This window comes from Dromaius novaehollandiae, chromosome W (assembly GCF_036370855.1).
Source record: "Dromaius novaehollandiae isolate bDroNov1 chromosome W, bDroNov1.hap1, whole genome shotgun sequence".
Lineage (NCBI taxonomy): Eukaryota > Metazoa > Chordata > Aves > Casuariiformes > Dromaiidae > Dromaius > Dromaius novaehollandiae.
The window spans coordinates 14,257,097-14,401,275 of record NC_088130.1 but is presented as its reverse complement, the minus strand read 5'-3'; the positions used below and the strand labels follow the sequence as shown (position 1 = coordinate 14,401,275).

The 144,179-nt window shown below is 43.6% G+C and overlaps 1 protein-coding gene and 1 pseudogene across 5 annotated transcripts; both read right to left on the bottom strand.

Moving 5' to 3' along the window:
• Positions 1-21,978: 21,978 nt before the first annotated feature.
• LOC135324511 (5S ribosomal RNA) lies at positions 21,979-22,097 on the bottom strand (annotated as a pseudogene).
• A 17,540-nt stretch (positions 22,098-39,637) lies between these two features.
• LOC135324150 (polycomb group RING finger protein 3) lies at positions 39,638-121,981 on the bottom strand. Of its 5 annotated transcripts, XR_010385494.1 has the most exons (12): positions 121,684-121,981; positions 82,349-82,399; positions 79,515-79,557; positions 71,928-72,045; positions 67,736-67,832; positions 64,968-65,023; positions 63,856-63,966; positions 62,795-62,883; positions 60,765-60,902; positions 56,899-56,979; positions 45,922-49,563; positions 39,638-45,073 (listed from the first exon to the last, which is right to left on the bottom strand). XR_010385494.1 is itself a non-coding variant. In XM_064499742.1 (11 exons), exons 4-11 carry the CDS (start codon positions 72,034-72,036, stop codon positions 45,026-45,028), a joined length of 729 nt encoding a protein of 242 aa, XP_064355812.1. In that variant the 5' UTR covers positions 72,037-72,045; positions 79,515-79,557; positions 82,349-82,399; positions 121,684-121,981; the 3' UTR covers positions 39,638-45,025. The 5 variants fall into 5 exon arrangements, 4 of the variants coding, with proteins under 4 accessions (XP_064355812.1, XP_064355811.1, XP_064355809.1 ...); XM_064499742.1 differs by lacking the exon at positions 45,922-49,563; XM_064499739.1 differs by lacking the exons at positions 39,638-45,073; positions 45,922-49,563 and adding an exon at positions 54,890-55,232.
• Positions 121,982-144,179: the final 22,198 nt, after the last annotated feature.

The following is a 144,179-nucleotide window of genomic DNA, read 5'->3' as shown; positions in this document are numbered from 1 at the left end:
AGGAAAAAGACGCAGTGGTACCTGCAGGCCATGGAGAGGAGATGCTGCAGTTGCTTCCTCTGGAAAGCGAGATCCATGGCGTTGTGCTTTGAAAAGGACATGATGCTTTCAGGAAGAGAGCGCTGCTTGGCAGGTAGCTGTACGAGTTAAAAAACTCTGCGCAGTTCTGATCTGCCAGGAAAATTGCTAGCCAGTGCTCTCCAGGCTGGTTATGTGGATGCATATTCACCACCATGCTCGCTCATCTGGGAGAAACACAGGCCCTAGGGAGCCAGTTGCTCGGGTACATGCTGAGAAATGTTTCTCTGGTGTAGGGGTCTGCTGAAAAAAGCCAGGAGAACTGTTTGGTGTCCATCCTCACATTTAGTCAAAGAGCATGTGTCTCCTCCAATTTATTTCTATCTCGTTGTCAAGAGAGAGGTCGAGGGAAACAGGGTATAGCCACAGGCCAACTCTTCCCTGGCAACAAGCAAGGAATGATCTTTCATATGGCTGCTGATTGTCTGAATGAGCTGCATGTATTCTCTCACATAGCAGCTGTTCTCAAAATCAGGCTGCAGTGGTTTCACTGGTGTTTGGGCCTCACCAGCTACAATGTATGGTGAAGTTCGAGTTGGTGTTTTGTGGAAAGATTCTGGCACTGGCATTGCTGGGTACCGTGATGTAGAAATCCCCATCCGCCATTCTTCTTTTTCCCCCCACTCCACTGCCAAGCGTTAGATGTCCTGGACGTGGGAGGCTTCTATCCAACTGTTGAACTTCTGGGGCCAGCCAGCTGTTTCTTCCTTTTCCTTTTGCAGCGATGATCTTCTCAATTTTGTAGCTTCTGTCCTTGTTGGGATTCACTTTTTGAAGTTATTCAGGGTAAATGTCCTTGCGAAATGTCCCAGAAACAAATTTTCCGGGTTGCTGACACAACTGCCAGCTGGTATACTGAACATTTTCACGCTCACCTGATGCACCGGGTATTTAGCATTAGTCATAAGTAAAGCCTCAGCGTGTCCCAAACACACCCCAGGTGGCACCCGCACTTTCTTCACAAACAGCGAGTCATAGGTAAGAACCAATTTACGGGCCCCTGCTGCTGGGGAGCTCATCAAACAAAAGCTGTCCTTGTTTTTTGTCAGGTTAATTTTTACATCCATGCCATTCAACAAAAGCTTGTCTTGAAAGAACAGATTGCTGTGGAGGGGTTTGATCCTCCTACTCTGGGCCCTCAGAACTGAGCGCTGCCTAAACCCCTGATTACTGACGCCATCTAGCGTGACCGCTTCCTGCTGCCCGGCCGTGTCTTTGTAGGACAGCCCCGTGGAGAAGCGCGTGGACAGTGTGTCAAGGCTGAAGAAGCAACTCAATGAAGGCACGGTAGAGGGTAGCAATTGTTGCTCTGGCTTATCAGTCAGTCCCCCAGTGTGACGTCCAGCTGGCTGAAAATACAGGCCAGTGGGTAATTCACGAGGCCCGTGGCCTCCCCGGCACCAAGTTTGGACCCATCAGCTTTTGCAGTCTTGCGACAAAGGTGCAGCAGATTGTTAGAGGCAGGGTGAATCCGGTAGCCCGATAGAGGCAATGCTGCCACAGCTCCATGCCCCCAGGTCCAACCAGTAGCGAGGCTGAACTATTCCCAGTAGGCATACACACGAACACGTGTACTATGCATATATACACGGCTGCCCACAGAGAACAACATGGATGGAAACACACAGTACTCGCACAAACACTAACAGCACCAATGGCCTCATCCTGTACCCCTTTCTGTCCGATCAGGATGAAGGTCCATTAGTGGGAAATATATATATATATATATATATATATATATATATATATATGTACAATGTGGATCCCTCCAGTAGCTGGGTGTAGACACTCAGTCTACCCAGTAGCTGGCCCCTGGTCTCCCTAGTTGCTGGCACCTGGACATAGGAACCCTAGAGGCCTGCAGCCCCACTCCAGTTGCTGGTACAGACCTCCTCACTCACCCTCCCCCCCCCAACTATGTAGTTGGCCTTGGACACACAGTCCATCCAGTAGCTGGTCCTGTATCCTTGCTCTTCCCAGGTGCCTCACCCCTAGAGACACGCACACACAAGTGGGTCTTGGTCAACCCCCAGACCCTACGGTATCTGGCAGTTGGCTACAACTCCCCTGGTCCCGCCGGTTGCCAACTCCTCCTGTGGTCTCACCCCTAGAGACACACAGATGTACCTGGCTCCCAAGCCACTTAACCTAATTGACAGCTAGTCCAGCTTGATGTTTGCTAGCAATCACACACTGACTTACATATCCTCACTCTCTCCAGTTGCTGGCACCACAGACACACGGGACCCTATGACCCATGGTCTGACTCCAATTGCTGGCACTTAGACCTCCATACAAGCACATGCACACAGAATAGAGAGTCTCTCACCCAGGAAAATAGTTTAGAAAAGGAATTTAATAAGATAGGACAGACTGCGCTGATCAGGAGCAGGGCATGGCCAGACAAGCGTACTGACCAGCCACCTGTTTACATGTGACCAGCCCTTTTTATCCCCCTATTTTCCCACATTTGTTCCTCCTCAAACCATCTTGATCCCTCCCTTTCCCACCTTTGATTCATCCCTGAAACATCACATAATAAGTCTTCTGCAATCCTGAAATGCTCTTCCATTGCATCCCATAATGTGTCCCATAACCAAGACAGTAACCCCTCTCAGTCTGTAAGGTGCTCTGGAGAGCTGCTCCCGTTGACTCAGCTGGTGGGTTTCACACCTAGACCATGGGGCTGATGGCTCTCCTGGGACAGCCCTGGGAGGAGTCGGGGCAGGGGCTCATTTCTCTGACTGGATTATTGGGGTTCCCCCCACCGGCCATTTTGCCGCTGTGCTTCTTGCTGCGGGTGGAGATGAGCCTTTTATGTTCCTCTCCTGTGATGGTCCCAGGAGCAGCTGGGGCAGGGTATTATTCGGGTTCCCCCACCTGACGTTATTCCTCTGTGCTCCTGTGTGTGTGTGTGTGTGTGTGTGCGCGCGCACGCAGATGAGCTTTTTATCAAATAACCTAATGCAGAGTGTTGTTCAGATCTATGTCATCTTCCCCGTTTCCAGCTATGAAAAAAGAGGTGCAGACTCTGCAATAGCAGAAAGTGGAGGCACCTCAATAAACAGGCTTTTCCCAATGCTGCTCTGCATCGGGGACACTTCAAGCAAATCTACCTCAGATTTGGTACATTCTTCTGAGCAGCCATGAAGGAAAGCCATCCCTTTTAAAATGTATCATCTCCTTTTATAGCAGTAGAACAGGCCCTCTTTTTCTGGGTTTTCTGTTTCTTTTGCATTGTCTGGCCTGGCTTGTTCTTTATCTTCTTCTTGTCCTGGCCAAATTGCTGTCTGCGCCCACCATCCTTTTTCTTTTAAAGGGCTGGGGCAGGCCTTCCCTCCGGGGGCATGATGTGGCTCTCTTTCTTTTAAGGCTTTTCCTTTGAATATAAACAAGCCCCAAACCCTGCTGATTTGTCTGTGTTTCCAACTTGTTCAGGATGGCCTTGGAGACAAGTCCAAACACATTTTTTGCAATATCTTGAGCCGCGCTTTTAACATGTGGCTTAACAATTTCCAAAGCCCTTTTCAAAAATGGGACGATCTTTCCAAACAGGCTATGGCATATACCGCCAACGCCCGCCCCATACATCACAGGAACGCCTTGAAAACCAGGGAGACCATTGCCAGCCTGGGCTCTCTAAGAATTCATGTACAAGGATGGGTCCCCATAATTTCTGAGGTGTGTGCCCCCTGCTAAAAATGGTTTTAAAAGCCCCGGCTGTTTCAGAACCCGTTTTGCCTTTTAGACCAATGGCCCAGGCACGCTTGGATAAGATGTCTATCACCGTTAAGACGTACTTAACACCACTGTTGTGTTTGGAAAACTGTTGCACATCCACCAAGTCTGCCTGCCATTGAGCATCCACCCCTGCCACAATCACCTTGTTTCTTTTAAAGTGCTTTCTTGCCGCCTTGTGTAAGCTGTGAGCATCCTGGTTTGCAGGCCAGGCTGCCACTTGGCTTCTGTTCAGATCGGCAGTTTGCCTTTTAGCCCCTTCAAAAAGGGGATTTGTACCCCCAAAGCTTCCCCAAGAGCATAGTAAATGTCTTTTAACAGAAGCAGTGGCATAGACATGTCTACCGACATGTCACTACTACACACATGTATGAAATGAAACACTGGACAATCAATTTAACTCATGTACAGAGAAACTTTATTAACAGGGTATGAGGGGGGTCGGTCTCCGGTCGGGCTTCTCCAGCCTTTTTCCTTTTTTCCTCAAACATTGCTGTCCCCTCTATGCCCATTCGCCTTTCTTTGACTGCTGCAGGCCTAGATAGGAGCGCAAGCACATCATGGCACACTTCTGTCTTCTCCATCCTCAGTCAATCAGCCGGATCTTTTTGAAACTTTCTATAAGGTCATCGACCTAAGGATAAGGAAACACATATAGCACTAGCCTGCACCTATAATGGCCTCACAAGTAGCTGTAAGCTCCCCCGCGGCTGTGGGCAAAGGGAGCTCCCCCATCACCCACACTCTCTTTGTGACACTTACCTCAAAATATAGTTTGTGATTCACAGGCCCATTGGCCACTTTTTCTGGTTCACGTGGTCTTTTTCAGGAATTGCTTTGGGACTTTTCCTTATTGTTCCCGCACACATGTTCTTCTGAAGGTGGCAATTTTTGGGGGCTTTCCGTTTTCGCAGACAGTGCTGCCTGTGCCTTGCAGCACTGTGCGAAGCCCAAAGGCCGCCCCAGTAACATTGCATGGTCATCCTGGTGGTTTGGGGCCAGATGCAGGGGCCTCTTGGTCCAGCTCACAGCATTGGTCTCTTCTTTGCACATGACAGGGTTTAGGCAGGGGGCCCCTTGGTGGTGTCCTTGGGCACGTTCCAACTTCTTCATGCCCCCCCACAACCTTTCGGTGCCCCCCGCCCTCTTGAACTTCCTCCCCAACCCAGACATGCTAGGGCTTGTTCAGCAGCCTTGTAAAGTGGGGGGCCCTGAACCTGCCTTTTACTTGTGTTTAATTACTTTCTATTCACATTTAAACTGTAATTATTAAATCCATTAGCTCTTGTTAAAGAATGTTTTATCCCTTTTATATCTATACATTTATGGATTTTTATATATATATATATATGTTAAAGAATAGCAAACTGAAACTGTCTAGAGGTAGCCGCTTAGCACAACTTCTATAAAACTTGCTTAGCATGAGTAGCTAAATTTGCTGAAGCCTTAGGCCGCACTTAGATAAAATAATGAACTTTTACTTAGTCCAGTAAGGAAAGGGCCTCAGAGCTGGTTCCAGCTGGGAAGATAAGGAAGTTACAAGCAGTCTGCATTCCTGCGTCTCACACTCCGAAAGGGAGGGTGTCAAGGCTTTGAAATAAGACCAGTGCAGGGCATTAGGACCTTGAGGGACAAAGCCTCAGCTCACTGCTGGGGCAGTGTTAATTGTTATGATTTAGAATCACCTCCTCCTTCTCAGGACCTTGAGAGAAAACAGTAAGACCCAACAAGAAACGAAGGTACAACCGTCAGCAGAAACCGCAACAGTAAAGATAAGGGAGAAAAACAGCCTGCCTAGGAACAACGATGAGGCCCAATAAGGAGCAGGAGACCCCAGACCTAAAAATTACTATTGGTCTGAACTACCGCGTGAGGGGTGGGAAACTTAATTTGAAAAAGCTATAATTGCCCAGGGATTTCTTTGTTCGGGGTCCCTCTTCGGAGGCACCCAGCTCGAGCTGTAATTACTGCACGCGCGTCATTAAAATTTAATTATTTAATTTGCTTTGATTTGGCTCTGAACTTTTCTGCGGGAACCTAGGGTCGGGCCCTGTTATGGTGGCCGACAAGCCTAATTTCCATAACAGTTTGGCGACCCAGGTGGGACCCTAGGCGACCACTGTCGGGGCCTCTCGTCTCCAAACGATCATCTGGCGCCATCGGGTGAGTTCACCTGGGATCTTTGGCAACGAGAGGCACCGAGAAGGTGAGTCTTAAATTCCCGCCGAAATTCTAAATTCTGGTCTGGTAACAGTGCACTGTAAGGGGTACGCGGGCTGGCCACCATAAGGCGTACCAGGGGATGGGTGTGAGTCCCATCCCCAGGGTCTGAGTGGGCTTTAAGTCCCAGCCCTGCCCGGCCGGAAAGGGGAGTGCGCAGCCTGATCAGCATAAGGCGCACTGCAAGACTGTAAGACAGAAGTCTAGAGTCACTGTGACTGGTGTGAGTGTGAGCAGTAGTGTGTGTGTGTGTGTGTGTGTGTGTGTGTGTGTGTGTGTGTGTAGCCTGGGAACCGACCGGGGCGCCCGTCGGCTGAGGAAGCCGCCCGCTGCGAAGGGACAGCAGTCCTAGCAGTTAAAGACTCGGGGGGTGTGAGTGCGGTTCCCAGAGAGTGAGAGTGAGAGAGTGTGTGATCACACCAGCCACAGGGGCTGGAGTTACTGGTAAGGAAGTGCGCTGCACTTCCTTACTTTCGGCATAGAAAAGGGGATGCCCTTAGCCGAAATTTTGGGAAATTGGAGTAAGATTGAGGGTACCAAAAATCTAAGGAAAAAAGGTTGATCCAACTATGTCAGGAGGATTGCCCATTCCTGACAAAGGAGGGAAACCCAGCGGAACGGTGGCCACCACAAGGGACTTTTGATCAGCAGGAACTAACTGTCTTGTGAAATTGTCTAGAAGACAGGTTTCCAAGTCGAATGGATTACTGGTATGTTTGGGATAACTGGGCATGGGCGCAGGAGCATTTGAGCCAGGAGGGAGGGAGGAAAGAAACCCGCCGAAGGTAACACTTGTGCTAGCAGATACTAGTACCCCGGACTGTGCTCCAAAAGTTTCTGCTCCACCTTATATGCCTGATGATCTATCTGTCATTACTCCTCCTTCTCCTCCTCCTTCTCCCTCTACTCTACCGGCTGCTGGACTCTATCCTATGATCTCCAACGTGCTGACTAACCCTGCCGCTTTACAGCCAGGGGGAAAGGGAGGGGCCAGTCCCCCCCTCCTGTGCTGCGGGTATTTACTAATCAGCCCTGGGACCCTGGCGATCTCGCCTTATGGAGGGGTAAAATGCCGAGATTAAGAAAAGATGCAGAGCGATGTGTGCAGTTATTTTCTAATATATGCACTGGGCACAACCCAAACTGGAGTGATACTCAAATTCTTTTGAGGGAATTATTTCAACCAAATGAAGGGGATAAGATAATTAAAGATGCGGAAGAAGCGCAGCAAGCTGGGGGAAATAGAAACCTCTGGCTAGCAAATGATCCAAATTGGGATTGTAATAATGCAGGAGATAGAGCTGTGTGTCAAACAGGACTTTGAAATTTAGTAGAAGCAATCAGAGCATGCAGAGAGTTAGGAGTAAATTGGACTAAAGTGCAAGAATGCAGACAGTGATTAGATGAACACCCCAGTGACTTTTGGGGACTTTTGCGGTAAGACCTGCTAAAATATGGAGGAATGACCCCACAAAAACTTCAGTGATGCTCTTGCAATTAGTGTTTTTATAGATCAAGCAGCCCCTGACACACGAAAGTATTTTAAAGAGCATATGCCAGGCTGGCAAGGGGAGGGGGCGCGGCAGAACCAGAGGAGATAGATGGAATCAAAGTGAAGGTGGTGTACAATTAAGAGCTAATGATGTTTGTCATTATTGCATGGAACAAGGGCACTGGAAGCAGGAATGCCCAGTGAGGCCCCGTGTACTGGGGAATAGAGGGGCCAGCATGAGAAAATCAAACACTAGGAATGAGACCAGGCAATTCCCAGCCAGTCCACAATGACAGGAGATAGGAGACTCAGAAAATACTGTGGAAATTGGGGTAAATTTATGGGATATAAATTTGGATTTGAGGGGCAGGTAATGGCAAATATAGAAGGTTTAGAAGTTCCCTTTCTAGATACCAGAGCCACCCTTTCCCTTTTAAATTTTGAGCCTAAAGGATGCAAGTCGTCAGATAAAATAATGATGCGAGGAGAAATGTGAAAAAGCGAACGAATGTTATCTAAGCCCTTATTGCTCACTATTGGAGGTAAAAGAGCATGGGGACATTTTATAATTTCCACAGACTCACCCTCTTGCCTCTTAGGGAGAGATCTCCTGCAAGCCTTGGATACTCCGATCTGTTTACAGCCAGAAGGGATAAAATTAATAATTATGGGCTCATGTGTTCTGGCTAAGACGCCAGAACCAGAGTGGACTAATCTGCAAATTCCAACAAGTTTAGAATCAGTTCCTAAAAAGTTATGGAGCTCTTCAGGAATGGATGTTGGACTACTGAAATCAGCTAGTCCAGTCTCGATAAAAACAAAGGGGGGATTGCCTCCTGCAGTTAAACAATACCCTATCCCAAAGAAAGCAGAGAAGAGCATCCAAAAACAAATCAATCATTATTTGAAACTGGGTATCCTTAGAGTCTGTGAATCCCCATACAACACTCTGATTCTGCCGGTTAAAAAGAGAACAGGCAAGATTCTGATGGCGATCCAGAGTATCGGTTTGTACAAGACTTAAGGGCTATAAACCAACATGTAATTGCTCCACACCCAGTAGTTCCCGACCCATCAACCGTATTATTACAGATACCTCATTGGGCAACTTATTTTACCGTGATTGATCTAACGTCAGCCTTTTTTAGTATACCGATAGCTGAGGACAGCCAAGATCTCTTTGCTTTCACTTGGAAGGGACAATTAACTTGGACGAGGCTGCCACAAGCATTTACTGTGTCTCCGACTATTTTTTCGCATATACTCAAAAATGATCTCTCAGATATCGAACTTCCAGGACATTCAGTGTTAATACAATATGTGGATGATTTGTTATTAGCAAGTAAAGATTATGAGGCATGTTTAAAAGACACTATTTCTCTATGTAATGCTCTTGCAGAAAAAGGGCATCGGGCATCTCTGTCTAAACTTCAGCTGTGTCAGCGAGAGGTAAATTATTTGGGTTTTATTTTAAAGGAAGGACACAGGTTAATTGATCCAGAACGAGTAAAGACAATTCTTAATATGCCCCGTCCTGTAACAAAAAAGCAACTTAGGGGATTTTTAGGAGCTGTAGGATTTTGCTGACCGTGGATTCCTGGGTTAGGAGAACTTACTAAGCCTTTAGTGCAGGCAACAAAAAAAGAGGAGATAGAGCCTTTGGCCTGGGGCCCAGAAAGGGAGAAAGCTTTTACATCTGTAAAAAAGGCGTTGGTTTCAGCCCCTGCTCTAGGGTTACCAGATTATAGCAAACCATTTGAATTATTTGTCCATGAACGACAGGGAGTAGCAAGTGGGGTACCAAAAAACTAGGTCCTCACTGTAGACCAGTGGCCTATTTACTCCACACAGCTAGACGTGGTAGCTAAAGGCACTCCAGGATGCATCAGAGCAATAGCAGCTACGGCAGCTCTTATTGAAAAAACACGACCTGTAGTTTTGGGTCACTCATTGACTGTGTATGTGCCTCATGAAGTAGAACTGTTAATGAAACAATACGCAACTCAAGCACTATCCCCACAGAGAGCTCACCGCTCTGAACTGATAATATTGCATGCAGATAATGTGACCTTAAAGAGATGCAATATCTTAAATCCAGCAACGCTACTGCCTCTACCTGAGGATGGAGAGCCGCATCATTCCTGTGAACAGGTGGTCGTCAGCTCGAGCAAGCCCCGGGAGGATCTTAAAGACGAACCTTTGGGAAACCCGGACTTAGTTCTGTTTACAGATGGATCATCCTATTATTTGGGCGGAAGGTGCCACTCAGGTTATGCTGTCACTAACCTCTTTGAGGTACTTGAGACTAATCCTTTGTCTCCGTCTGTAAGTGCTCAAGGAGCAGAATTAATAGCATTGACCCAAGCAGCAAAAATCAGTAAGAACCTGCGGGTAAATATCTACACCGATTCTAAATATGCATTTGGAGTATTTGATGTAACAGGGATGTTATGGAAAGAACGAGGATTTTTTTACGTCATCAGGAAAGAAATTAGCTAATGGAGAAGAAATACGTAATTTGCTGGAAGCAGTCCAACTGCCCGAAAGAAATTGCTGTAATACACTGCCCAGCCCATACTAAAGATACTACAGAAATTAGTAGAGGAAATACGTTAGCTGACGCCGCTGCGAAGGCTGCAGCCCGACAACCTCTGAGAGAATGTATGGGGGCAGTTCCAAGGATGAACCAAAGTGAATGGCCAAATTGAATAGACCCCAAAACCATGTATGAAAAGGACTGCTCAGTGGAAAGAAAAAAAAAACAGGAATACTGGGAAGCAAAACAAAATGATGATGGAATATGGACAATTGGAGGAAAACCAATTCTACCAAAAAAAAAAAATTTAATTACTATAGCTAGGTGGTTTCACGATAAAGCTCATGCGGGAGCCGAGGCGGTAGCTAACCAGGTACAGAAAGTGTGGGCCGCTCCAGGAATTTATATGGCTGCAAAAAGAATAACAAATAGCTGCCTGACCTGCCAGAAGTTTTCAAGCAGCAAACCAAGCTCAGAGTTAGGGGGACGACCATGGGCCCACTTCCCTTTCCAAAAGCTACAAATAGATTATGCAGATATGCCATCTGCCAATGGGTACAAACACTTGTTAGTGATAGTAGATCAGTTATCAGGCTGGGTAGAAGCTTTCCCAACAAGAAAGGCCGACGCAGGAGGGGTAGTAAAAGCCTTACTGAAAGAAATCATACCCAGGTGTGGGGTCCCAGAAGCCATTGATTCAGACAGGGGTGCCCATTTTACGGCAAACATAATCACTCAATTATATAAATCATTAGGAATAAAAAGAAACCTACATGCCCCTTATCACCCACAGTCTTCAGGACAGGTAGAAAGAATGAATAGAACATTAAAAGAAAAAAATAGCAAGAATATGCACACGTGCTAGCCTAAAATGGCCAGAAGCATTAAACTTAGCTCTATGGGATGTTTGAAATGCCCCACGGCAACCCATAGGACTAACGCCAGCAGAAATTCTCTTCGGGAGACATTTAGCTATACTAGGGACTTATTCCAGCTAAGACCAGCCTGTTAGACGGAGATGAACGACTAGCCCAGTATGTTCTAAGTATGCAAAAAAGGTTTGAAAATCTTTAAAATAAATAAATAAATAAATAAATGCTCAACGATATCAATCCACACCACCTGAAATACAAGTGCCTGGTATACAGCCTGGGGATGAAGTTTTAGTTAAAGTATTTTCACAAAAATCCAAGTTAAAACCTAAATGGAACAGGCCATATACTGTCATACTATGTTCTTATTTTGCTGTTAGAGTTGAACTGTACTTGTATATGTTAAAAAAGGATGTGTATGTGTAAGAACACTTTGTAATCTTATATTCATAGATAACATTGTTGTAGATACAAGTAATTAATTACTCAAATATTTGTATTTGTAACTTTACCCAAAATTATGGGATGCGACTTTAATTATTCAGCTCCTATTACATCTTATCAATTGTTCCAATCTAATTATACATTGAGCCAAAATTTACTACCTACTTCCATTGGAATGAATCTTACACTAGTAAAGAAACTACTACAATGTGATGATTTGCGTTGACTGCTAGAATGCACCTGAAACAATGGACGAAAAACTCTAATCACCATTAGTCATGATGCGGAAGAGATACACCACATCTTGGGAAGGGTAAAGAAGGACGGAGAACATCATGGATGGGAAATTCTTCTAGGATGGTCACCAACTGCAACAGGGATTTATAATCACCTGTTGCACCCAGTAGTAGTTGTGTTAACTGTGTTATGCCTATTACTTACGATCATATTATACATAAGATTATGGAAAGTGATAGTACGCCTCAAAAGACTTCGAGAACTCTCTTTAAAGTATTAGCAGGGATGCGTAATAAAAACAAAGGGGGGACTGTTAAAGAATAGCGAACTGAAACTGTCTAGAGGTAGCCACTTAGCACAACTTATATAAAAATGGAGGAGATAACAAACAGCCAATGTTTTCCATGTCTGAGAGAACTCTATCATCTTCCCTATGTCTTCTTTTTTTTTCTGGGTGAAGAGTCCCAGACTGTTCAATTGTTCCTTGCTGTGAAGCCATTCCAGACCTTTGATCATCCTTGTGGCCTTTCCCTAAACCTTCTCCAGCTCTGCTCCCTCCCGTTTGAGATGAGGGCGGGTTCTCACTGTGGAGGATGTCCCTCCCACTGCCAATACAGGCAGAGAAATCAAGTTTTAATTTCTCCTGAGCAAGTCTGTGAGGTATTAGGAAATGGCGGTGGAAGCAGAGACTCAGCAACCCATTTCAGTTGAAGACTCAGAATGAGCACTGGCCCTTGGCTACAGGACTTTATTTATGCGTGAAGGGGTGGCTCAGCCAGAATCTGACAGAGGTTATCCCTACTATGGGTTGGGTTGTGCCCTGTCTTGTGGCCTCCCTGATTTCAGCTCTTTCTTCACCACCTCTCCTTTGAACTCAGCTGATAAGGATAGTGACTGCCCTACCAGGAGAGATTATCTCCGCTCCTGTGTCCAGATTACATGCTATGTCTGTCGGTTCCCCAGCATTAAATCTCCTGTAGCTCCTTAATCCATTTCTGTTCCCGACATCAATGAACATCCCCATGTCTATTCATGACAGAGTGTTCAACCAGCACTATTATTTAGTTATACATCTATTCACAGAATCACAGAATCACAGAATCACAGAATGGTTGAGGTTGGAAGGGACCTCTGGAGATCATCTAGTCCAAGCCCCCTGCTCAAGCAGGGTCACCTAGAGCACATTGCACAAGATTGCATCCAGTCTGCACCTCTGGACTTTTCCAAAGCAGGGATTAGGAAAGAGGACATACATAGATCTGAAAAATGCTCTGCTGTACCTTTGCTACAAGTTTCTAAAAGCTGAAGTGTCTGACCTCAGTGCAGGCAATGCCATCAACCTGGTGAATTACCCATTGGCCTCTGTTTTCAGCAAGCTGGACGTCATGCTGGGGGACCGACTTATAAGCCAGAGCAACAACTGTTACCCTTATCGCTCATTCATTTGGTTGCTTCTCAATTACAGCCATGAAATACTGTCCACACATTTTTCCACAGCCCTACTCTACAAAGACACAGCCGGGCAGCAGGAAGCGGTCACGCTGGATGGCGTCAGCAGTCAGGGGTTTAGGCAATGTTCAGCTCTGATGGCCCAAAATAGGAGGAGCAAACTGTTGGGACCCCTCCGCAGTGATCTGCTCTTTCAAGACAAGCTTTTGTTGAACGGCGTGGATGTAAGAATGAAGCTGACGTGCAGCAAAGAAAGCTTTTGTTTGATGAGCTCATTGGCAACAAGGGCCTGTTAGCTGGTTATCTCCTACGCCTCCTCAGGTTGGTTTAGAGCCAGGTGAAGGGGCCTCTTGTTCAGACTCACAGGACTGGTCTCTTCTAGAGAGTTTTTTTCTAGACACCCTCATATGGTCAAGGCCAGGCTGCCCCTCTCCCTGCCCATGGGTACTGCCATTTTATTGCAGCTGCCCCAGGATACATGTCTCAAATTATATTTTTGCCCAAGAGGTAGCACCAGAAGCACCATGGGATAAAGAAGAAGGTGTGGAAAAGAAAACTGAAGGAGAAGGGGAGTTTAAAGGGGACACATGCCTCGTGGAATTTATTCAGCTATTTATGGACACAAAGTTTTGGGGCTATACCTTCAAAGTGCATGGTGCCAAAGGCTAAGATGGCTTCTTTGTAGTTATCCAGCTTCTGAAGGAAAGAAGAAAAAAAAAGGATGTGCAATTAATCACCCAAGGTAATAAACTCATGTGCATAGCAGTTCCCAGCTTGAATATACATTTCATAAACTTTTTTTACCCATGAAACTAAGCAGCCTTCCCCAAGTATTGGGATTTGTGGGTTGCAAAGGTTACTTCTCCCATTCTTTTAACACTACTGAGAATCAAAATTATGTAGGACCTCATCCGCAACCAAAATATTATGGGGTGGACAGCATGATGCGTGGGGGAAAAAAAACAATTATTGTTATGGCAGACAGCTAATCAGATTTTTGACCTGCAAAAATAACTGCTATTATTGCCAGCAAGATGTGAAAATTTTGAGGGAGGCCTGCAGATCATACAAGAATGAGATTATGGTGATGACTCCTCGCACATTCTATGAGAAAGAGGGTGATGAAAAGGTGAAGGTTTATCACTGTATAGGACCCTTTCAGAATATTACGCTGATCTCTGTTTGCATGCTTATTTTCCAGTTTATGTTCCTCAAGCCTGAATACCTTGAAGGGGAACATTCCCTTAATCAGATGCGCGTGCTGAAAAAAGGGAGCAAATTCATTAAAAGGTGCCCCTGCCCCTCACTTACAATCACATGTCCTACTTGGCCCAGAAATCACTCCCCTTTTCTGGTCACATGACCAGTTTACCCCCCCCCATAGGTATGTTTACATGTGTATATATATATTTTTATATATCTATGCACACATATATTTATTGACATGCTCAGTGGATGAGGGGAGAGCAGTGGAAGTCATCTACCTTGATTTTAGCAAGGCATTTGACACGGTCTCCCACAACGTTTCTGTTGACAAGCTGGTAAGATATGGACTGGACGGATGGACCAGAAGATGGGTGGAAAACTGGCTAAAATGCCAAGCTCAAAGGATGGTGGTTAATGGCTCAAAGTCATACTGGCAGTGGAGTGCCTCATTGGTCAATATTGGGTCTGATACTATTCCATCTCTTTATAAAAGATCTGGATGACAGGACTGTCACTCTCACCAAGTTTGCGGATGACACCAGACTGGGAGAAGAGGTAGATACATCAGAAAAAGTGTCAGGATTAGGATTAGGATTAGGAAAGGGACATAGGTAAGAAATTGATCTCTCTCTTCCAGGAAAGATTGCTAAAAATACAATGGTAAGAGCCATTCGTAACCTTTTGGGATTAGATTAGCTTTGACGGAAAGGAAATAGGAACATGGCTTTCTCCCTGTTAAAATCAAGCCTTCAAAAGTACAGATGTGAACACCATCAGAAACCCAATTCTCAGCTGATTTCAGTGAAAATAAAGCCGCTTTGTACCAGTTCAGGAGTTAGAGGTCCTGGGTATAGTCCTCAGCTAGTAAGCAAGCCCATCTTCTGACAGGGTATTTCAACACACCAAGGTCCTTATTAGGAGTTCCAAAACTGAGAGGCTTAATGGTTAAACAGCCTTTTCCCCTTTATTACCAAATCATATACAGAGCTGTGATTGAGTTATTGCTTGATGACACTACAGTTTTATGTGGGTCCCCATTTAGGCTGATTACTTGTTTTGCTTAATTATAAGGTACGTTGCAGCTTCAACTGAAGTAGTTAAAGGACAACTTTCATACAAGATAAGAAGTGACAGGTGATTCCCCCCCCTTCCAGTGGAAGCCTCACCCCTCACATGCAATCACGTGCCCCACTTTGCCCAGAATTCACTTGCCTTTTCCAGTCACATGACGGGTTTACCCCACCTCCCTTTGTCCCTGGGGGATGCCATTTTTGACCCCCTTATACCCCACGTGATCGCAGAATGCCCTATGATTGGATGATAGCTGAAGACATGCCTTCTTGTTTACCCCAGAATTCTGTCAAGGCCAGGCAGTCTCTCCCACTGCCCATAGGGACCACTGTTTTGTTGCAGCTGCCATTTTGTCACAGTCATACTCCATGTGATGTCAGAACACCCTGTGGAAGGTTAGGCTCGCTGGCCACCATAACAGGGTCCGACCCTAGGTTACCGCTGAGAAGTTTGGAGCCAAATCAAAGCGAATTAAATAAATAAATTTTAATGACGCGCGTGCAGTAATTACAGCTCGAGCTGGGTGCCTCTGAAGAGGGACCCCGAACAAAGAAATCCCTGGGCAATTATAGCTTTTTCAAATTAAGTTTCCCACCCCTCACGCGGTAGTTCAGACCAATAGTAATTTTTAGGTCTGGGGTCTCCTGCTCCTTATTGGGCCTCATCGTTGTCCCTAGGCAGGCTGTGTGTCTCCTTATCTTTACTGTTGCGGCTTCTGCTGACGGATGTGTCTTCGTTCCTTGTTGGGTCCCGCCGTTGTCTCTCAAGGTCCTGACGAGGAGGAGGTAGTTCCAGACCACAACAATTAACACTGCCCCAGCAGTGAGAGGAGGCTTTGTCCCTTGAGGTCCTGACGCCCTGCACAGGCCTTATTTCAAAGTCTTGACATCCTCCCTTTTGGAGTGTGAGGCACGGGAACACAGACTGCTTGTAACTTCCTTATCTTTCTGGCCTGAACCAGCTCTGGGCCCCTTTCTTACTGAACTAGGTGAAAGTTCCTCGTGTTAGCTGAGTGCGGCCTAAGGCTTCAGCAAATTTAGCTACTCATGCTAAGCAAGTTTTATAGAAGTTGTGCTAAGCGGCTACCTCTAGACAGTTTCAGTTCGCTATTCTTTAACGGTCCCCCCCTTTGTTTTTATTACGCATCCCTGCTAATACTTTAAACAGAGTTCTCGAAGTCTTTTGAGGCGTACTATCACTTTCCATAATCTTATGTATAATATGATCGTAAGTAATAGGCATAGCACAGTTAAACTTAACACAACTACTACCGGGTGCAACAGGTGATTATAAATCCCTGTTGCAGTTGGTGACCATTCCAGAAGAGTTTCCCACCCATGATGTTCTCCGTCCTTCTTCACCCTTTCCAAGACGTGGTGTATCTCTTCTGCATCATGATGAACAGCGATTAGAGTTTTCTGTCCATTGTTTCGGATGCGTTCTAGCAGTCAACGCAGGTCATCATGTTGTAGTAGTTTGTTCACCAGTGTAAGATTCATTCCAATGGGGGTAGGTAGTAAATTTTGGCTCAATGTATAATTAGATTGTAACAATTGATAAGACGTAATAGGAGCTGAATAATTAAAGTCGCATCCCATAATTTTGGTAAAGTTACAAACACAAATATTTGAGTGATTACTTGTATTTACAGCAATGTTATCTATGAATATAAGACTACAAAAGGTCCTCATACATACACATCCTTTTCCAATATATACAAGTACAGTTTCAGAGGTTTCATCAGGATGTATTTCAAAATGACAAACATTTTGTTCAGTGTCAAGACAAATGTCCTGGGCTTTGATAGTATTACTTTCACAAATAAATCCTTGCTGTTCCCGTACAACGCATGCGCTAACGTCAACAGTTTGCCACTTATTTCCGTTTCGTTGGGCCCATACTCTATGTTCCAACGGATAGATCATAGCTCCATTGTGATTTAATCCCAATGCAATGATTGGGTATATTGTATATGCTGAAGCACTGCGTATTGTTAAAACAAAGGCTGTGATCTTAGTGTTGATGGGATCATAAGTAACATTGACCAAATACCACCAGGATTGGAATTCTTTTTCAAATTTGGTTGCATTATCCCAAATTACCTTTCAAATTTCAGTGGGTAAAGTGCCCTCTTCTCCTTCCCTTATAATTGCCGCTACCATAGAATGCATCCACAATTGAGCTTGGATGCAACTAAGAGCTAGGGAAACATTAATTTGGGCTGCCCCAAGTGCATCCACAATCAATTGGTGGTCTTTTTCATTCATTGTTTCCCATTGAGGCAATATCTCGGATGAAAGCGATTGGTTAGCTCCCAATGCTAATAGAGAAGACCTCAATGGATGTTCTGATTTGTACAAATCACTTGTTGTTGTGCTTAGCTTATTTATGAGCTCTTCAGCATCTATACTATTTAGGACTCCCAATCCTGTTCCTATGATACCGGTCACATCTCTCCTCGTTCGTTCTGGAGAGGTGAGGGTTCACCTATGCAACCATGCTGATCATCCTGCATAGGATGTACTTAAGAATGGTGAACAGGTCGGTTTGATTGTGGAAATATTAATTTGCATTAACAGTTCTACTTCTTTGAGACACCATGATGGATTAAATAACACTTGTTGTTGGCCTGTATTTTTGATCACATATGGTCCAATTTCAAAAATTTGTGGGGATAGAGTTTTCTTATCCTTCATAACAATAGAGGTATTTATGTTGGGGGAAACAATTATAGTCGGGGTGGATGTTGTTGTACTAAGCTTAGTAATGCCTATTTTAAATTTAAATGATAGCCCCATGCTGTGGTGAGCCCGGAGGCAAACTACAAAAACAGGTTGTTCTAAGGTAAAATTGTACCAACAGTCCAATCTTTCAGTGGCACAAATTTTCCTTTCTTTTTCTTTTGATTTGACTTTGGTGAGAGAGATTTGAGTTGCCTTCTCATGGGTGGACCCATTGACCACCTGGCATCCTATCTTTATTTCTTGTCCTGTCTTTCCCAGGAGTTGGGGAAGTCAGTTAGTACTATCCCAGCTCCATTCATTTTCTAAGTATACTTCAGTTCCGTGCATGACCAGGGTTAAGAGGTTCAAGTTTTTATTAGAATTCAGTCCCATACTTCTGGTATACTTAACACGGGCATGGGACCATGGCCACTCTAGGGTTCTTTGACCACAGGTTAGGAGAAGTAGTATTGTCAGGGTTTGGAATAGCAACATGAACATGGCACTTCCATCTGCCATCCTGCAGGGTGTGGTAAGAGAAAATAGAGACTTGTTTTGGTGGGGTGAGTCTGAACAGGTTACCCCATTAAAAAGAAGGAAAAATCTGCTCAGTTTTTACAAAGAAAGCTCAGCTTACAGGGCTTCCAGTGGGCCCGTATCGATTATTTAATTGATGAAGTACTTTGGGAAGTCGTGTATCCCATCGAACCTTGTGTGGTTGTCTTCATTGTTCCGTTGTGACATCTGCCGTGCTTGCTTCTTGGACCGCCACTCGTTTTACGTGTGAGTGGTGAATCCAATTCTCTTTTCCTAGAACTTCAACAGCGTAATAAGAACTTAACAATACAATATAGGGTCCTTCCCATTTTGATTCCAATTTTGCTTTTCATGAGAATATCTTTACCAATACTTTATCTCCAGGCTGTATATCATGTACCTGAACGTCTGATGGTACTGGCTGAAACCATTGAGCCTGATTTTGTGAAGCCTTAAACTGTTCCTGTAAAGCCAGTACATATTGTGTCACTCGTTCATCTCCGTCTAATAGACTGGTCTTAGCAGGGATATAAGTCCCTGGTATTGCTAAATGTCTCCCAAAAAGAATTTCTGCTGGTGTTAGTCCTATGGGTTGTTGTGGGGCATTTCAAACATCCCATAGAGCTAAGTTCAATGCTTCTGGCCATTTTAGGCTAGCACGTGTGCATATTCTTGCTATTTTTTTTTCTTTTAATGTTCTATTCATTCTTTCTACCTGTCCTGAAGACTGTGGGTGATAAGGGGCATGTAGGTTTCTTTTTATTCCTAGTGATTTATATAATTGAGTGATTATGTTTGCCGTAAAATGGGCACCCCTGTCTGAATCAATGGCTTCTGGGACCCCACACCTGGGTATGATTTCTTTCAGTAAGGCTTTTACTACCCCTCCTGCGTCGGCCTTTCTTGTTGGGAAAGCTTCTACCCAGCCTGATAACTGATCTACTATCACTAACAAGTGTTTGTACCCATTGGCGGATGGCATATCCGCATAATCTATTTGTAGCCTTTGAAAAGGGAAGTGGGCCCATGGTCGTCCCCCTAACTCTGAGCTTGGTTTGCTGCTTGAAAACTTTTGGCAGGTCGGGCCTCTGAAGTTTTTTGCTTTCGGTTTGGTTTTGATAATGTCTTAGGTTGAAGATGAGCTTGTTTCAAAGAATCATGTGGTGGTTGAGGTTGGAAGGGACCTCTGGAAGTCATCTTGTCCAACCCCCCTGCACAAAGCAGGGTGAACTATAGCAGGTTGCTCAGGGCCATGTCCAGTCGGGTTTTGAATATCTCCAAGGATGGAGAGTCCACAACCTCTCTGGGCAACCTGTTCCACTGCTCAGTCACCCTCACAGTAAAGAAGTTTTTTCTTATGTTTAAGTGCAATCATCTCCTGTATTTCAATTTACGCCCATTGCCTCACATCCTGTCACTGGGCAGCACTGAGAAGAGTCTGTCTCTGTCTTCTTTACTCCCTCCCTTCAGATATTTATACACACTGATAAGATCCCCCCTGAGCCTTCTCTTCTCCAGGTTAAACAATCCCAGCTCTCTCAGCCTCTCCTCATATGTCAGAAGCTCCAATCCCTTCATCATCTTCTTGGCCCTTTGCTGAACTTGCTCCAATATGTCCATGTCTTTCTTGCACTGGAGAGCCCAGGACTGGACCCAGCGCTCCAGATGTGGCCTCACCAGTGCTGAGTAGAGGGGAAAGATCACCTCCCTCGACCTGCTGGTGACGCTCTTCCTAATGCAGCCCAGGATTCTGTTGGCCCCATTTGCTGGCTCATGTTCAACTTGTTGTCCACCAGGACCCCCGGGTCCTTTTCTGAAAAGCTGTTTTCAAGCCAGTTGGCCCCCAGCCTGTACTGGTGCATGGGGTTATTCTACCCCAGGTGCAGGACTTGGCATTTCCCTTTGTTGAACTTCATGAGATCCCTGTCTGCCCATTTCTCCAGCCCGTCGAGGTCCCTCTGAATGGATGCACACTCATCTGGTCTATCATCCACTCCTCCCAATTTTGTATAGTCTGCAAACTTGCTGAGGGTGCACTCTGCCCCATCATCCAGCTCATTAATAAAATATTAAACAAAACTGGCCCCAGTATCAACCACTGGGGGACACCACTAGTGACTGGCCTCCAGCTGGACTTTGTGCCGCTGGTCACAACCCTTGGAGCCCAGCAGTTCAGCCAGTTTTCAGCGCACCTCACTGACCACTTATCTACCCCGTACTTCATCAGTTTGTCTATGAGGATGTTGTGGGAGACAGCGTCGGAAGCCTTGCCAAAGTCAAGATAAACAACATCCACTGCTCTCCCCTTGTCCACTGAGCCAGTCATCTCATTGTAGAAGGCTATCAGGTGGGTCAAGCATGATTTCCCTTTTATAAATCCATGCTGACTACTCCCAATCACCTTCTTGTCCTTAATATGTTTGGAAATGGCTTCCAGGAGGATTTGCTCCATCACCTTCCCAGGGATCGAGGTGAGGCTGACCGGTTTGTAGTTCCCTGGATCCTCCTTCTTTCCCTTCTTGAAAGTAGGACTGACATTTGCTTTCTTCCAGTCCTCAGGAACCTCCCCCGATTGCCATGACCTTTCAGAGGAAATCGAGAGTGGCCTTGCAATGACATCGGCCAGCTCCCTCAGCACTCGTAGGTGCATCCCATCAGGTCCCATGGACTTGTGTGTGACCGGTTTGTTTAAATGTTCCCTAACTTGATCCTCCTCTACCAAGGGTAAGTCTTCCTTGCTCCAGACTTTCCCACTGGTCTCAGGGGCCTGGGATTCCTGAGGGCAAATCTTACCAGTAAAAACCAAGGATAAGAAGGCATTGATTACCTCGGCCTTTTCCATGTCCCCTGTCACCAAGTCCCCTGCCCCATTCAGCAGCAGGCCCACATTTTCCCTAGTCTTCTTTTTGCTGCTGGTATACCTATAGAAGCCTTTCTTGTTGCCCTTCACGTCCCTCGCCAGATTCAGCTCCAGATGGGCTTTGGCTTTCCTAACCCCATCCCTGCACACTCAAACAGTGTCTCTATATTCCTCCTGGATCACCTGACCCTGCTTCCACCTCTTGTATGCTTCCTTCTTATGTTTGAGTTGTGTCAAGAGCTCCTTGTTCATCCATGCAGGCCTCCTGCTGCCTTTGCTTGACTTCCTGCATGTGGGGATGGACCATTCTTGAGCTTGGAGGAGGTGATCCTTGAAAATCAACCAGCCCTCCTGGACCTGGATAGGGTCCTGGGCAACGTGCTGTAGGTGACCCTGCTTGAGCAGGGGGGGTTGGACTAGATGATCTCCAGAGGTCCCTTCCAGCCTCAACCATTCTGTGATTCTGCGATTGTGTGTGTGATCCCTCCTCTCTCCAGGACCATCTCCCAAGGGAAAGCCTACAGAACCTGGTATTCTCAAGAGGTCTCCCCTCCAAATAGTAAGTGGTCCCTACCCTGCTTAGCTTCTAAGATCAGATGAGATTGGGCATGTTCAGGGTGGTGTGGCCATAGGCAAAAAATGATAGTTTCCAAAAAAATCTAGTTTTCATGAACAAAATTACTTCTACTGCATTTTGAAAAACAAAAGAGGATTTTTCTTTGTTTGATGTTTTCATTGAACCCTTTAAAAACGTGCATGCAGAAACTTAAATAGAAACTTCTTAAAAGGGAGATTCCAATTAGACACTAGGAAGAAAATTTTCACTGTGAGGGTGGGTCAAACATTGGAACAGGTTGCCCAGAGAGGTTCTGGAGTCTCCATCCTTGGAGATATTCAAAACTCGACTGGAGAAGGCCCTGAGCAACCTGCTCTAGTTGGCCTTGCTTTGTATGGGGGGGGGGGGGGGGGATTACATGACCTCCAGAGGTCCCTTCCAACCTAAATTATTCTGTGATTCTATGGAAAAAAGAAAGCCCAACCAAACTAAAGCAAAAAATACCTTCAACAGAAACTCTCATGAAAAATAAACCCCAGCACTTTTGCTAGTTTTATTACTATCCTTTTTTGCTAGAATTGGGAGTTGACACTTATCTCAGAGGTTCCGTTTCTTTTGTTTGCAATTCAGCTCTGATCAGTGTTCTGCCAATAAATGCCGCTCCTTTGATTTAAGATTCCCCTTCCCCACCCACTCTATCAATTTAGGCTGAAACCTCCACAAAGCTAGAAGAGATTTTATCTCAGACATATCTCAAAAAGTGCCCTTTAGCCAAGTAAATACATCAGCATGACTTGGATTTTCATCTGAGATTTGTGCATTGAATGGGTGGGTTTCTCCATCCCACCTGGATTTGTTGACAGGGAGAAAGCTTGGTCTTTACCTGGGAGTGATGACTTCCCCTTTTATTCCAGCCTGGTGATATTTTAGACCCTGAATTGCAATGAGGTTTCCCATTTGCTAATTGCAAAGTTCAACCTCGTGCATGGAGCAAGGAGGGAACCAGACGCCCATTACCCATGCCTTTTAGGTTGTTTTCTTCAAATGAGCTCAAACTAAATTGAAATGCATCGTTTCAAAGGAAATCGAGAGTGGCTTCGCAATGACGTCAGTCAGCTCCCTCAGCACTCATGGGTGCATCCCATCAAGGCCCATGGACTTGTGTATGTCCAGTTTGTTTAAGTGTAACCTCACTTGATCCTCTTCCACCGAGGGAAAGTCTTCCTTGCTCCGGACTTCCCCTCTGGTCTCAGGGGCTGGGGATTCCTGAAGGCCGGTCTTACCAGTAAAGACCGAAGCAAAGAAGGCATTCGGTACCTCTGCCTTTTCCGAATCCTTTGTCACCAGGGCCCTGGCCCCCTTTAGCGGCAGGCCCACATTTTCCCTAGTCTTCCTTTGGCTGCTCATGTGCCTGTAGAAGCCTTTCTTGTTGCCCTTCATGTCCCTCAACAGATTCAACTCCAGATAGGCTTTGGCTTTCCTAACCCCATCCCTGCATGCTCAGACAGTATCTATGTATTCCTCCCAGGTCACCTGACTCTGCTTCCAGCTCTTGTATGCTTCCTTTTTATGTCTGAGATCAGTCAGGAGCTCCTTGTTCATCCATGCAGGCCTCCTGCCGCCTTTGCTCGATTTCCCACTTGTGGGGATGGACCGTTCTTGAGCTTGGAGGAGGTGATCCTTGAATATCAGCCAGCTCTCTTGGAGCCCTCTTCCCTCCAGGGCCATATCCCATGGGATTCTTCCAAGCAGGTCCCTGAACAGGCTGAAGCCTGCTCTCCTGAAGTCCCGGCTTGTGATCCTGCTTTTTGCTTTTTTCCCCTCCTCGCAGGATCCTGAACCCCACCATCTCATACTCACTGCAGCCAAGGCTGCCCCCGACTTTCCCATCTCTGACCAGTCCTTCCTTGTTTTTAAGTATGAGGTCCAGCAGAGCGCCCCTCCTCATTGGCTCCTCGATCACCTGTGTCAGGAAGTTGTCATCGATGCACTCCAGAAACCTCCTGGATTGCTTGTGCCCTGCTGTGTTGTCCCTCCAGCAGATATCGGGGTGGTTCAAATGTCCCATGGAGACCAGGGCCTGCCAACGTGAGGCTTCTTCCAGTTGTCTGAAGAAGGCCTCATTATTTCTTCTTCCTGATCAGGCAGTCTATAGCAGACACCCACGACAATGTCACCCATGTTGGGCTGCCTACTAATCCTGTCCCATAAGCTCTCAGCTGGCCCCTCACCCGTCCCCAGGCAGAGCTCCATGCATTCCAGTTGCTCTCTCACATAAAGGGCAACTTCCCCTCGTCACCTTCCCGGCCTGTCCTTCCTGAAGAGCCTGTATCCATCCAGCCAGCCATCACAGCGCTCCAGGCATGTGAGCTATCCCACCATGTCTCTGTGATCCCAATGAGATTGTAGCCCTCTAACTGCACACAGATTTCTAATTCCTCCTGTTTGTTCCCCATTCTGCATGCATTAGTGCACAGGCACTTCAGAGAGGCACCCCAGCATGCTGACTTCCTAGAAAGGGCATGAGAGCTTTCCCCATAATGTGGCCCCATAGACACTTCTTTATTTACTTGCATATGCTTGGGGTGATTCCACTTCAGCCCCATTTTGTTGATTAAGAGGTCCCTTCTATTTACATCACCCCACACCCTTTGGTTATCAACCCCATCTGCCACTTCCTTACCTGACCATAGGTCAAAGGTCTGTACCAGCAACTGTAGTGGGACTGCAGGTTTTGGGGACTCTGATCTCCAGGTGCCAGCAACTGGAAAGGCCTGGTATCCAGGGGCCAGCTACTGGATAGACTGAGTGTCTAAGCCCAGCTACTGGAGGGATCCACATTGCATATATATACACATATTTCCCACCAACAGACCTTCATCCTGATCAGCTAGAGGGGAACAGGATGAGGCCATTGGTGCTGTTTGTGTGAATGTTGCTTGTTTCTCTCTGCATTGGTCTGTGTGGCTGGCTGTGCATGTGTGTATTGCATACACGTGTTTGGCTACTGGGAATCCGTGCTCGGCCTCACTACTGGTTGGATCTGGGGACATGGAACTGCAGCAGCCTCCCCTCTATTGGGCTACTGGATTTGACAACTCCCTAACAGTAGGCCTGCAGATCAGTGGGGCAGGAGACTTAGTGACTGAGGACATAGAAGAGGCTGAGGCACTCAATTTCTTTTTTTCCCCCTCAGTTTTCACAGGTAAGGTCTGCCCTCAGGCCTCCCAGGTCCCCAAGTCTAGTGGAAGAATCTGGGGGAGTGAAGCATTACCCACAGTAGGGGAAGAAAGAGTTAGGGAGCTGACAGGTGCCACACAGGCAAGCGTGGGACTCCGGATGGTGCAGCCCATAGAAGAGGGGAGAAATAATTTCAGTGGATGTTAAATATGATTCCTACCATCTAGAAAGTTTTGACTATAGAATTCTCTCTACACAAGAACTTTAAGAAATCACAAGCACTAATATGAGATCAGGATTAGGAAAGATAAGATTTAAAGGTTAGATTAAGCAGAGCAAAATATCTGAATTTTGGGGGCAGAAAGAAAAAGATGTTTCTTTTGTAATATATGAGTGAGAATCCTTATCAATTGAGTTCTCTAAATCCTAACTTCCTTCCATGTACTTATTGTTAAGCAGGATTCAGACTAGGAAAAACACCCTACACAAAGCTAGGGTAAGAAAGAATTTGAGAAAGTAGCTGCGTAAGTGACAGGCGCCACACAGGCAAGCGTGGGACTGCAGATGGTGCAGCCCATAGAAGAGGGGCTGGCTCTGGGGTGCTCCTCAAGAGTTAACGGACCCCGGGTGCACCACGGCCGGAGCCACCACACTGCAGGGTTGCTGCAGCCTGGGGGCACAACCTCCAACGACCCCATGATTGACAAGTCCAGACAAAGGAGAAGTGACACCGCAGACCCCCACCATAGACATCTCGGCCCTGTGGAGCCATTCCCCGCAGAATGACCCGTTAATGGGCGCGTTGCTACCCAGGGAGCAGGGCTGTGGGCTGAGCACTGGGTCATCTGCTGATATGCACACCATTATTGACTGAGGCCATGCTGCTTTGGTATAACTGCGGGCTGGCATTGTTCTGACTGGCTATAAAAGAGAGTAAGCCACGCAGGTTGGTGTGGACTCAGACCCACCATCAGCTGGCCTGTGGACCCCAGCACCCACCCATCAGCAGGGATGCCCCTGATGTCAACGGCGTGGTGAGGAGAAGCCGGAGGAAAAATTACCGGAGGGGTGGCCCATAAGGGGCGAGAGTGGTCGCTGTACTGTGCGCCCATTGTTTGACTGTAGAGCTCTGATATGTATATATATTTTCATTTCTGCTATATTTCTAGCTTTACTATACTTTTAGCTTTGTTATAACCTCTTATCTCTCATAAATTCTCACACTTGACACATGATGCTCTCTCGAGTTCAGTGCAACTAACCCCGGAATCCAAAAGAATCCCGGACACCCCTCTAGTGGCGCATCACATATTTGGTGTCAGAAGTAGGATTCTGGTACATTAGCCATGCTGTCCTCCCAAGATTGTAATGCTCAAGAAACCTGGGAGTGGCTTGCTGAGTACTTCCAGAGGGGTGGGAAAACCCAAAGTGGGACTCAATGGGTGGAGAACCATTGCAGACATCCAGATGCAGTTTGGAATGAGTACGATGAGTGGAGGAATATGAATAAGTTAAAGAAAGGAAAAGGCAAAGCCTGGGATCCCGGACCGTGGGACCATCAGTTATGAAAAAGCAAAGGGGCCCCCTGGGCCACCTCAACGCAGGATGTCTGTGTGAGATTGCACCCAGGGAGAATTGTGGACCGTTGCTGAAGCTTACTGGCAAAAACTAGGGCAATGGCTAAGGTAAGAGAGTGAGTGAGGGGAGGCGGGGGCAAAAGCCCTAATCCTATTAAGTAGTCTCTCCAGCAGGAGAGTGAATGTGTGTGTTAGGAGCCTGTATCCATCCATCGCAGCATTCCAGTCATGTGAGCTATCCCGCCATGTCTCTGTCTTTCCACTATTACTGAACCCGCACCCCTGGAAATTTTTGTAGCAGGGAATGGTGAAGATGACATAGATCTGAACAACGCTCTGCTGTACCTTTGCTGCAAGATTGTAAAAGCTATCAGGTCCAACCGTGGTGCTGGTGAGGCCATGGGCCTCGTGAAATACCAGCTGGCCTCTATTTTCAGCCAGCTGGAGGTTACACTGGGGGACTGACTGATAAGCCAGAGCAACAACTGCTACCCCTACCGTGCCTTCATTGAGTTGCTTCTCAATTGCAGCCGTGACACGCTGTCTATGCACTTCTCCACAGAGCTGTTCTACAAAGACACAGCCAGGCAGCAGGAAGCGGTCACACTGGATGGCATCGGTAATCGGGTTTAGGCAACGCTCCACTCTCACAGTCCAGAGTAGGAAGGCTGAAATGCTGGGACGCCTCCACAGTGATCTATTTTTTCAAGACAAGTTTTTGTTGAACATCATGGATGTAAAAATTAAGCTGACGCACAGCAAAGACAGCTTTTGTTTGATGAGCTCCCCAGCAGCAGAGGACTGTAAGCTGGTTATCACCTATGCCTTGCTGTTTGTGAAGAAAGCGTGGGTGGCACCTGGGGTGCATTTGGACCATGCTGAGGCTTTGCTCATGGCCAAAGCTAAACATCAGATTGACCAGGTGGCATGAAAGTGTTCAGCATACCAGCTGGCAGCCATGCCAGAAACCAGGAAAACTTGTCTCTCGAACAACTGCCCAAGCTTTTTGGAATCGGGTTTGTGGATAACGATGCTTTTAGTGGCAATTACGCTAAGAACCCTTTCAACTTTAAACATTATGATATAAACTTTATGGCCCTGTACATGGATGGCGAACAAGCCATGGCAAAGCTGCTGCAACACAATTTTGAGAACAGCTGCTGTGTGAGAGAATGCATGCAGCTCATTCAGACAATCAGCAGCCATATGAAAGATGATTCCCTGCTGATTGACAAGGAAGAGTTCACCTGTGGCTATACCCTATTTGCCTTCAACCTGTCCTCAGACCAAGAATATGCTGATCACTATTTCTTGATGAAAACAGGAAACCTGAGAGCATAAGTACGCTTTGCAGGGGCCTTCACCACCACCATTAATATGATTGTGTATGGTATATTTGACAACGAGATAGAAATAAATTGGAGGAGACACATGCTCTTTGACTAAATGTGAGGATGGACACCAAACAGTTCTCCTGGCTTTTTTCAGCAGACCCCTACACCAGAGAAACATTTCTCAGCATGTACCCGAGCAACTGGCTCCCTAGGGCCTGTGTTTCTCCCAGATGAGCGAGCATGGTGGTGAATATGCATCCACATAACCAGCCTGGAGAGCACTGGCTAGCAATTTTCCTGGCAGATCAGAACTGCGCAGAGTTTTTTAACTCGTACAGCTACCTGCCAAGCAGCGCTCTCTTCCTGAAAGCATCATGTCCTTTTCAAAGCACAACGCCATGGATCTCGCTTTCCAGAGGAAGCAACTGCAGCATCTCCTCTCCATGGCCTGCAGGTACCACTGCGTCTTTTTCCTACATCACCATAGCAAGGGACTACCTTTTGAACAGCTTTTAAAACTGTATTCTAATGATCTAGTAGAAAGTGACCAGAAGGTGATGCATTCTGTGAAAAATGAGTATGGAGCTTTCCCCGTGACCAGAGCTACTCAAAATATGTTTCAAGAGGCCCAGACCTGCATCTCTTGTAATGATCTTCATAAATTACATAAATTATGTAAATAAAACTTACAGCCCAACTGAAGGGCTGTGTGTGTGTGTGTGTGTTCTTTAACCATTCCTCCCGCCCAACATATTTTTTTTTTTTTGAATGGACACTACAGATGACAAAGGTGAAAGGTTTTTATGATCATTTATTCTCAACAGTAAACTTTACAGGGTGAGCCACTGCTGGACTTCAGGTATCTTTCTCTTTCTAGGTGGCGTGTGCGGTGCTTCTCGGTCCTCCTCAGTCACCGTTAGCTGCTCCAAGAGATCCCGGTTCTCCGTATTACCCATGGCAGAAGACAGGACATTCACTGCAGCCATGGCTTTCATAAAAACATTCCAGCCTTTAGGTGTTCTCAGGCTAGAAGGGGCATGAGTTTGAAGGATGTCTTGGACTAAATCCAGCTGGCTGGACTTCCTGAACAATGGGGTCAGGGTCCTCAGGTGTCTCGAGGGGCTTTTCTGCTTCTGTCTCATTTTGTTCCAGAAAAGCAAGAGTTATTTTCCCCCTTTCCTGATCACTCTGCTTCACATGCACCAAGTAGCTTTGAAGAGCAGTAGCGTACACCTTAGTTTTTTTTGTACGCTGTCAAGCCTGGGTTTGGGAGCATGTCCCTCACTGCAGCATCCAAAGAGTGGAGCACGTTAGTCCTAATGTCTTCCCTGGGTAGTGGCGGCACCCATAGCTGCTCCAGCTGGTTTGCAGGTACCAGATTCAATTTTTCCGCATATTCCATCGCTGCTTTACCAAAAGCCCCGTGATGAGCGGAAGAGCAAAACATAGAAGAGGACCGATAAACCCACCGGCTTGCTACACCAGCAGCTTCTTTCTTTTGAAGGACACACTTTTACTGCTCAGGCTTTCAGTGAATTTGTGGCCCTTTTTCAGCACCCATATTTGGTGGGATGTTAATGGAATGTTCTGCTTCTAGGTATTCAGGGCAACTGCAGAAATGTCCTTTATCAGGTCATCAGAAGCAGTGCATAGTATTGCTTTCCTCTGCCGGGGGCAGGTTCAGATCAACAGCTCCAGGAAGGACAGTTTACTCTTCAGGCAGCAGGACATCATGCTCCAGAGCATGCTCTGAGAACAAAGCAGGGATTTGGTCCAGCTCCTCTCTATTTATTGCCGAGCACTGGTCTTTTTTTTTTTTTTTTCCCAGGATGCAAATGGCCAGCCACTCTGGTGGGAAAAGACCAGTTCTTAGCCTAAAAGCCTCAGGTGTAGAAGCGTTTAAATCAACAACCAGGTACCCATATGGTGCCTTAGTAGCATTTTCAAACACTTCTAAAAAGACCCAGGCCTTGCCAGGATACATCCGCCAGGCTAGGGATGCAATCTGGAGCTTATCTCGGGGGTTCTTGACTAACACCATATATTTTGTGTTGAGGGCGATGGTGTGGCTATTTTTACCCTGGCAAAAAACATTCTGGACAATGTACGAGATGCTAAGATTCCTGTGATGCACATACTTAGTAAAAGCTTTCTCAATTTCGTCACTCTCACAAGCAGCATTCATCAAATCATCTATCACAACCATGTTTACTTTATTGGGGGAAATAAACGGTTATCGCTAAGACTTTCAGGTCAGTCCCCCACAAATTTCATAAAAGGATATTTACAGAACAGTTCCTGATAAAATGGTTCCCAACAACTGTAACGCCACACAACATTCTCAGGCATAACAGAAAGCAAGCAGTGGGCATTCTCCAAAAGGCTTTTTACAAAATAACTTTTCCCACAGTTGCTAGGCCCTGCCAGAATAGCAGAAAAGGGGTGCTTCCAGTGCATGCCTGTAAGGGTGAGGCGGGGGCACCGCCTGGACTCCCGGCAGGGACGGATACACAAACACAAGGCATATGATGGTCGATATGGAGCATTTATTACCTCTGCGTCTGAACGGGGGTTCCCCGGCATTTTCCCTATCGAGGCAATAATGGAGCGGGGGATCCCTGGCACCGCTGAGCATCGGTCCAGGGTGAGGAACATGGTGGGGGGGCACTAGATGAAGTTTTTATGTACCATACACATGCGCAGTAAGCATGTTGAGCTCATCGTTATTCTCGATTCAAGGCCCTGCCACAGGCTCAACCACCTGTTGATGCTCCTTTTCCCACGGAACGGTCTGGCTAGCTTCCATCGCCTATCTCCTCGACATTCTTCCGCACTTTCCCAAACACTCCACCCTCACGATGGAAAGCTAGTTAGTTACAGGCCGTCCCAATCCTCAGAAGGGCATGGGGTACGAGGGCAAGGGAGTTTACAAAGTAATGAAATCGAAACATAACATAATACAAAGCAAGAGACAGACAAGAGTCCTCCTTGTATGAGCTGGCTGATATTCTCAATAGCTGCCAATTCATCGGTGATGTTGAGACAGCACATCTCGGCAAAGTCATGATGTCTGTGGTTATCTCGCAGTAGGAGACAGTCGATCCCTAGGTGGTTTTGCAGTGTTCCTTGCTACACTGCTCCCAACTCCCTATTTGAAGAGGCAATGGCTCTAGATGTCCAATTTAAGCTTTGAGCCAAAGCACAGGCAACATGCTCTAGCTGTTTACAGTTATGTGCCACCACCCCTGGGATGCCAACTAGGCTCAACAGTAGGCCTAGAGCTTCTGCATGAGAAAAACTTACATGGCGGTTACAAGCAGCATCTTAGGATATGCTGCGGGGTCCTTCGCTGCTCCGTCATAAAGGGAGGGATGCTTAAAGTAACACGACCTACAGTGCATGGGCCACCTGTGGCATTGGCCGGCACATATGTATATGCTGTAGTGCCACACAGAAGGAACCATCCTAATGGTAGCATGAGGTGAGCCAATGCATAGGTAATATCCATAGTGTCATTACAAATTGACTGCATATGGGTTATGTTCTGCAGAACAGAGGCAGCATTTACAAAGCGAAAGCAAGTATCTGCTTTAGATATGTTAGCTATATGAGAAGAGTAAGCCCAAGGTATTAGCTTTTGGGAAACAATACCCAAATCGTAGAAATTCATGGGAGTAACAGAAATATCAATTTTTTTTTTTTTTAAGTATAACTCTGCAATACCACCAGTGGAGCTGGTACACCTATGTAACACGTAGTTAAGACATCATCCACTGATCATCCGCCTGCAATACAGAAAGCAGGGAGGTTAGCTGATCTTTGTGCGAGCCAAATCCATGTATTTACATGGGAAGCTGGATGGTCTTGTAGATCAATGGCATCTGTCGTGGTCAGCAAGAGGCAACATTCCAACAGCAGCTTACAGATGCTGCCGTGATAACCTGTTGATGGGAAGATAGAAAGGCATGGTATCGCCATCAGGAAGAACTGGAGCAGTGGCTCCTGGACCACTTGCTAAAACAGTGCCAGGCCGTTTTTCCTTTTGAGGAGTTAGTACCCACACACTGGCTAAAGAGTGTATTGAGGGTGTTTGCTGAACTTGAGGCACTGCAGCACTGTGGATCAGAATTCCTCGCAGTATTGGTGCTCCCTGTGAGACATTCACTGGTGTGGATACGGATACCTGGAAAGATAAATCTTGAGAAGAGGTCAATAAGAGTGGGGCTATTTCAAAAGGTATCAAAGGTGTAAACAGCCACACACACTGTGAAGGGCAGTCCAGTCTTAAATGTAAGCTTATAACTCTTTGTTCAGTAATCATCAGTTGCTCAGATGTATAGAATTCTACCTCCCCGGAGGCGAGTATGCGGGGGGGCAATCCCCCCCCCCTTCCATTACAGATAGCCGAGCAGAGATTGCTCAGGTCAGTTTGGCTTGTACTCGCTCAGGAGATAGCGTCTCAAAAGGAGGGGGCCTCTTGGACAGGCGATGGCTCTATTGGGGGAGCAAGGCGGGGGTGACCCCTCTGGCTCAGACAATAGAGGCATGTGCTCAAAACGTACTTCCCTTAACAAGGTTAAGGTACCCCAAGGCATGTGGGGTACTCATATTTTTTTTCCCCCCTTAAACCGGACTCCTAGATGGTGTTTCCATTTCCACTGCGTTGCAGCTTGGGCCACCCCCACATAGGCCCTGACTGTATCATCCATCACCCATGCCTGAATGGGGGGGGGGGGGGGGGGTGTACAGTCACCGGGTCACGTCCTGTAACTCGTTCGGTATCCTGCAAAGCCCACACCACGGCCAAAAGCTGTTTCTCCAGAGGTGTATAATTTGCTGTGGCCCCTTGCAGGGAACAGGACCAGAAACCTATAGGTTTCCGCCTTGCGTGGGCACATTGCTGCCACAACCCCCAAGACATCGTGTCCCCCATAACCGTTACCTCCAGCTCGAAAGGTTGTCCCTCATATGGAGTGAATAGCTTGGAATGTCAGACCACCGCCTCCTTGCACAGGTCAAAGGCTTGCTGCTGCTCTTTAGTCCACTGCCACTGGCTACCCTTTTTTTTGGTCAAACGCTGTAGTGGCCGCATTAAATAGACTAAGTGGGGTATAAAGGTCCGCCAGATCCCCCAAAGGCCCCCAAAAGCTTGTAGTTGTTTTACAGCAGTGGCGACAGGGTATTGTTGAATATTATTGCGCACTTTCTCAGGGATAGCTTTCGTCTGCCGCCTCCAGACTATCCCTAAGAATTGCACACTGATGTCCAGCCCCTGTTACCTTCTCGGGGTTTACAGCCCACCCCTGCTCCTGTAGGGTCTGACTATCTCTGCCCAATAACACATCGATCCCCAAGAGGTACTCACGAATCAGTGCTAATAAAACTGTTTGGTTTTTTTTGGGTTTTTTTTTGGCCAATTGTTAACGTAACTACTGCCTGTACCGCTGGGGTGGCCGATCCTTCCAACCCACATATATGGACAGTGGCCTTCCCCAGAGCTACTGCACTATGTAGTATGGTAACTTCTGCCCCAGTATCTAGCAAAGCAAGCACAGCAATTTCTCCTCCAGAGCACCAGCGAATTTGCAGGGGTACATAAGGGCGTCAGTCCCCTGGATGATACGCTGCAACCGACGCTCGGATTTTGGGGGACCCGCCTCCCCTTCATTGTTTCTTAGCAGGCAGCTTCCAGGGAGCACTGGGTGCAGGTGGGGCAGTGGGTTTAACTCGGTTCTGTTGATTGGCAGGCAAACGCTGCCAGCGCTTGAATAAATCAGCAGTGGACAAGCCATCGATCTCATCCCACGATACCCCCCGCCTGCCGCAAGTCAGCCCACATCTGCTTTCGTGTGACTTTTCCACTCACTTTAGTCACCCCTCCCTGTCTCTTTGCTCTAACTTTCTGAGCCACCCGTACCTGTTTAGAATCTGGTCCACCCAGCAGAGCCAGGTCTCGCAAATTATTCACCAGCGCCTCCACTGTACCAGTAGCGGGCATCGCCGTCCCTAACAGGAGCGGTTTCAAGGCACTTGGGGCCCCTTTCAATAACTGCGTTTTCATTTGCCGAGTTATTTCTACACCATCTGGACCGTCTGCTAAACTAACCCTGGAATCCGAAAGAATCCCAGCTTCCCCTCTATTGGTGTGCCACAGCAAACCAACTGGAGCAGCTATGGGTGCCGCCACTACCCAGGGAAGACATTAGGACTAATGTGCTCCACTCTTTGGATACTGCAGTGAGGGACATGCTCCCAAACCCAGGCTTGACAGCATACAAAAAAGCTAAGGTGTACGCTACTGCTCTTCAAAGCTACTTGGTGCATGTGAAGTGGTGGTGGTGGTATACATGGCAACACAAACTATAAAAATTGAACAACTAACAAAAGAATTTTGAAAAGAACAACAGGCTTGAGCTGGTTTCAACTCACATACTCCTTCCCAGTGACTGGGAACGCCCAGTGCTGTGATGGTGAGCATATTATAGAGACTGGTAATAGGGATCACATTGGTATTGTGATTCAATTGTATATTGCAATTGCTATATTCTGCTAAGTGTAACCTACGCTTGCATTGTGATTTCAATACATTGTTGTATCACTCTGCTAAATCAAAAATCCCATGTAACGTCAAATATCTTCAAATAAGTACATTTGATATTAAACATTACACCCTCCACGTGTGGAATATCTAAAAGAACCTGGTCAGACAGTATTGAACTCTGACATATTCCCACTGCCGCACATGCTCCATGGAAGCCATGGAGGGGTCTGCTGCCTCCTCCACCACCCCTGCTACATTTGAGGGTGGGGGTAAAGCTGGGCTTTCAAATGACCCCTCACGACTTGGGAGTGCAGCCGGTGGGCCTCCTGGGAGACATCCTCATTGGGTTCGACAGCCTCTTTCTCTGCAGGGGCCTGCAGTAACCAGGAAGTCCCTTCCAGGGGGTCATCTTCTGCCCTAGCAGGAGACATGTTCACTGGCCCATCAGGTTCAGAAAAGCAGTTTGCATTTAAGGGCCCTTGTGGTCCCTGTAACCCTTTGCCAACAAGACGCTTGTAGTGACACAAAATTCATTTAGCTTTCCTAATTAGCAGTCTTCATTGTAACATTTTTTTCTGTTTCGCTATGCAGTAGCTGTGGTCTCAAAGAGCAGGGGTCTGCAGGCTGCGTCCCAAAGCCTGGGTCTTGCTGCGTTCACAGTAATCATGGTCTAGTCTAACAGGACAGTCTTGATTTCATGCTTGGTCTTCTGCCTCTTATTTGCAGCACCAACCTAAGGAGAAGGAAACACATATAGCACCAGTCTGCACCCTGTAATGGCCTTACAGGTAGCTAGCTGTAAGCTCCCCCACAGCCATGGGCAAAGGGAGCTCCCCCTCCCCAAGTGACACCTTGAAATATAGTTCTGCGCTTCACGGGCCCATTGGCCAGATTTTCTGGTTCAGGTGGTCTTTTTCAGGAATCCCTTTGGGACTTTTTCTTATCGTCCCCATGCACACTTTCTTCTGAAGTTGGCACTTTGTTCTGGTTTTCCATTTTCATGGATAGTGCTGCCTGTGTCTTGCAGCACTGTGCAAAGCCCAAAGGCTGCCCCAGAAATACTGCATGGGCATCCAGTTGGGCTGGGACTGGATATGGGGACCTCTTGGTTCAGCTCACAGCATTGGCTTCTTCTTTGCATGTGACAGGGTTTGCACAGGGGGCCCCTTGGTGGGCCTCCTAGGAGGGGTCCCTCAGGCATGTGCCAGCTTGTTTGTACCCCCCACCCTTTTGGCACCCCCCCCCCACCCTCTTGAAGTTCCCCCCACACCCCAAACATGTTAGGGCTTGTTAAGCAGCCTTGTAAAGTGAGGGGGCTCCAACTCGCCTTTTCCTTTTGTTTAATTACTTTCTATTCAAATGTAAACTGCGACTATTCATTTCATTAGATCTTCTTAAAGAATGTTTTCTATATTTTATACATTCACTTTTATGTATATGTATTTAATTTATATAGCTTTATAAATGTATATATATATTATATACACATAAATATTATATAATAGTGTACCTATGTATAAATAAATAAAATGTTTACACATATTGGTATATTCCTTTATATATATATCTATATTTCTACATATGTATATATTGTACATAAATGTGTACATTTTTCTATCTGAGCACTTCCTGGCCCAAAGGAAGTGGGCAGCCAATCAGAGGGACCATGTGGGTATAATGGTTTCATAAAAAGGCAACCAGTCAATCACAGAGCAATATAAAAACACATGGGGTAAGACGTTCAAAAATGGCAGCCTCCCTGCATGTAGTAGGCAGGGGCTTCCTGTTCTGACATACTTCTGGTAAAATGGTGGCACCTATGTATTTAGTGGGAGAGGACTTCCTGTTCTGACATCCTTCCAGGGTAAACAGGAAGGAGCAGCTGGTCCTGCCAACCAATCACAGGGCTGCCTGAAAACACGTGGGGTATGACGTTTTACAAAATGGTGTCCCCCAGGGCAAAAAGAGGTGGAATACATAGACTATGTGACCAGAAGAGGGGAGGGACTTCAGGGGCAAGGGGGACACGTGACCACCAGTAGGGGCTAATGCTTCTACCAGGAGTTGGGGGCACGGCACCTGCCACTTCTTATCGTGGATAAAATTTGTCCTTATACTACTCAACAAGCTGAACATGAGCACTTGCGGCAAAGGCGGCCAACAGTATCCTTGCCTGCATGTCACGGGACGACCAACTATCTTTACAGTCCCGGACTGTGAGGGTTTCGTGTAGCGCGAGGGAGGGGAGGAAGGAGATTTACTGTGTGACTCCCCAACTTATTTTAAAGATCTACATTTACTACACAAGTTACAACAGTACAAAGCAACAATTCTTATCCACAGAAACTTAGTTCAACTAGAATACTTATTTTCCAATGCTAATTGATCTTACCCACGCGTGGCCTGGGCGGCCAACGTACACTCAATCCCAGGGAAGTAACTGCGGGAGGGCGTCCCCGTCCCGAGGGGATCCGCAAGTTGGCAGACCCGCTGTCACCCGCGAAGAGCCAAAGACAGCCTCTGGGGCCAACCTATTTATACCCTTCAGGGGAAGGTGGAGGTGGAGTCGCAAGGCCAGTTGCAGGTCTCTTCATGCAGTCGCAGTCCCTAGCTCTTGGCTGCTGCAGGGTTCAACTCTCCTCCGTCATCGTTATGATGATCGCGCCCACAGTCATGGGGTGTGTGGGGGGAATAGCCGAACACCCCCAAGGGCAGGCTAGCTGCCTTGCGCACTCTTCAGCACTGGAGAAAGGAGTTTGAGTGACTGCGAATGACTGCTTTACTCTTGCAGTGGTGGTCCCAAGGAGAGATCCCATAGCTCGGGTAGGAAGGAGTTAATTCCAGTCCGCAATGATTAACACTGCCCCAGCAGTGAAAGCAGGTGTTATCTCCCAAGGTCCCGATGAGGAAGAGATAGTCCAGACCCCCATAATTAACACTGCCCCAGCAGTGAGAGGAGGCTTTGTTTCCCAGGGTCCTGGCGCCCAAGCAGGCCTTATTTCAAAGCTTCGACACCCTCTGGATGCCCAAGCAGGCGTTATCTCAAAGCCTTGACATCCTCCCTTTCAGAGAGTGAAGCACAGGAATGCAAACTGCTTGTAACTGGCACCAGATGGGGGCGGGGGGAAGCTGGGAGCATCCCCACACACTGCATTAGCCAGCAGGTCGAGGGAGGTGATTATTCCTCTCTACTCAGCACTAGTGAAACCCCATCTGGAGTAGTGTCCACTTTTGTGCTCCCCAGTATAAGGAAGACATGGACATACTGGAATGAGTCCAGCAAAGGGTCACAAAGATGATTAGGGGACTGGAGCATCTCTCATACAAGGGGAGGCTGAGAGAGCTGGGATTGTTTAGCCTGGAGAAGAGAAGACTGAGGGGGGATCTTATCAATGTGTATAAATATCTGAAGGGAGAGTGTAAAGGAGATGGAGCCAGACTCTTTTTAGTGGTGCCCAGTGAAAGAACGAGCGGTAATGGGCACAAATTGAAATTCAGGAAATTCCACTTAAACGTAAGAAAAATCTTTTTTACTGTGAGGGTGTTCAAACACTGGCACAGGTTGCCCAGAGAGGTCCTGGAGTCTCCATCCTTGGAGATATTCAAAATATGGCCCTGAGCAACTTGCTCTAGGTTACCGTGCTTTGTACAGGGGGGTCTGGAATAGATGATCTCCAGAGGTTCCTTCCAACTTCAACCATTCTGTGACATATATGCCAATTAAGAATCCATAGACTATACACTGTATAGCATTATGTACTTCTGTCCAAAGCTGTTGGGTCACAGGTGGCAGATGTTTTAGTCTCACTATTCCAGTATATTACAGGATTTGGAAAAAAACATCTATAATCATACTACCATGAAATAGAACTGTTCTGTTCTAGCACTATTTTTTTTTCTGGATTCCTGAAATTCACTAAAAACACAGCACAGTGGGAAAAAGCAGGCTGAACCAGGCCTATCAATGACTAGTTCACAGACAGATGAAGAACAGTAGTACAAAGCACAGGGGACATGTCAGAACCACTAATAATGTGAACGTGGAAGATTTACAAGTTGTAGTGCTTGCTCAGGCAGCAGAATTAGTGTTAACACTTACCCACTTTTAAGTGACTATTTATAAAGTGACCTTTCTGAGATAGATTTCCCATGCCAGTATTTAAATGAAACAATCAGTGGCAAAGCATCTGATCTCCTTGGGATGATTATACATGGACATCATTGGTGTGAGAATTGTGTGCAAGAACAAATCTGTGACTTGGAATTAATCCAGAACTCTTGGCTATTCCTAATTTAATAGCAGGAAAAGAATCCTTCTGCATCCCTCAATATGAAGAGAGCAGTAGAATATTCTGTAAATTTACAGTACTGCACAAAGATGCTGTAAGGAAATTCACCTATTGTTATCTGCTTTGCAGTTTTCTATGCTATCTAGATTAGCTACCTAAAGTCATTTCAGCTAAAAAAAAAACCCTCAACACATACACTGCCCCCCCAAACTTGTATCTCCCACCTCCCCACTCTCCAATCCAAGAAAGATAAAATTAGGATTTGGGTTGGTATGGTTTTCAATTTGACATGTATCCAAGAGTGTCACATTACAGTCTATCCCTGTGCATCAGCATCAACAGATAAGAGCAAGACTTAAAGTAACATGCATAGGTAGGGCAAATATGTACTCACAAACACATGAAAATGGTAAAGCACCTACATGTTTTTCCTCCATACAGTAGAAGACATTTTATTCACTAAGGGGCAATTATTGCCACACTTTTGGCACAAACATTTCAGCATTCTATGTAGCAAATACTACTTAGGCCCATGCCAGCATTTCAACTGAGTAAGATGGGTATAAAGATTGATTATGGAACCATATATGTCCTTGTTACAGTCACGCTGTGTTTGTTTAGTACTGTATTATGCTAGAAAGTTCTTTATGCTCTTGGGGAGGGAAAAAATAGAACAACTACCACCAGCCTGGCAGGATTTCAGTTAGCTTTTTTACTTTTATTAACAAGCATATAATATTATTTGGCAAAACACTGGATACAAGCTTCGCTATCATAAAATCAAAATATTAAGCAATAATCCCAAAAGGCTTATTCGGACAAAAACTAGCCACCAATAGTACAAAAATCACACAGGAAACAAAGCATAAAAATGTAAACTCTGAAGTGAAACCAAGTAAAAAATATGGTCCTACACTGTGATAGTTTCAGTATCTTTATTATGCCATATAGGATAAAGGTTTAGTGATCACACTGACTTATTGTCCCATAACCTTAATTTAATGTTGTTGCAGAAAGAAAGAACAAACTCTCCTTTTGCCCAGTTAAATTACTTGGATAAAAGGACACTATTAAACCAATGTTTTAAGTTAAAAAAGATACAGAAACATCAGTCCATCCTTCAAAAATTAGGACTCCATCTTGCAGACACACATTTAAGCAACTTTGTCCACATGAATAATTCCACTGGTTTCAGTGGAACCATCCAAGTTAGCAATAAAGTTACCACTATAAGAGTTTGCAGAATTGGGCTTTTAGTCTCTGTCCTGCAATCTGGTCTCAGCAGGTCATTATGGCTTCAAAAGATTTCCAAGAAACCTTAAGGATCCACTCAAGTGGATCAAACAGCAAGAGTGGAGTTTTAATTTGTATATAGGTATATCACAACTCCATTGTAAAAATGTGACTGTTGGCTTGCCACAAAAGGCAGGTATCTAGAGAGTGTCTGTACCTGATTACAGATTTTGATGAAAGCAGACATTAAAGTATTTTTCCATGCTAATGTTACACACCTTAATGCTCTCTCTGCACCTTTAAAAGAGACCAAAGTCAATATCTCTCAATTACAGTTAAGTGCATCTTATGCAAAGATTTTAGCCTGTATGACAATTTTTCTTGTCATTAACTTCAGGCAGAGGGACTGAAGTGTAGGTTGCATTAACATCTCTGGTGAAACATCCAAACTGAATTGATTACCTGAGGAAATACAGAAACTAGATTTTTTTTTCCACTCAGCCTTATGTACTAAATACATTTCTTAAGTACTGCTGAGAAAACACATTTATTAAGATTAACGTGTTGATGTACAGACTATTTGGCTCTTTCCTATTATATTTAACTCAATGGTAAGATTAATATTATTGTAAAATAGGCTAGCTGTATAGTTACATTTACCATCCAGTAGGAAAAAAACAAAGCAAAATAGTGAATCTCCTAAGACTAATTATGCTGTTATAACAAGAGCCATATAAGCTTTCAAAGGCTCATAGTCTATTGAAAAAAAATAGCACCATCATAGTTGTAGTCTGATATTTTTGCAGTCCCATATTCCCAGAGGTAATAGCATTGTGTATACTATTGCACAACCAATAAAAAATAAATATTCCAAGGTTAGATGATACACAAAGATACCAGACATAACAATGGCACAAACGAATTTCAGATAGGCTGCTATTTCTTGCAGATTACTTCCACAATTCACATTAAAGTTTCTTGCCAGATCATTTATTTTAAAATATTGCTGATGGGTAGTTCTTGCAGTTACACATTTTAAAATCCCATAAAATCCCAAACTTAATTCTTATAAAAAAATGCAACCCCTCCCCCCCAAACAAATGAAAACCCCAAACAAAAACCCATTGAATGTACATATGAAAAAACCCATCTACGTTCCTTTTCAATTTAGAAGTAGATGCTACATTTACAATTTAAACTTATGCCTTATAAATGCATGTTTTGGATCCATTGCACAAAAGCTTAAGTAATGCTCTTTATCCATATATAACAAAGACATACAAATAAAAGCCATTCAAACTCAATATAAAAGGAAGAAGCTGTAAAAACATTTTACAATTTTATATGCCTGTAAATAAAGCTGGACCACTGAAAACAAAAATATTTGGATGATAAAATAAGACAGAATGCTTAATATAATAAATATTTTTTATAAATTTAACTTTTTAAAGCTCCCAAATCTTATTTAAATTCAATATTATATATTTTATCTGAATTATCTATTTTTAATGAAAATTATACCTAGTGAGACTCTGAGTCTGGGGTAATTCAGTCTCATTGCTGCTGAGGATAATGCAAAAAGATACCTTTTACTGCAATTATTTACCAGTGTAAGCAGCTGTGAAAATTACTTCACAGTAATGCTATCTTCATTAAAACCAAAATAAATTGATCATGACCTCAGCAGGAATCAAGAAATATCTATACAGAGCCCAACTTTCAGATTTAAATATAAAAAAGTAAAACAATCATTACTTTTTTACCCAATATAATCTTGACATTAAATCAACTGTTTCTTAAGCTTCAAAGAAGTGAAATAGGACTTTGACCCCAAGGCCTGCCTCTGACTTGAATTCAGTTGTAGTCTAGTCTTTCTATAAAGCTAGAAAATAAATGAATGGTGCAGACATCATTCCATCCCTCCCCATGGGAAATAGGTTTTGTAATGAAGATATTGTGACATATGATTTAGAAAAATAGGGTTTTGGAGTTTGGGTTTTTTGTACTTTGTTTGTTGTTTTTTTTTTTAACACTGTTGAGGTTTTATCAGGTTTAAACACATTACAAAAGCAGTTGCACACAATTATGAGCAATAACCAGCTATAAATGTCAACACTGGCTACAGATGTGTACCTATATAGATATCAACAGATTTAAATATATTGATATAGCACCATAACAAATTCAAGTGATTCCAAAGGTAGTTACAAACTTGCAAATATATATTCTGTACTGTAGATTGTAACAGCAAGACTTAAAACTGAATGGCAGAGAGCTTTCTGAATTTACATGCTTGTAACTGCTAACCTCTTTTCAGTTGTACAACTACACAGGAAAATATTAAAATCCCAATATACTTCAATAGCACTGCATCAACATCTGATGTTACAATGTTTCCACAGTGTACATATACTGAGGTAGACTAATCACAAATATATATATAATATATATATTTATTAAACCCTTAGACTGCAGCTGAATAATTAATTAGGCATTTACATAGTCTATGGGCTTGATTTCCATGTCTACGTCAGGTATAGCCCAGTATCTGTACATTTGAGGTGCATGGAGGATGGATGTTTATAACCATATTTGCACTCTCTGGGGGGCTCATCAACTAGAACCAGCCCCTGATTCACACTTGGAAATGTGCAATGATAGCTACATTAACAGCTCCAGAAAGGCCTATTATGACAATTTGTGTACACATCCATATCACCTGCATTCACTGTTCTGTGAAAAATTACCCCCAAAAATATAGACTAAATAGATCTCACCTGTCCTCTTCTGCCACTTCTATTAATGCTAAAAATAGATAAAAGCTAAATTGCAGATAAGAGAGTCCAGAAACAGTACAGCAAAACCAGAGCAAAGTTCTAATTCTATCACACACACACAGTCTAGGTCTTGATGTGAAGAAGTCCTGTCTAACCTAGGTGTTCAAATGTAGTGGTCTCATGTCCTCGTTCGCAGAGATGGCAGTACTTCACTGACCTTACTGTGGCTCTCTTGACCATCCCCATAGTTCAGTAGGCTCTTTTTCTTTCTTTGTATTTCTTTTTATTTCCTCACCATTCACATCTATAGCTATAACTTAAAACAAGGAACCCTGTTTCCAAAGACAAACAAGTGAACTTCCCTCTGGCAGCAGAACTAGGAAAGAGGAACTGAAAATTCCAATTAAGAAAAGCATGGGAGACATGCAAAGGAATGCGGTGCTTGGAGAACTCGAGAAGAGGCAATAGGACTTGCAATACTTGAATAATTGTCTTGTGGGATCAACCTCCTATTATCAAGTAACATTAAGCAATGCTTTCTTGCAGAGGAGGGGGACACAGCTGGAGGAAGCAGGACAGTGGTAACAGGCATACTGATTTTCTTAGCCATTGACATTTTATGGAAGAATAAAAATGTATTTTATGGAAGAAAAAAATGTAACAACTGCCATTTTCAGCTGACAGAAAAACTCTTAGAAGAGTTAGAAAATTAATAGCCTCCAGCTGCCAATAATACTGCATATCTTCCTTTCAGTGACTTGAGACCCCGTGTCAGACACACTCACATCCATGCTATATATAATGCTATACAACTTGCAGAAATCACTTTCAACTACTATCACATTTTTATAAAGCTGACTATTTTAAAAAGCCTTCCAAGCAATGCAGTCAACACCCTGCTAAGCACTACGGAAGGTGGATTCTCTAAGGTGTGTGCGCATGTGTACACAGACACACATACACATATGGTAGTTTGCATCTCTCAGGGCTTGACACAAGCAAAATTATCAGTTAAGGCCAGAAGGTGCCCCTGTAATGTAATATGTAATCTGACCTCCAAGCTAACTAGTAATTGCGCTAAAGAAAGCTGTGGTTTCATAAAGAAACCAGTAAAAGAAACCCAGCATTGGTTTGCAACTAACTGAAGAATTTTTAGCTAGTGAAATGGAAACTTATCCTGTATCAACAAAAATTGCCCAACAGCCATGGTTTCAACAGCTAATGAAACAGCAAATTCTCCCTAAAGTAAAATTTGATTTTTGCAAGCCCCAATTATATGACACATTTTCTTTAAAACAATTTCACAAATTCAGCACTTCTGAGTATTTGTTATGATCTGATGCAATTTATGCCATGGCAAAATATTAAGGCATATTAAAAATCAAGTGAACTAATTTCTGTTAAACTCAAATCAACATACAAAGGGAGAGTATCAAAACATTACTGAAATACAAAATAAAGGAAAACAAACATTGTGCAAAACTAATGAAGCTATTGGATCTCTAGGTTTTTAGGAAGTTTTTAATGCAGCATAATAAATATCACCAATCACTATATCATTAGCTATGTTCAATGTTCTATAGATGGCTTGATTAAAGCTGACATAACTGGGCATACTACATAAAACAAGAACACCTTGGAAAAACATGCTGAAATAAGTTTTAAAGTTTCAAGACAAAAAAACCCCTAAATGTAGTAATTTGGTGTTAAAAGTAACATTTTAAATCACTCCCACAACATTTTAAACTTATTTTTGTGTAACTACAAAGAGATGAATCAGGCTGAGCTCCATGGAACTGTGAAGTGTTTTCACTATCTGTAAACTTAGTGCTGGTAGAGTCTTGTTGAGTTGTAATTTATTTCATTTGTACAAAAAAAAGTATAAATATTTTTGTCCAAAAATCTGGGCAGCATGTTCCTATAAGAAATATTCAGAAGGACACTCTGCTATGAAAGCACTACAGTCTTCCAAAGTGATTCTGCTGGTTTGCGTCATGTGAGAGTTAAGTGCTGCACTAAGGTGCCAGATGATCGTCTCTGCAAAAAACTGTGTCCACAAGGACAATAAAGTTCTCTTACAGCAAGTCCATTTTGGGTCTGTAATGTAGAAGTAGAGGTGCTTTCTGCAAGACAGAATCATCAGATGGGTTAACAAGCAAAACCAAAATGAATTCATCTACTTGGCAAACAAAACTTATCTTTTTCATAAGCTAGAGCTTAAAGGGACTATCAGAGTAGCTATATTCTGACCTTCCAAAATTTCACCAAGATGCCCCACCTATGGAGCCCAAAACAAGAAATGAAGAATACTTTTGTCTCAGTAACTGATCAAGCTAAGAGTAGCTACGTTAGGTCTAGACATCTAGAATAGGAACCTATTCCCAGCAGGGGCCAATTGCAGACATTTGGGGAAGAGCATAAGAACAGGGCAAGTAAATAGTGATATTCTCCAGAATGCTCCCCAATCTCAAACAATTCAGGGATCTCCTAAGCCAGATATGTGGCCTTGTATTAATAGTCCTCACTCAATTCTTCTTCTGTGAATTTACCCATTGCTTTGTTTAAGCTATGAAAACTTCTAACATCACAACATTCTGCAGCACAGAGTTCTACAGTTCAACTATATGTTGCGTAAAGAATTGTCATAAAAGCCTCTTCTGTGTGAGTTTGTGTGAATGGGCTCTATACGTATTTATGTGTGTGGATGGAAAAATAGTTACCAGAAAAGAGCAGGCCAAAGAGAGGAAAAGTACATGCTGAGAAGACTGTGTGAAAGTCTCCCAAGGACTGATAAGATCCAAAAACTAGTGGTCCTGTTGAATCCACAAGAACTGATAAACTCAGAACACCAAGAGTCTACTGAATCTGTCCAAAGCCACCAGCATACACTGGCATCAATACTGGGTTGTGTAACTCAGATGACATGACCTGATGAAACAAGGGACCCCTGAGGGACTTTCTGAACACCTACCTGGAAGCCACTGGCATGTCAGTATGACCCTCTGCTTCTAAGTACACAGCTGGGGTTGGCCTCCCTGCTTTTGCTCCATCCCAGTAACAAGTGAGTGTGTGTGAGTAAACTGTGCAAGAGGAAAGAATTAGTCACACAGTACATTCACTTATCTACTATTAGTATTAATAAAATCAAGCTGTTAATATTAACAACAGCTTAATTCATAAAAGGTGTTCTAATAAATATTGGTTGTGATCTGTGTCTCCTCTGACTCGATCTCCTATTGGGGAAAAGAGAACTGACAACATCTTTTGGTGGAGAACACAGGTCATAACCAAATTCTTTTTCTTCTGAGTGATCTTTTTGAGAACACTGGTTGTACTTGCAAGATGATTCTATAAATCTGACTGGTCTGTTGTAATATCATTGTGCGCAATGCTTAAGGGGAACCTTAAAACAAAATTGAAAGCTTGGGAAAATACTAAAAAGGAGGATATTAAAGGGCTACAGGAAGACCCAACCACGATGGAGATTACAGTATGGGCTACAGGTACCTCTCCACAGAGGGAGGGATGCATCACTTCAGCCCATAGGACAAGGGATGATATAGAACAAATGTTCAATTATTGCAGAGCATATGAAATGAAACTTGAGGATACACCTCCTGTGTTAGTGGGACTTATATGGGAAGCAGCTAAAACATTTTGCACCAATTGAGCCAATGTAACAGCAGAAAATCAATTGTTTCATTCTGAAAACTGTGTTTTAAAAGAAACTATTGAGAAACTTGAAGCAAGTTTGTCTTTAGAAAAGGAGTACTATCTAGCAGCTCAAAAACATCATAAGGTAATACAACTGGAATTAGACAATCAGGTGAATTCAGAAAAAGAGAAAGAAAAACTGAACAACCAAGTAGAGGAATTAACATGCATAGTACAACATAGGGCAAGGGAGAGCTCCAATGGGACCTGATCATAATAAACATGAAGCTAAAACTGGATACTTGAAAAAGCAGATCAGGATGCAAAAAAGCGCTGTTGTATCTGTGACAGAATTAGATGGGGGACCAGAGGAAGATGATTTTGGGGATGATGTGTATGAATGGGAAATGAAAGAGGATCTACAACTACAAGGACAGGGAGGTAAAGCAGGTAAACCTGCTGTTGCTGTTATAATAATAATAAATAAATACACACACACACCAGGGGATGTGAGACAGCTAGATGCAGATCTTGGGTCACTGAAAGAAAGCACAATTGTGGATTGGAAGGGGGAACTTCTAGAAACTGCTTCAAACTTGGAATTAAATGGGAATGAAATAGGTAAATATATCAGAGCTTGTACTACACCCAACTTTTACCAAAAATGTACACCAGTCACTAAAGGTATACACCATTTTTGATGAGTGCATTAAATCCAATTGTCCAACAGGGTCCGCAGCCAGGCATGGGCATGGCTATGGCTGAGCTGGAGACCGGTACTCCTACAACAGCTCAGGCAGGGACTGCAGGCCCAGGGCTGAGCTAAACTGGGGCTCCTGGGCCCATGGACAGAGGATGTGGGTGGAGGCCTCCGGTAAAGCTGGTCAGGGCTACTAAGACCTATTAGTGCCCTCAGGGTCCTGGAAAATATAATTCTCTGTTATGTCCTGCTAGGAAGGCTGATGAAAATCCTGGAGAATGATGGTAGACTATTATCAGATAAATAAGTTCACCCTGAGGATGGCTCCTATTGTAGCAAGCATGCCTGAGATTATTGCTAAGTTACTAGAAAATAACAAGTGGTTTTCAGTTACATATCTGTTTCATTGCTATCCACTTACTGAAGAATCAATTTAAAGATTTGCTTTCACATTTAGAGACAAACAATATACCTTTACTTAGGTACTGTGGGTGTTTCACAATGCAGAAAAGTTATGTGGATGATATTCTAGTGACTGGAGCTACAGAAGAGGTGCGAGAGAGAAATATCTGAGTTTTAAAATTAACAGACCAAACAGGATTTAAAGTCAAGTTGAAGAAGGCTCAATTAGTGCAACCCCAGGTTAACTGCTTGGGAATTGTAATTGGGGAAACAGAAAGATAGATGCAAGAAAGATTAAAGCTTTGTGTGAAATATATCAGTCCCAACTTCGAACAGAATGAAGGAGAATTTAATTTCTTATGGCAGCATATCCATAGCTTTGTTGGTATCAGAAAACCATCATGGAAATTACTGAAAAAGAATCAGGGATGGAACTGGAACATGGAACATGATGCTTTAACTAAACCGAAAGAAGTTGCTTTAAAAGCTCTGGCTGATTCCATGGGAGCAGTACCATTAAAAAAAAAAAGTGGGTAAAGTGGGCACAAGCAGCGTATGAGCCACATCCTCTTCAGGGTCCAAAACAAAAATTCTCTGGCTCTGAGAAAGACTATTTAGCAGCAGTCTGGGCTGTAACGGTCTTTGAGGCTTTCGCCCTTGATAGTCCAGTTGTAATCCAATCTACTCATATCCCTCTAAACTACATAATTCCAGGGAAATTAGTAGGCACCAGACTATTATCTATCCAGATGGCACAGTGGGCATTAGTATTAATGAATTGGGGGGGTACTGTACAACTGTTACAACAACTGGATCTTTTCACTCATGCCTTAATTGAACAAGGTGTGGATCACAGTTGTGAACAAAGAGTAATTGCTCAGGAAAGAAGAAATGGATATTGATGTGGATGTCCTTTTAAAGGAACCCAGTAATAAACTAAAGGTGTGGTTCACTGACAGGAGTGGTAGATATGAATAAGGAAAAATAATAGTCCAATATGTTGCTGTTAATAGAATGGGAGAATAAATAGTAGGAAAAATGGAGAAAGGATCATCCCAAACAGCAGAAGTACAGCCTACCATAGAAGTTATTAAAAGACATAAACCCTCTAAACAGAACCCATTATCTCTCTTTATGAACAGTGATTATGTTAATAATGGAATAAAATACTAGATGTATGACTGGGAGAAAGGGGGATGGAAAGCACCAATAGTGATTAAAGAAAATCAGAGGTTCGTTTTACAAGCTCAGAGAGACAGTGGGAATAAAACATGTTAAGCATGTTAAAGCACATGAGAAGACTGAAAACAATACTGAGAAACAGTTTAATGATCAAGTTGTCTCAGTAATTGCTGCAGTTCAAACCAAGAAACAGGTAAAAGATAAGAAGGAAGGGCCATCTGAAAGAGAACAAATCATCTTAGATTATCATAATATGTTACGTGAAGAAGTACAGGGCACTCTAAAAAGAGCGCAAGGAATTTATATTTGGCAACAAATGAAGCAAGAAATTGAGCACATAATTAAAAACTGCATGAGATATGCAATGATACAAAAGCAAACTAGTAAAACTAAGTTGCCACCTCTATTGCATCAGAAAAGCCATGAATCCTGGAAAATACTGCAAATGGATTATATAAACTTCCATGAACTAAAGAAGGATATCAGTATCTCCTTGTCATCATAGATATCTTTTCAGGATGGTTTGAAGCTTTTCCCACTAAAAGGAATACAGCCACTGTAACTGTAAAAATACCATTTAAGGAAATTACCTGTAGGTATGGAACACTGGCGGAGATAGGATCAGATAAAGGAGGGATTTTCGTAAGTGTAGGAACTCAAGCCTTAATGAGTAACCTGGGGATTAAACAAAGATTGCATACATCCTACCACCCACAATCTTCCAGAATGGTAGAAAGAATGAATCAGACTATTAAAAATAGTCTAAAGAAAGTTGTAGGACAATGTCCAAAACAATGGGCTGGAAAATTACCCTTCTTATTAGCAGCTTTAAGGAATAATGATAGATTAAGTACTAGTTTACAACCATATAACATTTGGACAACCCATGCCTTGGTGACCCCACACCCAAGACCAGAAGGGTCCCAAAGGAGATCAATAAGAATGAGTAAAAACATTACAACAGGATAAAGAAGAAATCAAGGCTCAGGTGGAAGAAGTAATACAAGAAAAAATAGGGAAAATGAGAAAGGAAGAATCAAATTCATATATATCATGAAAAAGGGGACCAAGTGATGTATTTGAAACTGAATAAAAGGGAACATGCCTTAGAGCCAAAATGGAAGGGGTCCTATTATGTTACTGATAGGATGAGTTCAGTAAGATATCAAATAGATAAAGGTAATGGTAAGTATAATGTCAGGGCCCTGAGTACACTAATAGGCTTTAATGACCCTGACCAGACTCCCCTGGAGTCTCCGCCCACACCCCCTGCCCAGGAGTTCCATTTGAGCTCAAGCCTGGGTCTTCAGTCCCTACCTGAGCTATGTTGCAGGAGCATTAGTCTCCAGCTCAGTCACAGCCATACTTGTGCCTGGCCATGGACCCCATTGATCCTAACCTGTGAATTGACTTCCTGGCTTGACCTCGGCCCTGCCTTGCCAATAAGGACCTACCTGATGATCACCTGACTGTGTCTGACTCTGGTTACCCTCACCAGACCTGATCCTGACCTGTAGATTGACTTCCTGGCTCGACCTTGGACCTGACTAATCGCCATGAACTTGCCTGATGATCTAGACACTTGGTTGAACCTGGCTACCATCTTTGGGTCTGCCCTGCTCACCTTGCTTGGGTACTGTAGGGCTGGGCCCTGACCAGCAAGGCCCCTACACCACCAGCTATGTCATCATGCTTGACTCCTGGCTCCCTGGCTGTAGGGAACATCCGGCCCTCATTACTTCCTGACAGTTAGCTCAGGCCTCCTTGAGCCCTGAGCCAAACACCACAGAGCCTGGTCCAAGGCTGTGCAGGGCCTTGCCCCTATGACTCCTCCTGAGTGACCAGCCTGGCCTTTGGCTCTGATCCTCACCATAGTGCTGACCCTCTGCCCAGCCCCAGACTCCTGAGTGAAGCCCCCCACTCCCCAGTATTGTCCAGCCACTGGGGGCCTATCAGGGGCAGTTTGGACCCTCCTCCTCAAGCCTGTCTGGCCTCTGGGGCCAATCATAGGCAGCCTGAAACCCCCCACCTTGCCCCCCAAGTTTCTCATGTGTATGTCCCTTTCCCAGTTCCCTGCCCTGGCTCCATGTCCTTTTATATAGCTCACTGACAACCCACAGCAATTAATTCACTCCATAACAAGTCCATTCTGACCTCAGATCTCTGTAAGGTGTGAGGACACACCTTACTGGGAGAGGAGGCTACTGTTAGGGCCCTGAGTGCACTAATAGGCCTTAATAGCCCTGACCAGCCTCACCTAGAGCCTTGACCCACACCTCCTGCCCATGGGCCCAGGAGCTCCATTTAAGTTCAGGCTTGGGCCTTCAGTTCCCATGTGAGCTATGTTGTAGGAGCATTGGTCTACAGGTCAGTCATAGCTGTGCCTGACCATGTATCCCACTGATCTTGGACCTGACTTGTCATTATGGATGTGCCCAGCAATCACTAGACTGTATTTGACCCTGGTTACCCTCACCAGACCTGATCCTGACCATGACCTGCAGATTGACTTCCCAGTTTGACCTCAGACCTGCCTGATCACTGCCAAGTTGCCTGATGATCTGGACTCTTGGTTGAACCTGGCTACCATCTTCAGGTCTGCCCTGCTTGCCTTGCGCAGGTGCTGTGGGGCTGGGCCCTAGCTGGTGAGGCCCCTGCCCTACTGACTGTTATTGCACTTGGCTCCTTGTCCTGTAGGGAGCAGCTGGCCCTTGCTGCTCCCTAACATATAAATGGATTCATGTTTCTCAGATCTCTCTCTACAGAGATAATAATTATGGAATCATTCATAGATTTGTCTCCTGTAGCAGCCTCATAGATAAACTGATGAAGTACAGACTAGATAAGTGGTCAGTGAGGTGGATTGAAAGCTGTTTGAACTGCTGGGCTCAGAAGGCTGTGATCAGTGGCATGAAGTCCAGCTGGAGACCAGTCACTAGTGGTATCCCCCAAGGGTTAATACTGGGGCCAATACTGTTTAACATCTTCATTAATGACCTGGATGATGGGACAGAGTACACTCTGAGCAAGTTTGCAGACGATACAAAACTGGGAGGAGTGGCTGATGCACCAGAGGGCTGTGCTGCCATTCAGAGGGACCTCGACAGGCTGGAGAGATGGGCAGAGAGGAACCTCATGGAGTCCAACAAAGGAAAATGCCAAGTCCTGCATCTAGGGAGGAATAACGCCATGCACCAGTACAGGCTGGGGGCTGACCTGCTGGAGAGCAGCTCTGCAGAGAAGGACCTGGGGGTCCTGGTGGACACCAGGCTGGACATGAGCCAGCAATGTGCCCTCATGTCAAAGAAGGCCAACAGCATTGTGGGCTGCATTAGGAAGAGCATTGCCAGCAGGTTGAGGGAGGTGGTTATTCTCCTCTACTCAGCCCTGGTGAGGCCACACCTGGAGGGCTGGCTCCAGTTCTGGGCTCCCCAGTACATGGGAGACATGGACATACTGGAGCGAGTCCAGTGAAGGGCCACAAAGCTGATGAAGGGATTGGAGCATCTGACATATGAGGGGAGGCTGAGAGAGCTGGGACTGTTTAGCCTGGAGAAGAGAAGGCTCAGGGGGAATCCTATCAATGTGTATAAATACCTGATGGGAGGGTGTAAAGAAGACAGAGCTAGACTCTTTTCAGTGGTGCCCAACGATAAGATGAGAGGAAACGGGCACAAACTGAAACACAGGAAGCTCCGTCTGAACATAAGGACAAACTTCTTTACTGTGAGGGTGACTGAGCACTGGAACAGGTTGCCCAGAGAGGTTGTGGAGTCTCCTGCCTTGGAGATATTCAAAAGTCGTCTGGACACAATCCTGGGCAATGTGCTCTAGGTGACCCTGCTTGAGCAGGGGGGTTGGACTAGATGATCTCCAGAGGTCCCTTCCAACCTCAACCTTTCTATGATTCTATGGATTTACCAAGAATATGGATACAGAAGTTTCCTGAAAGATCTACCTCCACAGGCTATTTAGTCTAGCTCCCTCTCCTTCCTACTCACAGCAAGACAAAATGTAATCGTTTCTCTAAAAAGCAAGGGGGATGGTATGTCTTGCATGTTATTTTAACTTGTGTATATTACTTATATACTAACATTATTGTTTTATGTTTTGATTTTTGCATGACAACAGATTTAACTAACTCCATCAATAAGCAAGGGCTGACAAAGTTATAATGTAACAAGGTAAACTCTAAGGCAAGACCAAGGAGTTGAGATATGCAGCCTGTCACAAGAACCTCATTCAGTAGCAGTTACTAGCCTTGAGTTATAGTGAGCTGTACACACCGGTGACTATTGGACTCAGAGGTTTCCTAAAATTGCAGGAATTCTTAACTTGGCACTACACCCTATACTAATAATTTTGTTGTGTTTATAAACTATGTTAATCATAGACATCTAGCAAATCAGGTAATAACTATACACTGCCATGAAGAACTACTGGCTACCACCCTCAGACCTTTATGAGTTATCATGAGGCAGGACCCGATAAGAGAAAGCAAACATCTCCAAGAAGAATCTCTGCTCAGTCCTGATTAGGAGCCTTGAGTCATAGGAGAGTTTACAGCATCCTTGCTGGACTCATTGAACAATAACCTGAGATTCGTGGACTACCAAAGGAGAGGGGAAACAGTGCCTTGTAGCCCAGTAAACATGGCATTGCCATTGCTAACAAGGCAACAAATTCTGTTTTAAGTTAACTATACAGACCTCGCTTGTCAGATTTTGCCTGTCTGGAGCTTTATTTTGGTCTGTTTAACTGGAATAGCCAGTAATTCCTACAATAAGATTTTTCATGGCCAGATAGCTAACCTGTGACCTAATCTGTCTTTGTCTTGCTTAGCTCAGTCTATTTAATGTAATAACAGCTTAGGACACTCGAATTAAAAACCGTTACAGCTCTAAAGGGAGCCTTAAGTGTTATAACTCAAGATCTGGATCCACCCAGGTTGGGGAATTGAAGTTAAAGCTTTGGAAAAATGCTCTAAAGTTATAATAACCTAATGATCTTTGTAGTTTTATTTGTTTACAGGATAATCTTCCAGGAAACAATTTGAATAGAAGCAGCCAGACCTAGTGATAGAATTGTTGATTTCAGTAATGTTCTTTTAAATAAGTATCTAAGTATAGAAGGAATTTGGGAGAGGTATCAAACAAGAAAGGAAAGAGAAAGAAAGTTTCCCCTCTGTTTCAAACCTAAGTGCTATCAGTACTTAAAGGTTGAGAGAACGGTGGGTTAAGCATGTGTATATGTAGGTCTGAAAGAGGATAATGTATAATGAATAGTGAAATATGGTTCAACCAGAATAGAAGCAATACTGAAGGGAGATACTTATCTATACCAAGTATTGGAGGATACTTATATCTAATAATCAGAACTTAACCACTAAACCCAGCATTTCTTTAAGAGCAAAAAAGAAAGAGAATGGTTGAAGTCTATACATGAATGTAACAACTGATGATATGAACAACTCTGTGTAATCCCCCCTCTGCTATTTCTCTTCCCGCCCTGCCCTGCTGTTTAGCTGCCTGTGTCCCAAGGCTCCAAAGCCCAGCTCTAATATGGCACGCCTGCATAACCGTGGGCCATGTTTCTGAGAAAATTGCTAAGTAATGAGAAAGCCTGCAAGAAGATGAGGGCAAAAGCAGGGCAAGGCTAGCTGAGAACTTGAGATCAGATCAAGCCACTAATATCAACAGTGAAAGCTAGATGAAACTGGTTTGATCATCATAATCATGTGGTAACTTTTTCAGTAATGACCAGGAATAGCACTATTCATGTACCAGGGCTACATTAGGTGACAATGATATTAGGATACCTAACAAGATGATGATGTAAAATGTACCTGTGTAATAGAATTGAGAAAGATCTACTGTAAATGTAATCTTACTCATTCTAAAAGAGAACACATTGGCTAACTAAACAATTATATAAGGAGTGAGAAACATTCCATCATTGCCAACATGTTATGGGGGGATATTAGGGAAAGCATTTTAAGGGATAAAGCTTAAGGGAAATATTAGTCTGTATCTCTTTAAGACACCCTGTTGTATGGTTAATAATACTTGAATGTATAGTTTTATTAATTATGATAATCAAAATACTATAGAATCAAAATGTTTATGCTTATAATGATTATACAGCTAATGGAACATTCTGTGATTATGTAAACTATGAATAAAAATTGACAATACCATAAGTTTAACTTGGGTATCGACAGGGAGAGTAGTGTTCTAAAGGACTTATTGAACACCTACCTAGAAGCCACTGGCATGTCAGTATGACCCGCTGCTTCTGAGTACACAGCTGGGGTTGGCCTCCCTGCTGTTTCTCCAACTGCGTAACTATGAGTGTGTGAGGGAATAAGTGAATGTACTGTATGAAATTATCTGCTATTAATAATAGCTTGATTCTATTAATAACAGCTTTATAAAACCTGTTATTAATGAATATTGGTTGTGATCTGCATCTTCCCCCAACTCGATCCCCTATCAGGGTAAAGGGAATTTACAATAAAATCACTTCCTTTTGTTCGTTCTAAGCCTCACACCCACCAGTTTCACTTGACACCCTTTGTCTCTTTCACTGAAGAAAACAGTTTAGCTTGCTCCCTTTTCCATGCCATTCACAACTGTACAGATCTTAATGGTATAGGTGAATAGTGGATTTATACAGAGGCACAGCAGTGCTCTTGTTTAGCGCTCTATTCTTTTCCTAATAACTTCTAGCATTTGATTTGGGGTTTTTTTTTTTTTTTTATCATTGCTGAGCTGATATCTTTGTCTAACCCCAAAGCCTGATTTCTTTTGATGGCAGTCAACTCAGAGCCCATCATTTTATATGTAAAGTTCAGATACATGTTTTCCCCAGCATGCATCTCTACATTTACCTGCATTGAATTTTAGGTGCCATTTTATCACTTGGTCATCCAGTACTGTAAAGGCCTCCTGCAACCTTTCATCACCAACTTTTATCTTCACTGTCTTGAATAACTTTATTGGTGCCAGTGTCACCTCACTATTTAAACTCTTTTCCAGGTCATTCATGAATATGTCATAACTGACCACTGTCTCCTGCCCTCTATTTCCTTATCTCAAATTGATTATTCATACAGATAAAAATTGCCTCCCTATTCTCACTCATCCCTTCTATTTATGCATCCAAAGCTATTATATTTTTCTACCACAGCATTATGCTGGGAGCTTGTGTTGTGTTGCGTATCCATTATCAACACTAAGCCCTCTTCAAAGTTATCACTCCCAAACTGCACACACCCTGATTCTCTGAGTGTGACTTGCATCATAGATGTTCAACTTGACATTTCATGATACTTAAACCTATTTTATTTGGGTGGCCATAAATCACCAGTGATAATTTATGCTCAGTATGAATGCCCCATCATTTACTATTCAGCTCTATTTTTTGTTGTGTGTTTTTGCAGTTCTTTTTTTTAAGAAACTAACATCAATAACCCAGGGACCCACTCAACCACTTGTTTATGCCTACTAAATGTTGCTACAAGTCTCTTGAACTGGAGAGCAAAGTTAATTCATCCTCCTCCTTTAATGAGTATATTCAGCCTCTCTCTTCCAAACTACAGAATAGAGATGTATTGGATATTTCTCTCTCCTGCATCGTAACCGGTTTCATGGCCTACACAGAGTATTATTAGATGCATGACTGACATGGCTAAGCAAAATGTCCCTCTCAATAGCTTCAGCCTCCTTTACCTTCTAAATTTTTAATTACTATCAACTTGACATCTGCCATAAACATCCCCTTTTCCTTAGTGGTACATTTTAAATTTTGCCCCCTTTTTTCTCCTTTGGATCAAGAAAAATATCTATTTTTAAAGATAGTTTATTAGAGACTTTAAAATATATATTTTAACTATTTTGAAGTTATTGCAGTATAGGCCTGCATGATGGATGCTTTATGAACTTTGTTCTTTAGTCAGCTAATGATTTACATGGAACATGAAAATTTTGCTGAAAAGCAGCTGTGTCATACCTTAAATCTCCATCTAGTAACAACTACAAACTTGAGTGTGTGGTCCTTGCCAAGAATCTCTTCATTGCATAATATATCCAGCTGAAGAAAAAAGAAGAAATAATTAATTCATTGAGACACAGAACATGGCCTTGAAACAATACACTTCAGATAAGGCCCAATAAAAAGATCAAAGAAACAGAATTCAAAATTCTCATGTAAAGACAGCTTTGTCCTTTGACATGCTATGAAAATTGTTTACAGAGCACCCAGCAGGTGACTTTCTGCTTTGAAGATGCATTTTTAAAAGACTATTCCCCCCCCACACACACACACCTTACTCATCAGTGTTTGGGTGGTTTTTTTGCAGACACTTTGTAGTTGTTTTTACTTTTCTATCTCAGCTTTGAAAGATCTTGATATTGGAATCAGCAAGGGTATGGACACATGAGCAAATGTGAGATCATGTGACCAGCCATCAGCTGAATTGCAATAGATGATCATGCACATGATCTTAGCCTACTTCAACTGCAAGGTGACATGCATTGAAAGGGTAAGTCTCCATGAAAGTAACATATGCTAATATAGCTTTACCACAACCTGAGAAAGCTAAGAGTGTGCATGCTAACTCAAACCAGGATTTGTCTATAGCATTCAACCAAGTGTCTACATCCTTAGGGCCTTCCTCCCCAAAACATATTATTCACTGGAAACACCAACACACAGTTTCCACAAAAATGCCATGTGCCCTTTAAGAAAAGGGGGCGGGGGCAGGACTCCTGAAACACAAGTACTATTGAATGAACATTCTTACATTTCAATAAGAGCCAAGTAGGTTGTAAAACCAGAGATTGCTGCAGTGGAATAGTGAATTTAAACACAAAAGTGGAGCTGTAATCAATAAGAAAGCAATCCAGGAGGTTTCTGAAAGGTGTTGGGGACAACTTTAACACAGATGCTAGATGGGCCAAACAGAGGTGATGTGCACCTTGATCTACTACTCGCAAACAAGGAAAAACTTTTGGGGGACATGATAATCAATGGCAGCCTTGGCTGTGGCAACCATGATATAGTGGAGTTCAAGATCCTAAAGGGAGTGAGGAAATCAAGTAGCAAGGTACAGACCCTGGACTTCAGGAGACTTCTGCTTATTCAGGGAGCTGGTGGGTGGGATCCTGTGAGTGGCAGCTCTGAAGGGCAAAGGAGCTCAAGAAAGATGACAGGTCTTTAAGGACAGCCTCCTCCAAGCACAAGAACAGTCCATCCCAATACTCAGGAAAATGAGCAAACATATCAGGAGACCAGCTTGGCTAAACAGGGAGCTCGTGACTGAGCTCCAATGCAAAAAGGACATATACAGGAGGTGGAAGCAGGGACAGGCTACAAAGGAGGAATATAGAAACATTGCCTGGGTATGCGGGGATTTAGTTAGGAAAGCCAAAGCTCATCTGGAGTTGAAACTGGCAAGGGACATCAAGGGCAACAAGAAGAGCTTCTACTGCTACATCAGCAGGAAAAGAATAAACAAGGAAAATGTGGGCCCACTGCTGCATGGGGTGGGCAATTTAGTGACACCCACCTTTGCCTTGGTTTTCACCAACGAGGTCTCCCAGGCCTTTGTGCTCAGAGAGAGGGTTCAAGGAGAAGGGGAACTTCCAGTAGCAGAGGAGGATTGAGTCAGGGATCTGTTGAGAAAGCTTGATTCATACAAGTCCATGGGACTAGATGGGATGCATCCAAGGTGCCAAGAGAGCTGGCTGATTTCATTGCGAGGCCACACACTATCATCATTGAAAGATCAGGGAAAGTCCCCAATGACTGAAGAAATGTTGCGCCCATCTTCAAAAAGGGCAAGAAGGACTATCTAGGGAACTACAGGCCAGTTGGCCTCACTTTGGTGGTCCCTGGGAAAGTCATGAAGTGAGTCCTCTTGGAAGCCATTTCTGGGCACATAAAGGAAAAGGTAAATCCATGCTGGCTATTCCCAATCACCAAGGGGAAAATCATGCTTGACCAACCTGATTGCCTTTTTTAATCAAATAACTAGATCTGTGGATGAGGTGAGAGCAGGGGATGTCATCCACCTTGACTTCAGCAAGGCTGTCAGCACCATCTCCCACAGCATCTTTGTATCCAAATTGGGACATTATGATCTGGATGTGTGGAATACCTAATGGGTGAAAAACTGGCTGAATTGTCAAGTTCAGAGGGTAGTGGTTATGGGTTGTACTCTACACAGAGGCCGGTGACAAGTGGAGTATCGCAGGGGTCTATCCTGGGACCTGTCCCGTTTAACGTTTTTATCAGGGACCCAGAGGAGGAGACAGAATCCACCTCATCAAGCTTGTGGATGGTACAAAACTAGGAGGGTGCAGCTGACACGCTTGAGGATGAGGCTGCCATTCAGAGGGACCTAGTCAGGCTAGAGAGATGGGCTGACAAGAACCTCATTAAATGGCAAAGTCATTAGACGGTACAGGCTGGGTAGCAGTTCTGCTGAAAAGGACCTGGGGGTCCTGGTTGACAGCAAGCTGAACGTGTGTCAGCAGTGTGCTCTGGCAGTGATGAAGGCTAACAGCATCCTGGACTATATCAACAGAAGCATAGCCAGTATATCAAGGGAAGTGATTATTCCCCTTTACTCAGCACTCATTAGACCACATCTGGAATGCTGCATCCAGTTTTGGCCCCTCCAGTACAAGAAAAATGTTGATAAACTTGAGCAAGTTCAGCGGAGGACTGCCAAGATGGTCAGGGAACTTGAGCACAGGCCCTATGAGGAAGAGGCTGAGGGAACTGGGCTTGTTTAGCCTGGAGAAGAGAAGGCTTAAGGGGGACCTAATTACAGCCTTCCAATACCTAAGAGAGGTACATGGTGGGAGAATGAGAGACAATGAAAACAGAGGAGGTTCTGACTGTATATAAGAAGAAAAAAAAAATCACTACAAGGACAATTAAGCACCAGAACAAGTTGCCCAGAGAGGTCGTGGCATCTCCATCCTTGGAGGTTTTCAAGATTGAGAGATGGCAGGTTGAGTCAGACTGGATGGAGGGGGACTGTGACTAATACCAACAAAGGGGTGAGCAGAGGCTGCATTTTCAGATGCCTGCCATTGTGTGTTCTAGTTTTAGAATCTGAAATGGTAGAACTTGCAGAGGATAGAAATGCCTCTTTCTTCCCTTACCCTTCACCAAGATTTCTTCCCATGAACAGTCCAATTATGTACTCTCTGCAGGGGAAAGGTAAAATAGTTACCTGTTACCCTTCTGCTCAGAGTAGGCAGCAGCAGCTGATACTACACAAGGCTGAGTTTCACTCAGAGTAGAGGAGCAGAAGAAAGTCTATGTGCTGCTTTCCATTAAATTGGTCTTTCAGTATTGCCCAAGTGTTACCATCTATCCTCTGCATTGAGTGAGAAATCTCTGCTGGGGCAGGGTATCCCTTCATTTAGGCCACCAAACAAAGCATCTTGCAGGAGTCAGTTTTAACACAGGTGGAAGCACATAACCAAGCCTTTTGGCTCAATTACTTAAAACTGGACATGGAATACCATGCTGAGATGCACTATCAACTCTGTATAAACTGAAGAACCAGTAAGAGCTACATCTCCATTGTATTTTTATTTTTTTTTGGGGGGGGGGGGGAATAAAAGGGAAGATGACCAGCATCCCTAAATTAAAAGGGGGTAAGGGAAACTAAATTTGGAGAAAAACTTATTTGTCTGCATTCAGCTCCTTAACCTAAATAGCCATTTTCTATTCCTTTATATCAGGAAATAGTGCGTGCTTCAATTTTTTGAAAATCTGGTTAGAAGGGAAGATGCTGTTTTGAACATAATCCATAAGATTTTCATTTACAAAATCATTTTTAAACATTAAAACTTTACCTCATTAAAAGAAGAAAGGTTAAGTTTTTTAGCAATGAACTTCTTTAGATGCAAGACCGTTGCTTGTGCTGAGCAGCGAATCCATTTTCGTTTCAATCCACGTAATTTGCTGCTATTGCATTCTAGGCAGATGCTTACCTTTAGGGAAAAGCAAACACAGTCAGGGCTGGTTGACAGGATTATCTGCAGTCCTCATTATGCATACCACATGCAGCCTTTATTAGTCCAACAAAAAGGTGAAAATGTATAATACCAGTATTCTTTAAACTGAAATGCATGCAGTCCCACTAAAGAAAAGGTTATCTAGTATTTTGTCAGCTCACTGTTAAGCACCATTCAACCCAAAAGGGATCTGGACAAAAGTTCAAGGCAAAACTTTAGGGCTGCCTTGTTCCAGAGCTTTAATCTAACTGCAGAGGTTACAACTACTTCAGAAGGAGCCTAGGTCAAGGCCAAAGTGAGATATCTAATATGAAAACCCATCAGGGCCCTGAATGCATTCCCCTCCCCCCTGGGGGTTTGGCTGCCTGGGCTCAGGGCAAGCTTTGATAAGCAGCTGTCTGGCCATGAAACTGTTGTGAAGAAAGAGCTGTTTGAGAAAAAGCTGGAAGAATACTCAGTGGGGGCTCCCTCTGCTCCACTTGGCAGTGTCATTTAAGATAAAGTTCTCGCCCTTGGTCCCCCTGCCTGAGCTATGTTGCAGCCATGCCTGTGCCTGGGCATATAGTCCATTGATCCAGACCCACAGATTAGACTTCCTGGCTTGACCTTGGACCTGCCTCATCACTATGGAATTGGCTTGGTGATCACTGCACTGTGCCTGGCCCTGGTTACTGCTATCTCTGGACCTGACCCCAACTTGCTGACTTTGCTTTCTGGCTTAACCTTGGGCCTGCCTCATCACTACAGATTTACCTGGTGATCACTAGACTGTGGCTGAACCTGGCCACTGTCACCAGACCTGCTCTGCTCTCCTTGTTCAGGTGCTGTGGGACTGAGCCCCTCGTTGGTGAGGCCACTGCCCCTGCCTGCCTTGCTGTCACCCTCAGCTCCCAGCCCACCTGCCCCCATGGAGCAGTAGCCTGCCCTTGCTGCTCCCTGACAAAACCATTATCAGTTTTTAATGACTCTTTCTAATGTAACCTCTGAATCCAATAACATATTTTAATATTTAAAGCATGTTTTAAAATAATATTTTGAACTTTAAAATTAATTGATGCAGATGATGTAACAAATTTTTGAAGTTCAAAAGATTAGATGAAAAAATTACCTTTTGATCTCTGTGCTTCAATTCTCTCTTCTTTTCTCAACCATTTATTTTGTTTATTTAGTCTAAGCTCTTTATGACAAGTTTTATTCTGTACACTTAAATGATCTAGTACAAAGCACAATCCTGCTGAATGCTACCATTACACTATCATTGAATGGAAAAATCAATCCAAATTTAATTTACTCTGGACACAGCTAGCAGGGAAACATGAAGGCAGTGACTTGTGTATTCCAATAACAGGTTTCATACTTAAACAGGTTTTGTGTTTAAAACTTGATGCTGGATTTTCTGGCCTTCATGTTATTTTTATGGTAGAGGGCTAACACTGTCTTAGATTTAAAGGTTTAAAATAAATATTGAGTAAAAAAATGCTTTTCATTCTAATTATTGAAACATATTCAGTTCTGATGCATCAGAATGGCATGGGGGGGGTAGACCCTTTCAGATAAAGGGCCCAGATGACTTGAAATCTAGTTGAGATGAAAACCAACACAGGATTTAGCCAATACTCATGAAACTCAGAAATAGTTAGAACTATCAAACCTTAATGAAAATCTGAAAAAAGAATTTCTCCACAGATACCTAAAAAAAACAAAGATGAAACTCAAGTTTACACAAAAGCATGGGAGAACCCTGTATCTTGTCTCTGTCAGAGGGAAGAAAAGTTTATCAAAGAAAAATAATCATTTAAAGTGGAACAGGACCAAAGCTGAAAGACAAAATAATACTAAGAAATGCCCTATACCAGAAGTATGCCCACCTGTTCATCACTTCGATGATAGTCATTATCTTCTTCCTGTTTTTCCTCAGAAGTTTCTTTGTTTGAATTTTCATCTGTTTTAGTTTCACCTTTGAGAAGAAAGCAGAGAATTACAATAATTAAATTAAACATATCAGATGACAGGTAATCCTGAAACAAATTCAAGACTAAAAGCAATTGTTTTTTTGTCTTGTTTTGTTTTGGTTTTCAAAGTATTTAGGCTCATCAGAGCATGATCAGTTTCTCTTCTAACCAGGATAAAAGTTGGAAAGCAGTTTAATCTTTGGTAGCAGAGATACATGTGCTGCACCTACCCTTCCTGCCTTCCTGGACACTAATCCAAAGCTTCCCAAAAAATCAGTAAGATGTAACAATTCCCTTCAGTTCAAGACACCTTGCTACAAATTTGTCAGGGCACATTCACTGTTCTGTAAAACTGGTATACTCTCCTGACAGTCACAAGTTTTAGAATTCTTTTGCCCTAGAATGAATACACACACACACTCTCTCACACACACACTTTAAGTATAACCACCGCACCATTTCTATCACAAAATTACACTTAACATCAGCAGTTTCTGAAGTTAACGTGATTAAAACAGTACCATTCAGGACTGGGATAAAGAGTAACCTTTTCCAGACCCAAGTCGTGGCTGTCCACTCATGCAACACCAGCTGCCAACAGGCCCACACAGTCAAAAGTGGGAACAAGTATAGAGCACAGCCCGCAACATAACCAACTCCGCTAGCAGCCCAGAAGCAAGATATCATCATAGAGTTCCCACATAGACACTACTGAAGATCGTCACCAGAAACATATTACAGCCAGCTAAAAGAACACATTCTGTAAACAAGTGTAATGCAGAACAGCAGTACTGCACTCAGATGGTGATTTCAAAGCTCTAGATAGTCCAATATACAAGCACAAGCAAGCATTGTACAATACTATACAACAATTATGAGTGCTAATAAATATTAGCTAGATACCTACCTCTGACAGATCCTTTTAGCAACTTAATGGCAGCCTCCCCCCCCAACAGAATAAACAGAAGACCATTTACCATTGCGATGTGAATCTAGATGCTGCTTTGCAGAGCATGTCTCCCCTTTGATGTCCCCTGGTACTTCCATACCCAGTTTGTGGTAGAATTCCCTCTGCTTTTTCATTTCCGCTGTTTAAAATTGTAAATATTTGTCACTGTAATAAAGTTCTAGCACAATATTTATCAAGCTATTTCAAAACCCTCCTCTGTCCTGTAGAAGCAGCTTGTCAGGCAAGAAGTGGTATTATCACTTTTTGATACTTCTCTACCTTTTCTGCCATAATCGACTTACCCCAGATCTTATACTCCAGAGGCAGAATACTACCAAGTAATTTGCAGAGCTACTATTACACCATTGTGTTATTACAGATGAAATATTTTAAATACTATACCATACTTTGTATTTTTCCTCCTTCAATATTTCTGTCAAAACATTGTTTTTGAATTTGTATCCCTATTTCTGATTTTCAATATCCTAGAAATATTTTTTAAATAATCTCTTTACCTAGACTTGCTTATAAATGTCTGATAATGTCCTCACTTGACAGCTTAACTGAATTGAAATATTCTACTTAAATAAAAGCAGCAACACACCACTGAAAAATAATATTGAACAGTTACTATAAAGCATTCCTTTAGTTCAACAGATCCATTGTCAAAGTAGATTATGAGAACACAAATGCAAAGGTACCTGCTAGCAAAGGCTTTAAGCACATCTTAGAAAACTTCATGGAAACTAAAAGTAATTCTACATTAGTATTCTACCTCTGAGAACTCTGCAAAGCTGACACAAAAGGCATGAATACACAGTTTAACAAAGAAGAATGTATTCAAGTTATAGAATGCCAACATGAGAAAGTTGTAGTGCTACTTAGTTTTACATAATGTTACATTTCCCTTAAATAACACCAGTATTTTCATTACTGATTTTTTTTCAGCAACGCTGCTAGTACTAGTCTAAAATTAAAACAAGCACTGAAGTATAGAGGAGAAGTAGTGCTAGAACTGGAACAAGTGAAGATGGTATTTTTCACCCCCACACACTTTCCTCACCTTCCCTTTTCTTTAATGCAAAGGAAGTATGTATAAAGCTAACATTCAGTAAAAATAGGTCATACCAGAAAACTTACCTTCTTGGAGGCCTGGCACAAGTTTGTAAACAATATCTTGCATTGTTCTATCATGACTAGCAGGAAAAAAAATGAAGGTTTAAATTAGCCATCTTGATTAAAACATTTTTCTTAAAGAGATTCAGAATTAAATCGACTCTACAAACCTCTGAAGTCTTGTAAGAAAAAAATATTGATCTTGGATACCCGAAATATCAAACAGGAAATGAGAGTAACAAGAAAGGAATACAGATAAGGTCCAGGCGAAGACAGGAACTGACAGAAAAATTAACAGAAGTGCTAGGATGGATGGTCTTTATGATGCAAAGGATGGCATCCTATGTGAGAGGTTTCCACCTGCATCAAGGCATGTATATCAGTAATGTACTCTCAAAATTTCTTGACAATTTTAACAAAGGCATATTTGGCTCAAACCAAACATGGCTAGACTGTTTCTTATCCCTTTTGATTAACATCTCATGTTGCTGGGTTGTTTAGTTATCCATACTGGGCTTTTTCAAAAACATGAGGAAAAAAAGCCTATAGAGGAAAAAAAGACTTGCACAAAGGAAAGAAAATTTGACTTTGCTCTTAATCCAACATTTTATCCAAGTACACCATCCTGTAGCTCAGAATCTCATCTAGCTAAAAAGGGTGGAACAAAAAAGACAGACTGATCCAACATAAGGCAGGAACTGGTAGAGGAGTAGGACTGGTTAAGATTCTAAACTTCTGTTCTCCAACTCACCTAGGTAGCACTCTGATGTTTTCAACCAAAGTTTAACTACTAAGCTGCCATTTTCTGTACTACTCTAAAATAAGTGACCTGAAAGGACCAGAACATTACCCCAACTTCCAAACTATAAATAAAATCCAATACAACTTAAAATGTCAGCCTCAGCTGCTACCAGGGCATTACCCTAGAAGAGTTTACAGTACCAAACTCCAGCTTTGACTCTCAGGTTTGGATTTTTAAGTGTCATTTACAGATTGCAGGAACATCTCCAAAAACATTTCAACATAAATGAGTGATTTTAGCCACCAGCATGAGAGCAGAGGCGAGAATTTAACAGCATTCCTAGTCATGAAATGAGATGTGCTTGGTTTACCTATTCCCCAGATGGATGGGGATGAATTAGATCACAGATTTATGTAACTAAGACATAATACAAAATTCCTCCCTATTAATTCTCTATTGAAAAAACTGACAGACTTCCAAAAGCAGGATGGACAAAGGCTATCTGTTTTGATCTTTAAGGAGCATTATTTTGTAACTAGCTCAGGAAAATACTTCCCCAGAAGGGCATCCTCATTTTTTGTGACCAACCAATAACCCCTAAAATGGAAGAAGGCTCAGAGGAGATGGGCAATGGTGAGGTGCCCATGAAGCTCAGGAATGGTGTAGGATGTGACTCATTAATCACAGCTGTTGCACAGAGAACTGACTTTATCTCAACACAAAGGGGACCAGAGGGTGACCTTGGTTTTAGATTCAATGGCCACAAACAACTGTCAAATCCACTTCTAGCTGTATTCAACTTGAGGCTATGCTTCCAGGCCTCTCTTGGTATTGAAAACAGCCTTCTGAACCAATACATGGATGTATTCTTGTAGCTGTACAGAGGACAACCACGTTGCCTTAAGTGCCATTTGTTCCTTCTTGCCTATTGGCATGGATTTGTCATTATTGTTTTGTCATATTTCAAAATACACTCTAGTATAATCTCTATGTCATTCTTGGAAGGTACAAGTAAAGGTTTTGAGCAATTCAGAAAGTTTTTATAGGACATCCACAGTTTTCATTGAATGTAGAGAGAGAAATCAAATACATTTCCTATAGCCACTGCTTCAAACTGAGAGGTGCACATTTGAAGCAGTGCCACAAACAAAAAGAAACTTTGCATGGAGGTAGACAAAAGTCTACTCGACATGCAGCAGCTATTGTGAACACACTGTCTCAATAATTTTCTATTAGTGAAAGTTGATATGGTATAGATCTCTAGAGCAGATCCAGCCAAGTCAGATGGTATAAACATTTGACCAATGCCTTAGAAATATTTTAAATGAGAGGAAACTGTTGGAAGAAAAAGAAAGATATTGTACAAATAAACAGAAAATACACTGAAAAAGAAGGAAATTGAGACACAACACCCCATTCATGTCAGGTCACACAGTAAGGGAGCCCTGCGTGGGAATGGAAAGAAGTAGGCGCAAATCTTTCAGAGACTGTTCCATTCAAGAGGTTGAAGCCATTAGTCTAACTTTTTTGCTGCTAACTTTTTTGCTGCTAACTTTCTCATCTGCACCTATGAACTAAACAGTTATTTGAAAGATTAAATCAGCAATAATGCTGTTTATTTCCAAAGTCTTTGAACATCATTGTATCAGTCACTGAAAAGCACCGTCCAATTGCCAGTCATTGTTCTGAAGATTTAGTACAAGTGTAATTCATGTAGATGTTCTATATGTATAACCTCTACAATCCAGGTATACAAAATAAGAAGTGACTAAATTAAACTTCACTCAGGAATTAAACAATAAAGTCTATTGTGTTTGCCTGATTCAAGAGCAAAGTATTTGCCTCAAAAGAGTTGCAAATTCACAGCAGAATTCAATACCTTACCTCCATTATATAAATCTTTTATCTTCTAATCAAGCTTCTTTTTATATGTTTAAAATATCGATAGGCAAATTAAAAAAAATCTAGAGAGAAGTTGTGCTGTATCTGAGAGGTTTATACAGTCCAGAGAGTTGCTAGTTGTGCTTTTCCCTTCATGCTGCACACTTACCCAATATACTGTAATGGATGGCTCTGGTGTATAACAATTCTACATGTTGGACAGGTGTTGTTTTCCTCCAAATACTTCACCAAGCAGCTTCTACAGACTAATAACAAGAACATTAATAAATAGAAAGAAATTAAACAAGTATGTAGCTGTATTTTGACAAAAAGAAGCTTGCTTATATACGGTTAAAGAGCCACATGGCGCTGAAACTCAAAGTTAATTTTTAATACCATTTAAGCATGTCTAATCATTTAACACACAATTTCCACTATTTTTCATGAACATTCTCAATACAGAAAAGTGATGCATTGCAATTACAGTAAGAAAATTATATCTAGTCAGAGTCTTCCTAATAAAACATACTTAAACTGTTTGTTAGAACACAGTCCCAGTCCCAAAGTTACTAGAACAGCATTTCAAATAGGTCAGCACCATACTTACTTGCACTGTTCAGCTTTCACAAAGGATGTTACAGACACTGTATGCCATTAAAATACCTAGCCAATTTGCTGTGAATCATGGTTGCGTGCAGAAGAAAAATGTGCTATGATAATAAACCTGTGGCAAAGGAATAATTTCTTTTTCCTCAAGTCAGATGCTTTTTAAAAGAACGAAAAGCTTTGAATACAATGGATATTCAGGTGCAATTTTACTTTTAACTTTCACAAAATACATTACGATTAGACATTAATCAGAAAATTAAATGAGAAAAGGTCTTTAGTATATAGGTAAAAACTGTTAAAGCAGACAGATACTATAGAGCAGCATGCTTTGGGGACTGTTTCCAAGTCTATACACAACTATGTATTTGTTTCAAAGAAAACCAATTCCCTCATTTTAACCAGTACTACTGTTTCTCCACAAAATAATAATAATAAAAAGTACAGCATAAAGTGATTTCCTGATCTGAAGTTATAAACAAACTCCAACTCAAAATTCAGAAATGAAAAAAGCTAGTTACCTAAATTATACTGTTTTTGTCTATTAAAAAAAGGAAAAATGTTTTCCTTAAACAGCAATTCCTTTAATCTTAGGTAGTGTTACAATGGCCCTTATAGTATAAGGCAGGAAAATTTCTGTAGCTATAGTGCCATCTACCTCTCAGACAAGATGATGGTTTGTTTGTATAAACATTAGTTAAAGCCAAAAAAAAGTCATTATTTTTGCTTTGCTGCTGCTTTTTTATATATATATTCTATAATGTTGTGACCCACCAATAACCCCTACAATGGAAGAAGGCTCAAAGGAGATGCGCAAGGGCAAGCTGCCCCATGAAGCTCAGGAATAGTGTAGGATGTGACTCATTAATCCTTGCTGTTGCACAGAAAACTGACTTTATCTCAACACAAAGGGCACCAGAGGGTGACCTTTGTTTTGGATAAGCAGCCATAGCTGTTAATTGGACCAGGTGTAAATGTTTCTTCCTGAGCTGATCAGAAGAATGTGGGTGTCTCCCTGAGATAGCCAGACCAGCATGGGGGAAGTGTATACATGGCTCAGCCCAACATAGACTATAAAACCTGAACAACTATCAAAGGAATTTCAAAGAGAGCAACAGGCTTGAGCTGGCTTCAACCCATGCGTTCCTTTGGGGCACCTGGGGACACCCAGCGTTGTGACGGTGAGCATGTTATAGAGACTGGTAATGGGGATCACATTGGTATTGTGATTGAACTGTATAAGTGTATACACTGGAATTGTGATTTTGGTATATTGCTGTATCACTCTGCTAAATCAAAAATCCTGTGTAACATTAAATATCTTCAAAGTAAACTTTTATATTAAACATTACACTCTCCATGTGTGTGGAATATCTAAAAGAACCTGGTCAGAGAGTACTGGACTCTGACAATTGTATTTACATATTTAAGATGACTTCATTGTTGGACCAATCCTAGCAGCTTTGCCTACTAAACCCAGATCTTGCATTGCAATCTGCTCCAGTGGAATATCATACTAGCAGATTCAGTTGCAAGGGTGAGGCCATAACCTGTTCACACCAAGTAAACAAAAGAAGAACCAAATGCATCTTCTAAATTCATTAACTTCCCATTTCCCATCAGTAGATCCTCCAGTTCAAATAAGCAGATATTGACCCCTACTAAACTGAACTCAGCACAGGTCAGTTCAGGTTCTGGCAGGTCAGCCCAAGCATAGCAACCATATAAATGCAGCTAAGATTGTTTATGGAGAGAGCCACAGCACTCCTAGATCAGCTCTTTTTACATAGGGTCAAGCCAAGATTAATAAGTCCTCCTGAAACTAGAAGTCCTAGGAGCATGGCACAGGGACAGACAATATGGGAGCCACTCTAGTCTGGAAGCAATAGTATTACCAGAGTTCTTCCAGAACTTTACTGAGAGTTACCTTGATAAAGTCTTTCCAAGTTATTTTCTTTGCACTAAGCATGGATGGCAGTGACACATGGCACCACAACCATGGAAGAAGAGGAGGTGGTGCTGCTCACCATTTGAGCAGCAGTTTGGGGGGAGGGGGTATCCTCACCAGCTAAAGAACATCCACTAGAAAACACATACTAGAGTCTATTCTCATTATTTTTTACAGTTCATTCCTATTAACTTTTTTCATATAGCCAATCCAAGAAATCAAGTTGATTTCTCATTATCTTGGAGCCCCAAATATAAAAATCTCTAAAGCTTTCCCTTTTATAGCATATGAAGATAGCTTTCACATATACACTCTAGTTCAGGTCATAATTACAAATGTCAAAGTTTAATAAAAGCTCCATTTCATTATCTGATGCTAACCTAGTATCATCAAGAAACAGATATAAACACAGAAAGACTTAACACTGAGTTAGAACATAATACACTGGTGAAGTTTGTCTCTGCTGACTCATAGGCCTGCTTGTCACAAACAAACTAAAAAAAAAAAAAAAGATACAAAGATACAAATGGAAAAACAAAGTGGGGAAATTCACTTTCCCTATAGCTGTTTTTGAAAGAGCTGTACCCCCATCCCCCACACCGACCACTTCAGGATCAGGTTCCATTAAGTCTCAAGACCTACCCTGACAAAGTGAGGAGTCCCCAAAACTCTGCAGGACAGAGAATTATGCAAATAGGGACAAATGAAATAATTCCCCCCCTGATTTGGGATGGAAACAGATGGGTGAGACTCTAGGAAGCAAAATTACAAGATAATTAATTCTCTGCTGATTAAGATATCTTAACAACCAGGACACTCATTCCTTCAAGTAAGACTTTCAAGGGCTGCCTTTTCCGAAACCCACAACACTGCCAGTATTAACAGATACAAGCAATACCAACACCCATAACATTTATTAAAGACTATAGGGCCATGTCTCCCCTCAGAATTAATACCATAAGCCTAAGGATGCACTCAGAAGCAATAAAACTTTCTGAAAATCTAAAGTTAAATAAGGGACACACCACAAGACAAAAAGCACTACAAGCTGGCAGTGAGACCTCCCTGGCTTCTCAAGCAAGCCCCATAGGATTGATCTAAAAATGCATTGCTATATACAAACCTGAGAAATGGCATGACCTATGTGAACTGAACACATCTCCTTGCAGTGCATGTTTCAGGGTAGCAGATAGATAAATAAATACATTTTAGAACAATGAAAAAGTGACCTTCTAGCTTTATGCAATTCCAATTTTAATAGTTGTTAACAGCAGCATTACAGGATTTGGGACAAAACAAAGCAAAAGCCTAGATTAGGGTTCTAAATGCTTTACTCCAAACTGAACACCAAGGACCTTTAGATTTGGAGCACATGGAGAAGGAACTCAAGAATGAGCAAAAAAGGCATGGGAAGAACAAGAAAAGCAAATACATTAAGGCTGATGAACAGTGCCTAGAAATCAAACACAGTGAAAAAAGTGATCTCTGCCAAATCCTGAGCACCATATCATCTCTGTAAAGCATGCCACATTCCTTCTATCATTCAGCAGAAAGACTATGTTTCTGAGCATATACATTACCAATTTATTATATATGTTTTCAAGTTTGTGCAGCACAAATATTCTCCTTATTTGTCTCATGAGACAATATATCGTTTTGTTGAAAAATCATAATTGCATAGCAAAGCTTGTATTATTTTGGCTGATATACAGTAAATTTTTAAACTTCAACTAAAAACTGTTAAAACATCTAGCACATCAAGTAAAAAACAATTTAAACTTAGTCACAAAATTATATTTCTACTTACAAGTATGTAAGCATTCTGTTACAGTGGTGGCATCAATCAGGTATCCATTGCACAGACGACAGGTTATATGGGCATTAATGTCCCAAAGCTTAATCTTTCTAGTCAGCATCTTTGGTATCTGTAAAAAACAAATCCCCCACATGAGGGGGGATGATCCTTCAGTAATTGGCAAAATACAAAATCAAAGGGAATAGGGCTGATTTGACAAATTTGGGCTAACCGCACTAAGTGTTGGCCTCACATCTCTATGGTTAGAGCATGATTTTGAATCCGTATATGAAAAATGAAGCTCAAAAGTAAAATAAAATGGGTTTCTTAAAAGTTAAAAATCAAGTTAAATAAAGAAAACATGACAAACCAAAACTGTTGTTCCATCAGTAGAGCTACACCCTGTTCTATTAAGAAACATGAAGTACAGAGCTTTCCCTGTCCCCCTTTCCACAACCACCATTAAAAGGAAGGCATTCAGAATTTAAAAATGAAATAGCTTTTTTTTCTAACCATTTTTTTCACAACATTGTCCATCACTGGTAGAGAAAACAGCATACAAAACACATGCTTTAATTAACAAATATACTGCTACCTTTTAAATAGATATTATCTTTCTGCTTATGGAATCTCAAAAAGAAGAGTAATAGAAATTAAAAAAAAATTAAAAGTCACTTCAAACTGTGTTAGGAAACTAAGAAACCTTTAACTCTCAAACATACAATTTTCATAAACATACAGCCAATGATTAAGATTCAAGCTTTCTAACCCCCCCCCCAATAATCGCAATTGAATACTTAAATTTATGTCCTGTCTATCCTCAGAATATATGGAAAACTAACCCTCTCCTGCTTTTAATACAAGAGCGCTTAAGTTACACAGTCTTTTCTCTCCCAAATACCCAGCTCTCTAGGAAAATGAGTATTTTGCTACGATGAAGATAACTTATTATCTCTCTCAAAGGAGGAAGCAAAAAATAGCTGCATTAACAGTACTGGAAGGCACAAACAGTCAAAGAAGAAAACCTTGGTAGATGGGGGGGTGTATGTGTATATACATATATATATATATATCAAGGTATTTATATATACCTTGATGATACTGTGTACCATTTTTCATTCCTTCTGATTAAAATACAAGAGAGGATAAGTTACCCAGGAAGCAGATACATTCTGATCCACAAAAAAACCCTTATGTGGGCAGTTTTAAATATGATGATAAAGAATCCACTTGCTTATACATATATATCAAAAAGAAAATTACACTGGTAGAATAAATGACAGCATTAGATTTAAATAAAACAGGAAACTAAACTGGTTTATAATCTGTTACATTTGCTTCCCACACTGCAGATATTATCAGATTACCTTGCTCTTTGGTAAAGTGACTGACTAGACATGGCTCACAAACACTTATTTTAATTTAGTTTATTTTGGAATACATTTCAGAATTTGAATAATGAAACATTTTTCACAGTATGCAAAGTTTCAGACAGGAATATGACAAGATGGCGGCATGACCCGTAAGTTTTTTAAATGTAGAAAAAGATTAAGGTAAATGGACTAAGTGGTAAACTAAGCATAAAGAACTATCAGAAGCTAAACTTTCAAACTAATCTGAAAGATATCAGCATTGAAAAAAGTACATTACATTCCATTATAAACTACTGAAGTGCATTTTCTCTCAAGCACTGTAAAATCTATACTGTGTGATATAAGAGTAATTGAAGACTTCCATCCAGGTCTTAGGGCTAAGCAGTAAAAGATACAGAACCCAAATTTGTTTTATGGTGTTTGAGATTTCATTAACCTAGTAACTAGCTGTCAAAGAAGAATGAAAACATGACTTGTTTGCACAGTATATCAGATAGATCAGAATCTATACCAGAGAACTTGATTACTTTTCTAATCCTTATTTTATAGCTAAGTTTCCAAACAATTGAAGAGCAGCCACATATTTAACAGTTTCAAGATAGCATATGAGGTCTCCAGTTAAAAAAGCTGCATGTACTACAGACATTTCTAAAGCACAGGGGAAAAGCTATTTATGGCCATTCTTCAGAAATTCTTCAGGAGATGGCTTAAACTGTAGCAGTCGTTCGAACTACTACCCTTCTGTCAACCCTTCTGAAGGCAATGGAGAACATAATTTGTAATAGGCAAAAATAGTTAGGGAGGCTAAAAGGATACCTAAAATGGCAAACACACAGGCACAAAAATCAAATGCAACTCTAGTTATTTGACTAGGCAGGAATTCAGCAAAAATTATGGGTGTGCAGGGATTACCAAGGAGTGGATCGAAGCATTAACCAGGATGAGACGCTAAAGATATTATGGTGAAAACTGAAATAATGAAATAATTTCTTCTCTAGAGAACATTGGACAATTTTCCCCCACTATAGTAGAGACAAGCACTGCCAAATGAGGCATCACATGATGTACCACTAGAAAAAAAATAGCACTAACTTGTAAGAGTTCAGATAGGACAAAATATACTAAGATGTGAAATAACTATAGAATAAAGAAGATAAAAATGCTGCAAAATAGACAGCCTAATTAAAGCCAATTTTGCCAGAGAAATAGAGGATAGCAAAGATAATATACACATCTAGACAAACACCCATTGAATGAATGGGAAATAAAAATCAGATATTTTTTGGTAAAGGAAAAATACACATCCAGTAGAATCCCCTGATTACACCCAAGCAGTAAACAAACCTGGTGATGGTTTTATAGAACTTTTAAGGAGCCCAACAGAAAACTCAGTAGATGTTTAAGGAACAGACACTGGAAGCTATTAGCAGGAAGGAGAGGTACAGAAGCAACTTCTTCCAGGACATTAGTCACTTCGACTTCAAAATAAGATGCAAGCCACAATAAGAGATTTCTCTATAAGGCCTGACCCATACTGCCAACATGCAGCTGTTAAAACAAGAGAACAAACATTAACTACATATGCAGAGGTCCTGACATACAGCCTTCAGCACAAGATGAATCTCTGACAGGCAATCCAATTTTTAAGGTCCATAAGTAAGTTGGCAACATCAGATTTCAGTTTAGCCTGCATCTTGTGGGCTTGAGCCATACACGACTCAAGCTATGGGTTATCCTTTGCTCACAGAAGAGTCAAAGAATTGGGATGTATCAGCATTTTTCAAAATAGCTAAACCGTAACAGTGAAATGACTTAAAATGCTGTTTTAGAAGCAATGCCAGATATACTTGTAACTAGAAAGGCAGGAAGGAGCTAGTAGCAAAATGTACATTATGAAGATGTCAGTTTGGTTAGACTAGAGATACTGACTGACCTAGATCCTGGAGACAGACTGATGTGCTTCCCAACATTTTTTTTGAAGTCTGCAGAGGGAACATTGATTTATCACTCAAAAATACTCTTCAGTTATCATTATTCTTTCCCTTTAAAGTAACATCTGAAACAGGAAGCTCTGAGCCAACCTTGAGGCGATTCCCATTTGAGTTGAGATGTTTTGTTTAGAGAGGAAAAGAGAAAATTATTAAAAAAAATTACTGAGATAGATACATAAAGAAGAAATGAGAAGACTCAAATTACCACCTTATATGAGAAATTAAAATTAAGAATAGCAAACAATTTAAAAAATCCTTAGGAATAATGTAATTAGGTATTTCTCAGATCTGTTCTGTATCACATAAGAGGAAAGTGCATATTGTAAACCGAATTAAATCATCTCCCATTAACTAATTTTTCACCCTAACTAATGTATTTATGAAACTTAAATGGTCATGCTTCAAGATATAAAGCTACCATTGACAATACTTAGGAAGAAACTCCCCATGTGAGTAAATGGCTAACACAGGATTTCTTACGCATTTTTGTCTGGCATCTGTTAACAGCTATCACCTCAGACAGGGTACTAGGTTAGTTGAACCACAGGTCTGTTCTGGTGAGAAAATTCCAGTGTTCTATGACCTAATGCCCAACAAAAGTTCAAGTCATTTGCATCATCTAAAATAAACCAGATTTTATAAAATCACCACCAATGTATTTTTCCTGTAACTATACACACACAGAGAAGTACATTGTTGTAAGGAAAAATCTTTTGAATTATGTCTAATTAAAAGATTATAAGCAAATAGAGCACATACAAAAATTACAAAGCTATTAAAGTTGAACTATTTTGACAGCACATCATCATAAAGACATACCAAAAATAAACCCTAAAAACCCTAGTGTTAAACAATCTTAATTTCACTTATACTGTTATGAATGCACTCCCAGACTGTGTTGTGTTGATGTTTGCTGAAAGTTATTTCTATGTTACCAGTACTGAATTCAATATTTATTGAAGTCTAAGATTTTACAAGAGTCTAAATAGTTTACAAATTCCAGCTGAAATATTACTTAGCTTTGGGATTATCAATCAACTAAAAAAAATAGTTAATCCTTCTTCTACTGATGGGTTCCTATAAAAGCATCAAGACAGCTGTTCAGACAGTTTCAATAGTCTTTAAAAGGTTTCAACATCCACTTTTAGTGTCTAGCTAACAGTCTCAAAAGCTTAAATTAACCCAGCATTAACATCTATCACAAAGAGTGGAATAAAAGCATGTTTTCCTGCAGCTAGATTTCTCTAGATAATTCCACTTGAAGTAACATTATTCTGCTCAGACTACTGACACTTTCTGCACAGTCAATTAACCTGACACATGGCAGATAAGGAACAGCACTGTACAGCAAGCTTATACAAGGTCCAAAACAAAGTCGACCAGGAAGACTGAGATTAGCCAGCTTGCTTTAACTAACCCTATTCTTTAGGCAAATCCAAGCTTTCCTCTTAACTCCTTCTACCATATAATCTTTCAAAAAAGGGGATGAGATAGAAGGTAATTCCCCCCCCCTCCTATTTTGGAATTCAGGCAACAGGCTCTGTAAAAATCCCATCTTCCTGCCTCTTAATCAGCAAGCACCTTGTCCTAAAAGAAGCCAAGTGTGAATCTGGAAACTTTTCTAGAGCAAGCAATCCAACCTAATTTTGAAATTAAAAAGAAAAAAGAAATACCTCTGAATAGTAAATATATATTTATAGTATTCATAAACTGTAAGGTGGCTTGCAACATTCAAACACAACTTATTACACTATCCAATAGTTCAAACAAGAATTATAACTGAGGGAAGTCCTATGGCCTGTGTTAAACAAGAGATGGAATTGGAACATATTATCCCATACCTCCTGACTCTGTAATCTACTAACCTAGTACCCAGATTCTTACCTGCATTCAAGTTTAAATGCATTTTGTTCCAAATAAACAGGAAGTGCCCATGTAAAGCTCAGTCTATTTAAAATTGCAAAACAAATGAAATCACATGGTTTTCCCTATTAAGCAGGGAATCAAATACTAATACCTCATGCACTAGTCTATTCAAGTGATATGAAAGCCAAATTTCTTACCCTTTGGACTGTTCTCAAGCTGCACTGAGTACTTGAGGAAAACAATATCTGGCCATAATTGCATAGAAATCAACTCTACTTAATTAAGATAGCACAATCACAACATTTAAACATGGTTGTTTTAAGAAGACAACTGGCAGAAAAAGATTAGAGGTGAAAGTCAGACACTGTAGCTTTAAGTTACAACAAGAAGAGAGTATAAGTTTACCTTTTCAAAGCATCACCTAGGCTGAAGTCTTCTTGCATCAAATTGTTATTGTTAATTAAAAAAAAATCACATCGCCAAATTCAGGCTTCTGGATTAGACACTGATTTATAAACTCACTAGACTGCACTGGAGTTAATATGGGAAACACACCTGTATATTAACCAAAGATGGTTTTAGCTTGGTTTCCTTTAGTAACAATGCTTATGTGACCAGTCAGTGCATACAAAATGCATGCCCAAGAACTTCTGAATCTTTCACACAATTGCAATGAAGTTCAGAGGCAGAAATCTCAAAGATAATTATGTTCTTAAATAAAAGCAGACAGCCAAGGAGTAGAGACCAGGATTTGAACATTTGCACTTCATCCTCAGCTTTCGAATGTCTGTTTTCCAGAACTGAACACAACAAACCTTCGGCTGCCACCAAACCTCTATCGAAAATATTTGTTTTGTAGCGATTAGTGGAGAGGAACAGAAAAATCTTAGCTTAGCATAGCTCGTTTAAAAATTCAGTCATAGCCAATCAAGACAAATCTGTAGGATACAAAGCTTTATTAGCTTTGCTACTCAGAGTTACTTGTTTAAATAACCTACTACGGCAGAAAGTCTTAAACTGAGAAGTACTGTAAATAACTGTGAAATTCTGTGAAAATCTACTGAGTAATGACATTTGATCAGAAACATCTTACTGTTAACCCAGCCAGTAAGCGAGCACCAGAGTCATAAAATGATCCCCTACCCTCAAATCCATTACTGGAAGAGGAGGAAGCTACTCTCCACTCTAATTTCACAGTTTTTAAATGACAAAACCCTTCTCAGATAGAGGGTACCTCTTAAAATTAATCTGAGTCTCAGTTACTGAAAAAGAAAGTAGGAAACATGAAATGTGAGAAGTCAGCCCTTTGCAGGTTAGATCACTCTTTAGGACCCTCGCAAACAGAGCATAGAAGCCAGTGACACCAGAAGTTCAGTGAAGAGCCACTTTTAACCCAAAAGAGAAGTACTTTTTTTCACTAGGAACCATTCTTTAGTCAGAAACAAAAAAACCCACACTGTGACTGCCTTAAAGAAATAGGAGACCTAAAGTTTCAGAGACTCCTGAAGAGAAGGAAAAGTTTTCTTTTGAAAAATTAGAACAAGAGCACTGAAAAGATTGGGTGAGACCTAGCTTTCTGCAAGAATGAGAAACAAAGCCTATTTTTCTAAAACTTGTTCCAAATTGTAAGAAAGGGAACAGCTTCCCTACAATTTCTTGAATTAATCCTGAAATAGATAGGGAAAGAACTAGCAAATTTAATTTCTAGGAGACTGCTTTTGCTAGCAGCTGTAAAGCAGTGAATTATTCAGAGACAACATATTAACACTGGAGAAGAAGAAAAGAGGCAGACCTCTGAACAGATGGGACATGAAAGCCAAAACAAAATACAATCAGATCCAAATATCCAGCCAATATGCCAAAATGATTGTTTAAGACGATATTAGTAGTTCTTCATTTTGGTTCCAGATAATGTCATGTTATATCACACTGATGCTTGGAACAGTATCAGTGCCTGACTATCTGACAGCCCAAGTATTCTGCCAAGGGAGGAAGGGAGTAGGGGAAGCTACAAAGGTATTTGGAGTATATTCCCAACTTAAAGAAAATCTACAACAGGAGAGGGTAGAAGGGGGTAGGTGGGTGTCAGATAGTCAAGTATCCCCATTCATGCTATACTTTCTCTACTAAGGTAATGTCCTGTTAAAACTATCAACCAGAAGGGTAAGCAGTATATTATAGACCTCTTCAGTAAAGTCATGTCACTGACAAGACAGGTTTGAAGAAGAAGCTTTCAGAGATTTCAGCACTGAAAACTTATTAGAATAGACTCACAGAAAAAGAGGACAAGCAGAGACCCCCCTCAAAGGAGTGACTTTATCATTAGTGTATATGCTAGTCAGGAATATTTTGGGCTACATGAGGCATACCTCTTAAAACTGCATTTCTTTTCAGAGTCTGCCATCCAGAGACCTGAAAAGACAGAAAAATAATCTGAAAGTTAACATCCAAAACTCCTTAAAATCCAGCCACCACATAGAAATCTTAACCTACTAAGCTCTCCTAACACTACCTACATTTATTAATTTAAGACAATTCAAAAGAAAAAGAAACATTCATTTTTGACAAAGAAAAAAAGGAAAAGCCTGCCAGAATTAGAAGAAAAGGGAACTTTAGGAAACACCCATGTAACATCCTTCTATGAAAGGACACGCTTACCACAGAAAAGGACACTCAAAAATTCAAATAGTTCTGATACCATGTGGTGGCAAAAAGGCCAAAAAAATCAATTATCTGCACAAATGAGAATGACAGAAGAAATAGCTCACTTGAACCATAAGCTATGGACTATATAGATAAATAATTGGTCTGTTAAAAAGAAGATTTGGGATTGAAGATCCACAGCAAACAGTATTATTCTCAAAATATATTTAAAATATCTGCTCTCCATTTCAATGAGTTTGCAAAATATTTTCAGAAGGAAATCTGTCATATCTCCAAAATATTTGCATATTTTCCAACATAAAAGAAAAAATATTTTTCCATCACTTTACAGCCAGGGGATAATCACATGAACATTTTAGCTTGACAAAGGAAGGCAATTTTTTTTTATTAAGTTAATTCACAAAGGAAATATCCAGCTGTTATAAAGACAAATAATGAATACTACTTCTTTAACTTCCTCCTTCAAAATCAAAGGCATAGCCTGCAATTATTAATTTTGCTGTTATATTGTTTGAGGAAATTATAAACACTATGGTACAATGAAACATCATGACAGCACTAGGCAAGAACCAGAATGCAATGCAACTGAACAATCTCTCAGCGACTCCTTTGGGTACTGCTTTTACTGCATTCAGAGAAAAATTAACATTGCAACACTGAAAGCAGAGTAGAGTGGCATCAAATGCCCTTGTGTTGGTACCAACAACAACAATCTTCACACAGAGAATAGAAAATCCCCCAGTTATAGAGGAGAATGGACTTGAAGAGGCATCTGCTGCAACAGAATCCATTCCTTCAGCAAAATATGGACTAATTTATATTGTGGCTGAAGAAACTGAATTAAAGGTTTATCACCTGAGCATTCTGAAAACACATCACAACACAAACCTATGATCAATGATGTTTTCTAAAAGGGATTATCAAATATCTCCCCTTACTTGGAGAGGATACAGTAATGTTGCAGTTCAGATGGAAGGACAGAGTGGCATTCAACTTCTTGAGAGGGAAAACAAACAAAAAAGCCAGACTGGTCCTATACCACCATATGATTCATGCTCTGAATGCAGGAAGACAATGATGCGTTATGAAAGCTAAGAGTGAAGTACACTTCATTTTTGTATCTAGACCAGCTCTTGGTGACTGGGCAAGGATACTTACTAACCCTTAACACAAACATGTTCAGGGCCAAGTAAGTGCTAGTATTTTAACATGAATTTTATTTTATTTTATTTTATTTAAGGAAGTGCCCAAACTGCTAGGACTGCTCTTAGTAACTTGATAAATTGTCAAACTGTAGTTCTCATCTGTACCAAATGGTTTTTGTAATGCAAGACAAGAAGTTACCCTTATCAGATATGAGTCCAGAACAGGAGTGAAGGCCTGCAAGAATTACAAACCACTACAAAGCTCCTCTGATCTCTTCTGAAGTGATAAGCATACTCTCACTTTTCTTTTGCTAAAATATAGCACAATGTATTTATTATAGGGTTTTGCCTTTTTTTTTAATTAAAGTGTGCACAATATCCCTAGAGAGAGAGCCTGAGAAAAAAAGCCACAGTATTCTCTTTTTGTACAACATTTACCAAAACAGGGTACTACTCCTTTGAGCACTTGCAATTATTTACTCCACTGATACCTTCAACCTACACTATGTTCATGAAGTATATGGATACCAAAGCAAAGCAAATTGCCAGCAATTAGATACAGACTTCAATTGCAGATCAGAGGAGAGAGACAAGTACACACGCCCAAGCAGTCTAACCCTATTCGTAAGTGCTTAGATCCAAGGTAGCACAGGAGATCCACTAAGGAAATCCAGTGCAAGATTTGTTAGATATTTTGCAAAATCCCCTTAATATTGACAGTTTATCCCAATTAAAACACCATAGTTATAAAATCTAGAAGTCCACGAACTACACTAATGTTTAAAAATCCAGTTTAACCTACTCTATCACAAAGACTAAATACCCACCCCCCAAAAATATCCTAGAAAATCTAACAAATCCATTCAAATGTAGTCATGGAGAGATACTCTAAAGGCAGAAATCGGTCATGGATATCCCTTACACTTTGTATTTGGAAAGAGATGGAAAAATACAGGAAGAACACAGATTCTCAAAGTTCATGAATATTACTCATTTTAAGGAAATATGGTACTTGGACTAAAGAGCCTTCACTTATGAGCACAACTGAAACTCTAGCCTTCTTTACTACCAGAAAAGTGGGATTTAAACTGGCCAACTATTAAGCACCAATGATTATTTATTATTACTGAGCTAAACCAATGCCCCTAACATGTCTCTTAGGAACTTGCCTGTCTTCTGTACAGTAGTGTAAGTCCAATAAGCTATAGCCTAAGAGCTCGAATAAACCTACAAAAGGTTCTCCAATATTTGAGTTTTCATCTACTTCAGCTCCAACCTCATTTTAAGGTCTTCATAATCACTATTCCAAAATGCGGGCTTCAGTTCTTTTCACTAAAGATGGAAAAAAGGATACTACCAGCTCTACATAATACACACCATCAGAATATACTTACCACTTCATAAAGGGACTAGAAAGTGAGTATGTCTTTGCACATTCATAGCACCTAGAGGAAGCAAGTGACAATGGACAGAGATTAAAAAAAATAATATATACAAAAAACCTGTACTTGCTACCTATTATGTTTTTAAACATTTTAATACAAAATGGTTTTGGATACATTTCAGTTCCTTACTGAAGAAGGAACTTTTCTAGAAAACAATCTTATGTGACTCAGGCAGGTTCATACCATAGGTGCAGCCTACTGGCATCAAGAACACTTTGCCTATAACTTGCTTCTTGAAAATATTTTAAGAGTAATGCAATTAAGACAGAGGGTGAGAAGACAGAGACATCTGGAAGAGGACTTTATTCAAAGCTTTAAACCTCAATATTTTCCATTCTGAAACATTTCATAAGTTCTTCATAAAATATCCAAGTTTGTTTTAAGCACAAGTTTCACTAATTAAGCAAAATATGAAAAACGACCCAATTTCCAACAAGTCTATTTGAAATAATCACAACCTAACCAAATCACTGGGGCAGCTTGGCGATTATCAGGCTGAAGAAGAAGAAAGGAGGCTTAGGGCATTACAAGGGCATTACACTAATACAGGTGGGAATGCCTAGGGCTGTGATTACCTAGGGTTGTGATGGCAAACCAACTCTTTACTTGTGGGGCTTGTATAAACAATACGAAGCAAAGGGGAAGAGGCAAAGTAGGAGTACTGGGGCATCAGCCCTGTCTGCACCCTCCTTTAATGACACTGAAGATACATCTTCCTTAATTGCTCCCACAGACCCTGACCTTTCTCCCTGGAAACAAGACTTGGGAACGGGCAGTCCCTCTCCAGTACAGCTAATAAAAGGAGCTAGCTGGGGGGGACCGTCACCCATATGTTCTGCTTGTAATACACTGGAGCTGGCATAATAAGCAACAGGTTACGGCTCTTATAGCTACCAGGGCAGAGGTAACCCTAATTCATGGAAATCCATCCCATTACCCCAAGAATAAGGTGGAGAGTATTAACACATTTGGGGGCAAAAGAACCGGCTCGAGAAGCTTTTCTAACCTTGCAACTAGAAAACTCTCCACCATTTACAGCTCGTGTGTGGATTACAAGAGTGCCCGAATATATCATAGGTCACAATTTGCTATCAGGAAAGACTTTTAATACCATTGGGGGAAAATATTCCTTCGGAATCTGATCAATTTGGGTCCAAGCGCTCCTAGTGGGGAGAACTGTGGACACTCCCGTTGTGCTACCCCCCCTCCCAAGCCTATAGGGTCAGAGCAGTACCAGCTGCCTGGGGGGGGCATGCTGAAACCTCTCAGACCATTAAACAGTTGTGAGAAGCAGGGGTTATCTGGCGGACCCATTCGCCTTTTAATAGCCCTATTTGGCCTGTAAAGAAACCGAATGGGTCCTGGTGTGTGTCCGTAGATTACCGGCTTTTGAACACAGTCACCCCTCCCAGGGCTGCAGTTGCTCCGATATTGTCACCCTGTTAGAGCGGTTAGAGGCCAAGGCAAGCACCTGGCATGCTGTTATTGACTTGGCAAATGCCTTCTTTAGTATCCCTATTGCTAGAGAGTCACAGGAACAGTTTGCCTTTTCCTGGGAAGGTCATTAGTATACATTTACTGTGCTGCCTCAGGGTAGCTGCACAGCCCCATGAATTGTCATGGAACTGTGGCTCAGCACTTGGAGGAGTGTAATCTGTCCCCAAAGTGTAAGCTGTCTGTTGGGGACCAAAATAGGATGGCACTGTGTAAGACAGCAGAGAATCTCTAAGGCAGAAAATGATGATGTGGTAACTATGATCTGCGGCCAGAATGTGTGCACCTGAGTTGCCAGTGATCATGACGTGCCTTCCTCCCTACGTACCAGCAGTCACGGTGTGCCTTCCTGCCTACGTGCCAGCAGCCACGGTGGGCCTGTCCTGCCCGCCTGCCAGGGATCAGGAGATGTCTTCCTACCCATCACAAGATGCCACAATGCTCAGGAGATACTCGGAAGGAGGAGTGGCTGGGCTTGGTTGCTATATAACCATCCATTGTGTTTTCAATAAAGGATCTTTGCACTACCCTACCTGAGGTCCGTGTCGTCATATGCCGCAAATGGCGCCTGAACAGGGACTTCAAAAACAGAAGCATGAAAAACAGAGACATGAAAAACAGGAACAATGAATCCGGTGGCATAGCCCAGCTGAACTTCAGGACAGTTGACAATCGAGCGCTCTCATCACCACCGCTGAACGGCAGGTGAGCAGCTGGGAACCATGGGGCAATCTCTTACAAGAGAACAGAGAAATCATGTGAATGTGTTACAGAAAGTTTTAAAGACTCATAGGAGAAATATCTCCCAGCTCTCCTGTTTTCCGCAGGAGGGAATGTTAAACATTACGGTGTGGAAACGTACCGGGGACGAATTGGGGCAGCAGAGCGATGATAAAGCAAAGAAACTTTTAACAACTTGGCAACAAGTCTTTTCTGCCCTCCTCTGCTTGCAAGCAGTAAATGCGGCTGAACTCCTGCCCTGCGCAGCAACGGCCGGTGAGGGCACCAAAAAGCTCTCGTTAAAATCCGGACCGGATCCCGAGCCTGACAATCCATTTGACCCAGGGCCGATCGATCCGGAACAGGAGCCGGACCTCTATCCACCTCTTAATGCGCCTTGCTGTGTCCATCTTACGGCCCCTTCGGAACCACCCCCCCCCCCTCAAGAGACGGGGCCGCCCGCGAGTGCGGACTGCCCACAACCCCCCAACACTGACCCGGCCTTCTGGGAAGGATCCATCACCCCAGGGCCGCTCGGCGGGGCGTGACTACACCGGCCGGGGACACCCCTCCGCCTGCCTTCTTCCCTCCCTCCTTTCCTCCCTGCCTTCCTTCCCCTCCCGCCCGGCCCTTCCTCTCTCCACCGCGGAGCAGCAGGAGGAGGAACATGGTGAAAGCGGAGCAGGCCTCAGCCTGGAACGGCAGCACGAGCTCAGATTCAAAGAGCCTTTCACAGATGTTGTCACTGCAAACCTGAAGCTCGGCAATCCTACAGACAGAAATGTGTGCTTCAAAGTTAAGACCACAGCACCACGTAGATGCTGTGCAAGACCTAACAGTGCAATTATCGATGCAGGAACATCAATTAATGTTTCTGTGATGCTACAGCCTTTGGACTATGATCCTAATGAGTAAAGTAGAATAGATCCCGAACCCCCATAGACACCATGTACAGCCCAATAAAATCATGGGCTGTTAATTTTGTCTCGGTGGCCACTCAGACCGGGGAGTTTCCCCGTGAGGCCGCGAGTGTTATTCCGGCAGTAATAACAACTAACGAGTTGGCCTACCACCTACCAAATTTGACTTTTTATAACTCGGACTATGTCGGTTGGGGAGGGATTTATCCCGAACCACCATACGATTGCGTAAAAGATCTGCCGGAGGTTTACGAGGTGCTGGCACCTATCGGATCGCCTCCCGTGACCGGTACTGAAGAGGTGCCGGAGGAGGACGTGGTAGATAGTGTGCCGACGTCTCCCTCTGGGCCTGCAATCCCTGCTTTAACTGTGGCAAGTCCCATTCTTGACACTGGGGGGGAAGCGACTGGTGTGAGTACACCAATCGTGAAGGTCCCCGATGAACATCCAGCATGTCCATGCTGTGGTGTCAAGGTGGCAAAAATGGCGGTGTTAATTGACCATCTTCAAAGAGCCCACGGTCGGTGACGAATTTTGTTTTCGTGCTCCCGATGCGGGAGAACAAATGAGAAACATCATAGTATAGCCTGCCACTTCCCAAGATGTCAGGGGGCTCCAGTTGAACGTGAAGAGGAGGTCCCTGGGGGCCCCAGCGGCTTCCTGTGTGAAGAATGTAACCGAGAATTTAAGACCAAAAGCGGCCTCTCTCAGCACAAAAGGCTTGTGCATCCACTGCTTAGGAACAAGGAAAGGATTGAGTCGTCTCGTCCGAAGGGAAAAGGAATCCGAGGTATGCATAAGAGCTGTTGGACCGATGAGGAGACGGTTCTATTGATAGAGTTAGAGAAGAAATATAAGAACGAGCGCTTTGTGAACAAGCTGATCGGGGAGCATTTGCCCACGAAAACGGCGAAGCAGATCGGTGATAAGGGACGCCAGCTTGCGGCAGGTGCTAAGACATCAGCATCGCCGAGGAAAGCAGAACATCGGCGTGAAGGGGACGAACCGGTTGAGCTGATAAAGATGGAATATAGAAGGATTATTGCAGAGAGAATACGAGTGGGAACCCTTTCCCCCAGTCTGAAGATCGCCTTTGAGGAGGTCCTGGAGGGTGCTAAAGACGCCCGGAATGTCATCAAGGGATCAACGGAAGAGTGGTTGGCACAGCTGGTGGGACATGCCATAGTAGCTAAATTGAAACAACTGAGAAAGCATCAGGCCGGACCCACGCCCAAGAAGGTGGAGAGGAAGTGGATGAAGACCAGGGCGGTGAAGCGGGGCCAATACCTGAGATACCAGCGGCTCTTCGAGATGGATCATAAGAAGCTTGCTGGTATCATTTTGGATAACATCGAAGCACTTAAGTGCCCCCTTCCGATGGATGAACTTTATAATTCATTCAGAAAGAAGTGGGAAGAAGGTGGCCCCTTTCTCAGTCTGGGTGCTTTCCATAGTGCGGGGGCAGCGGACAATTCTGCTTTTAAGAAGATGATTTCCCCAGCGGAAGTCCAGAAGAACATGGCTGAGATGAATAAGAACTCGGCCCCCGGGCCTGATGGCTTAAGCCTGAGGAATATCCTAAAGAAGGACCCTCAGGGCAGTCAACTAGCCGATTTGTTCAATCTGTGGCTTTTGGCCGGGAAGATCCCTGACGACATCAAGGAGTGCAGAACAATCTTGCTACCCAAATCCGCAGATCCTGGGAAGATAGGAGATATTAACAACTGGCGACCCATTACCATCGGGTCGATTATCCTGCGACTGTTTTCCCGGATCTTAACAGCACGGCTACGGAAAGCATGTCCAATCAACAGCCGCCAAAGAGGGTTTATTGCAGCCCCGGGCTGTGCGGAAAATCTCAAGCTCCTCCAGATGTTGATCCAATACGCGAAAAAAGAACATAAAGCGCTTGGGGTCGTCTTTGTGGACTTGGCGAAAGCCTTTGATTTGGTCCACCATCAACACATCTTCCAGGTCCTCAGGCAAAAAGATGTCGATGGGCATATCATCGACATCATTGCCGAAATGCATAACAACAGTGCGACGCGGCTGGAGGTTGGAGGAACCCACTCGGAGAAGGTTAAGATCCTCACCGGTGTGAAGCAAGGCGACCCGATGTCCCCGCTTCTCTTCAACCTATCAATGGATCCATTATTGTGTCGATTAGAAGAGGGTAAAGAAGGATTTAGATATAAGAACAGCTCTGTATCAACATTGGCATTCGCGGACGATCTTGTGCTGCTGAGTGACTCGTGGGACGGTATGCAAAAGAATATCCAAGTGGTGGAAGAATTTTGTCATCAAACCGGGCTGAAGGTGCATGCAGCAAAATGCCACGGGTTCTTTATAAGGCCCACAAAAGACTCTTATACGATTAACAACTGTGACCCGTGGACGATTGACGGAGCTCAATTGCACTTAATTGAGCCTGGCAGCTCTGAAAAATATTTGGGCCTGGGAGTTGACCCTTGGATTGGTCTCTCCCGTCCAGAGCTGCAGGAAAAGCTGTGCACATGGGTGAAGAACATCGGGGAAGCCCCATTAAAACCACTTCAGAAGGTTGAAATCCTGAAAGTATACGCAGTCCCACGGTTGCTGTATGCGGCTGATCATGCTGGAGTGAACGCCTCATACCTCCATTCCTTGGACCTTGCAATAAGATCAGCAGTGAAGGGCTGGCTTCACTTACCACCCAGTACATGTGACGCCATCCTGTACTCCAGCACAAAGGATGGTGGTCTCGGAATTGCACGGCTGGTGAGCCAAATTCCAAACATTCAGGCTCGCCGGCTGCATCGTATTGCCCAATCCTCCGATACCATCACTAGAACAATTGTTCTGGAAGAGGGGATCCAAAGGGAGTTTGAGAAGGTGTGGATCGCCGCGGGAGGAAAGGCCGATAAAGTACCATCAATTGGGGAAGAACTCCCCGTGAGAATTCCGACTGTACTGGATGGGAGCGAGACGACGTCTGAATGGGAAGTACCATCTCCCCGGGTCATCTATCCTATTCCTAGCAAGTGGAGGAAAAGAGAGTTAGAAAATTGGGCCAATCTGAAAGCACAAGGCCGCGGTATTAAGAACTTTGAGAATGATAATATCAGCAATGATTGGCTCATACACTATCGGGGCATTCCCCACAGGAAGTTATTAACAGCGATACAGCTGCGTGCCAATGTCTATCCCACCAGGGAGTATTTGGCACGCGGGCTGGGAGAAGGGGCACCGAAGGGATGCAGGCACTGTCCTGCAGAATGGGAGACTTGTTCACATATTATTGGATACTGCCCTGCAGTTCAGGACGCCCGGATTAAAAGGCATAACATCTTGTGTGGATTGCTGGCTGGAGAAGCTAAGAAACTGGGTTGGGAGATTTATGCAGAGCCCAACCTCAGAGATGATAACAACGAGCTCTTCAAGCCAGATTTGGTCGTGGTTAAAGAAGGCCGGGCGAAAGTAGTGGACGTCACGGTCCGCTATGAGAGCGGATTGTCATCTCTGGGGGACGCAGCAGCAGAGAAAGCTCGAAAGTATCAACATATTGAAGAACAAGTGAAAGAACTGACAAAAGCTGGAGAGGTGGATTTCCTGGGCTTCCCAATTGGCGCTCGCGGGAAGTGGCATAAGGCAAATGACAGTTTCCTCACCGGCCTTGGACTTTCCAGTAGCCGCCAATTAAGGATTGCGAGGCTCTTCTCTCGTAGAGCCCTCCTATCTTCAGTAGACATCATACACATCTTTAGCAGTAAAGGTAAAGATGTTTAATGTATTGCACTAACCAATATATGACTTACTAATCCAAAGTCCTTCTTTGGAAGGCAACAGTAAAATTCTTCACACAGACAACATGGGCTTGCTCAGTCTTCTGTACTGCTGAATTTTGCTCTTGCCCGGCTCCCATGTGGTTGAGCTTTGTACGTAGGGACGTAAGATCTTGTCTCCAGATGACCCTCACTGAATTTGACCTGGGCGGATGGGCCGCCTCCCAATCCCAACGTGGAAAAGGTACCATAGTATCTATGGTTCATTAAATAGACACAAGTTTATGGCTTAAAAAAAAAAAGAAAAGAAAAGAAAAAACCAACAGTCTATGCTTGCTCCAGCTGATACTTCAGATATGGAAGCAGTATGGAAAGAAGCAAAGCCCCTCATGCATTCGAAACTTAGGTGTGTGTTTGAGCTACCAACGGAAAATGATACGCCTCATGACATAGAAATAAATAAAATTGTATGCACAACTGCAACAAAGACAGATTCTTCTGTAATGTCTACATCAATAAGTTCCTCTTTGGATGACATTGAAGTTAAGAAAGCAATGGAAGAATATAAGAGGCTTCAAGTAGAAGTTCAGAGGTTACCGGAGGAGAATAAACAGTTTAAGGAAGAAGATGGACTTCGGATGAGGAAGACACCCCAGACAAACAACCCAATATCTGCTTCTGCAGCTGCTGTCGGAGCCTTCACACTGTCCAAGGCACAGCCTTCGAACATTGTTGCTGACTCTCTTTACATTACGGGCGTCATCCAGCGCCTGGAACGATCCTTTTAAAAACTCTTACGAATCAACAATTGTTTATTCTTCTGAAGGAACAACTGTTTTTGTTGGAACAAAGAGAGCATGACTATTGTTTTATGTGTTCGCTCTCACACCACTCTACCTGGGCCGATTGCCCAAGGCAATCGCGTTGCTGACCGTTTTACGGCAGCTGTGCTGACAGCTAACACCTATCAGCAGGCTAAATTGTCCCATGATTTCTTTTTTTTTCACCAAAATGCAAAAGCACTACAAAAAACTTATCTTATCACAAGAGACCAGGCCCAAAACATTATTCAAAGTTGCCCTGATTGCCAAAATGCATCCCCGTTACCACCCTACTTAGGGACCAACCCTCGAGGCCTGCAACCCTGCAATGTCTGGCAGACAGACGTTACCCATTATCCCTCATTCGGAAGACTGAAATATGTCCATGTCTCTGTAGATACCCTTTCCCATTACGCTGTCACTACTGCCTATGCTGGGGGAAAAAAAGGCCGTGATGTATGTCGTCACTGGCTTGCCTGTTTCGCCACAATGGGGGTTCCCACTCAAATTAAAACTGACAGTGGTCCCGCATACACTGCACAGCGAACGCGGGCATTTCTTCAAACCTGGGGGGTCGCTCATGTGACCGGAATTCCCCATTCCCCAACTGGCCAGGCAATAGTGGAACGTACCCATCGTACTCTAAAAAACACGCTTGAAAAACAAAAAAGGGGGAATAGCCCCGGTGCCTCCCCACAAGAGCAGCTATGGAAAGCCTTATATGTTCTCAACCTCTTAAACCGTTATATGGACCAAAGTGCAGTTAATAAGCATTTCTCATGCCCTACGTGGCGAGAACAGCCTCGGGTTCACTACAAGAACCTGGAAACGGGTCAATGGAGTGAACCAGTAGACTTAATAACGTGGGGGAAAGGTTATGCTTGTCTCTCCACAGGTAACGGGCCTCGTTGGATGCCTGCACGGCTGATTCGACCTGTTGAGGCATCCCTCGGAACACCAAACGAGGACTGAGAGCCAGTTACGATGAGCCCATGTCGGGACATTTTCTGGCAATATCTGCCTGCCTTGTGCAGGATCTATGTCGATTCATAAAAGCTTACTGCGACTACGCAACCTCACTGATAAGTTGTAGATAGAATCAGGGTGGAACCCTTTTGAGGGATAGGACTGGACGTTAGGTTTGGGGTCGTGGGTTAAGAAGGTACTGGCGTGTGGATTGGTAATCTTGCTAAGATTTCTGGCCCTTGCTATCTATCTCCCCTGCTTAATAAGCCTTATGCAGAGAATGACTCAAAGGGCTTTGCATCAAGTACTTGTTGTACAAATACACACTGCGCTGGCAATATTTAGTTTAAAAAATAAAAAAGGGGGATATGTTGGGGACCAAAATAGGATGGCACTGTGTAAGACAGCAGAGAATCTCTAAGGCAGAAAATGATGATGTGGTAACTATGATCTGTGGCCAGAATGTGTGCATGTGAGTTGCCAGTGATCATGATGTGCCTTCCTCCCTACGTACCAGCAGTCATGATGTGCCTTCCTGCCTGCGTGCCAGCAGCCACGGTGGGCCTGTCCTGCCCGCCTGCCAGGGATCAGGAGATGTCTTCCTACCTATCACAAGATGCCACAATGCTCAGGAGATACTCGGAAGGAGGAGTGGCTGGGCTTGGTTGCTATATAACCGGCCATTGTGTTTTCAATAAAGGATCTTTGCACTACCCTACCTGAGGTCCGTGTCGTCATATGCCGCAGCTGTCCCATTACATTGATGACATTCTGCTAACTGGACCTACTGAACCGGATGTCGGAGAGGCACAAGAGTAGTGTTGTGGACACTACAAGAGAGCGTGGTTGGGAAATTAATCTGCAGAAAGTACAAGGGCCAGCAACTGAAGTAAAGTTTATAGGCATCATCTGGCAAGGACCCTGCCAGATCATGCCTGAAGCTGCAAAACGGATGATACTTCATATAGCTGAGCCCCAAAATAAAGCTGATGTACAGCACTTTGTGGGATTGCTAGGGTACTGGCACCAGTTTATCCCCCACACAGCACAGATTTTAGGACTCCTGTATAATGTAGCAAAAAAGAAGAATCAGTTGGGGGGGAAGACAAAAAAACAGCTCATGAACAGGCTAAACATGATGTCTCCCATGTTGTTAAATTAGGTCCCAGGCAACCTCACAAACCTTCTGAACTGCAAGTCCTAGTATCAGGTGACAATATAGCACATTGGAGTTTGTGGCAAAGAGGTGAAGGGAGGCAAATCCCACTAGGCTTCTGGTCACACTCCCTCCCTCCACACACAATTATGTGCCTTTTGAAAAACAGTTATAGGCTACATATTGGGCTTTGGTAGAAACTGAACAAGCAACTGAGGGAGAGTGTTACTCTAATTGTTGGCTTGCCTATATTGCAATGGGTTTTGTCTAATGACACCAACTACAGAATCAGAAAAGCACAACAATCCAGCGTTGTAAAATGGAAATGGTATATTTCCATGCGGGCAAAACCAGGTTCCCACAAAATCAGTGCTTTGCAGGAAAAAAATAGCCCAAATAGGATTGACCAATATGACTCAACCTAATCTGGAGCTGCTACCCCCTGCCTGGGCTCAGGAAGCCCCACCATGTGAACATCTCACCCCTGCACAGCAACAATATGCCTGGTTCACAGATGGATCAGTGAAATATGTTAAGGGGAGGAGGTGGTAGAAGGTCGCTGCCTTTAATCCTGCTAAGCAAATCTCTTAGACCCAGCAAGGCAAGGGGAGTAGCAGTCAGTATGCAGAGCTAATGGCTGTTTTCATGATAGTAGAGGAGACCCCCCACTCCTGAATTGTACATATTGATTCTTGGGCAGTGTATAAAGGGTTAACCATATAGATTAGTAAGTAGCAAGCAGACAGCTAGACAATACATGGGAAACCATTGTGGAGTCAGGACTTATGGGAGCAGTTAGCCAAGAAATGTGTGAATTCAAAGCTGTGGGTTAGACATGTTGATGCTCATGTCATCCAGGGTGTCAGGGAAGAGAGGGAGCACAATGCCATAGCAGATCGGTTAGCCCAAATTAATAGTGTTGTTACAAGACAACCCTGGGAAGCTCAGAAAGAATGTTTGAACTAGGTAGATTAGGAGCTAAATTTGCTGAAGCCTTAGGCCGCACTCCTAGTTCAGTAAGAAAGGGCCCCAGAGCTGGTGCAGGCTGGAAAGATAAGGGAGTTACCAGCAGTCTGCATTCCTGTGCCCCACACTCCGAAAGGGAGGATATCAAGGCTTTGAAATAAGGCCTGCTTGGGCGCCAGGACCTTGGGAAGCAAAGCCTCCTCTCACTGCTGAAACAATGTTAATTAAGGGGTCTGGACTATCTCCCCCTCGTCAGGACCTTGGGAGATAACACCTACTGTCCCTGCTGGGGCAGTGTTAATTGCTGGAATTACTATCTCCCCCTCGTCAGGACCTTGAGAGACAGGGGTGGGACCTGGGGAATGAAGAAATCACTAACCAATCAGTGTAAAAGGGAAAATTGCAAACCTGGCAATTTGTTTGTATAAATGCTACTTGAAAAGTTGGAGGGGTGTGCTTGATTTGTGGGAAACCACTGAGCACCCAGGCTTGCGCAACTCTGAAATAAATAAGCAAATGTCTCTCCTGAGTGTGTAATTATTGGCTTATTGCACACCGGGCAACGAATCCGCTTTTCGGACAACAGTGTTACCCTGTTTCTTGATACTCTGTCTCCTGATGAGGAAGCCCTCACTAAATGGGCCCATGAGAAGTTCGGACACCTGGGTGTTGATGGCATGTATAAATGGGCTTGAAGCCGGGACATTTTGTGTGCCTGGGAAGCCATTCAGGAAAAAGTGCAGCAGCATGCAGTTTGTAAAGTTCTGAAAGCTAAAATGTTACCACAGCAGCCTTATGGACAGATTCGACGAGGCCCTGTTCCTGGCCATACCAAGCAAATGGATTATACTGGGCCTTTACCAAAAGCACAGGGATTACAGTACACATTAGCAATGTTGGACACACATCCCAATTACATTGCTGTATCCCCAACTGTACATGCCAACCAGAAAGGGACACTGAAAGGCCTGCGATTACTTCGCCAGCAGATAGGCCCACCTGTCTGTATCCAGTCAGACAATGGGCCTCATTTTACAGGCCAAATGGTCCAATGGTGGGCTGCTGAGCATGAAGTACACTGGATATATCGTATACCCTATCACCCCAGAGGAGCTGGCCTAGTCAAACGGACGGATGCCTTACTAAAGGAACAGTTACATGTACTGCTCCCCTCTCACACTCTGCGTAATTGGCCAGCAGTGTTATCACAGGCTGTAATGAACTTGAATAGTAAAGCACACTTCCAAGGATACACCTCCTATCAGCTTCTGTTGGGACATCAGCACTATGAGGTACAGCCCAGGATGTTGACAGAGCCCGATGACTTGGTGGGAATTGGAGGCAAGTGCATGTACCAGACCCCTCAAGGGAAACTCATCCGTGCAGAAATCCTGGCACATGGGCCAGGAGCCATGTACTTAATCCTGAAGAAACAAGCAGACACCCCTCATTATGTGCCTCAACATATGCTGTACGTAAAATAATTTCTTTGGTTTATAGCAGAACCACTATGTGGAGCCTCACACCACTGCTTTCACTCTCTGCTTTCACATTCATATCAGTGAACATGAAGTGCCGGATGCTGTTTTCCTCCAGCCACACTAAAGCTCCTCCTTGTTTACATCATACAGGCAACTGGACTGTTCGGTGAAATTTGCACTACCATCGTCTTATGGGACATGGTACTAGAGGTGAAGCCCAACAGAGGGGCATCTTTGATGGTCTTAGCTCTAGTGTCACTGCTATTCTACATCTATTCTCACAACCAATATTTGTTTTATTTGTCACTACTCTTGTATTATTAATTATAGCAATCATGTTGTATGTAGGAATCTTTCTAGTAGCCAAAAAGCTTACTGACGTAATCTGTGAATTATAATATCATTAGGAGAGGTCAACTGTATGTGGATCAAGAGGTAGAGTGGAGTGATCCTAACCAGGAGACCACTGTACACTGAGGAGTTAGTGATTAACCTGAGAAGACACAAGCCTGTGCTGTGCTGCGCTGTGCTGTGCTGCATGTATAGCCTGACCTTCAGGCCTGTGCTGTGCTGCATATAACCCTTGGCTGCAGGGTAAACTTGGCTGGTAAATTTAACAAACAAACCTGCAGGCAGCTTCCACTTGGCACTGCTGACTACACCACCTGCATGTCCTTGTCTTTATCTCAAAGTGAAGCAGCAGGTTCTCATGTGAATATCCTTTTTTTTGACAACTGAAATGATGAACAGAATTATTTTCTTCTAAGAAAATCTCATAAAATAAAGATCAAGATATCAGCAGAAACTCTCCACAGACAGGATCTGCACCACATGCCGTGTCCTCATTGGAGGTCAGTCCAATGCTACACAACTTGGGGTTCCCAGCATCTGAAGGGATGTAAGATTATCTATGCTATCCTCTTTTTCCTTCTAGTGTTAGCTCCAATAAATGGTATTTTATGCAATACCTCACAGAGTCTGAGTGCCTTTCTTACTGGGATCGTAACAAACACTAGCACGGGTGCCTTGCATCGGTGCACTATAATAGAGAGTAACAGACAGACGAAGAGACAGAGATGGAGAGACGGACAGAAAGAGACATGAAGAGATGGGGGGGAGAAAGAGGAGGGAAGAGAGAGGTGGAAGGGGGAAAGGGATGAGGAGGGGGGAGAGAGAGAGGGAAGAGAGGGGGAGGGGGAGAAAGGGAGAGAGAGGAGGAGAAAGGGGGAGAGATGGAGGGGGAGAGGGGGGGAGAGAGATGGAGGGGGGGAAGAGAGACGGAAGAGAGATGGAGAGAAAGAGAGATTGACAGAGAGATGGACAGAGAGAGACTAAGAAAAAGAGATGGAGGGAGAAAAAGAAAGGGACAGAGAAAGATGGAGAGAAATGCAGAGATGAAGAGAGAGAAAGAAAAATGGATAGAGAGACAGACAAAGAGATGGAGAGAGACATGGAGAGAGGGAGAAAGAGAAGCATACAAAGGGAGAGAGAAGCAGAGAGATGGAGAGAGAGAGAGACGGAGAGAGAGAGAAGTACAGAGACAGGGAGAAGGAAAGAAGCAGAGAGACAGAAATGAAGAGAGAGAGAAAGACAGAAAGAGAAAGAGAGAGGAAGAGAGAGGGGGAGAGAGACAAAGAGTGACAGAGAAAGAGACAGAGAAAGAGAAAGAGAGATGGAGAGACAGAGAAAAGAGAGACGGAGAGATGGTCAGAGAGACAGACAGAAAGAGAGAGATGGAGAGAGCCAGAGAGAGACGGAGGGACAAGGAGAGAAATGGGGATAGAGAGAGGCAGGGAACGAGAGTGACCGGGAGCAAAAGAGAGGGAGAGGGAGGGACAGAGAGAGATGGAGAGAGAGAGAGAAAGAAAAGGAGAGAGACATGGAGAGTGAGAGTGATGCAAAGGGAGAGAGAGTGAAAGATGGAAAAAGAGAGAATGAGACAGAAAGAGACAGGCAAACAGAGAGAGAGGAAGAGAGACGGGAGGAGAGAGGCAGAGAGGGAGGGAGAGGGAGAGAAGGGAGGGATGGGGAGGAGAGGCAGAGAGAGGGGGAAAAGGGGAGAAGAGAGGGGAAAGAGGAAGGGAGAGGGACAAACAGAGAGACAGAGTCAGAAGGAGAGACAGAGGGAGAGAGGGAGGGGAGAGAGAGAAAGAAGAGAGAGAAACAGAGAGAGAGAAACAGAGACAGGGAGAGGGAGGGAGAGAGAGGGAGGGAGAGAGAGAATCTGCAAGCTATGCAGAGCACCACACAATCCAAGTGAGGCAAGATCCTCTTGGACAACAGGCATGCCAACCTGGTGAGGAGGGCTTTAAGCAAAGTTTTTTGGGTGATGGTGATTAAAGGCTGAAAAGAAGTGAAGTCATGGGGGACAGTGAGGAAGTGCCTGGGGGGCAGCATAATAGGGGTGGCTCTCAACCTTTTCCTGTAAAAGCAGCATGGCTGGGGGCCAACCTGAAGTGCCTGTAGTACACAAATATATGCAACACGGGAAAAAATGGGAGGAGTAAGAAGTCCATGCACAGTTGCAGAGCTCTGATCTCATTAAGATTGCAGTGATGTTGTAGTTTAACTTGCACAACTGGAGTGCTGCCATGGATGGATACAGGTCCTTCAGGAAGGACAAACCAGGAAAGCAAGGAGGAGGGTTTGAACTCTACACCAAGTAGTGGCTTGACTTGATGAAGCTTTCCCTTGTAGCAGGTGATAAGTGTGGGTAAGGATCAGAGGACAGACCAACACAGGTGACATTGTGGTGCATATCTACTACAGATCACCTAAACAAGAAGAGGAAGCAAATGAGGCCTTCTTTAGACAACTAGAGGAAGCCTCATTACCACAAACCATAATACTCATGCAGGAGGAGCTTTTAATCACCCTGATATCTGCTGTAAGGGCAATATGGCTGGGCGCGGGCAATCTGCCTGACGGGCTCCCATGGAGGGCAAAAGGGCTGGTTGATCTCCAAGGAGAACCTCCTCAAAGCACAAGAACGGTCTCTTCTGACATGCAGGAAGTTGAGCAGGTGTGGCAAAAGGCCAGCATGGATGAACAGGGAACTCTATTCTGACTGAACTCAAACACAAAAAGGAGGTACACAGAAGGTGAAAGTGTGGATGGGCTACCCAAGAGAAATATAGAGACATTGCCCAAATGTGCAGGGATGGAGTTAGGAAAGCCAAAGCTCAGCTGGAGTTGGAACTAGTGAGGGATGTGAAGGGCAACAAGGAGGGCTAAGGAAAAAGTGGGTGTTAGGTTATGTAATAAAGTTATGTGATAAAAGCTCCTCTCCACACACACAAATGAGCACAGAGAGACAATGGCAGGTGGGGAACCTGAATAATACTGACCAGCTACTTCCAGGCCCATCACAAGAGAGCGATCAGCCCATAAAAGGCTCATCTCCACAACCACAGAGGCGCAATGGTAGGCAGGGCAACCCCAAATCATACTTGGCGTATGGATCACCCTGCCCAGCTCCTCTCAGGGCTGTTCCAGAAGAGCCAGCAGTCCTATTGTTCGGGTGTGAAACTCATCAGCTGAGGGAGCAGCTCTCCAGAGCACCTTACAGACTGAGGGGGGTTACTGCCCAGGGGGTATGGGACACATTGTGGGATGCAGGAAAAGAGCATTTTGGGATCATAACAAGAGTTATTATGGGATGTTTAGGGAAAAGACCAAAAGGAGGGAAAGGGAGGGATCAAGGTGGTTTGGGGAGGAACAAGCACGGGAAAACAGGGGGATAAGGGGATTAAAGAGGCTAGTCGAGTGCAAACAGGTTGCTAGACTATGCTTGTCTGGCCACGCCCTGCGCCTGATCAGCGCAGTCTGTCCTGTCTTCTCATTAAACTAAATTTCTAACTGTTTTCCTAGGTAAGCCAATGCTATTATGTGTGTGTGGCTGAATGGCAGAGCTCAGTGTTGTGATCAGTGGTGCAGAGTCTAGTTGGAGGCCAGTAAATAGTGGTGTCCCCCAGGGGTCAATACTGGAGCCAATCCAGTTCAATTTATTCATCAGTGCCCTGGATGAAGGGACCGAGTGCACCCTCAGCAAGTTTGCAGACGATACAAAACTGGGAGGAGTGGCTGATGCACCAGAGGGCTGTGCTGCCATTCAGAGGGACCTCGACAGGCTGGAGAGATGGGCAGAGAGGAACCTCATGGAGTCCAACAAAGGGAAATGCCAAGTCCTGCATCTAGGGAGGAATAACGCCATGCACCAGTACAGGCTGGGGGCTGACCTGCTGGAGAGCAGCTCTGCAGAGAAGGACCTGGGGGTCCTGGTGGACACCAGGCTGGACATGAGCCAGCAATGTGCCCTCATGTCAAAGAAGGCCAACAGCATTGTGGGCTGCATTAGGAAGAGCATTGCCAGCAGGTTGAGGGAGGTGGTTATTCTCCTCTACTCAGCCCTGGTGAGGCCACACCTGGAGGGCTGGCTCCAGTTCTGGGCTCCCCAGTACATGGGAGACATGGACATACTGGAGCGAGTCCAGTGAAGGGCCACAAAGCTGATGAAGGGATTGGAGCATCTGACATATGAGGGGAGGCTGAGAGAGCTGGGACTGTTTAGCCTGGAGAAGAGAAGGCTCAGGGGGAATCCTATCAATGTGTATAAATACCTGATGGGAGGGTGTAAAGAAGACAGAGCTAGACTCTTTTCAGTGGTGCCCAACGATAAGATGATGTTAAAGAATAGCGAACTGAAACTGTCTAGAGGTAACCACTTAGCACAACTTCTATAAAACTTGCTTAGCATGAGTAGCTAAATTTGCTGAAGCCTTAGGCCGCACTTAGATAAAATAATGAACTTTTACTTAGTCCAGTAAGGAAAGGGCCTCAGAGCTGGTTCCAGCTGGGAAGATAAGGAAGTTACAAGCAGTCTGCATTTCTGCGCCTCACACTCCGAAAGGGAGGGTGTCAAGGCTTTGAAATAAGACCAGTGCAGGGCATTAGGACCTTGAGGGACAAAGCCTCAGCTCACTGCTGGGGCAGTGTTAATTGTTATGATTTAGAATCACCTCCTCCTCAGGACCTTAAGACACAACAGTAAGACCCAACAAAAACAGAGGTACAACCGTCATCAGAGACCGCAAAAAACAAAAATAAGGAGAAAAACAGCTTACCTCAGAATGACGATGAGGCCCAATAGGGAGCAGGAGACCCCAGACCAAAAAATTACTATTGGTCTAACTACCACGTGAGGGGTGGGAAATGTAAGTTGAAAAAACTATAATTGCCCAGGATTTGTTTATGTTAGGGTCCCTCTTCGGAGGCACCCAGCTCGAGCTGTAATTACTGCATGCGCGTCATTAAAATTTAATTATTTAATTTGTTTTGATTTGGCTCTGAACTTTTCTGCGGGAACCTAGGGTCGGGCCCTGTTATGGTGGCCGACAAGCCTAATTTCCATAACAGATGAGAGGAAATGGGCACAAACTGAAACACAGGAAGCTCCGTCTGAACATAAGGACAAACTTCTTTACTGTGAAGGTGACTGAGCACTGGAACAGGTTGCCCAGAGAGGTTGTGGAGTCTCCTGCCTTGGAGATATTCAAAAGTTGTCTGGACACAATCCTGGGCAATGTGCTCTAGGTGACCCTGCTTGAGCAGGGGGGTTGGACTAGATGATCTCCAGAGGTCCCTTCCAACCTCAACCGCTCTATGATGTTGTGGGTGGGTGGGTGGGTGCATGACTATGTTTTTATGTGTCAGCAAGTGGAGTCAGACCATGGGTCATAGGGTCCTGTGTGTCTGTGGTGCCAGCAACTGGAGCTAGCGAGGGTAAGCCAGCATGTGATCGCTAGCAAATATCAATCTGAACTAGCTGGCGAGTAAGTTAGGTGGCTTGGGAGCAAGGTAGGTGTGTATGTATCCGAGTGAGACAACTGCAGTTGGCTATCGGAAGGACCAGAGGGTCCAGGCCAACTGCCAGAGAGACCATAAGGTCTATGGGTTGACTGAGACAGCCATTTGCATGTGTGTCTGTGCATCTCTATGTAGGAGGCGACAGGGGAGAGCAAGGAACCAGGACCAGTTACTGAATGGACTGTGTGTCTAAGCCCAGTTACTGGAGGGATCCACACTGTGTGTGTCTGGGCAAGTGAGTGGGTCTGTACCAGCAGCTGGAGTAGGGCTGCAGGCCCCAGGGGCTTACATGCCCACGTACCACCAATGGGGGAGAAATGGTATCAAGGGGCCAGCTACTGGATGGACTGCATATCTAAGGCCAGCAACTAGAGGATCCCTAGTGTACATATGCATGTATGGGTGGGCTTCATGTGTGTCTCTGACTGAGGGGATCACAAAATCGTTGGGGTTGGAAGGGACCTCTGAAGATCATCTGGTCCAACTCCTCTGTTCAGGCAGAGTCAGCTAGAGCAGGTTGCCCAGGACTGTGTCCAGTCAGGGTCTGAATATCACCAAGGATGGAGATTCCACAACCTCTCTGGCAACCTGTTCCTAGGTTCAACCACCTTCACATTGAAGAAGTGTTTTTGTACGTTCAGATGGAACTTCCTGTGTTTCAGTTTGTGCCCATCGCCTCTTGTCCTGTCACTGGGCCCCACTGAAAAGAGTCTGGTTCCATCCTCTTTACACCCTCCCGTCAGATATTTATAAACATTGATAAGATCTCCTCTCAGTCTTCTCTTCTCCAGGCTAAACAGTGCCAGCTCTCTCAGCCTCTCCTCATATGGGAGATGTTCCAGGCCCTTCATTATCTTTGCATTTCTTTGCTGGACTCGCTCCACAAGAACTGGACACAGTACTCCAGGTATGGCCTCACCACTGCTGAGGGGAAGGTCCCTCTGAATGGCTGCACAGCCCTCTGGTGTATCATCCACAAACTTGCTGAGAGTGCATTTGGTCCCATCATCCAGATCATTAAAGAGGAGGTTAAACAGTATTGGCCCCAGTATGGACCCCTGGGGGACACCACTAGTGACTGGCCTCCAGCTCAACACTGTGCCACCGATCACAACCCTCTGAGTCCAGCGATTCACAGTTTTCAATCCACCTCACTGTCCACTTATCCAGCCCACACTTCATCAGCTTGCCTATAAGAATGTTGTGAGAGACAGTGTCAAAAGCCTTGCTAAAGTCAAGGTAGACAACATCCACTGCTGTCCCCTCATCCACCAAGCCAGTCATCTCATCATAGAATGCTATCAGGTTGGTTAAGCATGATTTCCCCTTCCTGCATAAATCCATGCTGAAAACTCCCAAACACCTTCCTGTCCTTCACATGTCTGGAAATAGTATCCAGGATTAGTTGCTCCATCACCTACCTGGGGATCGAGGTAAGGCTGACTGACCTGTAGTTCCCCAGATCCTCCTTGTTGAAGATAGGAGTGACATTTGCTTTCTTCCAGTCCTCAGGAACCTCTCCCGATTGCCATGACCTTTCAAAGATAATCGAGAGTGGCTTCGCAATGACGTCAGTCAGCTCCCTCAGCACTCATGGGTGCATCCCATCAAGGCCCATGGACTTGTGTATGTCCAGTTTGTTTAAGTGTAACCTCACTTGATCCTCTTCCACCGAGGGAAAGTCTTCCTTGCTCCGGACTTCCCCTCTGGTCTCAGGGGCTGGGGATTCCTGAAGGCCGGTCTTACCAGTAAAGACCGAAGCAAAGAAGGCATTCGGTACCTCTGCCTTTTCCGAATCCTTTGTCACCAGGGCCCTGGCCCCCTTTAGCGGCAGGCCCACATTTTCCCTAGTCTTCCTTTGGCTGCTCATGTGCCTGTAGAAGCCTTTCTTGTTGCCCTTCATGTCCCTCAACAGATTCAACTCCAGATAGGCTTTGGCTTTCCTAACCCCATCCCTGCATGCTCAGACAGTATCTATGTATTCCTCCCAGGTCACCTGACTCTGCTTCCAGCTCTTGTATGCTTCCTTTTTATGTCTGAGATCAGTCAGGAGCTCCTTGTTCATCCATGCAGGCCTCCTGCCGCCTTTGCTCGATTTCCCACTTGTGGGGATGGACCGTTCTTGAGCTTGGAGGAGGTGATCCTTGAATATCAGCCAGCTCTCTTGGAGCCCTCTTCCCTCCAGGGCCATATCCCATGGGATTCTTCCAAGCAGGTCCCTGAACAGGCTGAAGCCTGCTCTCCTGAAGTCCCGGCTTGTGATCCTGCTTTTTGCTTTTTTCCCCTCCTCGCAGGATCCTGAACCCCACCATCTCATACTCACTGCAGCCAAGGCTGCCCCCGACTTTCCCATCTCTGACCAGTCCTTCCTTGTTTTTAAGTATGAGGTCCAGCAGAGCGCCCCTCCTCATTGGCTCCTCGATCACCTGTGTCAGGAAGTTGTCATCGATGCACTCCAGAAACCTCCTGGATTGCTTGTGCCCTGCTGTGTTGTCCCTCCAGCAGATATCGGGGTGGTTCAAATGTCCCATGGAGACCAGGGCCTGCCAACGTGAGGCTTCTTCCAGTTGTCTGAAGAAGGCCTCATTATTTCTTCTTCCTGATCAGGCAGTCTATAGCAGACACCCACGACAATGTCACCCATGTTGGGCTGCCTACTAATCCTGTCCCATAAGCTCTCAGCTGGCCCCTCACCCGTCCCCAGGCAGAGCTCCATGCATTCCAGTTGCTCTCTCACATAAAGGGCAACTTCCCCTCGTCACCTTCCCGGCCTGTCCTTCCTGAAGAGCCTGTATCCATCCAGCCAGCCATCACAGCGCTCCAGGCATGTGAGCTATCCCACCATGTCTCTGTGATCCCAATGAGATTGTAGCCCTCTAACTGCACACAGATTTCTAATTCCTCCTGTTTGTTCCCCATTCTGCATGCATTAGTGCACAGGCACTTCAGAGAGGCACCCCAGCATGCTGACTTCCTAGAAAGGGCATGAGAGCTTTCCCCATAATGTGGCCCCATAGACACTTCTTTATTTACTTGCATATGCTTGGGGTGATTCCACTTCAGCCCCATTTTGTTGATTAAGAGGTCCCTTCTATTTACATCACCCCACACCCTTTGGTTATCAACCCCATCTGCCACTTCCTTACCTGACCATAGGTCAAAGGTCTGTACCAGCAACTGTAGTGGGACTGCAGGTTTTGGGGACTCTGATCTCCAGGTGCCAGCAACTGGAAAGGCCTGGTATCCAGGGGCCAGCTACTGGATAGACTGAGTGTCTAAGCCCAGCTACTGGAGGGATCCACATTGCATATATATACACATATTTCCCACCAACAGACCTTCATCCTGATCAGCTAGAGGGGAACAGGATGAGGCCATTGGTGCTGTTTGTGTGAATGTTGCTTGTTTCTCTCTGCATTGGTCTGTGTGGCTGGCTGTGCATGTGTGTATTGCATACACGTGTTTGGCTACTGGGAATCCGTGCTCGGCCTCACTACTGGTTGGATCTGGGGACATGGAACTGCAGCAGCCTCCCCTCTATTGGGCTACTGGATTTGACAACTCCCTAACAGTAGGCCTGCAGATCAGTGGGGCAGGAGACTTAGTGACTGAGGACATAGAAGAGGCTGAGGCACTCAATTTCTTTTTTTCCCCCTCAGTTTTCACAGGTAAGGTCTGCCCTCAGGCCTCCCAGGTCCCCAAGTCTAGTGGAAGAATCTGGGGGAGTGAAGCATTACCCACAGTAGGGGAAGAAAGAGTTAGGGAGCTGACAGGTGCCACACAGGCAAGCGTGGGACTCCGGATGGTGCAGCCCATAGAAGAGGGGAGAAATAATTTCAGTGGATGTTAAATATGATTCCTACCATCTAGAAAGTTTTGACTATAGAATTCTCTCTACACAAGAACTTTAAGAAATCACAAGCACTAATATGAGATCAGGATTAGGAAAGATAAGATTTAAAGGTTAGATTAAGCAGAGCAAAATATCTGAATTTTGGGGGCAGAAAGAAAAAGATGTTTCTTTTGTAATATATGAGTGAGAATCCTTATCAATTGAGTTCTCTAAATCCTAACTTCCTTCCATGTACTTATTGTTAAGCAGGATTCAGACTAGGAAAAACACCCTACACAAAGCTAGGGTAAGAAAGAATTTGAGAAAGTAGCTGCGTAAGTGACAGGCGCCACACAGGCAAGCGTGGGACTGCAGATGGTGCAGCCCATAGAAGAGGGGCTGGCTCTGGGGTGCTCCTCAAGAGTTAACGGACCCCGGGTGCACCACGGCCGGAGCCACCACACTGCAGGGTTGCTGCAGCCTGGGGGCACAACCTCCAACGACCCCATGATTGACAAGTCCAGACAAAGGAGAAGTGACACCGCAGACCCCCACCATAGACATCTCGGCCCTGTGGAGCCATTCCCCGCAGAATGACCCGTTAATGGGCGCGTTGCTACCCAGGGAGCAGGGCTGTGGGCTGAGCACTGGGTCATCTGCTGATATGCACACCATTATTGACTGAGGCCATGCTGCTTTGGTATAACTGCGGGCTGGCATTGTTCTGACTGGCTATAAAAGAGAGTAAGCCACGCAGGTTGGTGTGGACTCAGACCCACCATCAGCTGGCCTGTGGACCCCAGCACCCACCCATCAGCAGGGATGCCCCTGATGTCAACGGCGTGGTGAGGAGAAGCCGGAGGAAAAATTACCGGAGGGGTGGCCCATAAGGGGCGAGAGTGGTCGCTGTACTGTGCGCCCATTGTTTGACTGTAGAGCTCTGATATGTATATATATTTTCATTTCTGCTATATTTCTAGCTTTACTATACTTTTAGCTTTGTTATAACCTCTTATCTCTCATAAATTCTCACACTTGACACATGATGCTCTCTCGAGTTCAGTGCAACTAACCCCGGAATCCAAAAGAATCCCGGACACCCCTCTAGTGGCGCATCACATATTTGGTGTCAGAAGTAGGATTCTGGTACATTAGCCATGCTGTCCTCCCAAGATTGTAATGCTCAAGAAACCTGGGAGTGGCTTGCTGAGTACTTCCAGAGGGGTGGGAAAACCCAAAGTGGGACTCAATGGGTGGAGAACCATTGCAGACATCCAGATGCAGTTTGGAATGAGTACGATGAGTGGAGGAATATGAATAAGTTAAAGAAAGGAAAAGGCAAAGCCTGGGATCCCGGACCGTGGGACCATCAGTTATGAAAAAGCAAAGGGGCCCCCTGGGCCACCTCAACGCAGGATGTCTGTGTGAGATTGCACCCAGGGAGAATTGTGGACCGTTGCTGAAGCTTACTGGCAAAAACTAGGGCAATGGCTAAGGTAAGAGAGTGAGTGAGGGGAGGCGGGGGCAAAAGCCCTAATCCTATTAAGTAGTCTCTCCAGCAGGAGAGTGAATGTGTGTGTTAGGTGCTGCGTTATAATGCTGATGGTTTGGGTGCTTTCCATAGTGCTGGAGCAGCGGACAATTCTACATTCAAGAAAATGATTTCCCCTGCAGAAGTCCGGAAGAACATGGCCGAGATGAATAAGAACTCGGCCCCAGGGCCTGATGGCTTGAGCCTGAGGGATGTTTTAAAGAAAGACCCTCAGGGCAGCCAGTTAGATGAATTGTTCAACCTATGGCTTTTGGCCGAGAAGATTCCTGATGGGATCAAAGAATGTAGAACAATTTTAGTATCTAAATCCGCAGATCCAAGTAAGGTAGAAGATATTAACAACTGGCAACCCATTACCATCGGGTCGGTGATTCTACGATTGTTTTTTTGGATCTTAACAGCACGGCTGCGAAGAGCGTGTCCGATTAACAGCCGCCAAAGAGGGTTTATTGCAGCCCCAGGCTGTGCAGAAAATCTGAAGCTCCTCCAGATGTTAATTAGATATGTGAAAAAAGATCATAAATTGCTGGGGGTTGTCTTTGTGGACTTGGCGAAAGCCTTTGATTCAGTCCAGCACCATCATATCTTCCAGGTTCTCAGGCAGAAGGGTGTCGACAGTCATATAATCGACATCATCGCCAAAATGTATAACAACAGTGCAACATGACTGGAGGTTGGGGGGGACGCGCTCGGAGAAAGTTAAGATCCTCACCGGCATGAAACAAGGCAATCCGATGTCCCCGCTTCTCTTTATCAATGGACCCGTTATTGTGTCGACTAGAAGATGGTAAAGAAGGATTTAAGTATAAGAACAGCTCGGTGTCATCGTTGGCATTCGCAGATGATCTGGTGCTGTTGAGTGATTTGTGGGAGGGCATGCAGAAGAATATTCAAGTGGTGGAAGAGTTTTGCCATCTAACTGGGCTGAAGGTGCAAGCTGCAAAATGCCACGGGTTTTTCATCAGACCCACAAAAGACTCTCATACAATTAACAACTATGACCCGTGGAAGATTGATGGGGCTCAATTACATATGATTGAGCCTGGTAGCTCTGAGAAATATTTGGGCCTGGGAGTTGACCCATGGATTGGTCTCTCCAGACCAGAGCTACAAGAAAAGCTGTACACTTGGGTGAAGAACATCAGAGAGGCCCCATTAAAACCACTTCAGAAGGTAGAGATCTTGAAAATGTATGCACAGTCCCATAATTGCTGTATGCTGCAGATCATGCTGGTGTGAATGCCTCGTACCTCCATTCCCTGGACCTTGCCATAAGAACAGCAGTGAAGGGCTGGCTTCACTTACCTTCCAGCACGTGCAACGCCCTCCTGTATTCCAGCACCAAAGATGGTGGTCTCGGAATTGCGTGGCTGGCGAGCCAAATTCCTAATATTCAGGCTCGGCGGCTGCATCAAATTGCTCAATCCTCCACTAACATCACGAAAACTGTTGTTCTCGAAGAAGGGATCCAGGAGTTTGAGAGGGTGTGGATTGCCGCAGAAGGAAGAGCAGATAAAATACCATCAATAGGGGAGGAACTCCCCATTGCAATTCCCACTGTACTGGAAGGGGGCGAGGCAGCGTCCGAATGGGAAACTCCAGCTCCCCGGGTCATCTATCCTATTCCTTGCAAGTGGAGAAAAAGAGAGTTAGAGAATTGGGCCAATCTAAAAGCGCAAGGCCGCGGTATTAAGAACTTTGAAAACGATAACATCAGTAATGATTGGCTTGTACATTACCAGGGCATTCCCCACAGGAAGTTATTAACAGCAATACAGCTGCGTGCCAATGTCTATCCCACCAGGGAGTATTTGGCACGCGGGCTGGGAGAAGGGGCACCGAAGGGGTGCAGGCACTGTCCTGCAGAATGGGAGTCTTGCTCACATATTATCGGATACTGCCCTGTAGTCCAGGACGCTCGGATCAAGAGGCATAACATCTTATGTGGAATGCTGGCTGAAGAGGCTAAGAGACTGGGGTAGGAGGTTTATTTAGAGCCCAACCTCAGGGATGATAACAACGAACTCTTTAAGCCAGATTTGGTAGTGGTTAAAGGATCCTGGGCGAAAGTAGTGGACGTTACGGTTCGCTATGAAAGTGGGTTGTCATCTCTAGGTGACGCAGCGGCGGCGAAAGTTCAAAAGTACCAACATCTCGTGGAGCAAGTGAAAGAATTGACAAAAGCTGGAGAGGTGGAGTTCCTGGGCTTCCCGGTTGGCACTCACGGGAAGTGGTACAAGGCGAACGACGGCTTCCTCGCTGACCTTGGACTCTCCGGCAGCCGCCAGATGAGGATAGTGAGGCGCTTCTCGCAGAGGGCTCTCCTATCCTCTGTGGATATTCTCCACATCTTTACCAGTAAAGGTAAGGATGTTTAATTTTTTAATTGGCTAACCATTGTTGTGGCTTTGCTAACCCAAAGTCCTTCTTTGGAAGGCAACAGTAAAATTCTTCACACAGACGACATGGGCTTGCTCAGTCTTCTGTACTGCTGAATTTTGCTTTTGCCTGGCTCCCTTGTGGTTGAGCTTTGTATGTTGGGACGTGGCATCAAGCCTCCAAATGCTCTGCTAAATTTGACCTGGGCAGACGGGCTGCCTTTCAAGCCCAACCTGGAAAAGGTGCCATAGAAATTCTATGGTTCATTAAATAGTCTCTCCAGCAGGAGAGTGAATGTGTGTGTTAGGTGCTGCGTTATAATGCTGATAACCATTAGGCCTTGGGGCAGCAAGCACACGGGTCTACCAACTGGTCAGGGCCCTCAGGGCTTTGCTGGGGATTTTATGTGCCTGTAACCACTACGCTTCTGGGGCCGCAAGTGCACAGGTCTGCACGATGGCTGGGGTCTCCTGTGCTGGCGGGGCCTCGCTGGAGATCTGGTGTGTGCAGAAACGTAACTGTTACACTTGAACCTAACCAAAGTGTTTAAATGAAAGGGCAGGGATGGGCTGTGAGGGGAAGGGAATTCCCTGGGTCCTGGAGTCCATCCCGCTTGCTGCTCCGTGACAGCGCAGCTCAGAGCGTTCCTGAGACATGTGAGGGCATGAGGGAGTCACCCTTTTGCAAATGGACCCAAAATGTTAACAGCTGATGAGCAAACTGTATCTGCTCACTGGAAATTGGATAAACAGTTAAAAATGCAGAGGGATGTCTTGTCCCATATAGGTTGACTTTTCCTTTTAAGTGAGGAAATCAAAACTCCCATTTGTGTTGAAAAACATATCTTTGGGAGGAAAAAGGTACAGAGCTTAATTCTATCACCCTATGAAAGATAAAAAAAAAAAATCCATCACTCATGGGGTGAGTGCAGAAAAAAATGAAATGAAATGATAAAGAGTTGCTTACCAGAATGGTGAACAGGGATGAAAGAGTTAAATGTTTGAGGGGTGGAAGTCAAAACTCCTGGAGAGGTGATAGCTGTTGCACACTGTGCTGCTGCAGAGGCCAATCACAAGAAGGTGAGAAACACTCTGCTCCTCCTCCAGTATAACTACTCTGCCTGGCACTGAGGCACAGGAGGATTCAGAGTGAGGAATCAGGCTTTGCAGATAAGAGCCCTAGGGGCACAGTTACAAAACAAGAAAAGACCTATAATGTGAAAAGCCAGCATCTTTAAATACACAAGAAACCAGAAGGGGCTGGAAAATGCCCCAAGATGTAGTAAGAGTTTCTGATCGTAAAGAAAAATCAGTGCAACTGATTCAGTTCAGTTGCAACTAACCCCGGAATCAGAAAGAATCCCGGACACCCCTCTATTGGCACGTCACAGGAGCACTTAAATGGGACACACACACACACACAAGCCCATTGAAACAGCTAGGATGCATTGAAGGGTGCTGAGGGGGCTGGCTCATGTTGTTGGGAGGCCAGCCCATGTTGTTGGGAGGCCACACTCTATCATCTTTGAAAGGTCACAGAAATTGTGGTGGTTCCTGATGACTGGAAAAAGGCAAAAGGTCACACTCATCTTCAAGAAGGGCAAGAAGGAGGATCCAGGGAACTACAGGCCAGTCAGCCTAACCTCAGTCCTTGAGAAGGTTATGTAGCAAATCCCCCTCAAATCCATGTCCAGGCAGGCACATGAAGGACAACAAAGTGATTGGGAACAGCCTGAATGGGTTTACCAAAGGCAATTTGTTCTTAACGAACCCGATAGCTTTCTGTGATAACATGACTGGCTCTGTGGACAAGGGGAGAGCAATAGATATTGATTACCTTGACTTTAGCAAGGCCTTCTACACAATCTCCCATAGTATCCTTGTAGCCAAATTGGTGAGGTATGGACTAGATAAGTGGACTATAAGATACATGGAAAGTTGTCTAGACCACCAGACTCTGTTGTTATCAGTGGTAGAAAGTCCAATTGACAGCCTGTTACAAGTGCCATTCCTCAGGGATCAATATTGAGGCCAATACTGTTCAATGTCTTTATCAGCAACCTGGCTGATGGGACAGAGTGCACTCTCAGCAAGTTCACAGATTACACCAAATTGGGGAGAGTGGTAAATATGCTGGAGGGTAGGGCTACTATTCAGAGGGAACTCAACAGGCTGGGGAAATGGGCTGACATAAAGCTTATCAAAGGCAAATGCAAAGTCCTGCACCTGGGACAGAATAACCCCATGCAACAGGACAGGCTAGGAAGCAGTTCTGCAGAAAAGGATCTGGGGATCCTGGTGGACGACGAGTTGACCAAAAGGAAGCAACGTGCCCTTGTGGCGAAGAAGGCCATCCACATACTGGGCTGTATTAGCAAGAGCGTAGCTGGCTGGTCCAGGGAAACAATTCTTGCAGTCCATTTGGGACTTGTGAGACTGCATCTGGAGTATTGTGTCCAATTTTGGGTTCCCCATTACAAGATGTTGACATATTGAATCAAGTCCAATGGAGAACCACTAAGACTGTAGTCAAACATTGGAACAGGTTCTACAGAGAGAGAGTTTATGTACTCAGAACTCAACTGGTCAAGGCCCTTGAGTAAGCTGCCCTAACCTTGAAGTCAGCCCTGCTTTGAACAGGAGGTTGGACCAGATGACCTCCAGAGGTCCCTTCCAACCTAAATTATTCTATGATTCTTCAACCCAAGTTCCTGAATTACATTGTTCTCATATGCATTAAAGTTATACAGCCAGCCTGTGAAACTCAGGAAGAGGAAACCTTGGTTTAACTTAGTTGGATTTTGGGGGAGTACTTAATAAAAGAGAGAAGAAACCACTACCAATTACAGTGACATTTTAATAGTGTGAATTCCCATCAGTTGAGACAGGACAGAAGTAATTGACTTTCCCATGCTAGCCACTAGGGATCAAATAGCACCAAGTTTTACATAAGCTACTAAATAGCTATTAGATAGAACTAAACTCCAACAATTAAGGTCAGAACCCCAACCAAGTACAGCTGAGAAGTTGTACTTAAGATTTTTCTCCACAGATTAACTACTTTCTTTCACAGGAGATGGGCAATGAGAGTCAAAGGCTCCGGAGACTTGCAGATTAGGTGGCCCACTGGAGTAGCATAAGAACTGTAGGTTTCATTGTGCCCAAAGCACTAGCTGTTAAGAGAAGCAAAATCCTCAGTTTCAACCCTAACTCCCCCAACCTATTGCTCTCATTGGCCTCTGAGACAGGAATGTAGTAGGTACATCGGGGGAAGGAAATGTTTAAGATAGAAAAATTTCACAAGTGTCAAAACTCTTTAAATGACTGGTGTCTTAAATGGGTTTTAGTTGCCCTGCTCACAATCAAATTCAGTGAAACTAGATATGTGGTACTTGAAAACTAGAATATGGCTTACTAAAGTATCATTAAACCCATTGGGAGGAAGTTATTAGCTAGCAATTTCCTGTCATCCTCTCAAACATCCCCAGATAGATTCAGTATTATATCAGGGAAGAAGAAAAAAAACACCCCAAAACACCTTTTGCTCTCTTATCTTTATTATTAGTGGCTGCAGAATTTTTAAAATTTGTTTGCAGTAGGAGAATAACTTAAAGAATTTGCTCTTATGTGCCATCCAGAACAATGCTGTCTTTCATCTCAGCACACCTTATCCTCTATGGAGGATCATTTTCACAAAGCTTCAGTGGAATTGAATACCCTTTTCATTGCTGTTGAGGGGTGCTAAAGCAAGCAGTAGCAAGGAGTTCAACATATCTATCACTACTCTGAAATTTTTGTGTTACAATGAAACTAAGCCATTTCCATTTCACTCTGGTAAGGTTTAGGCAGCTGCAGCATAGGCAGAAAAAGAGTTGAAAGAAAAAAAAGGGGGGGGGGAAAAGAGGTCAAAGTAATAAGAACAAGAAGAGGAGAATTAGTCTTCCATATGATCAAGGATCTGCAAATTGAAGTCTGGTTGTTTTCTTTCCCCCTCTCCTTTCATAAGGAATTTCCCAGCTACACAACCTTTTTAAGCCATCACTCAGAAAACAAGCATTTATAACAGCAGTATCTAATCAGTAGCTTTATTCTTTTTGTTAGTAGATATTTAGCAAAAGTTTCAACCCTAATATGAAGATAATCTTTTGAAGTATCTTGCCGAGCAAAGGAGATATTTTCATCCACAAAGCACAGAATCCACAACAACCAGGAGAATTTCTTTGGCTCAGGCCCACACAGTACAAAATACAGAATAAGCATACTGATTTATTCATATTCATGAAAGAAACTGCTTACTAGAAAAGTGTCCATTTATGAAACTTGATTTCTGATTGTCACACTGGAAGCCTGCATGACAGTTAAGCAAGTTTTCTTTGCTGAGCAATTAAAAGCAGTCTTAGAACTGGATGCTTCTCTGCCCTGCCCTTCAGTATTTCTAAAATACTTTCTCCATGGCACAGAGGTGCACCTTTCTGGTTTTCCACTCATTACAAAAAAAGATGAAAGAAAACATGACTTTGCATTGCAACATTGCAGCAAGAAAGAGCACCGAGAGCAGATAAAGTACTGGTGTCCACTGGTAGAGGATTTTACTTCTATACATGATGATAACAAAATCTATACTGAACACTTAAAGTTCTGTTACCAAGGTTTTCCCAAGCAATGTTAAAAATTTGAGAAGGTGAAAAGCTACAAATCTATTCAAAGGTTTCACCGGGGGGGGACAAACAAACCAACCAACCCACCCCCACCTTTTTCTGAAAAAGTAACATGATTACACCACAAAAGCAACTTCATGTTACTGACACAAGAAAATTCTGATACTGAAGGCCATATACAAGAACCTGTAGCTGCAGGTTTAGGGCAGACAAATAAGACAGGGATTTGGTCATCTAATAATTTAAAAATGAAGCCACAATGCCCTTCTGAAATAATTTTTTTTAAATCAAAGGAGCGGTTTGGCTTAATATGAGGTAGCCCAAATAAACTCTCCTATTTGTGATAGATCCACATTAGAAAAGATGGTTTAATGGTCTCATAAGTACTATAAAAATAATTGCACTTGTTTTGAGGTTTAACACAGATATTACTGTAGTTACAGAATTTACTATACAATAGCTGTACATGCACAAAGTACTTTTATGCATATTGTAACCATGCTATGCTTTATTAAAGTTTAATTAGAACCTTAATTTAGAAAAGCCTTTACATCTTTCAACTCCAAATCCAATCTTCACTAGATTTTTTGCAACAAAATCTGACAGAAGATACTACCATTTTAAAGATGAAAATATTTAACCTTACCTGGTATCTGGTTGCCTTGATTAGCAGAGCTATATAATCTGATCATTGTATTGTCCAAAGAAGCTCTTATTTCATATGGAGTCTTACTCAAGCAGCACCTACCACACAGGTAGGTTTGCTTTAAAGCTTAGGGACACTTTAGGAATGATTCATCTTATAAATTTGTGGATAGCCTTCTGCTGAATTAGTAAATTGAACCTGCTCACAGGAAGGTCCGATGAGAACTAAAGAAGGATCAAGGAAAGAAGATGGACTGCACAGAAAGAACTGTAAATTCCTTTTGGCAGCAGCAAGCCATTAGCTTGGCTCCACTATTTGTGAAGCCACAGTCTCTAACATAGTTAAGAAAGGTGCATTCCAGCTGCCTCTATTCAATTAAAGTGTATTAGGCTGTTCTAACCATTAATTGCTCAGGGTAGGGTCTTGGCTCATGCCCGAAGAACAACCTAACACACTTTTGGGTGCTGAATAATCCCTACTGCACAAGAGAAGGGGCAAAAATGTTCTACAAGATTAAGAAAACCTCTGACCAGCCACATTTGGCCCTACTAAACCAGTTTTACCTTTTTGACAAAGAATCACTAGCTTGTCTACACCCAAATTACTCTCTATGTTCCATTTCCTCTATTCTGAGCTGAAAAAACAAGGCCATTTCCGCATCAGTATGTATTATATCTGCTTAAAAAAAAAAAAAAAAAGCCCCTGAAGTGTCAAAGATTTCTAAACCTTTAGAAATACTATATAAATACAGCATAATCTCAAGGGTAACCTTTTTCATTAATAACACTGTCTTCCTTTAAATAAGAACTAGCTCGTTATCAGTAAAGAAAATGATTGATAGAAGCACCAGGCTTTTGAAGAAAAGGCTATTCAGTTTCATGCACTATTCCAAAATTAAGTCTTGACAAAATAATAAAGCAAGCATTTGTAATATACTAGGAGGAGAATGTTACAGTGCATTCTTCGAGGATAATTTAGAGTCAGAAATTACCAGTCATTGTTTCAATTCAGATCACATCTATCACGGAGAGATAGGAAGACCCTTGACTTCCACTAATTAAAGGTTGATTAAAGAGAGCCCTCAATCTCATGGAGGACAAAGTCCCTTCACAATCAAGTCTGTAGTGAGATTCTACTACAAAGTATCTGAGATCACATCAGTTTGTTGAATCTGACTAAAATGTATAATAGCTATGTGAAAGTAACAGACATAGGAGAACCTTCAAAGTCTTATGATGACCTAACTACAGCTGAAACAGATCTTAATTGTCATCAATACATCCTTTTGTAGTACAAATGAAGGACTCTGGATACCAACCAACTTCTGGCTTTAAAAGCTGTCACCTAAATAAGGGTACACATTTGTATTAACAGCTCTCTATGACTTTATGCAAGATAATCAGGGCTCGAAAAGCCCACCCCAGAGAAGCCAGAAGCTAAGTGAGGCTGTCATCAACTCCTACAGAATTTCAGTTTTAGTTGTTATGTTTAAAGAGATCTTCCCTTTCCTCCCTCCCCTCATATACATGTATCAGTCAGCTTCCCTCACAGAGAAAATATATCACTTCTACATACAATGAAAAAAAATCCAGTTACATAAGATGTTTTTATTCATATATATATATATATATATATATATATATATATATATATATATATATATATATATATATATATATATATATATATGTCTATCCAGAGAGGCCAACCACTTACAGAGACTAGGAAATATTGTCTCTTTAGTGAATAATTATGTAGTATTATTTAGTAGAGCATAGGGATTTTCATACCTTCTTATGGAAGAGTTTCTGACCTCTATTACTCAGAAAAGAAAATTGGCTCCCAATCGCATACAGATATTGCTGTATTTCTAATAATGGGAGGAAAAAGAATAATATCTAAATAGCAATCAAAGACAAAACTGCTGGATATTTAGCAGGAAGCCTTCAAAAGTTCAGATGCTCAGCCATCTGACTCCACCTATTAGACCGGGCACAATGATAGATGAGTAAAGCAGTGACTGTCAAGAAGCAAGTCTATCATGAGAAGCCAGGAGCTACCAGCTGCCAAAAAGTAGGAAGGTGCTAAAAATTGAACTGATTGTACATCTGCAATTTTTTGTTTTTAAAAAACATTCCAGTAAAATTTAACAAAGCCAAGACTACAGAATTTTACAGTCAATCAAATCCAGCTAAACTTGAAGCCTTAAATCGAAAGGATCTGAAAACCCACACCAAAAAAAACCCACACCAAAAAAAACCCACACCAAAAAAAACCCACACCAAAAAAAACCCTGTATAGTTATGCCTCTGGTTAAAATTTCAGTGATCAAAGGTTTCAATTTAATCAATCTTTCTGATGATCCTACCTCAGCTGCTACAATAGAAGATAAATGAATGAAATTACTAGAATTGCCCCTAAACCTTGCAAATGCATAACAGGTACTATGTATTCCTTTTGGAGTCAGATGCACCCACATAACTTGCATGAAGTTGGCTGTTTGCCAAGTTCTGCAACACAAAAAGTGAGCCTTGCAAAAGCTCCTTTCCTCTTTTGCTCTTGAAACCCTAGGATAGCTTTAAGATATACTCTGCTCTCCCTTTGAGGATCCCTTTGAGAAAAGGGGCAGGTGGAGTGAGAACTATATTCACCAACTTGCCTGTCAGCCCTAATTCTCAGTTCTGTTCTCCTACTCCAGATATTTCAATTACATATTTGACCTTAAATGTCTCAAAAATTATTATCTGTATTTTTCCTTGCTGCTTAGTCCTCAATAGGGTTTGCACTTACATGGACAGAAGTAGCGAAAAATGTTTTCTAAATGTTTTTCATTGTTTCTATTACCAACCACTTAATTCAATCTTGGAGAAAGTAAGCAGTTACCAGTTCCCCTTAATCAGCACCAGATGCAGCACTAACCACCAGCTTTGCTTATTCTACCTATCATGAGAATTTATTACCTTGTGAACAGAAATTTCCCATCTCAGCTCTACATATAATCATTTCACCACAAGCTAAAAATTTGACTTTCTAGAAATATCTGAATAGAACAGAATATACAACCTTACAGAACAGAGCAGTCAAGCCATTCTTCCTTAACCAATGATGGGAACTGTACTCTCCAGCCTCTAAAAAGTTTATCTTCAATTAATTTGTGGACTGAAGCTACATTCTGTATCTAAATTATTCTACAAAACTCCCCCAAATCCCTTAAAACAAGGCAATCCCTTAAAACACACCACTCCCCTGCATGCACATGCTGACCCCCCCCCCGCACACAGCACCCACCCTCCCCACACACACCATCCCCCGACACCCCCACCACCACACACACACCCCGTGCACACCCCCCAACCACACACACACCCCAAGTGGCAAGTCGAGAGGGAAATCTTATCAGTGCAGACAGAATCGCTCAGTCAGATACTGAATACAACTCTGGAGTGTGTACTTAAACAATTCGGAGTGAAAAAGAGTTATGAATAAAAAAATTCAAGGACTCAACAAAATGCCTCACAGTGAGAGACTGAAAGAGAATGATCTGTTTAGCTTATCAAAAAAAAAGTCAGTTGCTGTGTGTCAGCACCTTCATAAGGTGAAAACACACAAAGTATTAAAAGGCTCTAGCTAGCAGACAGATAAAGGCATAATAAGAGTTAGGGTTTGGAATCAAAGCTAATTTGCATTAGAAAACAGGCACATGCTTTCAACAGTTCACGTGATTAGCCATTGGAACAAGCAAGCAAAAACCCCTGTAGATCCTGCATCCTTAGAATCCTCAAATCAAGACTGGATTCCTTGCATCTAGGACAGTTCACATTTTAGTCAAAAACAGTTATTATGCTTGATACAAGGGCAACTGTGTTAAAGTTAATGGTCTGATACACAGGAGGTTAGACAAAATCTCAGTCCATTCTGGCCCCAAACTCTAAGAATGTGACCCCGACTTCCAATGGTCTGTATGCCTTAACATTTTGGGGGCAAAGTCATTCCAAGTGAACAAAACATGCCATCAATTTCCATTCCCCAAGTCAAGCCCGCAGATAACCACTGTTAAGTACAACAAATAAACTTGATGCAATAAAAATTGTATGTCGCAAAAAAATTCTCCTGTCTAGTAAGTTAGAACAATTTTGGCAATACAATGCACTTCAGCTAAGTAATCAATTGACTCACAGCTTCCATTATATCAATCTGTGTATTTAAACCAGTAAATGCCTCCCAGTCACCACAAAACGCTATCTGCACAAAAGCTATTACATCCTAAGAATGTTTGAAGTTAGCCAGTTGGCTTGTACTTTTCACCTTGTTCTTTCAGGTGCCAAATTGGGGGGGGGGGGGGGGGGGGGCGGGCAGAAGGAAGGAAGGAAATCATAAGAACAAGACTTTACACAAAACAAATCACCAAACAACCACCAACCAGAGTACAATCTGCAAACACTGCAGTGACCATGCTTATATATTTTTACAAATAGGTACCATTTACATTTACACTTTTAGATTGATGTTTGCATGCACGTGACATGAGAAGACAGTCGAGAATCTACAGGGCTAGTGTTCTTTTTAAATGTTGAATCAAAATCTCAGTCATGATTCACACAAGATTTGTAGTATATCCAGTAATATTACAATAGATACATGACCCACTAAAGACAATATCATACACTGTCTCATTACACATAAGGGTGAAAAATGGTTAATAAATTAAACTGAGAAATGTGTTGACAAGACAATCATTCACAAGTCAGCAATTAAATAATGTTTGTTTTAGCAACCAGGAAAAAAAAAATCCTGCTCTCTTAAGCAAGTACTGCACAGCACATATTCCCCCACAGACAACAAGTTGGTGATCAGATTTATTAAAGAGAACTTGCTTTTTCGAGTAATATGTCTTTCAGGCTAAGAATTTCCCCTCAGAACCAACTTCACTTTCACTTTAAATGAAGCATTCTCTCTGGTAGAAAAAGGAAAATGATATTACCTATCAAGTCATTGCTCCTTTGCAATGACAAGCTTCATTCAAATCTTCAATAGCAAATAAGGTTTTCCATCTCCTAAATTCTCACCACAGTGAATATTTTATATGCTGGTAATTTAAGTACAGAAGTACTTATTCAGAAGATTAACTTGACAAAAACCTGACTTGGAAAAAAGCAGCAAGTTTTTCCTCAGATCTTGAAAGCTGACTACAGTAAGAACTATTGTATACAGTATCTGTTTTAATCAACAATAAAACACAATGGTACATATCACAATTTTTTTTTAATTATGAATTTACCTTAAGCCAGGACTCCAATAGAAGTCCTGTACCAAGTAACATATTCCGGACCTGGACAGCATCTTCCTAGCTGTTAACTTATTCCAATCAGACTGTCCTAAATCAATTTTCTCCGGCCTCCCTTCAAACCTGATAGTATACCTACCCCAGCACAGCAGGGTAGTTTGAACTGTTACTCAACCATTTTTACTAATAACGTCAAAGCCGAAACAGTTTAAACCATTATATGTTTAAGAACATGGACATTCTTAAATCCATTGTATCACCAAATACTGCTGGATTACTGATAAAAGCTTTCATTTAGTATCCATTTCAAACTACGTACCAATTGGACCACTATCCCAGTATAAAAGGATGAAGAAAATTATTATATATTCATATACACAAACAAGAATATTCTACACTTGCATTCTTGCAAGATTTCATTACATTTTCTTATAAGCCCACATCACCTGTTAAAAACAGTAGCTGAAAATGTAAAACACTGTAAACACGCAGTATTTTTCAAAATGTGCATTCACTTTACAGATCATATCTAGCTTTAAGTTTCCATGTAAATGTTTTTAATATATTCCTTGAAGTAGCTTCCTGGAGAGTCCAATATTTTGATCTAAAGTTACTTTAGTCCAAAAAGATCATCAACTCAAAAGGTTACCTAGATTAAAGAGTCATTTGGGAACAAGATATTGAACACAGAACCCTTGTTAGCAAGGAGAGTTACCTGTCTGAAATACAAAGCTGAGAGCCTGCCTCCTCTAAGGCAATCAATCAGAGTAAGCAAGCAAAATATAAATATAGGTTTGGAGATTACAGCAAAGTTCTGGGTTAGAGTTCTCTAGTAGCAAAAGTCTTTCAAAATATCTTATACATTTTTTTTTCTTCCCTCTAGGCTACTATGCCAGCATTGCAACAAAAAAAATCTGTCGCCTTTAAGTGAAAGCAACATTTCACAACTGTTCAACCTTGATTTTCAATAGTGATAGCAGAGTCATAAGATAAGCCAGTCATTAGACTGGCTAGACCAATCCACATAAGGAAATGAGATATTTTTTAAGCCATTATTTGAGAAAAATCTAAATACAAGTTTAAATCCTTCCATGCTTTCTCTTGCAGTTCCCCTATAGTTCTCTTTAGAAAGACTGCCTGCCCTTTTTCTAACTGATCATACAAGATCACACTGTATATCACTAGCTCTGCCCAGATACCGTATTCCCTTACACACATTTTAAAAATATGAGTGGATCACTTAAATTGAAAGATTTTTACTGGAAGTGTACAAGGTTTCTATTTCTAGGCAAGTACCTGACATGAGTGTCACAATGCATATTCTTATCTAACCTACCACTAAAAGAAAGAATTTAAAGTTAACAACCTAACCAACAACAAGCAATAAAAACACACATGCTATCTGGCAGTAAGAAAAGCTGCAATATATTTAATATATGCCAAATTGTTTATGCTTTATAGAGTAAACCAATATACAATTGAAGTTATGTACATGAGATTTAGATGTTAGAATGAACATTGTGTTTAGATAGCATTTTTTATTTAAATCTTCTCATCCACGACCTTAACTCCAAGAAACATTGGCAGACAATTATGTAGGACTCCTGAAAAATACCAAAGCAAAACACTTCTGAAGGAACATTCCAGAGCACATATGGGTAATCAAACAGAATGTCTAGATCTAGCTTTCTCAGTCAACCATATTTCATGTGCAGAGGACAAAAAAAATGGCTAAACTGATCCTAAGTATACAGAGTAATGGGGTATACAACACTTCAGAAACAAAAAATATATGTGAACTAGCAAAGAGTATCCAAGTATTACACAACCACAGTATTAAGGTATTGAGCTTTCTGAAGTTTCTTCACAGGACACTCTGAAGTGACACCAATTACTCTTGGACAAGAAACCAACTGCCACATTATTCCATAGCACTGCAACTCACTGGTGAGCTCAACATTTGTAGAAAATAACCAGAACTTAGCAGTAGAAGAAAACTATATTGGTTCAACAAATATTCGGGGGGAGGGGGCTCAACACAAACCATAAATATTCCTTGTTTTATCTACTAGTGATACTTCAGTTCCCGTTTCTCATAGGACTTTAAAACCTATAAGCTATACAGTACCGAAGCCCCACATCCATACAACTGAGGTCATTTAGCAAGGAATATGACCACTCCAGTCTCTAGCTGACTAGAGACAGATTCCCTTCCTCCCCCCGCCCCAGCAGTGGGGCTTTAATCCGTGCAAATCCATTAATAGTGGGGAGGGAGCTTCTCCCTGCAAACTTGAGGACAAGAGCCTCTTGGCAGGGTGCAGGGGGATACTGACCAGGCACCGAGAAGGAAGCGATCCCACTCCTCCCCAAGCCAGGAAACGTAACAGTTGGAAGAGGAAAGGGGAGGGGTGGAAATAGAAAAAAAAAAAAGGAGGGGGGGGTGAAGGAGAAGGATTTTTTTTTTCCCGAAAGGAAGAGACCTTTTCGGGGGGAGTGGAGGTGGAAACTACCCTTAAGGATGGGAAAGGAAGAGACGCACAGAGGTGCGCACACACAGCCCTTCCAACTCCGACGGCCAGCACAAGACTCGCACGTTCGGGGAGGAGGGGGGGAACCCCACTCTCTATTACAATACCACCGAAACCCACCGAGACAATAACGAGCATTTTCTGCATCACAAAAAGTTCAAGCACAGCCCTTCCCCCCCGTACACCCACACCCGAAGAAGAAACGCCCGGTGTCGTCGCCCCCCCCCCCCCCAGTACCGGAGGGCGACAGACTGACCTGTCAGCAAACGACAGCAACGGCGGCAGGAGAAAGGAGGAGCAACACTGTATCCAGCCGTTGGGAGGAGGGGCAGGGATCTTTTATCTTCGGGGGAAGGTTGATTTCCCCCCCCCCCTTTTCCTCACAGTTCCTCTTTTATTTTTTCCCTTCTCCTGTCGGAAAAAAAAAAAACGAGGAAAAATATATCTCCCTTCCCCCACCCAAGTTCCGACTCGGAGTTTAAAACAAAGAGACGGAAATAGCCGAGCGCGATCCGAATGCAGCCGAGCGAGAGTGTCAGCATACAGCGCATGCGCACTGCGCGTACTCACATGCACAGATCTATATTCAACCCTCCCTCGAGATATGGGGTTGGTTTCGCGTTAGCCATTCCTCCCATCCCACTCCGTTATGCGCGTGCTGATGGGGGGCAGTGTCTTCTCGGGTGCCCCTTAGGCTCGGGGAGGAGGATGCCTCTCTGCTGCACTCTGCATTCCTCCCTGGGGTGGCCCCTGTGGGACTCCCAGCCCTGTGTTGCTCCATCATGCACATGCTTTCTTCAAGTTGCACCCCTGTATGCTATCTTTTTTGTCAAGATGGGAGTGAATGGGTGAGGGGTGAATTTACCTAGAAATAACTACCTGCAGCCCTTGTGCAATACATGCTTTCCCCCTGCCCCACTTAGCCTTCTTCACATGCAGGGACAAGCACCCCAGCACAATCCTCCCCAAACCTGCACCTTTCCACATACAGGGACACTCATCACTGTCACAAATCTATCATCATAAACAGGGACAGACATTCTCTGCACAGCCCTTCTAACATCCTCCTCACATATACAGACACTCTTGCAACATACAAGGAAAGATCTCCCTGCCACAGCCTACCAACACCCTCTTTACACAGGAATAAACTCTGCACAACCCACCAACAGCTTTCCTCCACCAACAACCTTCATACACAGGATTTACCACTCCTAGTCCTCTATTCCCAGCACAAAAAAGCACTGGAACAATCTCCCAACATTAAACTCACGCATGCAACCCACCAATTTCTGTACTTCTTCTGTACAACTTCTCCAGGACCCAAATACTCCCCCATCCACATGTGTAGACTTCAGAAACAGCTCACATCCACTCCAAGACACTCACACTTTAAGAGTTCAGAAAACAGTTGTCCAATTCCCAACAGTACCAACATCCCCCAGACTGTAAAGATGAGTTGAACTTTTCAAAATAATGAGATTAATAAATAAGATTTACATTCTGGACAGCTTATATACCTTCAGATTTCAGTGTTTAAAGCTATATCATATTTCAAGGTTTTCTCCAGAAGCATGTTGTTTTAAACAAAAAAATCACATGCTTCCAGAAGCTGAAGCTTTAAGAAGTCCACCAGTTACTGTGAAACTTAAACAGGAGCTGAGAATGCTGGTGACAAGATATTTGCAATTTTTCAATGGGTTGCATAAGTCAAATGCTTCAACAGAAAGCTTTGCTGAAAGACAGTGCAGGAGGACAAGTTTGCAAAGCAGGCACTGAAGTTGAGTTCACACCACATAGCTGAACACTGAGATTACAAAGGTAAGTACTCAAAAATTAACCTTTCCAGGGCAATCTACCTTTCCTATTATGCATTTTTTCTATGTAATCTAGTTACATATCTGCACATCCCCCCCACACACACACAAAGACTAAGCCTCAATATAGTCATCTTCTACTTTGGCTAAGAAGGTAACTAGAAACAGGCTGTTCAGTGTGGCACATCCCTAGAAGATGTTTCACCATCCACTGAGTCTTAAATGCAGTATATATCAGGACTTTAGGGTCTGTGCTCAGTGCTAAGAACAAAGTTATCCAGAGGCTAAGGCTGTGGTATGGTTTAAAAAAAAAAAAACACACACACACACACACACGCTAACACTATAGATTTGCCATATAGCTTCAAGGGCTGTGCATCTAAGTGGGTGAGTCCTGTCTGTCAAATATCAAAATTCTGTTCTCAGTTTGACCACAAATGACTGCAAAAATCTTTACTTATAGAGGTATATGCTACATTGCAAGAGGGGCCTGCTGCCTACCTTCTGGACTTAGGGTTCAAAATATACTTGCCTATATGTGGAAATTAGAAACTGGACACCTGTTTCTTTTCAGCCCTAATGTTTCCAGAGCCAAACACTGCAGACCTGGAAAAAAGATTAAGACCGGAGTCTATAGCTTCAGCCCTTTTCTTGTTATAGATATTTTTAGAAGATGGTGCCCAGAGCAATATGACATGGCCATGTCTCCTCAAACTTTACTTTAAAAAAACCTTGATAACAAGTCTATGAAATGACTGTCCTGACCCTTTAAGAGCTGAGGCCATAGTTTGCTCTCACTTTAACCACTCTGCCCTAACATCAGTTCTGCTGCCTTTGACACTGCTATATAAGAGTGTGTTAGCCTCTACATGATATTTCTGAAAGACAAGGTCAGCGAGTAACTAGAGCATCTAACATCATAACTGAGTGAATATAAGCAGTTGTGTGAACAGCAGGACTTGGGACTAGGAGAACTGAAACTTCTTGCTAGCACTGCACTCAAACTAAAAACATTTTAAAGAAGTATATGGGTGAATCAAGAATTAGCATCTAAAGAATTCCTTTGGTAAGCTCTACAAGCTTTAATCCTCAATTTCCACACAAACCAAAACATAATATGAACATGAGGAAATTGAAGAAGTATTGAGAAATAGGTACAAGCTCCAGCTTCCGGAGGCATGTGATTTCTAGTTAAAAAAGTAACCCCTATAAGAAAGTCCATGTTCATGATGGGAAAAACAGTTCAGGGTGAAAGAAGTTAACTATTTCATTCGGGAGTCCCCTCTACCAGTGAAAAGGTATTAGCAATAACATATTAGCAATAATGGCTTAGGCAAGAAATGACCAAAAAATATCCAAGCAGAATATTTTTATGGGCGATATTAAAGCACAACCCATACAAAAACATGAGATAATGATTCTAGTATAGGACTGAGCACAAATGGCTATGGAAGATACAACATTTACAAACAGCCAAAGTCAGGAACTGGTTTAAACCAGCAGCTGCAAATATAAAAGCAATATAAAAGGATTGCCAAGCACAGAAGCCAAAATAGTCCATCTTTGCAGAAGCAAGAATATCTGAAATAGCTAAATCATTATCCTGGGAAGACAGAACAGCTTTCTCTACTCTTGTTGCACAGACACTCACAGACAGAGTGCTAGTTTAAAAAAAAAAAATCTGATTTATTGGGATCCTTTGCTTTATTGGGGTAATGCTCATGTGGGGAATCAAATCTCTCAAACAGAATGCCTGGTCATTATCCAGATGGTGACAGGAGTCTCTGTTACAAGGATCCTTGTAATAGTGTCTTCAGCTAGATCAGGTGAGGCTCACTGAACTGTTGTTCTGGTGAATTCTTATATTCCAGCTCATGGTCCTATGTGAGCGCTCCAGCATATGCAGTTTCCAGTCCAGCAGTTTCTCTTGATTATCTTAAACTATATACAAAACATACCTTAACTATCTCAACTATGTACAAAAGATCTATGTGACTATTCCTGCATGTGCAGGACCATTTTCTAATGACTACTTAAAATTCTTATCTATGTGCAGTTTAGTCAATTCCTTTACCTACAGCAGGAACTGCCTGGGGGGAGTCACTGGGACAGCCAGATTCTCCACCCAGAACGTTAAACAACACATTGAAGCATATAAGTAGTGCCTATCAATTGGCCTATGCACAGCAAGGGCTGCCTGGGGGAATCTCCTGGACTGTCTGGAATCCCACCCATCCAGAGAGGTCCTGTAGCCATTAGTTGATTTGTTGACTGAACTTCTAGACAGATTCTCGATCACCTTGTCTCAAATCAGTCCAGTTGTCTCATCTAGGCAGAGACTAGCTGGGTAGTTCCTGGACCACACAGGAATTGATGACTAGGCCCACTGGGTATGCACACAAGCACAGCCCTGATATCCAGCTACACCACAATTGCAACTACAGGGCAAACTTGAGTTTCCTCCTTATATTACGATTATAACAAATTCCATAGATTTTGCCACATTCCAAAAGTGTTGCCTTTTTAGATCATGTGTGAATATGTTGTTCTAGACAAGTAAACCTTAACAAACAGCTGTTTACTGTTCTTCCCAGGGTTCACCTTTCTCCCTGGCTACTATCAATGCTCCACAGACCCTCACCAACTGCTGGCACTATGAGTGCAGCTGCTCATCTATTGGCTGCAACTGACTGCTCAGTGTTTCTAATAACCCTTTTTCCCCAGCCACAAATCTGGACTCAACACTGGATTCATTCAGGTTTCTTTATTTAGGGTTATGGTGGGTAGCAAGCATAATACTGTACTAGAAAATGAACAGCACAGACCTGGGTTCCAAATATCCAGCAGCCTGAATCCAAGAACTCAAACATGCACCAGTTTTTATCTTCTAGATGCATCTGTGTTGTGGGCAAAACAGTCTCAACTCAGGGAATTTCACTTAATTTAAATTTATTGCTAATTAACAAATTTTAATTACTGACTTGGGTATTGGGGGGCAGGGAGGGGAGAGACTTAAACAAGTAAACAAACACTTAGGGAAACACCTTTCCTCCCCCTTCTCCAGGCTCAACTTCAGTCAAACACCTTTCCTCCCCCCTTCTTAGTCTCAACTCTCCTTGTTCTCACATCATGTTACACTCAGTCCCTCACAATTACTTTGGTGAGGAAATGGACAGCACATGAGGTTGGGGTCAGTGCATAATAATAGATTCTTTCTGCCGCTCCTGGCTTCTTACTCTTTTCTCTCCACCATTCCTTGCTTCTTACTGCTCCTCTGCTCCAGCATGGGTTCCTTCACAGGCCACAGTCCCTTTGGGGCATACCTGCTCCAGCATGGGTCACCCACAGGCTGCAGTCCCTTCAGGGGCGTACCTGCTCTGGCGTGGGTTGCCTCCTTCCAAGAGCACATCTCCAGCCGTATCCCCAACAACATCCCCTCCTGCGTGCCTCCTCCTTTTCTCCTCCCTTTTCTCCAAACACGTCTCTTCACATATCTTCTCATGTGCTCCCTTTTGTGGGTCCTCCTATGTCTCCTGCTCCTAGCAGCTGTCAGAGAGCAGCAAGGGCCAGTTGCTCCCTAAGGGAAGATGAGCCAGGAGCTGAGGGGAATAATACAGCCATCAGGGCAGGGGCCTCACTGGCAAAGACCCAGTCCCACAATACCCAAGTAAGTCAAACAGGGTGAGGTGGTGGCTAGGTCCAACCAAGAGTCCAGATCATAAGGCAATATCACAGTGATGAGGCAGGTTCAAGGTCAAGCTAAGAAAGCAATCCACAGGTCAAGGTTAGGATCAGGTCCAGCAATCGCCAGGCAGGTCTACAGTGATGAAACAAGGCTGAGGTCAAGCCAGGAAATCAATCCACAGGTTGGAGCCTGGGATCAATAGGGGCCATAGCCAGGAACAGGCATGACTGTGGCTAAGCTAGAGACCAGTACTAGAGACCCCTAGCTCAGGCAGGGACTGAAGGCCCAGGGCTGAGTTTAAATAGAGCTCTTGGGTCCATGGGCAGAGGATGTGGGTAGAGGCCCTGGCTGAGGCTTGTCTAGGCCAGTAAGGCCTATTAGTGCTCCCAGGGCTCTGACAGCAGCCTCCCCTCCCAGCAAGGTGCATTCTCGCACCTTACAGAGATCTAGGGTCAGAAGGTCCTTGCTGTAGAATGCTTTAATTGCTGTGGGGTGTCAGCGGGCTATTTCAGGGGACACAGAGCCAGGGCAGGGACAGGGAAATGGGAAAGGAACACAGCATGGGAGACTTAGGGCTGAGTGGGTGGGGGTCCAGGCTGCCCCTGACAAGCCCCAAAGGACGAGCGGGCCCGAGGAGGATTCACTTAGGAGCCTGGGGTTGAGTAAAGTCAGTGCTGTGGGGAGGTCAGAGCCCAGGGGAAAAGTCCCTCAAGAGGGTTTGTAGGGGCAAGGCCCTGCATGGCCACAGACCAGGCTCCATCATGCTCAGCTCAGGGCTTGAGAAGGCCTGAGCTAACTGTCAGGGAGCAGCAAGGACCAGCTGTTCCTTAAGGGAAGGGAAGCTAGGAGCCAAGGGGGAAATAACACAGCCAGCAGGGAAGAGGACTCACTGTCCAGGACCTAGTCCCACAGTACCCAAGTAAGGCAAGCAGGGCAGGCTAGATCATAAGGCAATTTCATGGTGATGAGGCAAGTCCAAGATCAGGCCAGGAAGTCAATCCACAGGTCAGGGTTAAGATCAGGTCCAGTGATCACCAGGCAGGTCCATAGTAACAAAGCAGGGCCAAGGTCAAGATCAAGCCAGGAAATCAGTCCACAGGTTGGGGCCTGGCTCAATGGGACCCATGGCCAGGAATAGGCATGACTGTGCCTAAGCTAGGGACCAGTACCCCTCCAATATAGCTCAGGCAGCGGGTGAAGGTCTAGGGCTGAGCTTAAATAGAGCTCCTGGGCCCATGGGCTGGGGGGGGGGGGCAGGCAAGACTGGTCAGGACCATTAAGGCCTATTAGTGCTCTCAGGGCCCTGACAGCAGCTGATGTTCTTTCTTAAATATGTTTGAGCAGAGGCACCATGTGTTCTTCTGACTGGTTGAAGTTTTGGCACACGATGTGTTATTTTCATCTGTTTCAGAGCTGGCTGGAACTGGTTATGACTGGCCCAGGGCAGTTCATAACCTCCTCCCACAGAGGTCATCCTTGCAGTCCCCTGCTACTGAAACCCTGCAATTTATGCCCAATACAATCTGTCATGCACTAGTTATTTGGATAACTTTTTCATAGGGGAAGCACATACAAGATCCAGGCATTAGCAGCACCATGCACTCACTTCAGAATGCACACATTATACATATATATAAAGTTAAATACCATATTTGGACATTTCCTATTCTACAGATTTTCCTTCTACATTACCAGGTTTCTTCTGTAGATATCTATTAGTCCTTTGAGAGATTGACAACATGGACATCCTGCTTGTTAGTCTAGCTTCTTATCACCCACTCATCAACTTTTGCAACATTAACATGCATTTCACTTAAAGTTCCTGTTCCTAGAGACAGTTGAGCATGCAAGGTTATCAGGGTTTATTTTACAAACTTGTAGCTCCTGTATGTTCAAAGAAATGATTAGCAAATTTGACTGCACTCTAAGTGTTTTAAGAACAACAGAATTATATAGGACCTGTTCCATATTAAAGCAATCATGACTTTCTGGGGGTGGGCTTGTATCTTTTAAAAACTTGGAAAGGCAATGTTGGCATTTCTCATTATTTTTGTGGTGCTTTTCCCATCAGCCTTCAGCTTCCTGCTGAAGAAACTTGTTAACAGTAGAAGAGGTAGTGCACAGCACCTTATCTTTTAGAAAGGCCAATATTGAGACTTTAATAGACTAGTGAAGCCATTTTACAAGGCTGACAAACTGATGCAGTTTCTATTAGAATCTCCTTAAGAACAGAATATTTCAGAGAAACAATAGTTCCAAGCAACAGATACAGAGAATTTCCACAGATATCTAGAGGGAGGATTTCATCCTAATAGCTAACACACACTTGAAAGGGGATATTGGTCAAGACGATACCCCTGAATACTTCCTGATAATCAAGCTGGCATCATATCTCTGATGAAAGAAACCCAAACTCTCATTAGTATGTGAATTTGAAATTAGTGGCTGTATTATATTAAAAACTGGGAAGGAAGGTAGGGTTGGTTCTGCAGTAATGCATAAAATACCTTCTATTTCTCTAGATAATCTTTGACTTACTAAAGGTTGATATCTTTCTCCTCATTACCAGTACAGAATTGACAAGGCATGCTGTCTCAGCCTCTAGATGAACAATTTTAGTCTCTATTCTGATTCACAGTCTTTTTCTTGACAGAAGGCTAGCACAATACCCAGAGAGATCTGTACCACAAGGTTATTCACTAACTCTAAGAGACAGGCATTTAACTGTACCCTCAGTCATCACAATCAACCTGAGCACTTCATTTCTCTCTTCTATTCGACTCCTATAATCCCTCCATTCCCCATCAAAAAAAGCACCTGCTTCTCTCTAATATTGAACTCAAATAAATCAGGTTCATCAAGCCCTGTAGCCAAATCCACTCAGCTGTATGAGCTGATTTAGTAATCATTTTAAAAAAATGAAATGCACTATTTTAGCAAGTACTAGCCACTTAAAATAACCCTATGCTTGCAAATATTCCCATTGGTAAGTGAAAGATAAAGACTATTGGCAGGGCATGTTAGCAACTGATATCTAGTAATAATAACCCCTTGTCCTTATGTAGTCCTTGTAATCAGAAAATATCATAGTGCTTTAAAGGAGAGTGTTGTTTTATAGATGGAGAAACTGGTTTATCTGCTAACAACATTCACCTATATAGACAGGGCTCATATCCCTTCCCTTGGGAAAAGCCCAACCCATATCCTTACTAGCACCTCTGCTCATAAGATTTGTGCTGAAAAAACAGCACTAGGTTGACTTGTTCCTATGTGTTCTGCATCTGGGACATTTGTTTCTCAGAACTTTTAGCCATTCCAGTAAGAGGAAAGCTGTCTGCAACTTACTGCATTACTCATATAAACCTGCTGACCCTTCAACCCACAATTATAAATATTGCATTAAATCCAAGGAGGAAGTTACCTCCCTAACTGGTGCAATTCAGCTAGAGAGCCTATGTTCTCTATGTCCATCAATTGTCATTCAGCTACTGAAATATCAGAATATGCATATACATAACACAGGTAAGATTTTTTGATTGTGAATATGCCTACACATGCAGAAATGACTCATACTACCACCTTAGTTCCAACAATTCAGTTTTCAGATGCACCTACAGATAATCTGCACAAAATCAAAGGCAAGGATGGAGAGATCAGAGGCAGAGTAAATACTGGGAAGAGGGAGCAGACTACAGGGGAAATATAAAGCCATCGGGGAAAAAGGGCTCTAAAAAATTTCCTCCTGTATTACCTACAAAACTATATGCACTGCTGCTCAATTGTAGGGGCAAGGGTTTTTTAAACAGATAACCCCAGGCTAGTAGAATACAGTACTTTGTGTCCTTTTCCTATAACTTTTCTTTTAATATAAGTTACAAATTTGATATGAAACTGAGATGCCAGATGTAAGGATACCATAATGAAACTTGTCAGAATGCTGCCTATCCATTTTGGTGAACCAAGGCACACTTTACACAAAGAAACACTTGGCTCACACCTCTTTAGCTAACCACAAGTTTTCCTGACTTCATTTTTGAAGAGGTTGACGTGAGTCCAGTGCTCAAACCTGGCAAGCTTAGGAACCAAATTAAATGGATGCAACTCAGCCCATTTATGCCAGCTATGTACCAAGCCTTGTGTACCATTTTTACTGTATTCATATTTCATCTGTCATTACATTGTCCCATACACAGCTTCAGCCTTCAGCATATTTTGCAAACCACAATACTGAATATAGGACAGTGTGAAGTTCACAGTTCACTTGCTTCCCCAGATGATTTTGTATAAACATTCAGTTCTGATCCTGGTTCCTTCAATCAATCAGCTATGCATTAGTCCCTCTGCCCTGAATATTGGACGCTCCCTGTTGGCCAAAAATAACCTAGGGTAGAGCTTCACTGATTTCTATTATTTGCATTTCTTTATTCTGGGACAAAATCTGTCAAATACAGCAGTCACTTCTTGTTCACTGATCACTAACATCACCATGGATCCTGACTGAAATTTCAGGAGTCAGCTCTTAAAAGGATTGCACCATCCAGGAGGGAGTCAAGTTAAATCACCAGAGGCATATTCAAATATCTAACATGTAGTTATCCCCTTAAAAATACCTTTTCTTGCTTCCAGAAGGGAATATCAAGGATCCTAATTAGGTCCCACTTTACAGAGAATGTAGAGTGCAAATAGGCATGCAATGTATAATACATTTTATTACAATTGTGTACACTAGAAGACATCTCAGACTTCATTCTTTAGCAATAGAGCTGCTGGAATGAACAGTCACAAATGAAAGCAGACAGAACATCAAGCCAAAGTCACCTGGTAGCTCCTGAATGACTTGAATACTTATCTTTTTGCATTGACAGAGATCCTTCAATTATATTCAACATTAACTGCAAGAACAGACACGTGCATGATGGAAATACTCTTTGACAAAAAAGGAGAAGGGGGAAGAACAGGTTCACAATGGTAACTAACACAGGAACACTGACCCTATGTTTGCCTTTCAGGTTGGGCCTCCCTTCAGCAGCCCTGTTGAGCTTCTGGAACCTTCTATAAAGTCAATGAGTGTCAGGGCTGCATGAGATTAACAAAGCAATACCAATCAGTTACCTCAGTCAGTAAAAAGAGTCCTGAGTCCTGAAAGCAAAACTCTGATGCAGTTGGGTCACAGACAGGGTTTTATGAGTAGCCCAATAGCAGAAGGAAGGGACACCCGCAAAACTACAGCTACTGATAAGTAACATTTTATCTTGGAGGTGGACATACTGTGTCATGCTGTTGCAAAAAGAGCAAACCTCATACTGCCATGTATAAAAGGGATAGTCTGCAAGTCAATTATATATTTTTCTTTGGTACTGTTTGTCTAGTGCCATACTAGAAGAGAGACATAGACCAATTGGAGAGAATCCAGAGAAAGGGAATGAGAACAAACAGGTCTAGAAAACATGATCTAAGAGAAAAGATAGGAGGAGTGGGGGTTTAGTCTAACTAAGACTGAAGGAGACAAGAGAACCATCTTCCAATACATCAAAGGTAGCTGCAAAAAGAGACTGAACTGTTTTCTGTGCCCACAGTGGGTACAAAGTTAAGAGGTTAAAAGGAATCAAGGGAAATTCAGGTTAGAAAGCTGTGGGGAGGGCTGTTTTTTATTTTCCCCTCAAACGTCCAACATAGTGAAGCACTGGAACAGATTGTTTGGGGAAGGTATGTAGTGTCCATCCTGGGAAGTTAAAAGCAGGCTAAACAAACATCTGTCAGTGACTGCAAGTTCACTACAAGCTTCCTCATAAATTCAGTTGATCTTGCCTTAAGGTATGAGGACAGACTAAGAGGCTTCTTGCAGTTCCTTCCAGCCATATTTTTTACTTATGGGAATCTGCCAACCAACACAACCTCCAGGAATTAGTCCTAATTCAAAAGGGCCTTCATAGGCCAACACTAGGTGAACTCAGTGTAATCAACTCAGTTGCTTTACTGAAGATTTCCAAAACTTTAGTCCTGTGGCAATAAAGGCCTTTTTCAAAACTAATGTAGTGAAACTTAATCTTTTAGGGTCATTATAAAGACAAATTATCATCCCAAAGACCCTTTTAATGGTCAGAGTTTATTCCTGTGTAAAGAGGGTGTTGGTAAGCTGTGGCAGGGAGATTTAATAGGAGACTTGAACAAAAATGCAACTCCAAAAATTAATGGGGCCTTTGACTACCAGAACATCAGTAATGTTTCCTAAATGTCATAGGCCATTTCTCACTCTGTCATTCCCAGTAGGATCATAAGCTCTCTGGGACATGGACTGCTCTGTGTTTGTACAGTGATGACCCAATCTTGGTTAGTCATTAGGCCTCACCATAGCAAGCCTGATAATGTGGAGTTAGACTGCAAGTTCTGTGCTACCCATCACAGAACTGACAGTTGTCTGCTTAACTATGAGAAATTAATCTAAATTCAAATTTAGTGAAGTCATCACCTGAGAGCTTCTGTTTGCAGACATTGAGGAGTTGTATGAACAGCAAAGGTTCTCCTCAGCTGCTCTGAAACATCATCCAAGGATTTAATTCAGGAGATAGAGGTCATGTTTCAACCTTCCCCAGGTTGGCTCAATAACCCATATTGTCAGTTATTGGAGCTAGACTTAGAGGTTGACAAGTTTATCTGTCCTAATAGCACTCTCTTCATAGCAGCAGCAGCTGATGAAATCTTCCTGTTTTTCCAAATCAAGCTCATCTTTTTATTATTTGCAAAATTATACTCAGAGTTAGTGAATAACCTTGTGGTCCAGATCACTGCACATCAGGTTATTACAATTTCTGCTCTATTCTAATTATCTGAGCCTTGGACCCTATAACTGCCATATCCAACAGCTTAGACAATGTCCGTGCTAGATTCTTACTATAACCTAGCATAACAGGGGAACAGAATAAGTTAAAGTTCTAAGAACATAAAAACAGACATACTTGGTCAGACCAAAGGTCCACCTAGCCTTGTCTCCTGTTTGATAGTGGCAAGTAGCAGATGCCAATAGAAGCATATAAGATGAGAGCAAGAGTACTTTTCTGAGTACTCTCTCAGCCTCTGACCATTTGTGGCTCAGGCACTTCTTGAGGCAGATGTAGTTTCCATATATTTAGTATGTACTTCTTTATGAAAAAAAACCAACAAAAAACAAAAAGAAATATGCTTCTATATATTTGATAATTATTTTTTCTTCCATGAACTCACCCAGTCTCCCCTTGAAACAATGTCAACTTAGCATCCACTGCACCATATGGCAAAGAATCCCACAGGTTAACTGCATGTTGTATGAAGAACCACTTCCTTTTGTTGTTCTGAACCTGCCACCTGACAGTTTCATCTAAACCCCCCTTGTTCTTGTATTGGAAGAAATAGTGAATAGATGATCCCTATCCACCCTTTCTGTGTCATGCATGATTTTACAGGAACAGTTCTAGACCTCTGATGGCCTGTGTTGCCCTTTTCTGAAACTTTTCCAGTTCTACTATATCCTGTTTGAGGATGGAGGGGGGGGATCAGAACTACACACAATATTCAGTATTCTATCTCAAAGCAACCTCTCCAGTATTTAAACCCTCCAGATAAGGTTTCATCCACATTGGGCTGCTCATGTGGTCAGGATGGAAGACTTCAGGGTTTATAAACAGGTCTTTTACAGTCAGCTTTCTTGTGACAGAAGAATTCTGAGACCAATACAAGTGCACTAAGGACGCCCTGAAGATCCATCCATTCAACCATGTTGAATCAATATCAATAGCAGGAGAATGGATTCTGACTGGGGCATCAGAAGGCGGGTATCATGCTGCTGTTGCAGCAGCCTTTGAGGTGAAGCATTCTGTCAAGCTAGAAGCCAAGGGAGAGATGCAAAAGGAAGCTCAAAGAGAATCAATTACCACCTTCAAGTCATCAAGAATGCTTAACATGCTCACATGCTTAACTTGTTACCACACCTAATTTTCAGATAGGCCTATTCTCACAGTATCAGGTGCAGAAAGCAAATAGCTACTTCATGCTGAAGAAATTGTCATAGTTAGGTATGATAAACAGCTATATTATGATGCTGCCTAGGATGGATGTATGGATGTATGGATGTGTAGGTGACAAGTGCACAAGCACATTTAGGAAAGAGTAAGCTTTATCCAATGGTTTGAGGAACTGTGCCCTGAAATGAAGCAACTGTACATGGCACTGGTCATGGCATCTCATTGTGGTTGTGTCCAAAGGGGCACAAGTATTCAGCATGAAAACTTCCATATAAAGTGACACTGAGAATGTGTCCTAAGCAATCCCATACAATAGCTAGCTTGTACCATTGCAAAGGGTATTCTGACAACCTCTCTCAGAACCAGCCACACAGTTATCACTAAACTCCCCATATACCAAAAGAATGTGGGGCATTCAGCTTTGGACAGAGGTTTCTCAAGAGGGGAAGGTATTCAGATGTTTAGCTCTTAAGGGGAAAAGACTTCTCCCCATTTCTAAGAAGCACAGATTTTTTTCTCAAACTCAGGGTAACCAAAGTCCTGAGGTTAAAAATAGCCCCAAATACCCCAGTGAAGACAAGGAACTTCAGTTTTATTGGAAGGCAAGTTCCTTTGGATTGACCTTGAGGATAATCAATGGCAGCCTTGGCTGTGGCAACCATGATAGTAACATGAAACCATGAAAGTAACATATGCTAATATAGCTTTACCACAACCTGAGAAAGCTAAGAGTGTGCATGCTAACTCAAACCAGGATTTGTCTATAGCATTCAACCAAGTGTCTACATCCTTAGGGCCTTCCTCCCCAAAACATATTATTCACTGGAAACACCAACACACAGTTTCCACAAAAATGCCATGTGCCCTTTAAGAAAAGGGGGCGGGGGCAGGACTCCTGAAACACAAGTACTATTGAATGAACATTCTTACATTTCAATAAGAGCCAAGTAGGTTGTAAAACCAGAGATTGCTGCAGTGGAATAGTGAATTTAAACACAAAAGTGGAGCTGTAATCAATAAGAAAGCAATCCAGGAGGTTTCTGAAAGGTGTTGGGGACAACTTTAACACAGATGCTAGATGGGCCAAACAGAGGTGATGTGCACCTTGATCTACTACTCGCAAACAAGGAAAAACTTTTGGGGGACATGATAATCAATGGCAGCCTTGGCTGTGGCAACCATGATATAGTGGAGTTCAAGATCCTAAAGGGAGTGAGGAAATCAAGTAGCAAGGTACAGACCCTGGACTTCAGGAGACTTCTGCTTATTCAGGGAGCTGGTGGGTGGGATCCTGTGAGTGGCAGCTCTGAAGGGCAAAGGAGCTCAAGAAAGATGACAGGTCTTTAAGGACAGCCTCCTCCAAGCACAAGAACAGTCCATCCCAATACTCAGGAAAATGAGCAAACATATCAGGAGACCAGCTTGGCTAAACAGGGAGCTCGTGACTGAGCTCCAATGCAAAAAGGACACATACAGGAGGTGGAAGCAGGGACAGGCTACAAAGGAGGAATATAGAAACATTGCCTGGGTATGCGGGGATTTAGTTAGGAAAGCCAAAGCTCATCTGGAGTTGAAACTGGCAAGGGACATCAAGGGCAACAAGAAGAGCTTCTACTGCTACATCAGCAGGAAAAGAATAAACAAGGAAAATGTGGGCCCACTGCTGCATGGGGTGGGCAATTTAGTGACACCCACCTTTGCCTTGGTTTTCACCAACGAGGTCTCCCAGGCCTTTGTGCTCAGAGAGAGGGTTCAAGGAGAAGGGGAACTTCCAGTAGCAGAGGAGGATTGAGTCAGGGATCTGTTGAGAAAGCTTGATTCATACAAGTCCATGGGACTAGATGGGATGCATCCAAGGTAAACACCATGAACGCAGGCAAGAGGGGCATGGGGGGGGGAGCTGAAGGGAAGGAAGAATGTTTAGCAGTGAGGGACAAGCTGTCAAAAGAGCTATTTCTTTGTGACATATTATTGATGTCTGAAGGCTAAGGTTTCTGCAGTCTCAGCCATCTCAAATCAAAACAAATTATTTGTAAATAAACATTGAAAATGTTCTGACTATACCACTACTCATCATGATAGAACCTAACCATAAAACCTCTGCCAAATTCCCCCACCTCCCCATCATCTGCTATTGTTTGGAAGATGGGAATGGCATTTTTTAATTTTTCTTTAAGAAAAAATTACCTGAAAACACTTGGAAGCACAGCTAACAGAGGCAGCCAACAGATGCAGCAGTTTGTGCAGCAGTTTCTGGGCTCTGCTTAGATCTTCTGAGAACCTTGTTGGAGATTGTGGGGGATTTCTTGGGACCCTCTGAGGAACTAGAGGGTGCCTGCTGCTGACAGCTAAGGAGAGCTAGGTAAGGACATCCACAGGAGCCCTTAACTTCTCCTGGGAAGCTCTAGCAAGCTCTAGCTGCTGCTAACAAGCTCTGTCAGTTGCCCCTGATCAGAGGGAGTTGGGGGCCTTTGTTCCAGCTGACCCTTGATTAGGGAGGGTCAAGCACCCTTTTAGCCAGTGCTAAGGAGAGGCCTATATAAGAGCCAGGCCTGGCACATAGCTCCCAGTATGCAGCCAACAGATACAGCAGCTTGTGCAGAAGGGTGAAAAGAAAGGGTCCTTGTCTCTGTTCAGAGTAGCATATACATTCTCAGATATGGCTGTGACATGCCACAGGGCATATTCCCCAGTAGCTGTTGAGGTTGCTGTTCCTGCCACATCAGAGGCTATGACCCAGGTGGACCTGCTGACAGAGGATGCAGCTCTGTGAGTCTTGGGCTGTAGGGAGTGCCTCTGTGAGGCTGGGTCTGGTAGTCATCTTTCCTCTAGGAGGTGTGCTGTTGTTGAAGAGCTGTGTTGCCAGATAAAGGAGTTACAGGAAGAAGTCAGCAGGCTGTGCAGCATCAGATGAGAGAGACAGGCTCTTCTCAGAGACCCTACAGCTTCAAGAACCCTAACCCCCAACTGCAGTGGAGACACAGGTGGAGTTTGTGCCTTGCAGGACAGTAAGTGGTAACTGAGGAAGGTGAAGGCTGGTAACTTCTTGTACCAGGAGGAAGGCTCCTGCTCTATCTGAAGGCTTTCAGCTACTGAACAGGTTAATTTCCCTCAAAGCTGAGGAGGAGCTGGGTGTGCTTTTGAGTGAAGCATCTGGGCTGAAGGACTCTGAGCCATGTAGGAGCACCCAGAGGAAGAAGTGAGTGATTGTAGTGGGTGACTCCCTGCTCTGGGGGACAGAGGCACCCATCTGCTGACCTGACCTGTCATCTAGAGAGGTTTGTTGCTTGCTGGGGGCTCAGATCTGGGATGTTGTGGAGAGACTGCCAAAGCTTGTCTGTCCCCTCTATTGCCTTCTGCTGCTCTTCCATGTGGGCACCAGTGATACTGCCAAGGGCAACTTGGGACATATCAAATGTGACTACAGAGCTCTGGGGGCAGTGATCAGAGGTATGGGGGCCCAGGTGGCTTTCTCCTTGATCTTGCCAATGAGGGGGGAAAGGCAGGAGGAGGAGTAGATGGATACTGTGAGTCAACAATTGGCTGTATTGCTGGTGTTGGCAACAGGGTTTTGGTTTCTATGACTGTGGGACCCTGTTTGAAGATTGACATCTGCTTGGGAGAGATGGGATCTACCTCACTAAGCGGAGAAAAAGCATCTTTGCCAACAGGCTGGCCAACCTAGTAAGGAGGGCTTTAAACTAGGAAAGATGGGGGGAAGAGTTATAGGGACCATGCAATTGACGAAATGGGGCTTAAGTGGGGGTACTGCAAGCATTTGCATGCAGGCAAGGAAGTGTCTACAAAACAAGATTATGGGGAAACCTCTTGCACCCTTTCTGGGCAATTGGCATGCTTGGGTGCCTCTCTGAAGTGCCTGTACACCAATGCATGCAGCATGGGGAATAAACAGGAGGAATTAGAGATCTGTGTGCAGTTGCAGGGCTATGATCTCATTGGGATCAAGGAGAAGTGGTGGGATAGCTCACATGACTGGAATGCTGCAATGGATGGATACAGAAGGACAGGTCAGGAAGGTGAGGAAGGAGAGTCGCCCTTTATGTGAGAGAGCAACTGGAATGGATGGAGCTCTGCCTAGGGGTGGACAATGGGCTGGCTGAGAGCTTATGGGTAAGGATTACAGGGCAGACTAACATGGGTGACACTGTTTTGGGTGTTTGCTACAGGCCACTGTTGATCAGGAAGTAGATAAGGCTTTCTACAGACAACTAGAAGTAGCCTCATGTTTGCTGGCTCTGACCAGCCTCACCTGGAGCTCCGCCACTCCACTCCCCCACCACTAGCCCATGGGCCCAAGAGCTCTAAGCTCAGCCCTGGGCCTTCAGTGTTGGACTCAGCTATGCTGTAGGAGTATTGGTCTCTAGCTCAGCTACAGCTGTGCCCCTGTCTGGATGTGGGCCCTGTTGATCCAGACCCTGATCTGCAGCTTGGCTTCACTACAGACATGCCTTGTCATCATGGATCTGACCAGCAGTCACTGGACCTGATCCTGACCTGTGGATTGACTTCCTGGCTTGATCTCGGACCTCCCTCATCACTGTGAACTTGTCTGGCGATCTTAAGTTTTGGTTGAACCTGGCCACAATCTCTGCATTTGCCCTGCTTGCCTCACTTGGATACTGTGGGACTGGGCCCTGGCCAATGAGGCCCCTGCCCTGCCAGCTGTTATCCCCCTTGGCTCTCAGCTCCTGTCCCTTAGGGAGCAGCTGGCCCTTGCTGTGCACTGACACAGTTTGAATCCTCACAAGTATATATTTGCAACCTAGAATCATGCTGAGTTTGATCCTTCCCATAATGGGCTCTGGGAGTTTGGCAGGGTGCAAGGAGAAATCTTCCACCAGCACAAGCAGGGAGAAAGTTGCAGTGCTTTTTGGAGAGGTGACATAGCCATGCTTGAGAGCTTGTATTTCAGGAATGTCTGGCTGCAGAGTCAGAGCCCTGCTGCAACATATGCAAGAAGAGAGGGCAATCTGTCCCAGGGAAGGAAACAATAGACCAGAAATTGAGACAGGCTCAAGTTGAAACCTCAGTGTTGTCACAGATTTCCTCTGTAACTTTGGGTCTGCCACTTCATCTGTGTCTCTCCTTCCCTGACTGAACTGAGGAGAAAGAATAATTACTCATCTTTCATTTTTTTTTAATGAAGAGACCACACTGATTTGATCAAGGGTTCCCAAATGTTCATGAGGTACCAGTAAGATAGCATGAAGGAGGAGGCTGCTGACTGTTGGGCCACATACTACTCAAATAATTTGCATGCCACTGGTAGGGCATGTAACACAATTTAGGAGCCTCTGGATTACAGAGGGAGCTGGGGGAGTTCTGGTTTGAGATGCCTAGTCTTTACAGGGACAGTTAATCCTGCTAGTCAAATCAGCATCACTCTCTAGCCTTCCATTTTGGTCCAAATACCATACTTAGCAGGTGATAAAATAGTTTATGATACAGCAAAACGTTTGTTTTTTTTTTTTTTTTTAACACAGACTCTGGTCTCCTTTAAAATTCTACAGGGCTGGTGAGCAGGTAAGCAACAACTCTGTCCACCAACATCTTGAAAGCATTTTAATGAGTAATTGTCCCTTCTGAGAAGAAAGGTTGATGACAGCATTTGAAATGATTTCCACCCCCCCCCCCCCGCCACCCCTCCAAGTTCAGAGTAGAGGCAGGAACCACACCAGCTTCATGTTTGCGTACCAGAAAGTGGTTTCCCAACTTTCTCATAACTCAAAATGCTTCTCCCCACCAGGAAGGGGGGAAAATAGCTGATTACTACAAGGGAATGTTGATACTGACTGTCAAATGCAGGGATGGGACTAGGAATGCCAAGGCCCATTTGGAATTGAATCTGTCAAGGGTGGCAAGAAGGGCGGTTTTAAATCGGTAACAAAAGGAAGACTAGGGAGAATGTGGGCCTGCTGCTGAATGGGGCAGGGGTCCTGGTGACAAAGGATACAGAGATACTGAATGCCACCTTTGCTTCAGTCTTTACTGCTAGGACCAGCCCTCAGGAATCCCATACCCTAGAGACCAGGGAGAAAGTCTGGAGAAAGGAAGACTTCCCCTTGGTTGAAGAGAATTGGGTTAGAGATCATTTAGGCAAACTGAACATCCACGAGTCCACAGGCCCTGATGGGATGCACCCATGAGTGCTGAGGGAGCTGGCCAATGTCATTCCTAGGCCACTCCCAATCATCTTTGAAAGGACATGGAGAACAGGAGAGGTGCCTGAGGACTGGAAGAAAGCAAATTACATTCCAGCCTTCAAAAAGGGCAAGAAGGGGGAGCCAGGGAACTACAGGCCAGTCAGCCTCACCTCAATCCCTGGGAAGGTGATGGAGCAGCTCATCCTGGATGCCATCTCTAAGCATGTGAAGGACAAGAGGGTGATCAGGAGTAGTCAGCATGGATTCACCAAGGGGAAATCATGCTTAACCAACCTGACAGCCTTCTACAATGGAATGGCTGTCTGGGTAGATGAGGGGAGAGCAGTGGATGTTGTCTACCTTGACTTCAGGAAGGCTTTCAACACTGTCTCCCATAACATCCTCATAAGTAAGCTCAGGAAGTGTGGGTGTAAGGGTGAGGCGGGGGCACCGCCTGGACTCCCAGCAGGGACGGATACACAAACACAAGGCAGACGATGGTCGATATGGAGCATTTATTACCTCTGCGTCTGAACGGGGGTTCCCCGGCGTTTTCCCGATCGAGGCAATAATGGAGCGGGGGATCCCTGGCACCGCTGAGCATTGGTCCAGGGTGAGGAACATGGTGGGGGGGCACTAGATGAAGTTTTTATGTACCATACACATGCGCAGTAAGCATGTTGAGCTCATCGTTATTCTCGATTCAAGGCCCAGGTGCAGTGCCACCCTGGCACAGGCTCAACCACGTGACTGTGGGTCAACATGCCCTGTTGATGCTCCTTTTCCCACGGAACGGTCTGGCTAGCTTCCATCGCCTATCTCCTCGACATTCTTCCGCACTTTCCCAAACACTCCACCCTCACGATGGAAAGCTAGTTAGTTACAGGCCGTCCCAATCCTCAGAAGGGCATGGGGTACGAGGGCAAGGGAGTTTACAAAGTAATGAAATCGAAACATAACATAATACAAAGCAAGAGACAGACAAGAGTCCTCCTTGTATGAGCTGGCTGATATTCTCAATAGCTGCCAATTCATCGGTGATGTTGAGACAGCACATCTCGGCAAAGTCATGATGTCTGTGGTTATCTCGCAGTAGGAGACAGTCGATCCCTAGGTGGTTTTGCAGTGTTCCTTGCTACACTGCTCCCAACTCCCTATTTGAAGAGGCAATGGCTCTAGATGTCCAATTTAAGCTTTGAGCCAAAGCACAGGCAACATGCTCTAGCTATTTACAGTTATGTGCCACCACCCCTGGGATGCCAACTAGGCTCAACAGTAGGCCTAGAGCTTCTGCATGAGAAAAACTTACATGGCGGTTACAAGCAGCATCTTAGGATATGCTGCGGGGTCCTTCGCTGCTCCGTCATAAAGGGAGGGATGCTTAAAGTAACACGACCTACAGTGCATGGGCCACCTGTGGCATTGGCCGGCACATATGTATATGCTGTAGTGCCACACAGAAGGAACCATCCTAATGGTAGCATGAGGTGAGCCAATGCATAGGTAATATCCATAGTGTCATTACAAATTGACTGCATATGGGTTATGTTCTGCAGAACAGAGGCAGCATTTACAAAGCGAAAGCAAGTATCTGCTTTAGATATGTTAGCTATATGAGAAGAGTAAGCCCAAGGTATTAGCTTTTGGGAAACAATACCCAAATCGTAGAAATTCATGGGAGTAACAGAAATATCAATTTTTTTTTTTTTTAAGTATAACTCTGCAATACCACCAGTGGAGCTGGTACACCTATGTAACACGTAGTTAAGACATCATCCACTGATCATCCGCCTGCAATACAGAAAGCAGGGAGGTTAGCTGATCTTTGTGCGAGCCAAATCCATGTATTTACATGGGAAGCTGGATGGTCTTGTAGATCAATGGCATCTGTCGTGGTCAGCAAGAGGCAACATTCCAACAGCAGCTTACAGATGCTGGCGTGATAACCTGTTGATGGGAAGATAGAAAGGCATGGTATCGCCATCAGGAAGAACTGGAGCAGTGGCTCCTGGACCACTTGCTAAAACAGTGCCAGGCCGTTTTTCCTTTTGAGGAGTTAGTACCCACACACTGGCTAAAGAGTGTATTGAGGGTGTTTGCTGAACTTGAGGCACTGCAGCACTGTGGATCAGAATTCCTCGCAGTATTGGTGCTCCCTGTGAGACATTCACTGGTGTGGATACGGATACCTGGAAAGATAAATCTTGAGAAGAGGTCAATAAGAGTGGGGCTATTTCAAAAGGTATCAAAGGTGTAAACAGCCACACACACTGTGAAGGGCAGTCCAGTCTTAAATGTAAGCTTATAACTCTTTGTTCAGTAATCATCAGTTGCTCAGATGTATAGAATTCTACCTCCCCGGAGGCGAGTATGCGGGGGGGCAATCCCCCCCCCCCTTCCATTACAGATAGCCGAGCAGAGATTGCTCAGGTCAGTTTGGCTTGTACTCGCTCAGGAGATAGCGTCCCAAAAGGAGGGGCCTCTTGGACAGGCGATGGCTCTATTGGGGGAGCAAAGTGGGGGGGGCAGCCCCTCTGGCTCAGACAATAGAGGCATGTGCTCAAAACGTACTTCCCCTAACAAGGTTGCATGTGGGGTGCTCATGTCCTTTCTCCCCATCTTAAACCGGGCTCCTAGATGGTGTTTCCATTTCCACTGCGTTGCAGCTTGGGCCACCCCCACATAGGCCCTGACTGTATCATCCATCACCTATGCCTGAATGGGGGGGGGGGGGGGGTGTACAGTCACCGGGTCACGTCCTGTAACTCGTTCGGTATCCTGCAAAGCCCACACCACGGCCAAAAGCTGTTTCTCCAGAGGTGTATAATTTGCTGTGGCCCCTTGCAGGGAACGGGACCAGAAACCTATAGGTTCCCGCCTTGCGTGGGCACATTGCTGCCACAACCCCCAAGACATTGTGTCCCCCATAACCGTTACCTCCAGCTCGAAAGGTTGTCCCTCATATGGAGTGAATAGCTTGGAATGTCAGACCACCGCCTCCTTGCACAGGTCAAAGGCTTGCTGCTGCTCTTTAGTCCACTGCCACTGGCTACTTTTTTTGGTCAAACGCTGTAGTGGCCGCATTAAAT

Bases quoted from the DNA above. Each gene is read 5' to 3' on its own strand.
- LOC135324150 (XM_064499741.1), bottom strand. From the start codon at position 72,036: ATGCTGACTAGAAAGATTAAGCTTTGGGACATTAATGCCCATATAACC. The intron at 63,967-64,967 runs GTAAGTTTTCTG...AATTTTAAACAG, and splicing joins TGTGCCAGGCCTCCAAGAAG to CGGAAATGAAAAAGCAGAGG. The intron at 60,903-62,794 runs GTGGGCATACTT...TTTTCCCTAAAG, and splicing joins ATCATCGAAGTGATGAACAG to GTAAGCATCTGCCTAGAATG.